This window comes from Oncorhynchus mykiss, chromosome 23, assembly GCF_013265735.2.
Source record: "Oncorhynchus mykiss isolate Arlee chromosome 23, USDA_OmykA_1.1, whole genome shotgun sequence".
NCBI lineage: Eukaryota > Metazoa > Chordata > Actinopteri > Salmoniformes > Salmonidae > Oncorhynchus > Oncorhynchus mykiss.
This window is the reverse complement of record NC_048587.1, coordinates 11,432,108-11,576,286: the sequence shown is the minus strand read 5'-3', so window position 1 is coordinate 11,576,286 and position 144,179 is coordinate 11,432,108. Positions and strand designations below refer to the sequence as shown.

General features: G+C 42.4%; 4 protein-coding genes across 10 annotated transcripts in view; 2 read left to right on the top strand and 2 right to left on the bottom strand.

The window, feature by feature from the left end:
* wdfy4 (WDFY family member 4) overlaps positions 1 to 29,414 on the bottom strand; it is a 179,575-nt gene extending 150,161 nt beyond the window's left edge. Inside the window, exons 1-6 of one of the 4 annotated variants that reach the window (XM_036960206.1) lie at positions 29,066 to 29,414; positions 11,073 to 11,411; positions 9,972 to 10,083; positions 8,997 to 9,208; positions 8,032 to 8,160; positions 7,482 to 7,671 (exon numbers count right to left, since the gene is read on the bottom strand). In XM_036960206.1, the coding sequence (XP_036816101.1) occupies positions 7,482 to 7,671; positions 8,032 to 8,160; positions 8,997 to 9,208; positions 9,972 to 10,083; positions 11,073 to 11,405 (976 nt within the window). In that variant the 5' untranslated portion in view covers positions 11,406 to 11,411; positions 29,066 to 29,414. Of the gene's footprint in view, positions 1 to 7,481; positions 7,672 to 8,031; positions 8,161 to 8,996; positions 9,209 to 9,971; positions 10,084 to 11,072; positions 11,412 to 13,586; positions 13,803 to 14,317; positions 14,613 to 29,065 lie in introns of those variants that run through there. The other 3 variants (XM_036960204.1, XM_036960203.1, XM_036960205.1) reach the window with 3 other exon arrangements.
* A 178-nt stretch (positions 29,415 to 29,592) lies between these two features.
* On the top strand, positions 29,593 to 46,496 carry LOC110502237 (protein S-acyltransferase 24). Of its 2 annotated transcripts, XM_021580114.2 has the most exons (10): positions 29,593 to 29,914; positions 30,755 to 30,890; positions 31,904 to 32,014; positions 42,534 to 42,666; positions 43,192 to 43,370; positions 43,643 to 43,716; positions 43,853 to 44,015; positions 44,130 to 44,215; positions 44,773 to 44,963; positions 45,661 to 46,496. In XM_021580114.2, the coding sequence occupies exons 1-10, from the start codon at positions 29,803 to 29,805 to the stop codon at positions 46,135 to 46,137; spliced, it is 1,662 nt and encodes a 553-aa protein (XP_021435789.2). In that variant the 5' UTR covers positions 29,593 to 29,802; the 3' UTR covers positions 46,138 to 46,496. The 2 variants fall into 2 exon arrangements, with proteins under 2 accessions (XP_021435789.2, XP_021435790.1); XM_021580115.2 differs by lacking the exon at positions 29,593 to 29,914 and having other exon boundaries at positions 30,785 to 30,913.
* Positions 46,497 to 60,303: 13,807 nt separating this feature from the next.
* LOC110502238 (rho GTPase-activating protein 22-like) lies at positions 60,304 to 77,160 on the top strand. The gene is made up of 8 exons (XM_021580116.2): positions 60,304 to 60,479; positions 65,868 to 65,993; positions 68,926 to 69,142; positions 69,360 to 69,492; positions 69,593 to 69,666; positions 70,243 to 70,364; positions 73,857 to 75,042; positions 75,328 to 77,160. The coding sequence occupies exons 1-8, from the start codon at positions 60,428 to 60,430 to the stop codon at positions 75,506 to 75,508; spliced, it is 2,091 nt and encodes a 696-aa protein (XP_021435791.1). The 5' UTR covers positions 60,304 to 60,427; the 3' UTR covers positions 75,509 to 77,160.
* Positions 77,161 to 80,171: 3,011 nt separating this feature from the next.
* Positions 80,172 to 114,010, bottom strand: LOC110502239 (mitogen-activated protein kinase 8). 3 transcript variants are annotated; one of them, XM_021580119.2, is made up of 12 exons: positions 113,781 to 114,010; positions 96,450 to 96,628; positions 95,039 to 95,168; positions 94,571 to 94,629; positions 93,987 to 94,125; positions 92,915 to 93,080; positions 91,629 to 91,700; positions 90,694 to 90,876; positions 90,467 to 90,591; positions 90,221 to 90,284; positions 87,010 to 87,087; positions 80,172 to 82,130 (listed from the first exon to the last, which is right to left on the bottom strand). In XM_021580119.2, the coding sequence occupies exons 2-12, from the start codon at positions 96,575 to 96,577 to the stop codon at positions 82,114 to 82,116; spliced, it is 1,161 nt and encodes a 386-aa protein (XP_021435794.1). In that variant the 5' UTR covers positions 96,578 to 96,628; positions 113,781 to 114,010; the 3' UTR covers positions 80,172 to 82,113. The 3 variants fall into 3 exon arrangements, with proteins under 3 accessions (XP_021435794.1, XP_021435793.1, XP_021435792.1); XM_021580118.2 differs by lacking the exon at positions 91,629 to 91,700 and adding an exon at positions 91,171 to 91,242 and having other exon boundaries at positions 80,172 to 82,125; positions 113,781 to 114,008; XM_021580117.2 differs by having other exon boundaries at positions 80,172 to 82,125; positions 113,781 to 114,007.
* Positions 114,011 to 144,179: the final 30,169 nt, after the last annotated feature.

Here is a 144,179-nt window from a genome sequence, read left to right as displayed (position 1 = left end):
TCGCTCCAACACTAGGCTTAGGTCCTATTACTGCAACCTTCAAATGTGCAAAAATGTATCTGAAATGCAGCCATACACATCAACCACCATCGTTATATTTATATATTAATATCACAAGATAGATATTGGTTTCCACTAAGCTACGACATACAAGTGTGAAGTGTATCCTAAGGTTACGAATGAACTGTCCAAATTGAGTTTAGTCGTGGCCTGGTGTGGTTTAGTGGTTAGGGCCGCTGCCTTCAGTGTGTAAATATAGCCTTACTGTGTTGGCGTTGTCGTGTTACCGATTTACTTGATTTAGTTACACATTTCAAATATGGACAGTCCAGGGATATTTTACCCCCGATATTGATAAGAAATTACCATACCAAACACTTTTGGATAACATAAATAGGAAACAAATAAAATAATAACAACAGGCTACACCAACAGTTTTAATTTATATAAGTTGTCTGGTAAATTGCTATAGTAGATTAGCCGTGGTAAACGCATAAATTATTTATTTATCTTGTACGAAATGCTTGTCAAATAGATAAATGGCCCTTAGTCTGTTAAAAAAATTACTTAGTTGTTCCAATGACAACACCAACCAGAGTACGAACATATCTTGAAAGACTTTGGTTGCAAGCAGGACTAAGGAAGAGAAGAAGAGGCGAATAAGCCCAATGCGTTTCTATGGGCTTAATATGCAGACCTAAACTTCTCGCCTGCCTTCTTGCCTTTGGGAAAACAACTCCCATTGTTAGAGACATGAGCATCTTGTCATTATATACATATATTTGACTAAGGCATATGGTGGCATAATTGCAAGATTATGTTAAAATACTTTTATTGCATAAAATGGTTGTTTTAGTCAACAGAATAGGGTATTCTTAACTATTGTGTGTGTGTTCTACTGAGGATGGGCCTCTGGGAGATAACACTGACAGGAGATTTACAATGTCTTTTGGGTGATAAAACCTAAAGAACATTCCAGAGCATGGGTTAACGTTTCTGTTCTATACCGTACCAGGGAGAGATGGTTCCAGTTTGGAGTCGGAGGGCCAGACACTGGTCTATACAATGAAAACTGTTGACACAGCAGATACTGTCCGCTATGTATTATAGGTATCTTTCATACAGATCTTAACCTTGTGACCCATTCTATATATCTGTTGTTCGTCATCTTGGTTGAAAGGGGTGTATCGTGGCTATAAAAGACCTTTGTACTTTTGTCTCACCGCTCTCAACGAATCATCAGAGACAGTGATTCGTCGACCAGCCGCCGCTATTGCAAAGCTCTCACTATTAAAGATTTAGTTTAAGTATAACTCTGACTTGTGTGATAAGTTTGTCTCTCCTCATTTGATAGTAAAGAAATGAACCACCACAGGTATCACTGACATCAGCTTTTAGGGAGCGGTAATGAGGTGACCTATAATGGTTGAAATTGAGCCGGTGATAATCTAGTGCCATCAATGGTTGCAATTGGCCCTTTGTTAATTCATCATATTCCAATAGTCTACATTTTGTAGAATACCCGTTAACCTATCCATTGTCACATAATGAAAGGTGTGAAAACTGATAGTAGGCTACCGTTTGTGTTTCCCTGGCTTGATGAGTTGATGAGCTGATTTGGGCTATCAGATGATTGACAGATGTAGGCCTACTGTGGAACAATAAGCTTTCTTCCAGTGTGGATGCATGCACACATTTTATATATATAATTTGCAGAGGTGGGTTGAGTACTGAAAATCTGTACTAAAATAAAAGTACTATTACTTAGATTGAAATGAACTCAAGTAAAAGTAGTCCGCTTAAGAAACTACTCAAGAAAGAGTAAAAAAGTATACGGTCAGAAAACTACTTAAGTACTAGTTACACATTTAGTTTGGTAATTGTTTACAACTTCTGGTAAACTGTGATAGCAAACAAAAACAGCAACTTAGTGCAATTGATTTGACATTCATTTATTATTTAAGCCTGCCAGCACCATCTTTTAGTGTCCTCCAGCACAGATAGTTGCCAATGAAGACTAACATTAAACAAAGTCCATAGAATGTACAGTTTCAATTACAATTCAATCAAAGTTAACTTAATATCTGTCATTGTGCTCAATTTAATAAACAGGTAAATGTTACTCGAGACATTGTAATAATTTTACAATTTCAATATTATTAATTTTAAAATAATTTCACAATATAATTTCAAGTACATGTGATGGTGAACGTTTACTAAAAAGATTTACAACAAGTGTGATGTTTAATTTTTCAAGCAGGATCCGGTAAGTGTTACAACAGTCAAACAAAAATCTATATCGAATATTCACTATCAGTCATGTTACTAGTATGTAAATCAGACACATTTCAGCATGGAATTAAACATCAAGGTAGGTATTCAGGTAAGAATCATGTGACTAATAAATAATCAAATAGTGCCGTTATCAATTGCCATTGTCAACTCAATTATATTTTTAATGTACACTAGAATTTACCCTCCATCCTCCTCCTCTTCCAAACCTCTCCTTTCCACTTTGAAGGGTATTTTATTTTCTTGGCTGGACCATTCTCCTACCCCTCGGATGTGTCGCTACAAGCTCTAAATAAAAAGACACAAACAAAAAAATGTATTTCTAGTTTAAGGCTCAAAAAACGTACTGAGATGATACACTGACTGTATGACAGATGTGCTTATAGGCCTTGTCATAAAAACAGAATGACATTTAGACACACACAGAGTGAGAGAGTGCAATGGGCAGTGGGAGGATGCTGCGCTGGACTGAGCAGTTGATCAAGCTAACATTAGCTAGCTACCTGGATGACACTGCAGCTAGCTAGTTTAGCCAGCTTATATCTAGTGGCAACCTAATGTGATAGCTAGTTACCTATTGCCACAAACATCTGATTAATCTGTCACACTTTATGCCAATGACAAGGTGGCTAGTTAGCCAACAAGCAGATCATTTATTTGCACTTGCCCTCAAAACACAATATAAACAGCAGAATTATAATACCAAACATGAATAAAGTCCAACTTACCTCTGATCCAACTTACCTCTGGCTAAGAACCCATGAACAAAAATATCCTCAGGAGTGAAGACCTGCGCTTCCCTTCAAGAGCCTTGGTGGAGATACAGGGTTTGACGAACAACTTTGAGAGCTGTGATGGAAATTTTGAATTTCCACGACAGAGCCAAATGATTTAAGAGTTTTAATGACAAGCTATTTTGAATACATTTCATTGGTCAAGGGGTCATGAAATGTTCATACAGATGTGACATAAACGTAAAACTTGAAAAGGAGAATCAATAGTATACATTCACGCAAAAAAATTAAATAATCAAAAGTGGAGTTGTGAGGTTTTCATTCGACAGCGACAATATAATAATATAAATCTATGTAACTGAAGTTATTTGGTAAAATGTCATGGAGTAAAAATTAAGTTATTTCCTTTAGAAATTACTTGAGTAAGAGCACTCAGTACAACCCACAGAGCGTAACTAGTACTAGTTCCACAAAAAAATTTGAATGGCAGTGAGTTAGATTCGAACCCATGCCGACTCTGGCATATGAGTGTTAGGGTCACCAGCTGTAACCAGTGGACCACACAGGCACTGAAGAAACCAACACCTTATTCAGCCTATTCGTTGCATTGAACATATAATAAAACAATTTATAAAAATAAAAAAAAATCCCCTAATGAAAGATACATGTACCCCCTACAAATATGCAAATGTATTATAATCCACATGAGATGCGCTGTAACCTGCACGTAGCCTAAGTAGGCTACTTGAACTAACGCCCAGTGGACCTGTAGTCTAAGTTATTGTAAAGCCTATAAACACCATACACCATTCCCCAGCTGCCCCCCCCCCCATTACTTTCCTTCTGCGACAAAAAAGGTCAAATTAAGATCTGACATCAGATCATCATCGACAATACATTCCTCAAATGTTAAATACTATTAAATATGGAGAGAAACATCATTGTGGAGGCATTCCAATTTGCTTTCTTATGCTTTATGGAGCTACAAATTCGCATGCTGAGAATGTTGTGGTTATACAGATGTTGGATCTTAATTGAGCCAGTTGGCTACAGCAGGAAAATCATCCTGTGGCTACAGGAAATGTCAATGTTTATGTTCATTATAATTAATGGACATTTTTGTAGGGGTTGATATATGGTTAATTAGGGCAAATAAAGTCAGACATTTCAAAGTGGAAATTACAAACTTAAGAAGCCTTTTTAAAACTCAAATACACTACAAGTTTGCATTTCCTGTAGTGCTGGAAAATTCTCAGCAACAAAAGAGTGATAATATTAAGATCCTACATCTGTATTAGGTAAAACTTAAATATACAATTTTCTAAATGTTCTTGAAATGTTATGAGGACCTCCAAGACCAGGTAAAATGTATATTGCGCGAACATAAATTGAACATTATGTTAAATCTAAAACAAATATGCTATGAACAGCATAAAAATGTATTTAATTCTTACAGCATTAAGATAATATCCTGTGCAACCTAACTTAAACATTGTATGAATGTCATCACAACTGAGCATATTTTCTGTTTTGGAAACCTATTTCTTGTATTGTACCCACACTGTTCCCACAACCTCATTAAATATTCTGGGAACCTTTAAAGAACTCAGAAAGGCTGTTCTGTCAACATTCTTGCAACATCAAAGGAATGTTTTTTGCACCCTGATACAAACATTATCTTAATGTCAGCACAACTAAACAGTTTTAGTGTTTTGGGAACCTATCTCTTGTCATATCTTCACAATATTCCCACAACCTAAATAAATGTTTTATTAACTTTTAAAGGACAGAAAAAATGTGTTTTGTGAATGTTCTTGCAACATCAGGCAAATGTTTTTTGCAACCTGATAGAAATATTGTAATAATGTTTGTGTTTTGGGACCATATCTCTTGTCATGTCCACATGATATTTCAACAACCTAATGAAACGTTCTGTGAATGTTTTTCTGCACCCAAAAATAAACATTGTAGAATCATCCACCCAACTGGACAATTTTTATGTTTTGGGAACATATCTAATGTGATGTCCACACATTGTTCTCGGCAGACTGTTCCCACAACCTAATTAATCATTCTGGGAACCTTTAACCTGTTAGAGCTCTAGGGGCGCTATTTCATTTTTGGATAAAAAACGTTCCCGTTTTAAGCGCGATATTTTGTCGCGAAAAGATGCTCGACTATGCATATTCTTGACAGTTTTGGAAAGAAAACACTCTGAAGTTTCAGAATCTGCAAAGATTTTGTCTGTAAGTGCCCCAGAACTCATTCTACAGGCGAAACCAAGATGATGCATCACCCAGGAATTAGCAGAATTTCTGAAGCTCTGGTTGTCATGTACTGTCATGTTGTGTCTTGTCTCTGTCCTTTCCCTTCACCCTGTCTCCCTCTGCTGGTCGTTGTTAGGTTACCTTTTCTCCCCCGCTTTCCCCCAGCTGTTCCTTGTCTCCTCTTGACTACCTCGTCACCCCTTCTCCCACCTGTTCCCCTTTTCCCTCTGATTAGTCCCCTATATCTCTCTCTGTTTTTGTTCCTGTCCTTGTCGGATTCTTGTTTGTTGTGTTTCATGCCTGAACCAGACTGTCGTCATGTTTGCTGTAACCTTGTCTTGTCCTGTCGGAATCTGCCGGTCCGTCTGAGCCTACCTATGTTTGGTAATTAAAGAAGCTCTGTTTAAGTTAATTCGCTTTTGGGTCCTCATTCACTCACCGTAACACTGGTTTCCATTCTCTCCTTATATGGCTGTGATTGCGCAACGAATGAGCCTACACTTTCTGTCGTTCGCCCAAGGTCTTAGCAGCATTGTGACGTATTTGTAGGCATATCATTGGAAGATTGACCATAAGAGACTACATTTTCCAAGTGTCCGCCTGGTGTCCTGCGTCGAATTCGGTGCGCAATTGCCAGCTGCTTCTACTTTACCATTTGACTCAGGGGAGAAAGCATGTGTCCAAGAACGATGTATCAATGAAGAGATATGTGAAAAACACCTTGATGATTGATTCTAAACAACGTTTGCCATGTTTTCAGTCGATATTATGGAGTTAATTTGGAAAAAAGTTCGCGTTTTGAGGACTGAATTTTCGGATTTTTTTTGGTAGCCAAATGTGATGTATAAAACGGAGCTATTTCTAATACACAAGGAATCTTTTTGGAAAAACTGAGCATCTGCTATCTAACTGAGAGTATCCTCATTGAAAACATCAGAAGTTCTTCAAAGGTAAATTATTTTATTTGAAGGCTTTTATGTTTTTGTTAATGTTGCGTGCTGGATGCTAACGCTAATGCTAACGCTAAATGCTAACGCGAAATGCTAACGCTAGCTAGCTACTTTTACACAAATGATTGTTTTCCTATGGTTGAGAAGCATATTTTGAAAATCTGAGATGACAGTGTTGTTTACAAAAGGCTAAGCTTGAGAGATGGCATATTTATTTCATTTCATTTGCGATTTTCATAAATAGTTAACGTTGTGTTATGCTAATGAGCTTGCTGATAGATTTACACAATCCTGGATACAGGGGTTTTTTCATAGCTAAACGTGACGCAGAAAACGGAGCGATTTGTCCTAAACAAATAATCTTTCAGGAAAAACTGAACATTTGCTATCTGAGAGTCTCCTCATTGAAAACATCTGAAGTTCTTCAAAGGTAAATGATTTTATTTGAATGCTTTTCTGTTTTTTTGTGTAAATGTTGCCAGCTGAATGCTAATGCTAAATGCTACGTTAGCCATCAATACTGTTACACAAATGCTTGTTTTGCAATGGTTGAGAAGCATATTTTGAAAATCTGAGATGACAGTGTTGTTAACAAAAGGCTAAGCTTGAGAGCTAGCATATTTATTTCATTTCATTTGCGATTTTCATGAATAGTTAACGTTGCGTTATGGTAATGAGCTTGAGTCTGTATTCACGATCCCGGATCCGGGATGGGGAGATCTGTTTTCTAGGAGCGTTGTTGCAACATCAGGTGAATGTTTTATACAAATATTCTATAATCATCACCACGACTGGTCAGTTATTTTGTTATGAGAACATTTGCCACGACCTAAGGAATGTTGGAACTTTCACAGAACCAATTTTGATTTACATCACTGATGGGAAAAATATCCAACCGATAATTGAAGCTAAACTGATATAGACTCACTACCACTCTCAATTGAGGAATTGTATGTTGCAATCAAACACCAGCATTGCATTGATTAGGAAAACATTTAAAAAATAATGATAATAGGAAATGGCCATTATCAGATCATGTTGGTTGACTCTGATGATAATGTCAGCCCTTTCTTCTCAACTCAACCCCTGTTCAATATCTACCTGAGAACCATGTTTGTTGTTTTGAGCATAGTGGTTGCAACAACAAGCTTGTGGGTTTGATTCTTGCATGGGCCACTAATACTGAATATATTAGTGTAACTGACTACTAAAATTATAATTTTTGCACTTCAGCTCACCCTGTAGGAAGGGGACGGTATTGGGTGTCTTAGCAGCAGAGACAGCTCTGAGAACACGTGATGCCTGGTGCCTCCAGGGGGCACTAGTCTGGTCGTGTAGTGATGTGAGCGAGATGATCAGACACTGCAACTCCTCAGTCTCCACCATCTCCTCCACACTGGAAGTGTGACAGCACAGCTGTAACAGGACCTAAGGAGGAGAGGAGGTTAGGGGTTAAGTGCCTTGATCAAGGTCACATGACAGTAGGTAGCACACTGTATATTAATAATAATATACATAATTTAGCAGACGCTTTTATACAAAGCAACTTAGTAATGTATGCATTCCTTTTTTTTTTACATATGTTTGGACCCGGGAACCAAACCCACTATTGTAAGCGCCAAAGTGCCATAACTGAGCTACAATGGACCACCTGAGATTCTATTGCCAGCACTGTTCACTATGGACTGATATTCTCTATCAGCACTGGGATTCGAACAGACAACCATGCTCTTACTGGCCAGCCTCTCCAACCTTGAGGATACCGCTGAAATAGACTAGAGAACTCACCTGTATGAGCAGTTCTTGAAAGGTCTCCTCTACTGCTGCTCTCTCCTTCCGGGACGGTAGACACACTAGCAGGTAGAGACACTTCACCAGGGCCGCCGGCAGACCTGGCTTTACTACAGACATCAATTCCTAAAAATAGTGAAGAACACACAACAATTTGACTTTACTGACCAAATCACCTCCCAGAGAAAGAGAACACAATATAACCTGGCTTTATTGAATAGAGCAATTCCTAAAGAGAGAAAAAACACACATAAAATAAAAAAGAAGGAACTCTTAGCAAAGTCCAGACCTGAATCCAATCGATAATCTGTGGAAAGAACTGAAAACTGCTGTTCACAAATGCTCTCCATCCAACCTCACTGAGCTCGAGCTGTTTTGCAAGAAGGAATGGGAAAAAATTTCAGTCTCTCGATGTGCAAAACTGATAGAGACATACCCCAAGCGACTTACAGCTGTAATCGCAGCAAAAGGTGGCGCTACAAAGTATTAACTTAAGGGGGCTGAATAATTTTGCACGCCCAATTTTTCAGTTTTTGATTTGTTAAAAAAGTTTGAAATATCCAATAAATGTCGTTCCACTTCATGATTGTGTCCCACTTGTTGTTGATTCTTCACAAAAAATACAGTTTTATATCTTTATGTTTGAAGCCTGAAATGTGGCAAAAGGTCGCAAAGTTCAAGGGGGCCGAATACTTTCGCAAGGCACTGTATGCCACCAAGGAGATGTCTGTCTGTGAGGGGCTTGCCAAGACATATGCACTGGAACAATTCTGATTTATTAACACACACTGAATCATCATTTAACTAAACAACACTGGGAGTTTCCAGTTGTTTCACTTTCAGTTACCTGGGACTTCAGGCTACAGTACACAGGTTAAACTATAATGTGGTAAACCACAGTCAGTCTGTTAAAGGATCAGGGTAGCCATGCTTTAGATTCAAACATGTTTAACTTCACTCACAGTAGAGTTTGTAGCAGTCAGGAAAGACAGAGTCTTCAACAGAAGCCATCCTGCATTGTCTGTCTGTGTTGTCTGGCTGTGTGACTCTCCCCTGTCTGTCTCCTCTGTCCTGTCTGTCTCCCTGCTGTCTATCTCACTGTTGTCTATATCGTCTGTGTTGTCCGTCTCGTCTCTTCTCTGGAAGAACTGCTGCACCTCGTAGCGAGCCTCCTCTAGGAGAGGAGACACAACAAGGGTTAGAATCACAGATACACCCAAGGCGTAGAAACACATACAAATCTGTCCAGGAACAACCCCTTAACACCTGACCTTAGACACTGAAGCTTATCAAAGGGCAAGGTGGAGAAGCTACTACCATATTTCTTACACTGTATGTAGCCATTCCTTTCAGATCTACTTGAAGTGCCTAGTGGATAGGAAAAGAAACCTAACAGAGTTCTCAGAGAGCCTGTTCTAACGCAGAGGTTAAAAATAATAATAGTATTTTTACCATCCACTGAAACTACTTTCACTTTCTAGTCTCAAACACCAAGGTCTGCATGAGGTATATTTCAGTTTTGTTATTCAGTTTGACTGAGTTTTTAAACCACACTGTATTGTTGACTTTCTAAAGAGTTGCTCTAGTACATTTACTGTACTGTGCTGGTATGTAAACACTAAACTATTAAACCAATAACTTCAAGACACTATGTTATCTGTATAGAGGTTCTGGTACAGCAGAGAAACACACAACAGAGAAACATGACACAACATGAAAACATAGTTTAGAATTAAAAACAGAAGTATCCACTTCTCTAAAGAAGTCAGGTAGTACTAACATGCAAGCATGCTCACACACAAACAGTCACGCTCACACACACTTCCTTCTAATAACCTGCAGTAACCCAGTAAAGTTTATCAGAGAAATATGACTGAGCAGAACACAGAGGGAAGTCATGCCATAACCATAATAAAGGCATGATGACCATAAAATACCTGCAGGTTTTTCTGCCAGTATGGCATGGATGTTGGAGACCACAGTGTCTGCAGTCAGAGCAGCTAGACTCCTCAGATCCAGCTCCTCTGTCCCACCACCACTTTCACATACCTACAGTAGAAAGAGAGGGAGAGAGAGAAGGGAGAGAGAGAGAGAGAGAGAGGGAGGGAGAGATGGTTACTGTAGTTAGGTTTAGCTAGCATTGAGTGTTGCTAGTTTACTTTACAGGGAATAGTCTTACGGCAGTAAATGTATTGATACAGATAAAAACCTGAGCCAAGGCATACTGGAATAGTGGATGCAATGAATTAGTATTTAGCAGAAGCACAGATGCAGGTTTCGTTTCTCTTTTTATACACTGCAGAATCAGATACACCAAATAACTACTACACAAATACCAGACATACAATACCAACTACACAAATACACCAGATGTATAGTGTCTGCATTGAAACCTGTAAGAAGATATGGATATGGGTGATGCGTTTGAATGGGCCCCTATATACTGGTGAAATCCCATTGCGCAGATCATGGAGCCTGTGTTTGCATACCAGTCACACATGAAAACTCCCTCCTTTAGTTCAAGGGAAAGACTCAGAGACTGCTTACGCCTGTGGCTATGGTTATCACCATGGTTCTGACCAGATCAATGGGCACGCGCGCACACACGTGCGCACACACTCGCTCGCGCGCACACACTCGCTCGCGCGCACACAGCAGCATGCTCAATGGGCACACAGATCAGTGCTGGAATTCAGCCAAAGGACAGTACTTTCCATGATGATTGTCATTGTCATTAACTTGCTATTATGGGAGGAAATCGTAGGATAAATCCTATCAGTTTGTCTATAAGCATAGTCAAAGGGTCTCTGATTGGGTTATAGTAAAGAAGTGACTTTATCATTAGAGTCAACCAACATGATCTGATAATGGCCATTTCCTATAGTTAGAGAGAAAGATAGCAAGGGGATACCTAGCCTGCTCCCACATCTGTTTGTGACATATAGCCAACTCCTGTGGCTGTTTGGCATGACAATAACCACAGAAGTTGGCAAGATTGCACAAACACATATGGGACCAGAGACACCACAGTACTGTACCTGTATGTAGAGAGGCAGGACTTGGCGCAAGTGTTCCTCTTTTTGGTCGAGGGGGAGGGGTGTGTCTATCTCGCTCTGGTCCATGGTTTCCTTTTTGGTATGTGTGTGGTCAGGGGAGAGGTGTGTGTGTTTCTGGCCAGAGGTGTTCATACTATCCTTGTGTGTGTGTGTCTCCATCTGTTGGAGCATCTCTCGGAGGACCAGTAGGGGATGGGTCTGGGGTCCTCCACCTCTCAACCCCCCCCCTCCCTCCTTCAGATCCAGGGGGGCAGCTAGCTCCCCTGAGGCGCTCAGCTCTCCTGTCTCCTTGTTGATCCTCTCCACGTCAGCCATCTGCTCCTGACAGACAAACAGAGAGGAGAGACAGAGAGTGAAATAGAGAAAGAGAGAGATGGAAAGAGGATCAGGTGGGGGGGTGGTTCAGAGTGTTTGGGATAGTCGACCTAAGTTTGCAAAATTCCAGAATATTCCCTAAATCCCCAGTTTTTCCAGAATTCCCGGTTGGTAATTTATCCATGATTTTGTTACTTCTAGGTTAGACTACTGCAATGCTCTACTTTCCGGCTACCCGGATAAAGCAATAAATAAACTTCAGTTAGTGCTAAATACGGCTGCTAGAATCCTGACTAGAACCCCAAAATTGTATCATATTACTCCAGTGCTAGCCTCCCTACACTGCTAACCTACAAAGCATTACATGGGCTTGCACCTACCTATCTCTCTGATTTGGTCCTGCCGTACATACCTACACGTAAGCTACGATAACAAGACGCAGACCTCCTAATTGTCCCTAGAATTTCTAAGCAAACAGCTGGAGGCAGGGCTTTCTCCTATAGAGCTCAATTTTTATGGAATGGTCTGCCTACCCATGTGAGAGTCTCAAACTCGGTCTCAACCTTTAAGTCTTTACTGAAGACTCATCTCTTCAGTGGGTCATATGATTGAGTGTAGTCTGGCCCAGGAGTGTGAAGGTGAACGGAAAGGCTCTGGAGCAACGAACCGCCCTTGCCGTCTCTGCCTGGCCGGTTCCCCTCTTTCCACTGGGATTCTCTGCCTCTAACCCTATTACAGGGGCTGAGTCACTGGCTTACTGGTGCTCTTTCATGCCGTCCCTAGGAGGGGTGCGTCACTTGAGTGGGTTGAGTCACTGACGTGATCTTCCTGTCTGGTTTGGCGCCCCCCCTTGGGTTGTGCCCTGGCGGAGTTCTTTGTGGGCTATACTCAGCCTTGTCTCAGGATGGTAAGTTGGTGGTTGAAGATATCCCTCTAGTGGTGTGGGGGCTGTGCTTTGGCAAAGTGGGTGGTGTTATATCCTTCCTGTTTGGCCCTGTCCGGGGGTATCATCGGATGGGGCCACAGTGTCTCCTGACCCCTCCTGTCTCAGCATCCAGTATTTATGCTGCAGTAGTTTATATGTCAGGGGGCTAGGGTCAATTTGTTATATCTGGAGTACTTCTCCTGTCTTATCTGGTGTCCTGTGTGAATTTAAGTATGCTCTCTCTAATTCTCTCTTTCTTTCTCAGAGGACCTGAGCCCAGGACCATGCCTCAGGACTACCTGGCATGATGACTCCTTGCTTTCCCCAGTCCACCTGGCCGTGCTGATGCTCCAGTTTCAACTGTTCAGCCTGTGAAAATTATTATTTGACCATGCTGGTCATTTATGAACCTTTGAACATCTTGGCCATGTTCTGTTATAATCTCCACCTGGCACAGCCAGAAGAGGACTGGCCACCCCACATAGCCTGGTTCCTCTCTAGGTTTCTTCCTAAGTTTTGGACTTTCTAGGGAGTTTTTCCTAGCCACCGTGCTTCTACACCTGCATTGCTTGCTGTTTGGGGTTTTAGGCTTGGGTTTGGGGTTTTAGGCTGATATCAGCTGATGTACGAAGGGCTATATAAATACATTTGATTTGATTAATGAATAGATTATAATCAGTGTTGGACACATCGGTTTGCAGAATGGCAGTGACATAGAAGCACACTTAAAATCAGACTACACTTCTCCTATTGTCTTCAGTCCCTCTATAAACAGCTCGCCTAGGGAAATAAAGAGAGAAAGCTAGACTACTGATAGACCCCGTCTATCAGGGTGAGCATGACAACACCTATAGGTCCCAACTAGTGTTGCAAAATTATAGAAACTTTCCCATGTTTGTCAGAAAAACAGGTTGGAGGATTCCCAGAATCAGGAGCAAATAAGCATGAAGGGAATCATGGAGGGAGATATGTTTCTGGAATTTCACAACCCTGGTTCCTACAATAAACACAGACCTCTGAGTTTTCTCAATTTTCTTTTTCTGAGATAATCACCATGTGACTCACAATAAAGACGAACTGGAACACACCAGAGGAACTAAGTGTGCCTAATGAGCTCCTTGAGGGTGTGATTTGAAAGTGCACTATAAAGAGATATGAACGGTAAGGGGTTAGAATGAAATGCAACACAAACGTACATCTGGGAGACAGCTAACTGTTCAAATCATTTGGTTCAATTCATTAAGAGATTAGCTCACCTTTTGGATCACCGGCACTTTAATTTCTGAAGAATGTTGAGATTTATGACATCACTGACTAATCCTTCTACATCTCGTACTAGTCTCCCACGCAGCGGTGAGGGAACACACGCACACGCTCTCCCTATCAGCTGTTCACAGTCACATTAAGATGTAATTGTTGTCTTGTGATGTAACACTGGGCTTGCTGCAGGGAAGGAAATCTGCTTCTGTTTGCTCATGCTGGTTGTCCCGTGTGTTTGTGTGTGTGTGTGTGTGGGGGAGGGGGGGGGGGGGTGATGTGTTTAGGAACTACGGTGATCAAGCGAACACACACACATTCACACAGGGCCTTTTGTGCTGCCCATTATCCCTGCTACATTGGTACACACAGAAACAGATTTAAACATAACTGAGTAATGAGAATGAGCTTCACATGAAGTTGATCTGTGAAAATCATGTAAGGGGACCAAGCGCTGTTCTTTCTCTCTAGCCCTCTCTCTCTCTTTCCCTTTGCTAAGCTCTTCCTCATACCATGACAGAACTGGTTCGTTCCAGTACAGCAAAGCAGTATTGAGTGGAGGAGCAATATGTCTGTTCACGAGAACATAAACCTGTTCTCCCAAACACACACAAAAAAAAACTTTGCTATAATACAACCTCACTGTAATAAAATCTAATCCTGGCACAAAGACAGCCTGACAAGTCTAGTCTCAGAGCAGGCCCATAGTATATATTGTAACTGTACCTACCTGTGTGAGAGTCATCTATGAGTCCACTGACAGCCAGGGGGATCGGAGTTGTTAAATCCAAACAAGGGTTCTCTCTCTCTTTCCCTTTCCCTCTCTCTGTTCCCATGTCAGGGCATGCAGGCTTTGACCATTAGGGACATGACTACTCTAGCCCTTCAGTACAGTGTGTGTATGTGTGAGTCCTCAAACCTCTCACTAATCTGTGTCTCCTCCTCTACAGCAGTCCCTTCAGTAATCTGCAGAGAGAGAGCAAGAGTGGTCTGATCTGAACTTTGCTCCGTCTTACATCAGCAGGGCCAGGTCATGTGCTTCATTTCCTACGAGCCGAAAAGCAGAAGTGAAGAACCCTGTTGTTCTGGCAACTATGGCGGAACCCTCCCAGCTCTCGCCACTCCACATTTTGACTGCAAAAGAGACCTGTTTGGCTTTTTATAGACCTGTCATGTTACTTGTGGTGATGAGGACTAATGAATACAGGACAAACATGTTGCCAAACATCAACAAAATATGTTTTTCTATGATTAGCACTTCCCTACCAGTAGCGATGTGTGCATAAAAGCACCGGAGAAGCCAAGCCAGAAAAAAAGCCATATTACAACCTGTGTTGTGATAATTGCGTAACATATCATACTAAATGGAGTGTCTCGGATTTACGTACAGAATAATACTAAATGCTATGAGATCAGTCAAAATCGAATAAAATGCTTGCAACATTTTTAACTTCTTGATGAAATTAGTATGTTTGTAATAAATCAATTGTTTTACACTATTATATTATATCCAAACAAGATTAATAAACATGCAATCACTATTGAGTGAATGAACAAAGTAGTTTTGGAACTAACGCTTCCAGACATTTAAATAGTCTGTCGAAGTCAAGGTGTTAAAATCAAGATTCATAGTGTAATGGTCAGTGCTTGACTTCGGCCGGAGCTGTCCAGAGCGCAATACTAGCACTTCAAATTTTGGGGGTGAATTGCGTACCGGCTCCTCTATAAAACAAAGTAGCCTATCGCCAGACTAGATTCCCACACCGAGGCAAAAAAAGGTTGATCAAAGCAGAATGAAGGCGGGATCTGCAATGAATAGCAATGGACAGTGGGCATTCATTTCCTGATTCCGCTTTGTTCAAGTTTATTTGCCGCTAGTCTGTGAATCTGTGAGTGACAGTAGGCTGTTTGAGATCACACAGATTGAAAATCTGTCAGTGTAACGTAGATGCAGGGAGTCAGAAAGCAAGAGCAATTAGTGAGTTTAATTATGAAGAACATTGAATGATACAAAACAAGAAAGCGTCTAAACATGAAAACATAAACAATATTGCCTGGTGGGTGATAACAACAGAGTGCTATGTAAAGGGGAAGTAATCACGAAGGTGATGAAGTCCAGGTGTACCTAATGAGGCACAGGTGTGCATAATGGATGGGGTGCGAGGACCAGTGGTTAGTAGACCGGCGACGTAGAGCGCCGGAGAGGAAGTGGACGTGACAGGAGGCGCGGGAGTGGATGCGCGGCACAAGCCGCAGGACCACGCTGACCAGGAGGACGGCACAGAAGGACGAGGAGCTGGCTGGTCCGGACGGCAAAGGACGGCAAAGGTGGAAGTCTCGGATTATGTTGGGATCTAGATTTTCTGGACCATGAACCTCCCAGTCCACCAGGTACTGGAGCCGACCCCACTATGTTTGGAGTTCAGAAGGGACCTGACAGCATAGGCAGGACTACACTCGATGCCCAGTGGAAGTGGATGATGTGGGGGACGGCATCAACAAGGGGACCAGGAACCACCGGCCTGAGGAGGGAAACGTGAAAAAATTGTGAGATCCGATAGTCTTTGGGAAGCTCTAATCGGTAATTGACCCTCAAGAGGACTTTGAATGGCCCCACAAACTGGGGACTCAGCTTCTGCAGGGCAGGCAGAGCAGGAGGTTCCTGGTGGAGAGCCAGATGTGATCACCAAAATGTTAAACTGGTGCCTCACTGCGGTGGCGGTCCGCCCGCTCCTTCTTGCACCGGATGGTGCATTGGAGCCTCAAGTGGGCAGCTTCCCAAACCTCTCCTGCACACCGGCACCACTCATCCACCGCAGGGGCTTCGGTCTGCCACTGGGTCCACGGAGCCAGGGCCGGCTAGTACCCCAACACGCACTGGGAGGGAGACAACGAGGTGGAGGAGTGACGAAGTGAGTTCTGGGCGTTTTCCGCCCAGGGAAGAAATTGGGCCCACTCCCTCTGACGGTCGTGACAGTGACTCTTCAGCAACCTCCCCAGCTCCTGGTTGGTCCACTACACCAGCCCATTGGACTGAGGCCTGTACTGATATATGAGGATGACCATGACCCCCATCAAGGCTCTCCATACACATGACGTGAATTGGGGATCACAGTCGAAGACGAGATCCTCGGGAAGGCCATAGTGTGGGAAGACCTACTGAAACAGTGCCTCAGCGACCTGGAGGGGCAGTAGGGAGACCAAAGAGAGGGATATAACGACAGCATTTGAAGAATCTGTCCACATCAATAACAGTGATGAAACCATCAAACAGGGGAAGATCAGTGACAAAATGTATCAACAGATGGATCCAAGTCTGCTGAGGCACAGGGAGGGGAAGGAGTTTCCCTGCTGGTGCGTTCCAGGGAAACCAGGTTTGGGCACATACGGAGCAGGAGTTGACATTGTAGGAGGCGTACTGTGCCAAGGTGGGCAACCAGTACTTAATGGAGATGGATTGAGTGGTGCAGGTGATGCCTGGGTGTCCAGTGGCAAGGGATGTATGCACCCAGGTCAAAAGCCGATCCCTTACCTCTGTGGGAATGTAGGTGAGCTCCGGAGGAGAGGTAGCCGGTGGCAGTTCCCTCTCCACAACCTGGCAGATGTCCACGTCTATGTCCCAGAGCATGGGGGCAATGATTCGGGAGGGCGATATGATGGGACCACTCAGGACAAGAACCTCTCCTGAATCGTGACGTTGGGACATGGCATCGGCTTTGATGTACTTTGAACCTGGGCAGAATGCCAAGGGGAAGTTGAATCTAGTAAAGAAAAGGGCCCACCTTGTCTGGCGCGAGTTCAACCGTCTCGCTGTCCGTATGTACTCCAAGATCCAATGGTTGGTGAGGATGAGAAACGGGTCCGTGGCGCCCTCCAGCCAGTGTCTCCAATCCTCTAGTGCCAACTTCACCACCAGGTGTTCCCGATCACTGACGTCATAGTACCTCTCTAGTTTTTTAGAATAGTCTGCACATGGATACAGTCTTTGTGGATTACCTTGGCATTGTGATAGGACGGCCCCCACGCCCACTTCTGAGGTGTCCATCTCCACCACGTAGGGCCGTGTAGGGTCTGGATGTTTCAGCAACGGGTGGAGCTGAAATGCCCCTTCAGCAGGCAGAAGGCCTCATCAGCTGCAGGATTCCATGCCAACTTCCTTTGAGGAGAGAGTTGAGAGGAGAGGTGATGGAGCTGAAGTTCCTGATGAAGTGGCGGTAAAAGTTGGCAAACGCTTTATGGTGGTTGGGACTGGCCATGACCTGATCGCATCTACCTTCCTTTCCTCCATAACTACTCACTGTGGGCTGATCTGATATCCCAAGAAGGAGACAGCGACCTGATGGAACTGGCACTTCTTCGCTTTCACTTCTCCGCTTCTCCGATGGGGCGGCAGGGTAGCCTAGTGGTTAGAGCGTTGGACTAGTAACTGGAAGGTTGCAAGTTCAAACCCCTGAGCTGACAAGGTACAAATCTGTCGATCTGCCCCTGAACCCACTGTTCCTAGGCCGTCATTGAAAATAAGAATTTGTTCTTAACCGACTTGCCTAGTTAAATAAAGGTAAAATAAAAAAATTAAAAATAAATGTACAGATGGTTCTCCAGGATGCGTCCCAGGACTACCCGGACGTGGGCGATGTGCTCCTCCAAGGTGGCCAAGTAGATCAGGATATAGTCGATATACATGACCACTTGGCACCCAAGCATGTCCCAAAACACCTTGTTCACGAATGCAAGGAACACCGATGAAGCATTGGCTAAACCATAAGACATCACCAAGTACTCATATTGCCCAGACACCGTGCTGAAGGCCGTCTTCCATTCATCCCCCTCCCGGGTGTGGATCAAATTGTAGGCACTCCACAGGTCCATTTTGGTAAAAAAAACTAGGTACCGCGGAGCTGTTCAATGGCGGCCGGGAGGAAGTAGCGGTACTTGGTGGTGATGGCATTGTAGTCTATACACGGACGAACACCACGAAGAACAAACCAGCCATCGCAGGGGAGGCGGATGGGCGAATTAAACCCTGTAGGAGAGCCTTCTGGATGTTCTTCTTCAGAGGCTTGGTTTCAGCGACAGGGGGTAGATGCAGCTGTGCGGAGACGCAGAGTTTGTTAGCAGGTCGATGGCACAGTCTCAGGGGCGATGAAGAGGGAGACAGGTGGTGCTGGTCTTGGATAAAAACTTCCGGAGATCCTGGTAAACTGTCTGGTCCTACGGCCATAGTTGGAGTACGGGCTCACCCCTGTCCCCTGGTGGATTATTGAAGACTGCTCTGAACAAAGCCATAAACCTTGCATAGGAATCCAGCTTCTCCTTTCCTCTCTCCCAAATGGCCAAAGCCCATTCCAACACCTGCCCCATCAACAGGGAAATAAGCATGGCATGGCAACCTTGGACCTTGGAAAAGTTTGGAACCCCCAACACTCTTCCTAGAGCTGCCGGCCGTCCAAACTGAGCAATCGGGGGAGAAGGGCCTTGGTCAGGGAGGTGACCAAGAACCCGATGAACACTCTGACACAGCTCTAGAGTTCTTCTGTGGAGATGGGAGAACCTAGGTAGCCTCGTGTTTAGAGCGTTGGACTAGTAACTGAGAGATTGAAAGATCGAATCCCCAAGCTGACAAGGTAAAAATCTGTCGTTCAGCCCCTGAAAATGGCAGTTAGCCCACTGTTTCTAGATCATTAACTGACTTAGCTAGTTAAATAAAGGTAAAATAAAACATCTCTACAGCACTCTACCAATAGGCCTTTATGGTAAAGTGGCCAGATGGAAGCCACTCCTCAGTAAAAGGCACATGACAGCCTGCTTGGAGTTTGCCAAATGGCACCTAAAGGACTCTCAGACCATGAGAGTGGTCTGATGAAACCAAGATTGAACACTTTGGCCGAAATGCCAAGCACCATGTCTGGAGGAAACCTGGCACCATCCCTACGGTGAAGCATGGTGGTGGCAGCATCATGCTGTGGGGATGTTTTTCAGCGGCAGGGACTTGGAGGCTGGTCAGGATCGAGGCAAAGATGAATGGAGCAAAGTACAGAGAGATCCTTGATGAAAACCTGCTCCAGAGCTCTCAGGATCTTAGACTGGGGTGAAGGTTCACCTTCCAACAGGACAACCACCCTAAGCACACAGCCAAGACAACGCAGGAGTGGCTTCAGGACAAGTCTCTGAATGTTCTTGAGTGGCCCAGCAAGAGCCTGGAATTAAACCTAATTGAACATCTCTGGAAAGACCTGAAAATAGCTGTGCAGCAATGCTCCCTATCCAACCTGACAGTGATTAAAAGGATATGCAGGAAATAATGGGAGAAACTCTCCAAATACAGGTATGCCATGATTGTAGAGTCATACCCAAGGAGTATCGAAGCTGTAATCGCTGCCAAAGGTGCTTCAGCAAAGTACTGAGTAAAGGGTCTGAATACCTATACCTGTAAATTAAATACTTCCATTAAAAAATATATCTAAATTAGAAAAAATGTTTAAAAAATGGTTCAAAACATTATGTGGGTATTGTGTGTAGATTGATGTTGAAAAAAATGTACTTAATTAATTTTAGAATAAGGCTGTAACCTAACAAAATGTGGAAAAAGTCAAGAGGTCTGAATACTTTCCGAAGGCACTGTATCTATATAATTTGGCTGTGTGTATTTTTAGACATAGGCCTATTGTAAATGTGTATTATTGTACAAATATATCTAAGCTACATATTATTTGGACAGAGGTAATAAACTATCCATTGATCAGCACAGCAATTGATAAAACAGGACCATGTTTGAAACACAAGTGGTTCTGAGCTTAATTCAATATTACATACTGTAGGTAAGCTAACTAGAAAGCTAGAAATCTTTTTCTTTTTGGGTTGGTTATGTAGGCCTCTTCTAACCCATTGTCTTCTACTATAGATAATAATAAAATTAGGCTATATCTTTAAATAAAAACGAAAGTCTGTCAGATTTGCAGTCATTACAATTAATTCAATACTCCTTAATCTTCCTGAATACTGCTATAGGCCTTTTCAAGACATGAGGTATAGGCCTATTGTTAACTTTTTGGTTAGTGACACTTTGATATCTTGATAATATGCAGCTGTTAAAGCCTATCAAAAGTTTGCAAGTTTAAACATGTGTCTGTTAGACCTATGAGCACGAATTAGATTGAGCAATAAGAGCCCCACTTGTGGTCTTCTTAAATTAAACTTGTTTTTGACAGTATGGACTCGAGCACAATGTACAGTAAGAGGCAATTTAGCAATTAGGATTCACTATCTGTAATGGTTATGATAAATTAGGCATTGTGGCTCACTGTTGACATATAGATAAATGCGCACATTTTTTATGTATATATTTTTGTTGTTGAGTACTCTAGTACTCAAACAGTCAAAAAAGTTAAAACGTCCATCCCTTGTTTGGAAAGAATCTAAGTATTGTTTTAAAACAAGTGGGCATGTGCCAAATCCACCTCTTCATTGTCGAACCGGAGCGAGGGAAGCTGTGGGTGGAGGGGCGATTTGCACATGGAACTTGGCAAAGGAGGGCATGAATTGTTGTTATTATTGTAATCCAAACCCAACCTTCATTTACTCGTTGTGACAGACTCAGGTTCCAAACTCAGTTTTAGACGAGACTGACATTAGGACCAATATTATCCTATTTACACATTGTAGTCAATTTTGACACTATAATACATTTTTCTGACTCATACCGATGCCATATTGGCCATTTTCAAAGGGATTAGTTGTTTTTTTAGGGTCAGTCGCTCTTTTATTCTCACATAATTGCTATACATTGTAATACTAGTGCTGTGTGTATGGAGAAGCCTGCCACTAGTCCTTGTAGATAGCACCATCATGTGGTGTGTAAACTATACTGACCAAAAATATTAAATGCAACATGTTAAGTGTTGGTCCCATGTTTCATGATGGGTAAAAAGACCCGGAAATGTTCCATACGCACAAAACCTAATTTCTCTACATTTCTTTGCATCCTTGTTAGTGAGCATTTCTCCTTTGCCAAGATAATCCAGAAGCTGATTAAACAGCATGATCATTACACAGATGCAACTTGTGCTGGGGACAATAAAATACCACTCCAAAATGTGCAGTTTTGTCACACAAGTTTTGAGGGATCGTGCAATCGGCATGCTGTTTGCAGGAATGTCCAACAGAGCTGATGCCAGAGAATGTAATGTTAATTTCTCTACCATAAGCTGCCTCCAACATCATTTAAGAGAATTTGGCAGTACGTCCAACAGACCTCACAACCGCAGACCACGTGTAACCACTCACACCCAGGACCTCCACATCCGGCTTCTTCACCTGCGGGTTCATCTGAGACAAGCCACCTGGACAACTGAGAAGTATTCAGTCCGTAATAAAGCAATTCAAGTCCTTAGGAAACTATGTAGTTATTATTTTTTTTTTATGTATTATTTCTTACATTGTTATCCCAGAAAAACTCAAGTGTTATTACATACAGCCGGGAAGAACTATTGGATATAAAAGCGATGTCAACATACCAACATTGCGACCAGGAATACGTCTTTCCAGAAGCGGATCCTTTGTTCGGACCTCCACCCTGGACATGGGATCTTATCCCAGAGGCTGACCCAAAACAACGCAGTCGCCGCAAGAGAGGCAGACGGAGCGGCCTACTGGTCAGACTCTGAAGGCGAGCACATCATCCACTGCTCCCGAGCATATTACTCACCGATGTCCAATCTCTAGATAACAAGATGGGAGACATCAGAGATTGTAACATACTCTGTTTCAAGGAAACATGACTCACTCGGGATATGTTGTCAGAGTCGGTACAGCCACCCGGTTTCTTCATGCATTGTTTTCTGCCACTCCCAAAAGATAGCATTTGTAGATAATTGGCCCTCATTCTGGAACTCACCCTCCTGTTGAGGAGTGACGGACTCCATCCTAGCTGGAGGGGTGCTCTCATCTTATCGACAAACATAGACAGGGCTTTAACTCCACCAGCTCCACAATGAGATAGCGTGCAGGCCAGGCAGCAGGCTCTTAGCCAGCCTGCCAGCTTAGTGGAAGCTGCTACTAGCACAGTCAGTGTAGTCAGCTCAGCTATCCCCATTGAGACCGTGTCTGTGCCTCGACCTAGGTTGGGCAAAACTAAATATGGTGGTGTTCTCCTTAGCAATCTCACTAGAATAAAGACCTCCTCCATTCCTGCCATTATTGAAAGAGAGTGTGATACCTCACATCTCAAAATAGGGCTACTTAATGTTAGATCCCTCACTTTCAAAGCAGTTATAGTCAATGAACTAATCACTGATCATAATCTTGATGTGATTGGCCTGACTGAAACATGGCTTAAGCCTGATGAATTTACTGTGTTAAATGAGGCCTCACCTTCTGGTTACACTAGTGACCATATCCCCCACACATCCCGCAAAGGATTTACAAAAAAATACAAATGTTTTCGTCTTTTGAGCTTCTAGTCATGAAATCTACGCAGCCTCCTCAATTACTTTTTATAGCTACTGTTTACAGGCCTCCTGGGCCATATACAGCGTTCCTCACTGAGTTTCTATCTGACCATATAGTCATGGCAGATAATATTCTAATTTTTGGTGACTTTAATATTAACATGGAAAAGTCCACAGACCCACTCCAAAAGGCTTTCGGAGCCATCATCGACTCAGTGGGTTTTGTCCAACATGTCTCCGGACCTACTCACTGCCACAGTCATACTCTGGACCTAGTTTTGTCCCGTGGAATAAATGTTGTGGATTTTAATGTTTTTCCTCATAATCCTGGACTATCGGACCACCATTTTATTACGTTTGCAATCGCAACAAATAATCTGCTCTGACCCCAACCAAGGATCATCAAAAGTCGTGCTATAAATTCTCAGACAACACAAAGATTTCCAGATGCCCTTCCAGACTCCCTCTGCCTACCCACGGATGTCAGAGTATAAACATCAGTTAACTCAATATAACCTTGTGCAATACCCTAGATACAGTCGCACCCCTAAAAACAAAAAACATTTGTCATGAGAAACCAGCTCCCTGGTATTCAGAACATACCCGAGCTCTAAAGGAAGATTTCAGAAAATTGGAATGTAAATGGCGCCACACCAAACTGGAAGTCTTCCGACTCGCTTGGAAAGACCGTACCGTGCAGTGTCGAAGAGTCCTCACTGCTGCTCGATCATCCCATTTTTCCAACTTAATTGAGGAAAATAAGAACAATTCAAAATGTATTTTTGATAATGTCGCAAAGCTAACTAAAAAGCAGCATTCCCCAAGAGAGGATGGCTTTCACTTCAGCAGTGATAAATTCATGAACCTCTTTGAGAAAAAGATCATGATCATTAGAAAGCAAATTACAGACTCTTTAAATCTGCCTATTCTTCCAAAGCTCAGTTGTCCTGAGTCTGCACAACTCTGACAGGACTTAGGATCAAGGGAGACACTCAAGTGTTTTAGTACTATATCTCTTGACACAATGACGAAAATAATAATGGCCTCTAAACCTTCAAGCTGCATACTGGACCCTATTCCAACTAAACTACTGAAAGAGCTGCTTCCTGTGCTTGGTCCTCCTATGTTGAACATAATAAACGGCTCTCTATACACCAGATGTGTACCAAACTCCCTAAAAGTGGCAGTAATAAAGCCTCTCTTGAAAAAGCCAAACCTTGACCCAGAAAATATAAAAAACTATTGGCCTATATCGAATAACTCATTCCTCTCAAAATTGCTTGAAAAAGCTGTTGTGTAGCAACTCACTGCCTTCCTGAAGACAAACAATGTATATGAAATGCTTCGTTCTGGTTTTAAACCCCATCATAACACCAAGACTGCACTTGTGAAGGTGGTAAATTACCTTTTAATGGCGTCAGACCAAGGCTCTGCATCGGTCCTCGTGCTCCTAGACCTTAGTGCTGCTTTTGATACCATCGATCACCACATTCTTTTGGAGAAATTGGAAACCCAAATTTGTCTCACACGGACAAGTTCTGGCCTGGTTTAGACCTTATCTGTCGGAAAGATATTAGTTTGTCTCTGCGGATGGTTTGTCCTCTGACAAATCAACTGTACATTTTGGTGTTCCTCAAGGTTCCGTTTTAGGACCACTATTGTTTTCACTGTATATTTTACCTCTTGGTGATGTCATTCGGAAACATAATGTTAACTTTCACTGCTATGTGGATGACACGCAGTTGTACAAGCCCCAAAATTGCCCTCATGTTGCCCATACATAAGGAAGTGGATGGGGGCAAATGTTCTACTTTTAAACTCAGACAAAACAGAGATGCTTGTTCTAGGCCCCAAGAAACAAAGATATATTCTGTTCAATCTGACAATTAATCTTGATGGTTGTACAGTCATCTCAAATTAAACTGTGAAGGACCTCGGTGTTACTCTGGACCCTGATCTCTCTTTTGATGAACATATCAAGACTGTTTCAAGGACAGCTTTTTTCCATCTACATAACATTGAAAAAATCAGAAACTTTCTGTCCAAAAATTATGCAGAAAAATTAATCCATGCTTTTGTCACTTCTAGGTTAGACTACTGCAATGCTCTACTTTCCGGCTACCCGGATGAAGCACTAAATAAACTTCAGATAGTGCTAAATACTGCTGCTAGAATCTGGACAAAAACCTAAATGTTTTATCATATTACTCCAGTGCTAGCCTCTCTACACTGGCTTCCGGTTAAGGCAAGGGCTGATTTCAAGGTTTTCCTGCTAACCTAAGCTTTACATGGGCTTGCTCCTACCCATCTTTCCGATTTGGTCCTGCCAATTCATACCTACACGTATGCTACGGTCACAAGACGCAGGCCTCCTTACTGTCCCTAGAATTTCTAAGCAAACAGCTGGAGGCAGGGCTTTCTCTTATAGAGCTCAATTTGTATAGAATGGTCTGCCTGCCCATGTGAGAGACACAAGCTCTGTCTCAACCTTTAAGTCTTTATTGAAGACTCATCTCTTCAGTGGGTCCTATGATTGAGTGTAGTCTGGCCCAGGAGTGTGAAGGTGAACGGAAAGGTACTGGAGCAACGAACCACCCTTGCTGTCTCTGCCTGGACGGTTCCCCTCTCTCCACAGGGATTCTCTACCTCTAACCCTATTACAGGGGCTGAGTCACTGGCTTACTGGTGCTCTTCCATGCCGTCCCTAGGAGGGGTGCGTCACTTGAGTGGGTTGAGTCACTGACGTGATCTTCCTGTGTGGGTTGGCGTCCCCCCCTTGGGTTGTGCCGTGGTGGAGATCTTTGTTGGCTATACTCTTTCTTGTCTCAGGATGGTAACTTGGTAGTTGAAGATATCCCTCTAGTGGTGTGGGGGCTGTGCTTTGGCAAAGTGGGTGGGGTTATATCCTTCCTGTTTGGCCCTGTCCGGGGGTATCGTCGGATGGGGCCACAGTGTCTCACTACCCCTCCTGTCTCAGCCTCCAGGATTTATGCTGCTGTAGTTTAAGTGTCGGGGGCTAGGGTCAGTATGTTATATCTGGAGTATTTTTCCTGTCTTATCCGGTGTCCTGTGTGAATTTAAGTATGCTCTCTCCAATTATTTCTTTTTTTCTCTCTCTCGGAGGAGCTGAGCCCTAGGACCATGCCTCAGGACTACCTGGACTGATGACTCCTTGCTGTCCCCAGTCCACCTGGCCGTGCTGCTGCACCAGTTTCAACTGTTTTGCCTGCGGCTATGGAACCCTGACCTGTTCACGGGACGTGCTACTTGTCCCAGACCTGCTGTTTTGCAACTCTCTGGAGACAGCAGGAGTGGTAGACATACTCTGAATGATCGGCTATGAAAAGCCAACTGACATTTACTTCTGAGGTGCTGACCTGTTGCCCCTCGACAACCACTATGATTATTATTATTTGACCCTTATTTGGTCATCTATGAACATTTGAACATCTTGGCCATGTTCTGTTATAATCTCCACCCGGCACAGCCAGAAGATGACTGGCCACCCCTCATAGCCTGGATCCTCTCTAGGTTTCTTCCTAGGTTCTGGCCTTTCTAGGGAGATTTTCCTAGCCACCGTGCTTATACACCTGCATTGCTTTCTGTTTGGGGTTTTAGGCTGGGTTTCTGTACAGCACTTTGAGATATCAGCTGATGTAAGAAGAGCTTTATGTATAAATTTGATTTGATCTCCACCCCGCTGATCCTCAACACTGGGTCCCCACAAGGGTGTGTCCTCAGCCCTCTCCTGTATTCCCTGTTCACCCATGACTGTTTGACCATGCACGCTTCCAACTCAATCATCAAGTTTGCAGACGACACTACAGTGGTAGGCATGACTACCAACAACGACGAGACGGCCTACAGGGAGGAGGTGAGGGCCCTGGGAGTGTGGTGTCAGAAAAATAACCTCTCACTTTATGTCAACAAAACAAAGGAGATGATCGTGGACTTCAGGAAACAGCAGAGGGAGCCCCCATCCACATCGACGGGACAGTAGTGGAGAAGGTGGAAAGTTTTAAGTTCCTCGGCGTACACATCACGGACAAACTGAAATGGTCCACCCACACAGACAGCGTGGTGAAGAAGGTGCAACAGCGCCTCTTCAACCTCAGGAGGCTGAAGAAATGTGGCTTGTCACCTAAAACACTGTAAAACAATTTACAGATGCAAAATCGAGAGCATCCTGTCGGGTTATATCACTGCCTGGTATGGCAACTGCACCGCCCTCAACCGCAAGGCTCTCCAGAGCGTAGTGCGGTCTGCACAACGCATCACCGGGGGCAAACTACCTGCCCTCCAGGACACCTACAGCACCCGATGTCACAGGAACGCCAAAAAGATCATCAAGGACAACAACCACCTGAGCCATTGTCTGTTCACCCCAGCATCATCCAGAAGGTGAGGTCAGTACAGGTGCATCAAGCTGGAACCGAGAGACTGAAAAACAGCTTCTATCTCAAGGCCATCAGACTGTTAAACAGCCATCACTAACATAGAGAGGCTGCTGCCAACATACAGACTAAGTCTCTGGCCACTTTAATAAATCGACTTAATAAAGGTATCACTAGTCACTTTAAATAACACCACTTTAATAATGTTTACATATCCCACATTACTCATCTCACATGTATATACGGTTCTATAGCATCCACTGCATCTTGCCTATGCTGCACGGCCATCACTCATCCATATATTTACAGTGGGGCAAAAAAGTATTTAGTCAGCCACCAATTGTGCAAGTTCTCCCACTTAAAAAGATGAGAGACCTGTAATTTTCATCATAGGTACACTTCAACTATGACAGACAAAATGAGGAAAAAAATCCAGAAAATCACATTGTAGGATTTTTTATGAATTTATTTGCAAATTATGGTGGACAATAATGGGGGTGGAAACATCATGCTTTGGTTAGGTTTTTCTGCAAAGGGACCAGGATGACTGATCCGTGTAAAGGAAAGAATGAATGGGGCCATGTATCGTGAGATTTTGAGTGAAAACCTCCTTCCATCAGCAAGGGCATTGAAGATGAAACGTGGCTGGGTCTTTCAAAATGACAATGATCCCAAACACACCACCCGGGCAACGAAGGAGTGGCTTCGTAAGAAGCATTTCAAGGTCCTGGAGTGGCCTAGCCAGTCTCCAGATCTCAACCCCATAGAAAATCTTTGGAGGGAGTTGAAAGTACGTGTTGCCCAGCAACAGCCCCAAAACATCACTGCTCTAGAGGAGATCTGCATGGAGGAATGGGCCAAAATACCAGCAACATTGTGTGAAAACCTTGTGAAGACTTACAGAAAACGTTTGACCTCTGTCATTGCCAACAAAGGGTAAATAACAAAGTATTGAGATAAACTTTTGTTATTGACCAAATACTTATTTTCCACCATAATTTGCAAATAAATTCATAAAAAATCCTGCAATGTGATTTTTCTGGAGAAAAAAAAATCTCATTTTGTCTGTCATAGTTGAAGTGTACCCATGATGAAAATTACAGGCCTCTCTCATCTGTTTAAGTGGAAGAACTTGCACAATAGGTGGCTGACTAAATACTTTTTTTGCCCCACTGTATATATTCTTTATTCACCCCTTTACATTTGTGTGTATAAGGTAGTTGTTGTGAATTTGTTAGATTACTTGTTAGATATTACTGCATTGTCGGAACTAGAAGCACAAGCATTTCGCTACACTCCCATTAACATCTGCTGACCATGTGTATGTGATCAATAAAATGTGATTTGACTCAAACTGGGCAGTTACATTTGCATAAACTATGTCTTTCACAGTTTTAAATGTGTTCAGGGTTTTAAATAGATAGGCAAGTCATGTATAGGTCTATTTACCTTAATAAATACCTTTTATTTGTTTGCCTGAAGTGTCAATCAACCGAAACGTTCCTAACCTTTGGTATCAACAAAAACATCATAGGAGGAGCTTTATACCAATACACGCATATTATCCCCTAAATTTTGCCACTGATTTACCGCTGAACAGTAAATTGAGCAAGTGGTTATTAAACATTGCCAACCTACTGTCTTTATTCTGAGGTTATGATTTCAATGACACCATATTCTTGTGTTCTTTTTCAGGCCGCTCCAGTCCATAGCGTTGAAATGTTGACACAATATTATTGTTATTCAACGTTGAGTGAAACTTGAACAGTCCCGTGTCTTGAGGTAGGCGTTTTTCCGACTGGCAACATTTGCAGCCACAACCAGCAACATTAATTTATGTTTAAATAGCGCATTCAATGGAAGACAATTCATTTTGAATGTTTCAGTTTCACGGATATAATCGGCGAGTTCATACTGTCAAGTTACCACAGCCACACAGTCATAATTGGCTATAGTAAAAATTAAAACAGAAATGTGCTTTTTGGTCTTAATTTAAGGTTAGCGTTATGCATAAGGTTAGCAGTGTGGTTAGGTTTTAAATCATATTTTAAGAAGATACATTGTCGAAATAGGCGGTGTTTATGACTTTTTGGCTGTGGTAACTAGTGACGATCCCATATTGAGATTACGAAAATGCAGAGCCAGGTCACATGTGTCTCTATCCAATCAGATTCCCTAGGCGGAGTCTGTCATGCCTACTGCAGTACAATCGTTTTTCACACAATAAAATATCCAGCTACTTAGTCGCGTAGGGTCTCTGTTAAATGAATGTGTAATTGTTGTTACAATGTATCGTCTCTGTATGGATATTTTGTTTACATTGACAGAGTAATAGTCAGGCGGCACAGGGGTCGATCGTATGCAGTATTCGCATAATGCTTCCAATGCCTAGTGTCGATGGGGACATTTTTGACTGTGTTCAACGAGGGAACGTTGAACATTGTGCACATATCATTCAACATGATCGATCTCTCCTCAAAGAGAAAGGTAAGGCTTACCTATGCATGTTTGGAGTATGCATTAGCCTATATAATTTACTGCACACACATTTGGGGAAAATGGGGAATGGATTATATTTTTCAACTAGCCTAGCTACCCGACTGTAGCCTATTCCAATGTCACTTCCGGGAAAGGTGCTTACCATACCATTATTCTAGGGAATGTGTTATTAATTTCTGTAGTTAAATGCTGAATAAAAAGGATGTCAGTAAAGATGTCTGTCGTCAGATCTTTACCATTAGCATGTATTACCCAGTCACTTAGTTGCATCAAATATGCATGAGTAAATTGCTTTGGTACAGGCAGCAGATATTGCTTTATGTAATGTTTTATAACCAATCTAACTATCTTAAAACTACTGGCCATATTAGGCCTAGTTTTAATTATGTCAAGTTTTAACAATGGCAAGTTTCAGAGTCCCATCACAGTTGATGACAGCTGACTGTTGATGTCTCCTGTTGTGATTTTGTCATGTTGTCAGAGAGAGAGATGCCTTAACTTGTCTGTGTTTTATCAATGATCTGAGATGGGTAGTTGTTCAGTCTATTCTCTCAGACACTTTTCAGCTCCTGACAGTAGTAAAGAGACAATAGTAGGCCTACTGCTCTTTGCGTGGTTAGGGAGTGACACTATCTCAAAGTAATAGAATAAATGTGATCATTTACAGTCATAGTACTTGAAGCATCTTTAAACACCAACATTTATTTTACTGTGAGATGTTCAATATCTTCTCTAAAGTTCTTCAGTCAAGACTGTCTCCTTTTAACAGCAAAACACAGGCTTTTCACACTGATGAGACTTGTCATATGTGTGTGTGTGTGTGTGTAGGTTGGGGTGGTTTTAGTCCTCTCCACTTTGCGTCCCTCCATGGTAACCGTGCCATGGTTGACATGTTGCTAAGCAACGGAGCTGACCCCAACCTGACCTGTGATGCAGGAATGACAGCCTTCCATTTCGCCTGCAGGTCAGTAACACTGATTGGACTAGGTAAGCCCCACTATCCACTCCTATTAAATCTGTGGAAAGGGACTAGGGGAAGAGCGTTGGGCCCCTGTAGGGCTGTGACGGGCATGGAATTTTGGGTGAAGGTAATTGGCTAGCCAAATGACTGTGGTCACCGTAATGACCGTTCAAATATTTTAAAAAATGAATGAAGACAGATTTTCTCATAGAATGAATAGAACTGGTGTCCCCATTCAAGTCAATGATGGTGTAATGGGTGGACGGGTGGCCATTGGGAGTGTACCCATAGGAGCAAAACAGGAAGTTAAAGTAGGAAGTAAAAGCAGAACATTTACCAATCAATATTTGCTTTGATTTGTTGATTCAACTCAACTGACATTATAAAAAATACATTCCATTGCAAGAGCCACATCATCATTTGAATGAACATTCTACATTACATAATTATTGCATCACAATACCAGCAATTGCGAGTGTACCCATGAGTTTACCAGTGAAATTACCGGGGTTAAAGGTTCCAACCCTGTTCTATTCATTCTGTTTCTATGTTTGCTGCTGCTGCAGGGATTGGGGCGTTGCCTAGGAAACCAAAGACTTGTTTGCTACAACACCTTGCTTGTTTCAGCAAGGAGCAACAACGTTTCATCACGTTGTTAAGAGTCCATGTTACAGCAGTTATTTTATTTTCATGATGGTCTACATCCGTAACCGTTGGTTATATGGTAATTGTGTCAGCCCAAGGCACCTGGAGCAGAAATGCCGCTCTCTCCTAGAAATTCCCCTCTCTTCTTCTCTCTGAAGTGTGCACTCATACAGTCCCCCTCATGGATGTAAATGGAGAGGACTGGTGTAAGAAATATGGTTAAACCTCCCTCCAGCCTGTACTTACATCAATCCAATGCTTTTAAATGCTTGAGGGGGAGTGACTGAGTATACACTTCAGGGAGAAATGGAATTGGAATACTAATTAATGCTATTAATATGTTATTGATGGTAATGTATCTGTCTCTCTAGGCATGGTAATGTATATGTGATGCACCAGATGATGCAGCATGGAGCTGACCTGCGCATGGTAGACCATCAGGGCAAAACCGCCCTACACCATGGAGTATGTGGAGGGAACATGTAAATACACACACACACACACACACACACACACACACACACACACACACACACATAAACAGACATTAACACACACACATAGCTGCATAATGTTATATATTATATATCAACTTCATCCCAAGCCGACAGATTTTAATTCTCCATCATTAAAATGTTTTGTTTGTTGTTTAACTTTTTATGCACTTTAGAATTCTTTGAAAAGCACTATACAAGTTTAAAAAATGATGTGTGTGTGTATATATACTGAACCAAGATATAAACGCAACATGCAACAATTTAAAATATTTTATTGAGTTACAGTTCATATAAGGAAATCATTTAAATAAATTAAATGCTTTCTGTAATATGTGAACTTTCATGTGCCTAAGTAGCAAACTTGTATGCCATCTGTAAATACAAATACAATTGTTAAATTATGAGCCTAGTTGGTTTAGCCACAGAAAAAGTCAGCAACCTTCCCACTAGCCATGATTTTCTGAGATAAAGAGTGGGCTGGACATGCTGATAGATGAGTTTGGATTGGTCTGCCATGTAGCATGCTTCTGTCTATTTGAGCTGGTCAGTATGTGTAGGTAAAATAAGGGCAACCATGGCATCCGTAACAGAGAGGGAGACGCGTCCATCCATGTATACAGATAGTCTAGCTACAGTGGTTCTTCCTTTAAAAGTTACGAGCTTGTGCCTCACTGTTAGTGGTAGATGGTGGCATTCTGTCATTACACCACACTATCACAAGGGGGAGTTAGAACGCTGATCTGTCAGTAGTCTAAACTGTGGCAATTAATGGAGCCGTTTTCAGTCTAAGAGTCTCTTCTCTGGTACTAGAGTCCTGCATCAGGCAGCAACAAAAAAACTGTTGGTGGTCCTGGAGTTAAGAGAGAACTTGGGTAAATACAATCGGTAATTTAACTTGTGATTTGAACTGACGATTTCTGAAAAATAGCCACGGTGGGCTTTTTGTTTCTCTCCCTCTAAAAACAGAAATGAATCATTCTAAATAAGTAACTGGCTTTATTTACAAATGAGTAAGAATGTCTCAGCCCATGTTCAAGAATGGTCTTTTTCCCTTTATTCAGATTACAATCTCTCACTTTCGGTAATTTGAAACGAAATCCTCTCCAAAATATTTTTTTTTTAAACAAGCCATAGAAAGTTGGTTACAATTTCAGTAAAATTAAAAATTAAAATAAAAAAGTAAGAACTTGTCTGTCGGCCCTGCATTAAAGACCAAAATTATTTAAAGAAAATTGTGATGAATACAAATATATACAGTGCCTTGCGAAAGTATTCGGCCCCCTTGAACTTTGCGACCTTTTGCCACATTTCAGGCTTCAAACATAAAGATATATGTATTTTTTTGTGAAGAATCAACAACAAGTGGGACACAATCATGAAGTGGAACGACATTTATTGGATATTTCAAACTTTTTTAACAAATCAAAAACTGAAAAATTGGGCGTGCAAAATTATTCAGCCCCTTTACTTTCAGTGCAGCAAACTCTCTCCAGAAGTTCAGTGAGGATCTCTGAATGATCCAATGTTGACCTAAATGACTAATGATGATAAATACAATCCACCTGTGTGTAATCAAGTCTCTGTATAAATGCACCTGCACTGTCACTGTTGTGAAGAAGTTTAAAGCCGGATTTGGATACAAAAAGATTTCCCAAGCTTTAAACATCCCAAGGAGCACTGTGCAAGCGATAATATTGAAATGGAAGGAGTATCAGACCACTGCAAATCTACCAAGACCTGGCCGTCCCTCTAAACTTTCAGCTCATACAAGGAGAAGACTGATCAGAGATGCAGCCAAGAGGCCCATGATCACTGGATGAAATGCAGAGATCTACAGCTGAGGTGGGAGACTCTGTTCATAGGACAACAATCAGTCGTATATTGCACAAATCTGGCCTTTATGGAAGAGTGGCAAGAAGAAAGCCATTTCTTAAAGATATCCATAAAAAGTGTTGTTTAAAGTTTGCCACAAGCCACCTGGGAGACACACCAAACATGTGGAAGAAGGTGCTCTGGTCAGATGAAACCAAAATTTAACTTTTTGGCAACAATGCAAAACGTTATGTTTGGCGTAAAAGCAACACAGCTGAACACACCATCCCCACTGTCAAACATGGTGGTGGCAGCATCATGGTTTGGGCCTGCTTTTCTTCAGCAGGGACAGGGAAGATGGTTAAAATTGATGGGAAGATGGATGGAGCCAAATACAGGACCATTCTGGAAGAAAAACCTGATGAGACTGGGACGGAGATTTGTCTTCCAACAAGACAATGATCCAAAACATAAAGCAAAATCTACAATGGAATGGTTCAAAAATAAACATATCCAGGTGTTAGAATGGCCAAGTCAAAGTCCAGACCTGAATCCAATCGAGAATCTGTGGAAAGAACTGAAAACTGCTGTTCACAAATGCTCTCCATCCAACCTCACTGAGCTCGAGCTGTTTTGCAAGGAGGAATGGGAAAAAATGTCAGTCTCTCGATGTGCAAAACTGATAGAGACATACCCCAAGCGACTTACAGCTGTAATCGCAGCAAAAGGTGCCGCTACAAAATATTAACTTAAGGGGGCTGAATAATTTTGCACGCCCAATTTTTCAGTTTTTGATTTGTTAAAAAAGTTTGAAATATCCAATAAATGTCGTTCCACTTCATGATTGTGTCCCACTTGTTGTTGATTCTTCACAAAAAAATACAGTTTTATATCTTTATGTTTGAAGCCTGAAATGTGGCAAAAGGTCGCAAAGTTCAAGGGGGCCGAATACTTTCGCAAGGCACTGTACCAGTTTAATTTAAGGACCAAAAAATTGACAGCTGTGCCATATTGATTGCAAAATAGTTTGGGAGAGATTTTCGATGTACCAATTCCATGGCACATGGTTTATGAATTGACACGCAATTTTCTGTTTATTATAACCTACTGCAGGCCTAAAACCTATGGGTTTAACCTTCTGAATTAATTATTATATTGAAGATAGAAGGCGGGAAATGAGGCGTTGAAGATGGCGAGGAACGAGATGGAGACAATCCATGCCAGGCACACCTGTAAGCTCTGGAACTCCACCTCCTGTTTGTGGACTCATGAAAATACCTGTCTATTTGTTGAAAAATCACCCCGATTAACATATTTAGTCATTCCATGATGGGTTATTAGCAGGACAATAGACTCTTCATACATCGATTTATTTACAAAATGGTAATTTAATAGCCCGGCTACTGTAGGTGTGAAAATCCCCTAACTTGCAATGTATTACATTCAACTACATTTTAGTTGCATTTTCCCCCAGCTCCACGACCACTGTTAAAACCTTGCTGAGATTATCAATGTATTTGTTGTACCGTCAGTTTCTCAAGCCACCAGTTCATCTTTGCTTGTTGGCTTGGCAGAGTTACGGATGAATGTTTTCAGGAGATTTTTAGATAAATTGTAGTCATACCGTAGGCGACATGAGTCTCACTAGTGTTGAGTAATGTGTTGTAGATCTTTTATTTATTTGTTTATTTATTTTTATTTAACCTTTATTTTACTATTTTACTACATAAAGGTCTACTTACAATGCAAACCTGGGCATGTTTGGGTCATTGTCTGTATTTGGAGAATAAAAAAAATAAAATTTAGCCTAACAGACAAAATTAGGTACAATAATAGAAATATACATGTAAATAGGCCTAAACGGAACAAAATATTGCTATAATTCTACTTTGAAAGAAACAATGTGTACCCAGAAACACCTCTCTGACGTAGGGTCCAGTGTATTTCTTGATGATATCTTCCTCAAAGAAATCTCGAGCCATGATACCTGAAAAAGGAGGCAACAGTGAATTATTGTGGAGCACATAGCAGTCCGTGAGGTGTAGGCTACGGTATTTTGTGTACCTTTGGCTTTGTAAATAGCTAAACTTACCATCAAAAATCAAATATGGGCCTGGTCCCTGGCGATAAATTTACTGGCAGCATCATTAAATAGTACCAGCAAAACACTAGTCTCAATGTCAACAGTGAGAGGCGACTCTGGGATGCTGGCCTTCTAGGCAGAGTTCCTCTGTCCAGTGTCTGTGTTCTTTTGCCCATCTTAATCTTTTATTTTTATTGGCCAGTCTGAGAAATGGCTTTTTCTTTGCAACTCTGCCTAGAAGGCCAGCATCCCAGAGGACTTGTGTGGCATTTGTTTCTCAAACTAGACATTCTAATGTACTTGTTCAGTTTTGCACCGGGGCCTCCCACTCCTCTTTCTATTCTGGTTAGAACCCATTTGTGTTGTTCTGTGAAGAGAGTAGTACACAGCGTTGTATGAGATCTTCAGTTTCTTGGCAATTTCTTGCATGGAATAGCCTTAATTTCTCATAACAAGAATAGACTGACAAGTTTCAGAAGAAAGATCTGTGTTTCTGGCCATTTTGAGCCTGTAATCAAACTGACAAATGCTGATGCTCCAGATACTCAACTAGTCTAAAGAAGGCCATTTTTATTGCTTCCTTAATTAGAACAACAGTTTTCAACTGTGAAAACATAATTCTAAAAGGGTTTTCTAATTATCAATTAGCCTTTTTAAATGATACATTTTGATTAGCTAACACAATGTGCAATTGGAACACAGGAGTGATCGTTGCTGATAATGGGCATCTGTACGCCTATGTAGATATTCCATTAAAAAAATTCAGCAGCACAGTTTCTGTCACCAACACCCTGAATAACATAAAACAGCCTAACCAGCTCTGCTAGGGCGAATAAAAGGGTCAGAGTAAGCTGTTCTCTCATTTGTGTCTGGAAGTACTGTAGCTAGCCAACGTTAGCCAGTTAGCTTGGTTGCTTGACTGCTGTTATTAGTACAGAATGCTCAGATCAACCCTACTCCTCGGCCAGAGCGTCCAGTGTGCACTCTGAATGCTCCGAGAGCGAAACGCTCTGAATTGACAAATTGATAATCTGACAACGCTCTGAGTTTACGGGCGGGGCTAAAGCTTAAGATGGTGTGAACAATGCTGAATGGGTGTAGACAAAGAAGAGCTCTCCAGTAGGTGTACCAAAATATTCAACAGCCATTTTCTCAAAATTCATTTTTATCAGGTTTCAAAGCAGATTTACTTTCCCATTGTTCCTCAAATGTAGTAAATAATATACAATTGTATAGCTCGGAGTCTCTACTTTATCCAATGTCAGAAACACCATTTCAAATTTTGCTACATAAGACCGATTTGAGCCAGTCGGTCACATTTTTGCTTTACCATTATGGTGCATTGTATGTAAATTGATGAGGGGAAAAAATATATTTCATCCATTTTAGAATAAGGCAGTAATGTAACAAAATGTGGAAAAAGTCAAGGGGTTGTTCAGTAGACTGTATATATGTAGTGCATAAGTGACATGATGTCATAACATATGATGAGATATGATATTCATAAACTATATACATAAAGAGTCACACACTGTAATATATATATATATATATATATATATATATATATATATATATATATATATATATATATATATATATATATATATATATATATATATATATATATATATATATATATATATATATATATATATATATATATATATATATATATAAATAAATACAGTGGCAAGAAAAAGTATGTGAACCCTTTGGAATTACCTGGATTTCTGCATAAATTGGTCATAAAATTGCATCTGATCTTCATCTCAGTCACAACAATACACAAACACAGTGTGCTTAAACTAATAACACACAAGCAATTATACATTGTAATTCCTTTATTGAACACACCATGTAAATATTCACAGTGCAGAGTGGGAAAAGTATGTGAACCCTTGGATTTAATTACTGGTTGACCCTCCTTTAGCAGAAATAACCTCAACCAAACGTTTTCTGTAGTTGCGGATCAGACCTGCACAATGGTCAGGGGGAATTTTGGACCATTCCTCTTTACAAAACTTTTTCAGTTCAGCAATATTTTTGGGATGTCTGGGGTGAACCGCTCTTTTGAGGTCATACCACATCATCTAAATCAGGTTGAGGTCAGGACTCTGACTGGGCCACTCCAGAAGACGTATTTTCTTCTGTTGAAGCCATTCTGTTACTTCAGTGTTATGGGTCGTTTTCCTGTTGCGTCACCCAACTTCTGTTGAGCTTCAATTGGCAGACAGATATCCTTACATTCTCCTGCAAAATGTCTTGATAAACTTGGGAATTAATTTTTCCGTGAATGATGGCAAGCTGTCCAGGCCCTGAGGCAGCAAAGCAGCCCCAAACCATGATAATCCCTCCACCATACTTTACAGTTGGAATGAGGTTTTGATGTTGGTGTGCAGTGCCTTTTCTCCTCACATAGTGTTGTGTGTTTCTTCCAAACAACTCAACTCAACTTAGTTTAATCTGTCCACAGAATATTTTGCCAGTAGCGCTGTGGAACATCCAGGTGCTCTTTTGCGAACTTTAGACGTGCAGCAATGTTTGTTTTGGACCGTAGTGTCTTTGTCTGTGGTGTCCTCCCATGGAACACCATTATTCATTAGTGTTTTACGTATCGTATCTCCATTTATAGACAATTTGTCTTACTGTAGACTGATGAACATCAAGGCTTTTAGAGATACTTTTGTAACCCTTTCCAGCTTTATATAAGTCAACAATTCTTAATTTGAGGACTTCTGAGATCTCTTTTATTCGAGGTGTGGTTCACATCAGGCACTGCTTGTTGTGAATAACAAACTCAAATTTTGTGAGTTTTATAGGGCAGAGCAACTTTAACCAACATCTCCAATCTCGTCTCATAGATTGGACTCCAGGATAGCTGACTCCTACTCCAATTAGCTTTTGGAAAAGTCATTATCCAAGGGGTACACGTACTTTTTCTAACCTACACTGTGAATGTTTAAATTATTTATTCAATATAGACATGAAAAATACAATAATTTGTGTGTTATTAGTTTAAGCACACTGTGTTTATCTATTGTTGAGACTTAGATGAAGATCAGATCACATTTTATGACCAATTTATGCAGAAATCCAAAGGGTTCACTTACATACAGTGGGGCAAAAAAGTATTTAGTCAGCCACCAATTGTGCAGGTTCTCCCACTTAAAAAGATGAGAGGCCTGTAATTTTCAGCATAGGTACACTTCAACTATGACAGACAAAATGAGGAAAAAAATCCAGAAAGTCACATTGTAGGATTTTTTTATGAATTTATTTGCAAATTATGGTGGAATATACATATTTGGTCACCTACAAACAAGCAAGATTTCTGGCTCTCACAGACCTGTAACTTCTTCTTTAAGAGGCTCCTCTGTCCTCCACTCGTTACCTGTATTAATGGCATCTGTTTGAACTTGTTATCAGTATAAAAGACACCTGTCCACAACCTCAAACAGTCACACTCCAAACTCCACTATGGCCAAGACCAAAGAGCTGTCAAAGGACATCAGAAACAAAACTGTAGACCTGCACCAGGCTGGGAACACTGAATCTGCAATAGGTAAGCAGCTTGGTGAAGAAATCAACTGTGGGAGCAATTATTAGGAAATGGAAGACATACAAGACCACTGATAATCTCCCTCGATCTGGGGCTCCCCCGTGGGGTCAAAATGATCACAAGAACGGTGAGCAAAAATCCCAGAACCACACGGGGGGACCTAGTGAATGACCTGCAGAGAGCTGGGACCAAAGTAACAAGCCTACCATCAGTAACACACTACGCCGCCAGGGACTCAAATCCTGCAGTGCCAGACGTGTCCCCCTGCTTAAGCCAGTACATGTCCAGGCCCGTCTGAAGTTTGCTAGAGAGCATTTGGATGATCCAGAAGAAGATTGGGAGAATGTCATATGGTCAGATGAAACCAAAATATAACTTTTTGGTAAAAACTCAACGCGTCATGTTTGGAGGACAAAGAATGCGGAGTTGCATCCAAAGAACACCATACCTACTGTGAAGCATGGGGTTGGAAACATCATTTTTCTGCAAAGGGACCAGGACGATTGATCCGTGTAAAGGAAAGAATGAATGGGGCCATGTATCGTGAGATTTTGAGTGAAAACCTCCTTCCATCAGCAAGGGCATTGAAGATTAAACATGGCTGGGTCTTTCAGCATGACAATGATCCCAAACACACCAAACACACCGCCCAGTCAAGGAGTGGCTTCGTAAGAAGCATTTCAAGGTCCTGGAGTGGCCTAGCCAGTCTCCAGATCTCAACCCCATAGAAAATCTTTGGAGGGAGTTGAAAGTTCGTGTTGCCCAACAGCCCCAAAACATCACTGCTCTAGAGGAGATATGCATGGAGGAATGGGCCAAAATACCAGCAACAGTGTGTGAAAACCTTGTGAAGACTTACAGAAAACGTTTGACCTCTGTCATTGCCAACAAAGGGTATATAACAAAGTATTGAGATAAACTTTTGTTATTGACCAAATACTTATTTTCCACCATAATTTGCAAATAAATTCATAAAAAATCCTACAATGTGATTTTCTGGATTTTTTTTCCTCAATTTGTCTGTCATAGTTGAAGTGTACCTATGATGAAAGGCCTCTCTCATCTTTTTAAGTGGGAGAACTTGCACAATTGGTGGCTGACTAATTTTTTTTTATTTTTTATTGTCATTAATTCATTCAGAATTATATAAAAGCCCCTTAGGATCTGTGAGAATATCTGAGAATATCTAATGGAAAATGCCCCTTAGATATTAATATAGATATTAATATATACAATCCTCTAAATGTAATTATTGGCGGAGTGTCACATCATTAACAAAATATTTTCCGATATACTGTAGGCCTTACACAGGCCATAGGAGTCTCGCTAGTGTTGAGTAATGTTCTGTTAAAAATGGTGTAGGTCTTGTTTATTTAATGAGCATATGGAAGTTAGAAGCAAAAACCTATTATTTATTTGAGCACTATTTCAGCATCGTTTCGCTCTGCTCTGAGGGCAAGCATGGGGACTGGTCTTGATAAATCAATGAGATTTACATTTTCACTTAATCTCCGTTTGAGTATTGGTTAGACAAGAATTAGAACATTCGGGTGCAAAAATGTTATGCTCTTAGTGTAACCTTTATTTAACTAAGCAAGTCAGTTAAGAACAAATTCTTATTTACAAGGACAGCCTACTCCTTCCTCCCGTTGTACAGCGCCATATTTGACATTCCATTCAAATGGAAACCCTGCGTGTTTTGTTTTTCTCTGAATAGAAACACCATAATATTAAACAAATATATTAAGCCAAATGTCTTCAAATCAATCCCATATACTATGTTATTACAAAAAGGTTTTAAATTCTCTGCCAATGCAGAAGACTATCAAATGATTCTCAAAGATGCCCTCTGGTGCTCAACCTAGCAATAACTTGTATTAACAGAAAAAATGGCTGACAAATAAATAATGTGCCGCAGAATGCTGCAGCAGCTCGCAAGGTGTACCGCAGTATGACGTAACTTTGAAAGGAGGAACCACTGTACACTGCGTCTCACAAAGACACGGCTGTTCGAACCAAAAATCTCTAATTTTGACTCATTATATATATATATATACATTATTATTTTTCAAAGGACAGATTTCCACCGGTCTAATGTCCATTGCTCATGTTTCTTGGACCAAGCAAGTATCTTCTTATTATTGGTGTCCTTTAGTAATGGTTTCTTTGCAGCAATTCGATCATGAAGGCCTGATTCATGCAGTCTCCTCTGAACAGTTGATGTTGAGATGTGTCTGTTACTTGAACTCTGTGAAGCATTTATTTGGGCTGCAGTCTGAGGTGCAGTTAACTCTAATAAACATATCCTCTGCAGCAGAGGCAACTCTGGGTCTTCCTTTCCTGTGGTGGTCCTCATGAGAGCCAGTTTCATCATAGCGCTTGATGGTTCTTGGAATTTTCTCACCTTCATGTCTTAAAGTAATGATGACTGTCGTTGTCTTTGTTTATTTTGGCTGTTCTTGCAATAATATGGACTTAGCTCTATTTGGTAAAAGCCTATCTTCTGTTTACCATCCCTACCTTGTCACAACACAACTGATTGGCTCAAAAAAAAAAAGAAAAAAAAGACAAATTAACTTTTAACAAGGGACGACCGTTAATTGAAATGCATTCCAGGTGACTACCTCATGAGGATGGTTGAGAATGCCAAGAGTGTGCAAAGCTGTCATCAAGGCAAAGGGTGGCTACTTTGAAGAATCTCAAATATAAAATATATTTTGATTTGTTTAACACTTTTTTGATTACTACATGATTCCTTATGTGTATTTCATAGTTTTGATGTCTTCACTATTATTCTACATTGTAGAAAATAGTAAAACAAATAAGAATAACCTTTGAATGAGTATGTGTTTCCGAAGGTTTGACTGGTACTGTATATAGCGTGTGCGACCCTCATTTATATTTATAGCTTACTGTTAGTTTTCAGAGTCAGCACCTCTACATAAAATAATTTTCTCTGGGTGTGCTCCAGCTCCAGCTTTTTATTATACACACGCATGCACATACATCAAAACACACACACTCTGACCCCGAGTTGTGTCTCCCAGTGTAGCGATGCAGTACCTGTGGGAGACAGGACTGTTTAGGTGGTGTGATGGAGACATGTACCATGTTACACCTCTACACCTGGCTGCTGATACTGGCAACACTGAGGTGGTCCGTTACCTGCTCCGAGGAAAGGTGAGACATACACACTTGCTTGGTAAGTAAGTCCGATGATGACTTTCATGTTTCACTTCTATTGGGGAGTTTCGCTATGGAGTTACCCTTAAGAGTTACGTTCCTCAAATCACATTATATCTTACGAACAGGGCATGTAAGGTTGTGGGTCGTGTACCAATAATATCTCCTTTCTCCTAAAAACATTGGATTTGTGGAGGCATGGGCAATCTGGAGTTTCCACCATATTTATTATACCATATTTATTTTTCATGTCAGTGAAGGGATGGGGAATCTCAATTGCATACTTATCGTGTCCTCTCTTGGTGACGACTGACTGCACCTGAGATGGCCACTGTCCTCGGTTATGTGGTGCTGGCTTTCTAGTGGACGTCGCTGTCCACTAGAATGGTGCTGAATCTCTGTGAAATGCCATCTTTGCTGAAAGATCTGGAGACCGATGGAGCCCTCGGCAGTAGTATCCTTCAGCGTTTTAGGATTGTTGCTGCACTGTTTTAAAGTATTTTTTGTTTGTGTGTGTGGCAGAGGTGTATGGTGGAGACTGTGGATGAGGATGGGTTGACAGCAGTCCATGTGGCAGCTGAGAGGGGCTGTGTAGAGGTGTGTTGGACGCTGTTACAGAGATCCGGCTTCAGGATGCTGCACTTGAAGACCTATAGCGGACACACGCCTCTGGATCTCTGCAGGCAGGGAAAGACATTCAGGTGGGTCCCAATATCTATAACATTTACCTTCAAATTGGTTTTGTTCATTAGGCACAAAACGGAAGAAAACTGACCAAAATGTAATTTTTATTTTCATCTTGTGAAACATTTTTAAAACGTTTTCCATTGTGTAACCTAATGAATATAACCCAGGAATATATACCACTGTCAACGTCTTCTGTCCATCTAACTGTCCCATTGCCATACCGTCACCTGGAACATCACATTAACATTTTAACCATCTTTATTATGTTGGGGTTGTATTTCCACAGACACTTGCAGCTGACCAAACTACTGACCCGCTACATGAGGGAGCCACCATTTAACAAACCTGATGAGTCCCACCGTAAGTGCTGACGCTGTGATGATAAGTTTAACTGTAATGAACATTGTGTGACATTGAATTGTGTTTCTCTGTATAATTGTGTGTATGCGTGGGTCTCTCTCTCTGGATGTGTGTGTTTGCGCGTGCATGCATCCAGTCCTTTACTACTGGACGTTATTCTTCCCATGTCTGATTGGAGGAGCTATTCTGATTATCGCAACAATGTTGGGGGGCTACGGAGGGATAACGTGCGCCGTCCTCTTCCCCTGGCTGGCCAGGAGTATATTTTCCCAGTTCCACCGCATGACGACCTACCAGAGGTATAGACACTGTGTGTGTGTGTGTGTGCTAACTATGTGTGTATCTGCACTATACAGTAAATTAATCTATTGTATTGGTCTTTGTTCCATTACCTGTCCTATGTTGTGTTGCAGGTTGGCCAACCCCGTCTACCTAGGGACTGTGATAGCTGGATTGTTCCACTCTCTAGTCTGCTTCTACTATAGAATACTACCGCCTAATATCCTTTATATTACAGTGATAGTATATTACCTAATATCGTGTACTGCCTAATTCTATTACAAAGTATATACTTTTCGCATACATTGAATGCCTGATGAAGACTGTGGCTTTAAACAAATCAAATTGCAAATCTTGCTAGTGACCGTAGTTACTGGAGGTTGTGGTAAATTATTCTGTAGCTGAATTATGATAAATATACTTTACACTGACTATCCATCATATGTATGTAGCCTACATCTAGTATATTTAAGCAATAATGCACGAGGGGGTGTGGTATATGGCCAATATACCACGGCTAAGGGCTGTTCTTCCGCACGACGCAATGCAGAGTGCCTTGATACAGCCCTTAGCTGTGGTATATTGGCTGCATACCACAAACATCCGAGGGGCCTTATTGCTCTTATAAACTGGTTACCAACGTAATTACAGCAGTAAAATAAATGTTTTGTCATACTCGTGGCATATGGTCTGATATACCACGGCTGTCATCCAATCAGCATTCAGGGCTCGAACCACCCAGTTTATAATGTTGGTTGAGTCTTAACCCACTGTGACGCTTGTGGGGTGATGGTGTTCTGGGTCATGTGTCGCTGGTCCAGTTCTCTGTGGTTCTGGTCTTGTTCTGGATGGTTCTAACCCAGGATCCTGGAGAGTTGGGACCGGGAGATGCAGATCCTCGCTTCTCCTCCATAACAGACCTGCTGGAGAACAACCAGAATCCGCAGAGGTTCTGCATCTACTGTGAGGTGAGGAGAACCAGTCAAGAGAACCAATCAATCTTTATTATGAGTTGAAACAGACCGAAGTTCTGTATCTACTGTAACATGAGGAGAGCAAGTTTAAGTTGGTGTTGCAGCTGAGAATTGAGTTGTGGCCAGTTTATCCTGCCCTCATTTTGTCATGGTATTATAGTGGCGACTATAGTCTCCACTATAGTAAGTGTTGATTGGGCAATGCATGTTAACTTGACTCGTCAATCCTCAATATTCTTGAACGAAACTGTGCACATCCACAGAGAACTACATTCCCTAAATGCTCATCAAACAGCGCCTCGATCCATTCAGCAGTTTTCTTTTATAAAGCTAGGTTTATGGCATTCTGCCATTTCTAGTTGACTCAACTTTGGCAAATGTGTTGAGGCAACTCAGGAGTGTATGTAAGCAGACCTTTCCTGCCCCAATGTAAATAAAAAAATTGTGTTGCAGCTGGTTGCCTTGATTTTTTAAAAGTTGACTCAACTCAAATTGTACAGTGTATGCATATCAATAGCAGTAGCTATTGTTCATATGTCACATTTAGGGTATGCTTGCTTATCTGAATTTCCTTAATTTTGGGGAATTGCCAACACTATGTCACTTAGACATATAGTTTTTATATTTATATATGATATGATTATAGAAAAGATTAGTATTTCTCACTGCTATTCCCTCTCTCTCCATCTAGTTGTTCCAGCCAGACCATACTAAACACTGTAAATTGTGTGATGTGTGTGTGAGGGATTACGACCACCACTGCCTGTTCCTGAACCGCTGTGTTGGCGGTGGCAACCACCGCCTCTTCATCATCTTTATCCTCTCCATGGCCACAGCACACCTCCTTTTCATTGCCGTGGCAACTTACCACCTGTATGTGGTCGTGGTATCCCTCGAGGACCAGTCATTGGTTAGGGCAGTAGCTGCACAGTTCTGGGTGGTCTCCCTGACGATAATGAACTTTCTGACAATCCTTTGGGAGGTGTGGTTGTTGACGGAACAGTTTGACGCCATCGCCATTGGGACTACCACCTACTTCAAACCTACCTGCGAGACTCGGCCACGGTCGCTAGGACAACGCTGGACAGCGGTGCTTACCTTTCTATTGGAGGGGAGGAGACGGTTAGATTATGGACTCACGGGGGACAAGATCTCCATAGACATTTAGATAATATGGACTCTAAAACCTATGGTGAAATGAAGAACAATGTATATTTTGTCAGTTTTCCATTCTTAAAACCAGCTGGATCTTCTAGCCTGTTGAGCTAAAGCCTAGGCATTACCTCGGGAAGCAAATACCGCTATTAAACATATAACAAGTGGTGTGTAGACCAGAATGAGTTCTAAGAGATCTTAACATTAGAGATAACATGTTACTTAGATTGTCTTTTGAGAGTGCGGTCGTAAACATGTCTGTTAAACATTATTCTGGAACATACACTGCCGTTCAAAAGTTTGGGGTCACTTAGAAATGTCCTTGTTTTTGAAAGAAAAGCACATTTTTTTTGTCCATTTAAATAACATCAAATTGATCAGAAGTACAGTGTTGACATTGTTAATGTTGTAAATGACTATTGTAGCTGTAATGGAATATCTACATAGGCGTGCAGAGGCCCATTATCAGCAAACATCACTCCTGTGTTCCCATGACACGTTGTGTTAGCTAATCCAAGTTGAGCATTTTAAAAAGGCTAATTGATCATTAGAAAACCCCTTTGCAATTATGTTAGCACAGCTGAAAACTGTTGTCCTGATTTTAAAGAAGCAATAAAACTGTCCTTCTATAGACTAGTTGAGTATCTGGAGCATCAGCATTTGTGGGTTCAATTACAGGCTCAAAATGGCCAGAAACAAAGATCTTTCTTCTGAAACTCGTCAGTCTATTCTTGTTCTGAGAAATGAAGGCTATTCCATACAAGAAATTGCCAAGAAACTGAAGATCTCGTTCAACGCTGTGTACTACTCCCTTCACAGAACAGCTTAAACTGTCTCTAACCAGAATAGAAAGAGGAGTGGGAGGCCCCGGTGTTCAACTGAGCAAGAGGACAAGTACATTTGTGTGTCTAGTTTGAGAAACAGATGCCTCACAAGTCCTCAACTGACAGCTTCATTAAATAGTACCCACAAAACACCAGTCTCAACGTCAACAGTGAAGAGGCGACTCCGGGATGCTGACCTTTTGATAATGGGCATATGTAGATATTCCATATAAAGAAATCAGACGTTTCCAGCTAGTCATTTACAACATTAACAATGTCTACACTGTATTTCTGATCAATTTGATGTTATATTAATGGACAAAACAAATTGCTTTTCTTTCAAAAACAAGGACATTTCTAAGCGATCCCAAACTTTTGAAAGGTAGTGTGGGTATTGAAAAATGTATACTTTTAATATATAGACTATAGTAGAATGAATGTGGAAATCTTGCCAGCGAACAAACCAACATCAAACTCCTCACGTAACACACTGACTTAACCCCTGTCTGTCTTGGTAAGCATTTCCTATGTATGCATTTGGAGCTAGTTCTCTGTTTTATGTGATGCTCTGAGCTATTTTAAAGCCAACAGTACTTATACAACAATGTAGCTAGTGTATGAATAACTGACTGATTTTGTCTGGCCTGTGAAGGATCTCACTATTTAACTAGTATGTCCTGTGGGGTCCATTCTCTGTTTCACATTTTAATATACTGATGTATTTTAAAACTGTTTCATTGGAGATAACTGTTCACTTGAATTGTTACCTCAGTTTTTTTAATACTTCTCACTGGAACATTTATTTTTAACTTAGGTGTCATTGTGGTTTTAAATAAAAGTTCAATATGATGAAATGATGATGCTTGCCTTTGTTATTGGTGGTGAAAACAGTTGGTAAGTGACTAGTGTTAGCTTATAACTGCAATGTCATTTGGATAATTGCATGCCTTTTGAGCTAAGAAGGCATTAGCACTAGGCACTAACATAAGTCTTCAGGCCTCAGGCAACGTTACTTATTAGGCGAGAGGGGTTCACTGTGTGAAACATCCTTCGTGACACGTGTTATCATTAGATACCTCTCGTTACCTCTCTGACCTGCTCCTTTATAGCAAAACCACATCCAGTCATCTGCCACTACTATCACTGATTTCCTCAATATCCCACAGGGACATACCATATTACTACTAGATTACAGAGGATGAGGATTCAGTTGTCATCTCAGCCAGGTATGGTTGGGTAATGTATGTATCTGAGCAGTTTAGCCTTTTATGTCACATCATTTTATTGAATGTCCTCTATGGCCTGCTCTATGTACAGGGTGTTTACGATGGGAGAAAGCAGTCTGTACAGGCCATAAGACCTCTAACTCTCCATAACATCCATCCTGCCTCTGACAAGACATTTCCCTTTCTATTGCTGTGTTGATCTCTCTCCCTCTTTATTTCTCATGCTCTCTTTTTTTCTCTTTTATTTATTTATTTCACCTTTATTTAACCATGTAGGCTAGTTGTGAACAAGTTCTCATTTACAACTGCGACCTGGCCAAGATAAAGCAAAGCAGTGTGACACAAACAACAACACAGAGTTACACATGGAATAAACAAACATATAGAGAAAGTCTATATACAGTGTGTGCAAATGAGGTAGGATAAGGGGGGTAAGGCAATAAATAGGCCATAGTGGTGAAATCATTACAGTATGGCAAATTAAACACTGGGGTGATAGATGTGCAGAAGATGAGTGTGCAAATAGCAGTACTGGGGTGCAAATGAGAATAATAAAATAAATAACAACATGGTGATGAGGTAGTTGGATGGGCTATTTACAGATTGGCTATGTACAGGTGCAGTGATCTGTGAGCTGCTCTGACAACTGGTGCTTAAAGCTAGTGAGGGAGATATGAGTCTCTTACACGCACTCTCTATCTCCTCTCTTTGTCTCTCTCTCTCTCGCATCCACACACAGTCCCTTAGTGTTCCTAGCACTCCATTCCAGCTGGTCCTTGTCCATTAGCAAATCAAATCATGTAATGTTAATTATCTCTGTGTTAATTGGTGAGCTGGTCTGGCAGTGTGTTGCCTGGAAAACAACCTCTCAGTCATCGTCAACAAAACAAACAAAACATCCCCATATCTACATCAACGGGACCGCAGTGGAGAAGGTGGAAAGCTTCAAGTTCCTTGGCATACACATAACTGACAAACTGAAATGGACCACCCACACAGACAGTGTTAAACCACTCAAGTGTTGCTTTAGCAGTATGCTTAGGGTCATTGTCCTGCTGGAAGGTGAAACTGCCGTCCCAGTCTCAAATCTCTGGAAGACTGAAACAGGTTTCCCTCAAGAATTTCCCTGTATTTAGCGCCATCCATCATTTCTTCAATTCTGACCAGTTTCCCAGTCCCTGCCGATGAAAAATATCCCCACTGCATGATGCTGCCACCGCCATGCTTTACTGTGGGGATAGTGTTCTCGGGGTGATGAGAGGTGTTGGGTTTGCCCCAAACATAGCGTTTTCCTTGATGGCCAAAAAGCATCAAGGAAAACTTGAAGACTACCTTCTTCCATATGTTTAGGGAGTCTCCCACATGCCTTTTGGCGAACACCAAACACGTTTGCTAATTCTTTTCTGGCCACTCTTCCGTAAAGCCCTGCTCTGTGGAGTGTATGGCTTAAAGTGATCCTATGGACAGATTCTATCATCTCTGCTGTCGAGCTTTGCAGCTCCTTCACGGTTATCTTTGGTCTCTTTGTTGCCTCTGATTAATGCCCTCCTTGCCTGATCCGTGAGTTTAAGTGGGCGGCTCTCTCTTGGCAGGTTTGTTGTAGTGCCCTAAACTTTCAATTTTTTAATAATGGATTTAATTGTGCTCCGTGGGAGGCTCAAAGTTTCAGATATGTTTTTTAACCCAACCCTGATCTGTACTAATCCACAACTTAGTACAGATCACAAAAAATAACAACACAGGGGGGTGCCGGTATAGAGTCAATGTGCGGGGGCATAGGTTAGTTGAGGTAGCATGGACATGTAGGTAGAGTTAATTTAAGTGACTATGCATAGATGACAACAGAGGGTGGCAGTGGTGTGGAGAAGGGAGGGGGGGGCAATGCGAATAGTCTGGGAAGCCATTTGACTAGATGTTCAGGAATCTTATGGCTTGTGGTAGAAGCTGTTTAGAAGCCTCTTGGACCTAGACTTGGCACTATGGTACCGCTTGCCGTGTGGTAGCAGGGAGAACAGTCTATGACGAAGGTGGCTGGAGTCTTTGACAATTTTTAGGGCCTTCCCCTGACACTGCCTGGCGTAGAGGTCCTGGATGGCAGGAAGCTTGGCCCCAGTGATGTACTGGGCCTTTTGTACTACCCTCTGTAGTGTCTTGCGGTCGGAGGCCGAGCAGTTGCCATATCAGGCATTGATACAACCAGTCAGGATGCTCTTGATGGTGCAGCTGTAGAACCTTTTTAGAATCTGAGGACCCATGCCAAATCTTTTCAGTATCTTGAGGGGGAACAGGTTTTGTCGTGCCAGCTTCACGACTGTCATGGTGTGCTTGGACCATGTTAGTTTGTTGGTGATGTGGACACCAAGGAACTTGAAGCTCTCAACCTGCTCCAGTGCAGCCCAATCAATGAGAATGGGGGTGTGCTCAGTCCTCTTTTTCCTGTAGTCCACAATCATCTCTTTTGTCTTGATCACGTTGAGGAAGAGGTTGTTGTCCTGGCACCACATGGCCAGGTCTCTAACCTCCTCCCTATAGGCTGTCTCATTGTTGTCGATGATCAGGCCTACCACTATTGTGTCATCAGCAAATTTAATGATGGTGTTGGAGTCGTGCCTGGCCGTGCAGTCATGAGTGAACAGGGAGTACAGGAGAGGACTGAGCACACACCCCTAAGGAGCCCCTGTGTTGAGGGTTAGTGTGGCAGATGTGTTGTTACCTACCCTTACCACCTGGGGGCCCGTCAGGAAGTCCAGGATCCAGTTACAGAGGGAGGTGTTTAGTCCCAGGGGCCTTAGCTTATTTAAGATTTTTTAGGGCACTATGGTGTTGAACTCTGAGCTGTAGTCAATGAATAGCATTCTCACATAAGTGTTATTTTTGTCCGGGTGTGAAAGGGCAATGGAGATTGCATCATCTGTGGATCTGTTGGGGCGGTAAGCAAACTGGAGTGGTTCTAGGGATTCTGGGATAATGTGTTAATGTGAGCCATTACCAGCCTTTCAAAGCACTTCATGGCTACCGATGCGAGTGCTACGGGTCGGTAGTCATTTAGGCAGGTTATCTTAGTGTTCTTGGGCACAGGGACCATGATGGTCTGCTTAAAACATGTTGGTATTACAGATTTGGACAGAGAGAGGTTGAAAATATCAGTGAAGACACTTGCTAGTTAGTCATTGCATGCTCGCAGTACACTTCCTGGTAATCCGTCTGTCCCTGCGGCCTTGTGAATGTTGACCTGTCTGAAGGTCTTACTCACATCGGCTGTGGAGAGCGTGATCATACAGTCTTCCGGTACAGCTGGTGCTCTCATGCCTGTTTCAGGCCTCGAAGCGAGCATAGAAGTAGTTTAGCTCGTCCGATAGGCTCGTGTCACTGGGCAGCTCTCGGCTGTGCTTCCCTTTGTAGTCTGCAATGGTTTGCAGGCCATTTCACATCCGACGAGCATCAGAGCCGGTGTAGTACAACTCGATCTTATTCCTGCTTTGCCTGTTTGATGATTCGTCGGAGGGCATAGCGGGATTTCTTATAAGCTTCCGGGTTAGAGTCCCGCTCCTTGAAAGTGACAGCTCTAGCATTTAGCTCAGTGCAGATGCTGCCTGTCATCCATGGCTTCTGGTTGGGGTATGTACGTACGGTTACTGTGGGGACGAGGTCATCAATGCACTTATTGATGAAGCAAATGACAGATGTGGTGTACTCCTCAATGCCATTGGAGGAATCCCGGAACATATTCCAGTCTGTGCTAGCAAAACAGTCCTGTAGCTTAGCATCTGCTTCATCTGACCACTTTTTATTGATCTAGTTACTAATGCTTCCTGCTTTAATTTTTGCTCATAAGCAGGAATCAGGAGGATGGAATTATGGTCAGATTTGCCAAATGGAGGGCGAGCGAGAGCTTTGAATGCATCTCTGTGTCTGGAGTATAGGTGATTCAGAGTTATTTTGCCTCTGGTTGCACATTTAACATGCTGATAGAAATTTGGTAAAACTGATTTATGTTTCCCTACATTAAAGTCCCTGGCAACCTGGAGCGCCGCCTCTGGGTGAGCGTTTTCTTGTTTGCTTATGGCAGAATAAAGCTCATTCAATGCTATCTTAGTGCCAGCCTCTGACTGGGGTGGTATGTAAAACAGCTACAAAGAATAGAGATGAAAACTCTCTTGGTAGGTAATGTGTTCTGCAGCTTATCATAAGAAACTCTACCTCAGGCGAGCAATAGCTTGAGACTTTCTTAGATATCATTCACCAGCGGTTGTTTACACAAATACATAAACCGCCGCCCCTTGTCTTACCAAATGCTGCTGTTCTATCCTGCCGGTACATCGTATAACCAGCCAGCTGTCTGTTGATATTGTCATCGATCAGCCACAACTCCGTAAAGCATAAGATGTTACAGTTTTTAATGTCCCGTTGGTTGTTTAATCTTCACACTTCGCACTGAAATGAGTGTACAAGTGAAATGTACAGTATGCATCGTGTAGGACCGAACAGATTTTTATGGCCTTCTCAAGACGACATCCACTGGTATCAGTTTGATGAAGTCCTTGAGATGATTCCACCCCAAAAATGTGTGACATCCCACCACTTAGAGGTTGAGATAAATGTGTGGCCCAGACTCTCATGAAGAAAACCATGAATGAATGAATATGGTGCTCCTGAGAAGAAGGAGGATGGTCATGCTGACACTAGTGCTGTAGTTACAGCATTCTAAATGCCCTTGGAAAATGTTCCTACAGTATGATGACATGTTTAACTTTTCTGATGAAACCTGTTGAATGTTATTAATTTCACTAATGCCTGTGTTTTTATTTGTTTCGATATTTACTGCAGTTTGGTTAATAAAACCCAGACTATTCTAAATATATCTAATGTCCTTATTACATGGTTGCATACAATGAAATGCAATGTTTTGGGGTAAATCTTGGAAGGATTATGATAGTAAACTAATCTAGTTTATATGGAAACCGATGCCTCTTCAACCCCGTTACAGTATTCAACAATGTCACCCTGGTCTCAACCCCATAACTTGACAATATTTGTTAAGTAAAATGGCAAAGATGAATAAATATGAATGTAATGTTTTCTGAGCTCAGTCTGAAATGTTAAGGACAATCCCAAGAAGATTAGATTTATGTAAAAATTCTGAATTGAATGCATTTTTTAATTTAAATGATGAGGCCACTATTTCAGGGTTTAATATAGCACATTTTTGAGATTTTACATACAGTACATTTTATATTTATAATAATTGAATTGGTTTGGGGGACACATGAGCATTAGGTAAATGTGGATTTTATAACAAATATATTTTATAATCCTATTCAGACAGCTTCCATATTGTCTGTGACAGGGTTGAAGATAAATGGTGTCCATATCAGACAAAAATGGACAATAATAAAAAGGCTTTAATGCCTGAGATGGGAAAATATGTTTTCTTGAAGGTTTAAAAAAATATATTACCGCAGCCCAAGAATGACCCTTGTATTGTATTTATTTTTATCTGCTAAGACATTGAATACATGTTGTTTAGTAGGCTTGTGCACAGATAGTGCTCTACCCCATTTGCCAATGGTTTACTGCCGTTTTGAGTGTTGATAAATTTTAATCTATGCTTCAGAACCAAAAAGTTGCGCGCCTTGATTGTTAACCAATGACCAGTCACCAGCATTGGCGCACAAATGCTGGTGCATATATTTAGGGTGTGTTCGTAAATTCAATCTATTGTGCCAGAGTGCGCTCTGGGCGAGTGTTGTCAGATTGTCCGTTAGTACGTTCAGAGCGTTTTGCTCTCAGAGAGTTCGAAGCGCCCACTGGATGCTCTGGCCGAGGAGTTGATCCGAGCGTTCTGACCTCACAATGGCAGTAAAGCACCCAAGCTAAGTGGCTAACATTGGCTAGCTTGCTAGCTACTTCCATATACAAATTAGAGCACACCTTACTCAGACAAATTTTACTCACCCTACCAGAGCTGGTTAGGCTGATTTCATGTTATCCAAAGGGTTGGTGACTGTAACTGTGCTGCTGGCAACAATTTAATTACGCTTTTTTGCTGACATTTACTGACACCGGCGTGTGTTGAGCATTCCTAAATTCCTCAGTTATTCTGCTCTCTGGCACACTCAGAGAAGATTGCTCTGCATTCGGCTAGATAGCCAGAGTGAAATTACGAATGCACCCCTAGATTAGTGACCAGAAAGATTAGTGACCTGGCAAAAACAGAGTAGGCCTACTGTTTATCATCCATAAATATACAGTTTAGAAATCTACAACTGACTCATCTTTGCCAGAACAATAGGCTACCTGGTGATTTGATTGCTCATAGAGAGAATAAAGTAGACGGCACACGTCAAACGTTTGATTTATGAACCTATGTCCGGATGACATGTGCGTGCCCATATTTGGGCATCCTGTTCCTGTTCTCACGTGTTAGAGGGTGTGTTAATTTATGCATATATTGCATCTATTCCTTTGAATTTGTCATGATGATTGATGTCTAGGGACCTCTTTGAACTGGGGGGGGATATGTTTGAACATTTCAAAGAGTATGGCCCCCCCCACCCCCTGTTTTATTGACCTTAGGGCTGTTGTCTATGAAACAGGAATGTCCTGGGGTATTAGGGTTGGCAGACGCATTATAAATAAAGCCGAGAACAAGACATGCTGCCCCAGAACACTAAACAAGATTTTAAAAATAAAACCCTGAACATTAAACAGAAAATGATGTCTTCTAGGCCAATTCTCGGGGTGCTATGCGTCTCTTGTCATGAACCCAATGACAAAAGCCTCGAGGAAGTTTTGTGTGAGACCCCAGAAGGTTTTAAAGTTTTGAGTTTTGGGTACAAGTGAGGGACATATGTCTTACATATTCCCATCTGAGGAATCTACAGTAAGATATTCAGACAGCAAACCCCTTTATCATGCAAAACCCGGGAGTTTTTCTCCTGCGCTGTGGATGAGAGAATAGCTTAAGATAAGGCTAGCGCTCTGTCAAATTGAACAGGCCCTGAGTGGTACAACTCTGCCCGGATATGCAATGGAAGAACTGGTCTGCGGACACAGTGATCTGAAGGCCCTAAGAATCGCTTCAATGGCGTATAGCCCTGACTCCAAAGTAACAATTTTAGCATGTGAACAATTTGATCGTGCAAATGCCGCGAAGTCTGTCAGTTCATATGTATTTTCCAAGGCATGCAAGGATGTAAACTTTTTTACGCCAGTGTTTAGCTTTAAATGGATTGATTATCCCATATTCATAACACTTATGAATAAGCTGAACAGTCTTTTCCAAAATCATGAACAATTACGGCGCTGGCCGCGTCTATCCTTAAGACATACCCAGGATCTACATGCCCAACGTATGATCTATCCCTGGAGTGAAAACTTACGGAGCTTTGATGGAGCGTGCAAGAGAGCCTGTCTTGGCGTTGGTGAATTGGAGATGGATGCCAGTCAGGGCTAACCAGACCCTATATCTGTAAGAAAGGAATAGTAAAAAGGTTGAATTAATTATAACATGTTTTAAACTGTATGTACTAAAGATTTAGAATTAAATAAATCGTTTTAAAATTGTATCTCACTCTTTAACAAATGGGAATCTCTAGTTTACTCTCTCGTCCCGGTCTGTCGCGGAGAAAGGTTTTTCTGGGAAAAAAATGGGCATTTGTGTTTCAAAACAATGTCTTATTTTATACGAATACAGTCTTTCCTACAACGGTATGTTATAAACAGTTTAGTACTGTGTGTGTGATAATGATGTACAACTGTAAGCCAACAATGTTTATACATAAAACATTTGTGCATGTTTAAATATTGGTTAGTAAAATGGGTTAATTAATTCTAACATGTTTTAAAAAGGTTTGTACTAAACATTTAGAATTAAATAAAGGAATTTAAAACAGTATCTCACCTTTTAACGATAGGAATATGGGTACTCCAGGCCCATTTTGTACATATAGGATGGCGCCCGAAAAAAATGTCACCCCTGCTCTGCAAACTCATTCCGTACTATCTCTCGTTAGGGACACGACCGCGGAACGAGTCTAGTGAAACAGACTGTATTCTAGCCACTCTGTTCGCATGGCTATAGCGACACTCCAAACACCAGGCCAACAGCCCAGAAGATTTATCAGTCCGAACAGTTAAAAGATCATCCGTGAATCCATCCTAATGGAGCTTTCTGAAGGTGAATTAGTGAAAATAATATATTTTTAGATTTGGAGGCGTTAGGTATTTTTTTCTGCGAATTGTTTGAATATTACAATTAGATATTGTTCTAATATTACATAGACGTTATATGTGTTTTAAACGGGGGGTAATGCATGTATTCTTATAAGTGAAAAATGGGCAAAAAAGTATTTAGTCAGCCACCAATTGTGCAAGTTCTCCCACTTAAAAAGATGAGAGAGGCCTGTAATTTTCATCATAGGTACACTTCAACTATGACAGACAAAATGAGAAAGAAAATCCAGAAAATCACATTGTAGGATTTTTTATGAATTTATTTGCAAATTATGGTGGAAAATAAGTATTTGGTCAATGACAAAAGTTTACCTCAATGCTTTGTTATATACCCTTTGTTGGCAATGACAGAGGTCAAACGTTTTCTGTAAGTCTTCACAAGGTTTTCACACACTTTTGCTGGTATTTTGGCCCACTCCTCCATGCAGATCTCCTCTAGAGCAGTGATGTTTTGGGGCTGTTGCTGGGCAACACAGACTTTCAACTCCCTCCAAAGATTTTCCATGGGGTTGAGATCTGGAGACTGGCTAGGCCACTCCAGGACCTTGAGATGCTTCTTACGGAGCCACTCTTTATTTGCCCTAGCTGTGTGTTTCGGGTTGTTGTCATGCTGGACCCAGCCACGACCCATCTTCAATGCTCTTACTAAGGGAAGGAGGTTGTTGGCGATACATGGCCCCATCCATCCTCCCCTCAATACGGTGCAGTCGTCCTGTCCCCTTTGCAGAAAAGTATCCCCAAAGACTGATGTTTCCACCTCCATGCTTCACGGTTGGGATGGTGTTCTTGGGGTTGTACTCATCGCATGTCCTCTAAAGCTACAGTGGGGAGAACAAGTATTTGATACACTGCCGATTTTGCAGGTTTTCCTACTTACAAAGCATGTAGAGGTCTGTAATTTTTTATCATAGCTACACTTCAACTGTGAGAGACGGAATCTAAAACAAAAATCCAGAAAATCACATTGTATGATTTTTAAGTAATTCATTTGCATTTTATTGCATGACATAAGTATTTGATCACCTACCAACCAGTAAGAATTCCGGCTCTCACAGACCTGAAAGTTTTTCTTTAAGAAGCCCCCTGTTCTCCACTCATTACCTGTATTAACTGCACCTGTTTGAACTTGTTACCTGTATAAATGACACCTGTCCACACACTCAATCAAACAGACTCCAACCTCTCCACAATGGCCAAGACCAGAGAGCTGTGTAAGGACATCGGGGATAAAATTGTAGACCTGCACAAGGCTGGGATGGGCTACAGGACAATAGGCAAGCAGCTTGGTGAGAAGGCAACAACTGTTGGTGCAATTATTAGAAAATGGAAGAAGTTCAAGATGACGGTCAATCACCTTCGGTCTGGGGCTCCATGCAAGATCTCACCTCGTGGGGCATCAATGATCATGAGGAAGGTGAGGGATCAGCCCAGAACTACACGGCAGGACCTGGTCAATGACCTGAAGAGAGCTGGGACCACAGTCTCAAAGAAAACCATTAGTAACACACTATGCCGTCATGGATTAAAATCCTGCAGCACACGCAAGGTCCCCCTGCTCAAGCCAACGCATGTCCAGGCCAGTCTGAAGTTTGCCAATGACCATCTGGATGATCCAGAGGAGGAATGGGAGAAGGACATGTGGTCTGATGAGACACAAAATATAGCTTTTTGGTCTAAACTCCACCTGCCGTGTTTGCCACAAATTGGCCAAAGATATGAAACAACTGTTTGCCAGAAGCCTGTTTTTTCAGTAAGGGAAGTCCTCTGGTACTAATAACTGGGGTACTGTAGTAGACAGCTCCAGGCCAACTGACAGACAGACCTAACTCATGCGTGACTGGATGGACATGGACATGGATATGGAGGAAATAAATCTGAAGACTGAGACTGGGCATAGATTGTATGGTGTACTACCAATTGAACTTGGTAGTACATGCACTTGTCCTTTTTTAGTAGCCCTGATTTTCCAGATAGCTTCTATTTAAATAATATTTGACTTGAAAAGTATTGATCATTGGTTATTTGTGGCTGGATATAGGTTATGTGTGTCTCGCTCTCGCTCTAGCTCTCTCTCTGAGCATGGTGCTGGGCCACTGCAGTCCTCCTCTAGGCCAGGAGTTGGCGCTGATGGCTGGCTGGCTGAAGAGACAGGAGCATCATGAGGAACTGGCAGCTACGGTGGTTCGTTCTAAGGACTGAAGCACTGTACTTCTATAAGGACCAGGATGAGACTAAACCTCACGTATAATACACTAGTTTAATGCACATTTTCAGGTCATTCTACATATATTAGGACTGTATTATACTCTCTAAAATAGTTAATAATATGTTCTCTAATATCAGAAACAGGACACTGACTCTGTATCTCCATGTAAGTGTCTCCTCGGGCCACTCAATCTGTTATCCCTCTCTGTATCTCTGGCTCCTCCAGTCTGGCTTCTGTGTGCCTAGTTACCCGGCCACACTGGTTAGTTATGTAGGCTAACTTTTAAAGTGGTAACTGGCTCCTCCATTCCAGCTCTGCAGGCTGTATAGTTGCTGGCTGTTAGACTGCTAATGTGGTAACTGGTTGGCCTCTGGCTAGATTGGGTTATAAGTCAGAGACTTTCGTATCTGACCCCAGACCTGCCTATACTGGAGGGCATGGTAATACAGAAGAGATGGCAGGATAAATGGAAGTAGAGATGTTTTCCATCTCTCTGCCTTCAATACTCCTTCAGTTGGACTCCTGCCAAGACTTAAGCTGATAATGGAGTCTGTAATGTTTGGGAAAGATTCTGTAATGTTTGTCATGCACAGCACGTCTCCCTCTGTGTTTTAAACTATTTCAAACAGAGACATAAGTAAAGTTTCTATTTTGTTTTACCAAACCACACAATGCTACACCATTCATATTTTGTTATCTCCTTCCTGTCCTCTGTCTCTGTCTCTCTGCCTATTCTCTGTCTTTCTGTCTCTGTCTCTCTCTCAGGGATGCATCCTTCTCCAGGGCAGTCAGGTCAGCAAGCTGTCGGCCAATGAGGATGAAGCTGGTTGCCACCTGTTTGAGATTGTTCCAGGTAAGTCACCATAGTGGTATCTAACCCTTCCCTCTGATGAGGTATTACTTGAACTTATCCATCAAGAAGCACTTACAAATATATTTATACTGTGTGCCCTATGCTGAACAAGACCCGTGTAAAGCCTAAATTATGAAAGGATAGAGTTTCTCAGGGAACTCTGGGTAGCAAAGCAGTTCATAGACTAGAAAGTTATCAGTCTTGATTAATATTGTGCAGTGCATAATACACTCAATACTTTTAATAAAACATAACTTGCATAACAAACAAGATGTCAGACAATCCAACAAGGGATCTATTTAATTTGGTTCTAAACGTGGCAGCATAGGCATGGTGGTATTGTGGAAATACACACACACACACTCTGGTTGTTGTTTGATAAAGATGAGCTATTTGTGCAAGCTATTTTGTCTGTGAGAAAGGAACAACAGTGAAATTAAGAGAAAGAGAGAGGAATGAGATAGAAGGGGGGAGGAGGGGCCATTTGGAAGAAAATAAGGAAAAAAATGAATCAATTAATGCATGAATTGAATTAAATAAGAATACTTTTTGTATGACTTGTAAGGAGATTTGAAACATGACTTGTAAGAGGACACATAAGGACTTTGTGGGCTTGTGTACTGTGCTACACTGGGCTGCTAACTCTCTCTGTCCTGTCATGCCCTGCTGGCACACAGGACCAGCCCTGCTTGGCACGCACACCTGGCTGCGTGTAGACTGTGGACTCTACCCCCTGCAAAGCCAGACAGCTGATAACTGACATGGCACAGCTGTAGCCCCTCTCCCCTTGTCCTCTCCCCCCGTCCAACCTCTCCACTTGCTCTGCTCTCGCTGCTCTGTGACTGTCACCCGGCTGGGTGTGCACTCTCCTGTTGGCTACCCTCGCCCTCATTCCTTGCTCGGTTGCCACGTTGTTACACTGTCGCCTGCCTGTCTGGCCCTGCTTCTCCAGAGCTAGTATGGGGCAAGACTGTTGCAAGCTCCACAAACCCCAGATGGTCTACACTGTGGGTAAGAGCACCTTGTGCGTGCGTGTCTGCATGCCTGCCTGCCTGCCTGCCTGCCTGCCTGCCTGCCTGCCTGCCTGCCTGCCTGCCTGCCTGCCTGCCTGCCTGCCTGCCTGCCTGCCTGCCTGCCTGCCTGCCAGCCAGCCAGCCAGCCAGCCAGCCAGCCAGCCACTGTGTGCTGTGTCTGCAGTGTTCAGGTGTAAACACCTTGGTGGTGAACAGGTTATTGAGGGTTCTGTATATGTTCAGCGACGATCATGCAATGTGTGGCTATCTCAGTTGTAAATTACTGTGTGAAGCAGCGGGGCAACCAGAAGAGAAGCAACGGAACTCTAAACTGCTTGTATTTGTTCAAACACACACAAATACACACACCAAACAGCCGGGGACACACGCACACACACACACACGCACAACCACACCCTGTCACTACTTACTGCTGGGGGTTGCATGTGTCTCTGACAGAACATTCAATAATGCAGTATCATCACAATTAATACATGACAGAATATCCAAATCCATCACTTTAATCTGGGCTCTTTCCACCTTCTCTGCTACTGTATTTACACAGACATTTGGCTTTGGTGTATCTATGTGCTCTAGCTGACCCTCCCTCCCTCCCCCTGTCTGTCTGTTCCTCTGACTCAGGTGATAAATCTGAAAGAGAAAGTGTGTGTCTGTCTGTCCCTTTGTTCAGAGAAGGGAAAGTGCTAACCCTGTTGACCGGCATTCATGAACAGCCACTGACAGCCTATATAAACCACATGAATGTCAATAATGTCAACACCCACTGGTTGCTAGACGACCGTGCTTGTGACTGCTTCATGATAGAGAGAGAGAGAGAGAGAGAGAGAGGTGTCCAGTGAGGTGTCCAGAGAGGTGTCCAGGTGTCCATTACATTACAGTTTTTACCAACTGCTTACACATAAAATCTTTTCATGTCACACGATTTTTGAAACCTCTCACTCAAAGTGCAAAACTACATACCAAATACCCAAAACCATAAGCTATTTCATAAGCTATTTCTCAGCCTTTGACTCAGTTGTCAATTGCATAAAACACTTTTTTCAAAACACTACACACAATTCTCTACCTATAACACAAAAATCTAACAGGAAGTGACTTGCTTTCCTTTTCCAAACACAACCAATCAAAATGCTACACTTATTCACCAGGTCACACACACACTCCTCACATGTGCAAACACTAATAGCTTAACTGATAACTGAGAGTCCAGCCCAACTTGAGTTGATTTACAGTGGCGTCCATAATTCGAACCTTCAGAAATGAGAACAGGTATGCAACTATCTAATGACTATAATAATATGGTTTTGGCCAACAATGCAATTAGGATTCGAGAGATAAGAGAGCATATCTTGAATAATGACACCATATTTAACAACATCAATGCTGTAAGCCTGTCGACCATACAACGCATCCTCCAACGGCATCGAGTGACGATGAAACAGCTTTACAAGGTGCCATTTGAGAGAAACTCAAGAATAGAGTCAAGAATATGCGACATGACTTTGTAGAGGTATGTATGCAACACTACTTCCAGTACTTCAGACATACCATATTTACTCATCGGTATATCATTTTCTCTGTTACAGAGAGCATTCGAGCTTGATGCCCATGTAATTCGCATGAATTTATTTATGTGGATGAGGTTGGCTTCAACCTCACCAAAACCAGGCTCCGCGGAAGAAATGTAATAGGACAGAGGGAAATTTACCAATGTCCCTGGACAGCATGGGGGTAATATAACTCTGTGTGCTGCCATCACTCAAAACGGGGTCTTCCATCACAATGCCACACTGGGTCCGTACAACACCGGCTATATGCTCACTTTTCTGGATGCAATTTACACAATGCTTGTCCCTGATCCAGATCAGGAGCCTGCTAGATTTGTGGTTTTATGGGACAATGTTAGTTTTCACCGGGCTGTTCTGGTCCAAAACTGGTTTGCCACCCATCCACAATTTGTAGTTTTGTACCTACCCCCATATACACCTTTTCTAAATTCCATAGAGGAATTATTCTCAGCCTGGCGCTGGAAAGTGTATGATCGCCAACCCTATGCCCGCATTCCGCTTCTCCAGGCAATGGAGGACGCATGTGGGGACATAGAGGTTGCCTCTGTCCAAGGTTGGATACGCCATGCTAGGAGATACTTCCCTCGATGTTTGGCAAGAGAGAACTTATCTTGTGATGTGGACGAAGTATTGTGGCTAGACCCAGGCCGGAGAAGAGATGAAGAGTGGCCTAGCACTGGTGACTGCCCCCCCCCCCCCCCCCCCCCCCCACCACCAATTCTGGCATGTGTTTATGGCATTTTGAATGCAGTGTTACATTTTGAAGGAGATGTGAGGCATTTTGTGTGTGCAGTTTTGGGAATTGTGTGTAGAGTTTTGAAAATAGGAGACAGTTTTGAAAATGTGTGTAAGCAGTTGGATAAAACGAACTACTACCAAAACACGAGCGAGAGAATGGCAGACAGGACTGATAGGGAAGGGGAGACAGTGAATGTACAACTAACAACTGCAACAAGGGATAGGGTGAAGGATTACTTTTTTTTGAGCATGGCGTTATTTCTCTTACAGCATATTGGATGACTGTCATTCAGATTCCATTCACCCAGCTCAATCTAACATTGATAGGTTTAGCCTACTACATAAGGGAATTTGCCTTATACCCATCATTAGGTTGCTACAACCTAGCTACAAATTAAAGTTTATAACATAGGTGCACAGGTAGAGAGACAAATTGGAGTAATCAAGGTGACAGACAGTGACACATTAAATACCGCCTTGCACACTCTTGCCTGCATCTACCTGATCTGGGGTGTAATCATTAGTCCAAACAATTGCAAAACATTCAATTTTTCAACTAAAACAAGAGTTTCTATTGGACAAATTCAGGTAGGTCCCTCTCCATTTCATTCCGTTTGCATCAGTTTAAGAAACATTTTGCAACAGAATTGGTGGAATGAAGACACCCCTGATCACTCACAGTTCACGTTAATAGCAGCCACATACAGATTCATTACTTTGCTCATTGTATAATTCCTTCTCACATCTTGTGGAGTTCAGTGCACAACATAATCGCTCTCTGTGACCAGGAGCAAAAGCTTCTCCAAGCCAAACCTTCATACCATAACCGCTAACCGCAACAAAGCCCACATCGTTGTCAACATATTAACGTTATAGTCAACAAACAACACTGATCAAAAATATAAACGCACATATAAAGAGTTGGTCCCATATTTCATGAGCTTAAATTAAATATCCCTAATATCCCATTTCCTTATGCCCAAAAATTTTATGTCTCTAAAATGTTGTGCACAAATTTGTTTACATCCCTGTTAATGAGCATTTATCCTTTGCCAAGATAACCCATCCATCTGTCAGGTGTGGAACATCAAGAAGCTGATTAAACAGCATGATCATTACACAGATGCAGTTTTGTCAAATGGTCTCAAATTTGGAGGGTGTGTGCAATTGGCATGCTGACTGCAAGGAATGTCCCCCAGAGCTGTTGCCGGAGAAATTAATGTTAATTTCTCTACCATAACGTTGTTTTAGAGAATTTGGCAGTACGTCCAACCGGCCTCACAACCGCAGACCATGTTTAACCACGCCATCCCAGGACCTCCACATTCGGCTTCTTCACCTGTGGGATTGTCTGAGGCCAGCCACCTGGACAGCTGATGAAACTGTGGATTTGTACAACCAAAGAATTTCTGCACAAACTGTCAGAAACCATCTCAGAGAAGCTCATCTGCATGCTCGTCATCCTTACCAGGGTCGTGACCTGACTGCAGTTTGGCGTCGTAACTGACTTGATGGCCACTGGAGAAGTGTGCTCTTCATGGATAAATTCCGGTTTCAACTGTACCGGGCAGATGACATGGCATTGGGTGGGGAAGCGGTTTGCTGATGTCAACGTTGAGAGCCCAATTGGGGCTGTGGGTTTATGGCAGGCATAAGCTACGGACAACGAACACAATTGTGTTTTGTTGATGGCAATTTGAATGCACACAGATACCGTTACGAGATCCTGAGGCCCATTGTTGTGCAATTCATCCGCCACCATCATCTCATGTTTCAGCATGATAATGCACGGTCACAAGGATCTGTACACATGTCCTGGAAACTGAAAATGTCCCAGTTTTTCCATGGCCTGCATACTCACCAAACATGTCATCTATTGAGCAGGTTTCGGATACACTGGATCGACGTGTACAACAGCGTAATCCAGTTCCCGCCAATATCCACAAACTTTGCACAGTCATTGAAGAGGAGTGGGACAACATTCTACAGGCCACAATCAACAGCCTGATCAACTCTATGTGAAGGAGATGTGTTACGATGCATTAGGCAAATGCTGGTCACACCAGATACTGACTGGTATAAGGTATCTGTGACTGACAGATGCATATCTGTATTCCCAGTCATGTGAAATCCATAGATTAGGGCCTCATTTCTTTATTTGACAGATTTTATTTTATGAACTGTAACTCAGTAAAATCTTTGAAATTGTAGCATCATGTTTCTATTGTTGTTCAGTGTAGAACTAACCCGTTAGTAAACCCACAATCCAATCCACGAGTACAATGACTAAGTACAGTGTACAGCAACAGTTTAGCAATTACACCGGTGGGCCCCGGTGGCAATAAATGAATAAAACCGACAGCTTACCTTGACTTGGACGAGTTACACTGCCTTAGCCAGCTAGCTAACATAAATAGCATTCTTGTCCTTTTGAGTCAGGTTGTTGAGTAGACTAAATTAGCTGCATTTATCTCGAAGGTAAACTAAAAGGGGGGAAAAATACAAAACATATCTATCTCTCTCTGTCTCTGATGCTTCTCTTTATTTTTTTAAGAAATTGAAATGTCCAAAACTGTTCAACTATTCTTTATCTCTCTTTGAATCAACTACATACTTTATGCACTGCAGTGTTAGATAACTGTAGCTCATGCTTTCAGTACAAGATTCATTCTCTAATCCTTTGATTGGTTGGACAACATGGAGGACGTTCTCTGGAAGTTGTCAAAGTAATTGTGTAATCTATGGAAGGGAGTGAGAACCATGAGCCTTCTAGGTTTTGTATTGAAATCAATGTACCCAGAGGACATAAAATATCTATCCTCTGGCTACACCACGGTGCTACCCTAGAGGGTGCTGTTGAGGCTACTGTAGACATTTATTGCAAAACAGTGTGTTTTAATAACTTATTTGGTGACGTGAATATATTTAGTATAATTTTATCTAAAAAAAAGTATAACATTTTGAATGTTTCAATATTTGTATTTTCAGAAATTCACTGAGTTGGATGGTCCTCCCTTTCCTCCTGAGGAGCCTCCACTGATGTGTGTGTTTGTTTGCAGGAGGCAGTGGAAAGAAGGATCGTTCAGGTCTGAGCGAGTCTTTCTTGTTGATGGCTAACTCTCAGAGAGACATGGAGGAGTGGGTCAGAGCCATACGAAGAGCCATATGGGCCCCGCTAGGAGGAGGTAACACTCTCACACACACACACACACACACACACACACACACACACTCTCTCATTTACACACTCTCTCATACACACAGACACAAACAGTAGCAAGAAAAAGTATATAAACCTTTTGGAATTACCTGAATTTCTGCATAAATAAGTCATAAAATTTGATCTGATTTTCATCTAAGTCACAACAAAATACAAACATAGTGTGCTTAAACTAATAACACACACATTATTGTATTTTTGTGACTATATTGAATATATCATTTAAACATTCACATTGTATGTTGGAAAAAGTATGTGAACCCTTAGGCTAATGACTTCTCCAAAAGCTCATTGGAGTCAGGAGTCAGCTAATCTGGAGTCCAATCAATGAGTCAAAATTGGAGATGTTGGTTAGAGCTGCCTTGCCCTATAAAAAACACTCACAAAATCTGAGTTTGCTATTCACAAGAAGCATTTCCTGAGGACTCTCAAACCCGGATCCGGGAGCGTAATCATCGCCTGACACGAATTAGCATAACGCAACAGACATAAATCTTCCTAGAAAATATTCCTATTCATGAAAATCACAAGTGAAATATATTGGAACACAGCTTAGCCTTTTGTTAATCACCCTGTCATCTCAGATTTTCAAAATATGCTTTACAGCCAACGCTAGACAAGCATTTGTGTAAGTTTATCATAGCCCAGCATAGCATTATGCCTTGCTAGCAGCAGGCAACCTTGTCACGGAAATCAGAAAAGCAATCAAATTAAATCGTTTACCTTTGATGAACTTCGAATGTTTTCACTCACGAGACTCCCAGGTAGATAGCCAAAGTTCATTTTTTCCCAAAATATTATTTTTGTAGGCAAAACAGCTCCGTTTGTTCTTCACGTTTGGCTGAGAAATCGCCCGGAAATAGCGGTCACCACAAAATTAGCTCCATAATATCGACAGAAACATGGCAAACGTTGTTTAGAATCCATCCTCAAGGTGTTTTTCTAATATCTATTCGATAATATATCCGTCGGGACAATTCGTTTTTCTCTAGGACCGATTTGGAGTAATGGCTACCTCTGTATTTTACTCGAGAATCTCTCTCGGAGCCACCATGTGACCACTTACGCAATGTGGCCGCCTGCGGCTATTCTTCAACAGAAATGCGTAAAACTACGTCACAATGCTGTAGACACCTTGGGGGATACGTAGAAAGCGTAAGCTCGTTGGTACATTCACAGCCAAATAGGGAGTCATTGGAACGCAGCGCTTTCAAAACCTGGGGCACTTCCGGATTGGATTTTTCTCAGGCTTTCGCCTTCAACATCAGTTCTGTTATACTCACAGACAATATCTTTACCGTTTTGGAAACATTAGAGTGTTTTCCATCGAAAGCTGTCAATTATATGCATATTCTAGCATCTTTTCCTGACAAAATATCCGGTTTGAAACGGGAATGTTTTTTTTCCAAAAATGAAAATACTGCCCCCTAGTACCAACAGGTTTAACCATGCCTCGAACAAAAGAGATCTCAGAATACCTCAAATTAAGAATTGTTGACTTACATAAAGCTGGAAAGAGTCTCTAAAAGCCTTGATGTTCATCAGTCCACAGTAAGACAAATTGTCTATAAACGGAGAAAGTTCAGCACTGTTGCTACTCTACCTAGGAGTGGCCGTCCTGCAAAGATGGTTGCAAGAGCACAGTGCAGAATGCTCAATGTTTAAGTTCAGAGTTCAGAGTTTAATAAGAATCCTAGAGTGTCAGCTAAAGACTTACAGAAATCTCTGGAACATGCTAACATCTCTGTTGACGAGTCTACGGCACGTAAAACACTAAACAAGAATGGTGTTCATTGGAGGACACTGCTGTTAAAAAAAAAACATTGCTGCACGTCTGAAGTTTGCAAAAGTGCACATGGATGTTCCACAGTGCTAGTGGCAAAATGTTCTGTGGACAGACTTACAGTTCAGTTGTTTGGAAGGAACACACAACACTATGTTTGGAAAGAAAAAGGTACATCAAAACCTCATCCCAACTGTAAAGTATGGTGGAGGGAGCATCATGATTTGGGGCTGCTTTGCTGCCTCAGGGCCTGGACAGCTTGCTATCATCGACGGATAAATGAATTCCCAAGTTTATCAAGACATTTTACAGGAGAATGTTAGGAGAATCTGTCTGCCAATTGAAGCTCAACAGAAGTTGGGTGATGCAACAGGACAACAACCCAAAACACAGAAGACAATCAACAACAGAAGGGCTACAAACTGAAGAAAAAACGCCTTCTTGAGTGGCCCAGTCAGAGTCCTGACCTCAACCCAATTTAGATGCTGTGGTATGACATCAAGAGAGCAGTTCACACCAGACATCCCAAGATGATTGCTGAACTGAAACAGTTTTGTAAAGAGGAATGGTCCAAAATTCCTCCTGACCGTTGTGCAGGTCTGATCCGCAACTACAGAAAACATTTGTTTGAGGTTATTGCTGCTAGGAGAGTCAACCAGTTATTAAATCCAACGGTTCACATACTTTTCCCACCCTGCACTGTGAATATTTACACGGTGTGCTCAAAAAGACACGAAAACGTTTAATTGTTTGTGTGTTATTAGTTTAAGCAGGCTGTATTTGTCTATTGTTGTGACCTAGATGAAGATCAGATCAAATTTGATGACCAATTTATGTAGAAATCCATGTTCGAAAGTTTTCACATACTTTGTCTTGCCGCTGTACATGCACACATACACACACACATACACACATACACACACACATACACACACACACACACACACACACAAACATGTAAGCCAGTTTAGTGTGTGTGTGTGTGTGTGTGTGTGTGTGTGTGTGTGTGTGTGTGTGTGTGTGTGTGTGTGTGTGTGTGTGTGTGTGTGTGTGTGCCTGCATTTGTGTGCCTGCGTTTGTGTGTGCGCTTGGCATCTGGGTGCCATTGCACTAGGTATCTTCGGGCAGCATCTAGAAGAGACAATGCAGTGTGAGAGTGGGTGTGGCAGCAGCAGCAAGACTGTGGTGCCTCTGCTGGTGCACCAGTGTGTGTGTTTTATACACCAGCACGGCCTTACAGAGGAGGGGCTGTTTAGAATGCCTGGACAGACCAATCATGTACAAGAGCTGCAGGATGCCTTCGACTGCGGGGAGAAACCACTCTTTGACAGGTAGGAGAAGTACTTTACTTTCACATCAAATGACAGGTAACACAACATTATGTAACACCACACACACCACGGACACGTAGATGGGCTCAGTTTTAATGATGCTTAACAGATTATCTACAGATACAGAATATTTAAATATTATCATGTAAAGAGAAAAACACAATGTATGACTTTGAACTGTACAGACCTCTCACCCTGACCTGTCCTGATTTGAAAGTAACACTGATGTCCACACGGTGGCATCCCTGCTGAAGCTTTACCTCAGAGAGCTGCCGGAGCCTGTGGTGCCTTTCAACAAATACACAGAGTTCCTCTCCACCGCTCAGCTACTGACCAAGGACAAGGAGGAGGTGTGTGTGTGTGTGTGTGTGAGTGACACGCGCGCCTCAAGTAGTAATGCTCTCATTCAAACCCTAATGAATAATGATAGCAACATTTGTCCTTTTGAAGGGGATCTTTGAGCTGGGCAGGCAGGTGAGGACTCTTCCTCAGGTCAACTACAACCTCCTGAAATACATCTGCAGGTAAACAGATTATTATTATGTAATCTATGAGAACTGAATATTGCAGAGTCTCTCCTACAGTATCTCTCTCTAGTCTCCTCTATCTCTGTAAATGTTATTAATACATAATGACATAATCTCTATAGATACTGATGTTAATACATGTCTGGCTTCCATCTCTATGATTACTATCAATACATCTTCAATGACATCATCATTCTAGATATACAACTTTAATGACATCACCTAATACTATAAATAGGTGTTTAATGACATCAGAAGGCAGCTGAGGCAGCAGAACAAGGCAGATCACACAGACGGTGCAAACAGCATGACTCACCACCACCTCTCATACTAAATCTGTCTCAGTCTGTATCATACTGAACATACAACAAATTTGATATTCAGACAATCTTGGATTAAATAAAATGTCCTTCCACGGTGTTTTACGCTTACCAGCCTTTATATATATATATATATATATATATATATATATATGTGTGTGTGTGTGTGTGTGTGTGTGTGTGTGTGTGTGTGTGTGTGTGTGTGTGTGTGTGTGTGTGTGTGTGTGTGTGTGTGTGTGTATTTGCACTATAGATTCCTAGATGAGGTCCAGTCTCACTCCAGTCAGAACAAGATGAGTGTTCAGAACCTGGCCACTGTGTTCGGACCCAACATCCTCCGACCCAAGATGGAGGATGCACAAACCATGATGGAGGGTAGATACCAATGAATTTTCCACTCAAATGACACACGCGCTATTTTAATTTTTAATTTTTTTTATTTCTATTTTTATTTTTTTATTTCACCTTTATTTAACCAGGTAGGCTAGTTGAGAAAAAGTTATCATTTACAACTGCGACCTGGCCAAGATAAAGCAAAGCAGTTTGACACATACAACAACACAAATTACACATGGAATAAACAAACATAGTCAATAATACAGTAGGAAAAAAATCTACATACATTGTGTGTAAATGAGGTAAGATAAGGGAGGTAAGGCAATAAATAGGCTGTGGTGGCGAAGTAATTCCAATATAGCAATTAAACACTGGAAAAGTAGATGTGCAGAAGATGATTATGCAAGTAGAGATACTGGGGTGCAAAGGAGCAAAAAATAATAATAATACAGTATGGGGATGAGGTAGGTGGATGGGCTATTTACAGATGGGCTATGTACAGGTGCAGTGATCTGTGAGCTGCTCTGACAGCTGGTGCTTAAAGCTAGTGAGGGAGATATGTGTCTCCAGCTTCAATGATTTTTGCAGTTCGTTCCAGTCATTGGCAGCAGAGAACTGGAAGGAAAGGCGGCCAAAGGAGGAATTGGCTTTGGGGTTGACCAGTGAGATATACCTGCTGGAGTGTGTGCAACGGGTGGGTGCTGCTATGGTGACCAGTAAGATAAGGCGGGGCTTTACCTAGCAAAGACTTGTTGATGACCTGGAGCCAGTGGTTTTGGCAACGAGTATGAAGCGAGTGCCAGCCAACGAGAGCAAACAGGTCGCAGTGGTGGGTAGTATATGGGGCTTTGGTGACAAAACGGGTGGCACTGTGATAGACTTGTTTGTTGAGTAGAGTGTTGGAGGCTATTTTGTAAAGGACATCGCCGAAGTCGAGGATCGGTAGGATGGTCAGTTTTACGAGGGTATGTTGGCAGTATGGGTGAAAGGATGCTTTGTGGCGAAATAGGAAGCCAATTCTTGATTTAATTTTGGATTGGAGATGTTTAATGTGAGTCTGGAAGGAGAGTTTACAATCTAACCAGACACCTATTTGTAGTTGTCCACATATTCTAAGTCAGAACCACCCAGAGTAGTGATGCTGGACGGGCGGGCAGGTGCGGGCAGAGATCGGTTAAAGTTTTACTTGCATTTAAGAGCAGTTGGAGGCCACGGAAGGAGAGTTGTATGGCATTGAAGCTCATCTGGAGGTTACACAGTGTCCATAGAAGGGCCAGAAGTATACAGAATGGTGTCGTCTGCGTAGAGGTGGATCAGAGAATCACCAGCAGGATTAGGGACATCATTGATGTATACAGAGAAAAGAGTCTGCCCGAGAATTGAACCCTGTGGCACCCCCATAGAGACTGCCAGAGGTCCAGACAACAGGCCCTCCGATTTGACAGCCTGAACTCTATCAGAGAAGTAGTTTGTGAACCAGGCAAGGCAATCATTTGAGAAACCAAGGCTATTGAGTCTGCCGATAAGAATGTGTTGAGTCGAAAGCCTTGGCCAGGTCGATGAATACGGCTGCACAGTATTGTCTCTTATTGATGGCGGTTATGATATCGTTTAGGACCTTGATCGTGGCTGAGGTGCACCCATGACCAGCTCTGAAACCAGATTGCATAGCGGAGAAGGTATGGTGGGATTCGAAATGGTCTGTAATCTCTTTGTTAACTTGGCTTTCGAAGAGCTTCGAAAGGCAGGGTAGGATAGATATAGCTCTGTAGCAGTTTGGGTCTAGAGTGTCTCCCCCTTTAAAGAGGGGGATGACCGTGGCTGCTTTACAATCTTTGGAAATCTCAGACATACGAAAGGAGGTTGAACAGGCTAGTAATAGGGGTTACAACAATGTCAGCAGATAGTTTTAGAAAGAGAGGGTCCAGATTGTCTAGCCCGGCTGATTTGTAGGGGTCCAGATTCTGCAGCTCTTTCAGAACATCAGCTATCTGAATTTGGGTGAAGGAGAAATGGGGGAGGCTTGGGCGAGTTGCTGTGGGGAGTGCAGGGCTGTTGACCGGGGTAGGGGTAGCCAGGTGGAAAGCATGGCCAGCCGTAGGAAAATGCTTATTGAAATTCTCAATTATAGTGGATTTATTGGTGGTGACAGTGTTTCCTAGCCTCAGTGCAGTGGGCAGTTGGGAGGAGGTGCTCTTGTTCTCCATGGATTTACAGTGTCCCAGAAACTTTTTGAGTTTGTGCTGCAGGATGCAAATTTCGGAGGCAGGCAATGAGGCAGTGATCGCAGAGATCTTGGTTGAAAACAGCAGAGTTGTAATTTGGAGGGCAAGTTGGTTAGGATTATTTCTATGAGGGTGCCCGTGTTTACAGCTTTTGGGTTGTACCTGGTAGGTTCATTGATAATTTATGTGAGATTGAGCATGTCCCAGTTTAGGTCACCTAGCAGCACGAGCTAGATGGGTGGCAAAGATAGATGATTCACATATGGTGTCCAGAGCACAGCTGGGGGCAGAGGGTGGTCTATAGCAAGCGGCAACGGTGAGAGACTTGTTTCTGGAAAGGTGGATTTTTAAAAGTAGAAGCTCGAATTGTTTGGGTACAGACCTGGATAGTAAGACAGAATTCTGCAGGCTTTCTCTGCAGTAAATTGCAACACCGCCCCCTTTGGCAGTTCTATCTTGTCGGAAAATGTTATAGTTAGGGATGGAAATTTCAGGGTTTTTGGTAGTCTTTCTAAGCCATGATTCAGACATGGCTAGGACATCTGGGTTGGCAGAGTGTGCTAAAGCAGTGAATAAAACAAACTTAGGGAGGAAGCTTCTAATGTTAACATGCATGAAACCAAGGCTTTTACGGTTACAGAAGTCAACAAATGAGAGCACCTGGGGAATAGGAGTGGAGCTAGGCACTGCAGGGTCTGGATTAACCTCTACATCACCAGAAGAACAGAGGAGGAGTAGGATAAGGGTACGGCTAAAGGCTATAAGAACTGGTCGGAGTAACATGAGCAGGTTTCTGGGCGCGATAGATTAGATTCAAGGCATAATGTACAGACAAATGTATGGTAGGATGTGGATACAGTGGAGGTAAACCTAGGCATTGCGTGATGATGAGAGAGATATTGTCTCTAGAAACATAATTTAAACCAGGTGATGTCATCGCATGTGTGGGAGGTGGAACGAAAGGGTTGGATAAGGTATATTGAGCAGGGATAGAGGCTCTACAGTGAAATAAGACAATAATCCCTAACCAGAGCAAACTAACCATAACATTTCATGTGGGGATTTGTAAAATGATAAAAGGAAGCAAAATTTAAGTTCTATCTTTTCTTTTACAATGTCAATGAAAAGGAGGAATTGTTTAACCAGAGTTTAAAGCCATGTCATTTATTTCTCAGCTAATCGGCAACCCTGTCATTTTTTTTGTTGATAGTGTGAAGCATTGGGCTGGAGAAAGCATTTTCAGAGTCTGGAAAAACGCTATGTATAAATCCTATCAATAACAATTTTCTTTTTTTCTACCCTGCAGGCAGTTCCCAGGTGCAGCACCTGATGACCATACTGATCAGTGAACACTCTCGTCTGTACCAGGGAGAGGCAGAGACTCCCAGGGAGGACCAATTTGCCCCTGCTCCTACTCCCTATCCCCAGGCCCCCCCAATTCACCAATGCATGGTGGAGTGGCTCTCACAGCAGAGCCCCACCAACCCCACCCAGCCCTATCCCTCCCTGGGACAGACCCCTAACACCCCAAGTCAGGAACCACTTCAACCCATCCCAACCTCCAGTGGCTCCTCTCTCAATACTGACCACCCTGGATCAACCACCCAGGGAAGAAAAGAGGGGTATTCTGAGGGAAAGAGTGACGGAAGAACAGAAGGAAAGATGGAGAGAAAGAGTGAAGGAAAGAATGAAAGAACGCTCTCGGGTGGAAGTGGTGCAGCCCTCGGTCCCAGTAAACAGTCCAAAAGCCTGTCTTCATGGAGGTCCTCCTTGAAGGGCGGGTCGCGGTCAATAGGGGTGAGGGGGAAGATAGGAGGGTCAGCGGTTTACATGTCGACTCTCACCGGGGGCAACTGGCGGATGAACGGCTTGTCACCCTTCCACAGTCACCGACGGACCGCTTTGACCGGCAAACGACTCAAAGAGTCCTCGCTTTCCCTGACAGAGACACACAAAGACTCTCTGCCAGACTCCTATACTGGGTCCTCTTTCTCGATAAAATACTCTTCACACTCCCAAAGAAGCTTGCTAAAAGACTCATCTCCTTTACATATAGACTCTTCCAGTTCTAGTATAGACTCCTCCTTTCCCAATATAAAGACCTCCATCTCTGTCAAAAACTCCTCCCATTCCAACAGGCTCTCGACCTATGACAACGTTACCATCAATTCCTGCAGTCTGAGCTTGCCCGGTGGAAGCCTCTCCCCCTGGACCTCCTATGAGATCTCATTGGCTGAATCTACAGAAACTGATCGCACCACACTGAACTCTGGGTTAGGGTCTGGCAAGGCTGTGGCGGGGTCCTCGGTGGCAGGGTCCAGTAGCTCTGCTCTGGAGCTGTGTGTGAGCAGCGCTGGCTGCAGCAAGGGTGACCCTGGAGATGACATCACAGGTCTGAGGCCAGGGGTCAATGAGGGTCTGTTTAGCCTGGTGACAGATCTGAAGGAGGAGCTGAGGCGACAGAGGTTCAGCTATGAGACACAAATACGCAAGTAAAAACTACCTTCTTGTTGCAATGGTAATGGTACAGTATGTTGTGTTATGTGTGCATGTGTGCACATAATATAATATATGTCATTTAGCAGACACTTTTATCCAAAGCGACTTAGTCATGCATGCAAACATTTTACATGTAGGTGGTCCCATGAATCAAACCCACAATCCCACTAGCGATTCTCTACCAACTGAACTACAGAGGACTTATGTGTGTGTGTGTACACATCCATGTGTGTCTGCTGTACTCTCTAACCCTCTCTCTCTCCTCTCTTACTTCCCAGATTGGAGGAGTCATGTTCAAGTCTTCGTCTCCAGTCTGGTCGTTTAGAAGAGGATCTTAACCAGGAGAAGAAGAGGTTCCGCATGCTGGAGATCCGACTGGGGAACTCTAAACGCGCAAGGCAGGATGCAGAGACTTGGAATGTTCTTCTGCAGAAAGAGAAAAAGTTCTGGGAGACCTGACCACTGGCACACAAACCAGCTAGACCTGAGCTGACAGTGTCAGCCCATTGAGCTAAAGCCTAGGCATTCACTATGGGAGCTAACACAGGTCAAGTTTAATTCTGCTACACTCAGAAAAAATGTAAGAAAAATAATGAAAGTCTTGAATTAAACAGGATACAATATTTTGTGTTCCATTGCTAAATGCTTTGCTACTGTGTGCTCTAATGAACACAACCTAAGTGTCTCTCCGCCTGTGTATTTAGGACTAGGCTTAATATGTGTCCATGAAACCGGACCCTAGAGTATTCATTCAGAGGTTGCTCAAGACTGTTGTGATACAGAAGGGGTTTTATGTTTTTCTTATCTGAAGTCTACTGCTGTCTATTACTCTGTATGCATCGTCATTCTTGGTAACTGTGGGCCAGTTTCACAGAAACAGATTTAGCCTAGTCCTGGACTATGAAGCACTTTCAATGGAGATGGCCCATTGAGTTTATTTCAGGATTAGGCTTACGCCAGGATTCAGTCCGATTGCGCTTTGTTGGCTATGCACCTCTTAAAGGTCATTTTCCTGCGTTTGTGGAGACAGCATTCATGGTAAATGCTACATATGTTGGCTAAATTGGAAATTACCTTTAAATGTCAAGCGCATTATAACGCAGGATCGCCTGCTGATAGGTTTGAATCCCTGCCTTAATATTTGTCTGAGAAACCACCTTTGTGTGTACTAGACTGTTATTGATCTCTTTAAAGATGAACCTCTAAATGGTTAAATGTGATACTTCCTGAGCTAACACTGTACTGTTAAAAAAACAACCTCTCAGGTGTTCTAAATATTCTGGTCTGAGAGATAATGTATCTCTATTCCCGTACTTGAATACTCTTCTGAAATAGACAACTTTTACCACGCCACGGTTTCACCACACTACAGAACATTTTGCTGACTTGTTTCTGATTTAAGAAACAGGCCTTGTTTATCATAGCGATATCAGGTACAGACTTTTGTACAGACTCAAACTGACCAGACTAATGAAAGCCTCTGAGCATTTGTCATTATAAGCTAATGTCCTTACAAGAAGTATGCGTTGAGAATAAAAACAATTCAAACAGAATCAAATTCAACCCTTTATTTGCAAAAGTTGAAGGTTGACATTGACCGACCATTTCCAGTGTGTACATTACTGTGGGTCTGTAGTAAGACCTTGTCCAGATCAAAAGGCTAACATTTACATAACCGGCCTTTGTGGAAAACACCACGAAACCTGGGTTGCGTTCAAGAGTGTGAAACGTACTATATTGATTCCATGAATAAGAACTGAGATGCTCCCGTTTCCATTTGCACGTTCCACAATGTTGTACCCTCCTGAATGCAGCCTTGTTTCTGGTGTGCGACAGGCCTGACCACAGCAAGGGAATGGGTCCAGTTCCAAACATAAACAGGACCTATAGGGATTGAACGGCGAGGAGCCATCAAATACATTTTAATCCAAAAAAAAGGAAAAAATCCCCTGGGGAACATCCATCTAACATATAAATCAACCACTCATTACCTACTCTATAGTCTACAAATCATATTACAAAAAAATAGAGAAATGAAAAGACATAGTACTTTTGAATTAAATATACATTACATACAACTCTAGCAGTCTTCTAACATTGACAATGGTACATTTACACAAAAAAAAACTTTCACATAGTTTTTTTTAGACCATATGCTGTGGACTGATATGTCATTCAGAAACTCATATCGGTGAGGTAGTTAATAAAAACCAAGTCCTCTAACAGAGACATCACAGTAGAGAGGAGCTGACGCTAACTAAGCTAACTAAACACTGAGTGCCTCTACTCTAGAGAGAAATATAGAGAGGTTAAAAACAGAACTCGGGGATTGTTAAGAGATGGGACAATCTCAAATTTCTTTTCACAAATATTTTTCTTAATATTAACAACATTTGAAATATATATTTTCAAATATCGTCCTGACTGGTTGCATCAAGGCCTGGTATGGGAATTGCACCGTCCACGACTACAAGGCTTTCCAGCGAGTGGTGAGGACGGCCCAGTTCATTACTGGGACCGTGCTGCCACCCATCCAGGACATATACTCAAAACGGTGCCTAAGGAAGGCCTGCAGCATCATCCTCAAGGACCCCACACACCCCAGCCACAAGCTTTTCACTCCCTTACCGTCGGGCAGATGGTATCGGAGCATGATGTCTAATACCAAAAGGCTCAGAGACAGTTTCTATCTACAAGCCATCTGCTGACTGCTGAACACTTGAACTGGACTGACCACCTTCACTGACTTTCCGCATTTCAACACACACCCACACAGATATACACACACACACACATATCACAACTGCTACCAGACTTAATATGAATGCTAAATACTTCACAATTGAAACACTTGATCTCTCCATAACACATGTAAATATTGGACTATAAATTGTGCCATCCTGTTTTATACTTATGCTCAAATGTGTATTATATTCTACTGAGCCATTTACTTTATGTTCGTATTCCAATCTTTTATTATTTCTAATTGTTGTTTGCATTGTAAAGAAAAAACCTAAGTATTTCATTGGATGGTGTATACCATGTGTATCCTGTACATATGGCTAATAAAACTTTAAAGTATCAGCCATCACACCATGTAAAGGAAAAACCTCATAATTCAACAAAAACAAAATCATAAAATGCAACTAACTGGATTGTCAACCCCGTCAGACAGCATAAAAAACATTTCATTTTTACATGTATTGTCCAACAAGTGTTTAAAAGTATTGATTGTTTAATTCTAACAGTAGATTATAGAAATATGTCATTTAAACTTATGTTTAACTTATTTTATAGCACCATACTGTATAATGCTCCAGGGAAAATTTTGTTCGCATGTTTTTCTAGATTCAGAATATAAAACATTTAAAAAGTAAACATTATCCCTTAGATCTAGCACAACAAATATCTCAATAGTTTAACCATATGTTGCAGAACAGTGATATATACAGTTGAAGTCGGACGTTTACATACACTAAGGTTGGAGTCATTAAAACTTGTTTTTCAACCACTCCACAAATTTCTTGTTAACTAACTATAGTTTTGGCAAGTCGGTTAGGACATCTACTTTGTGCATGACACAAGTACTTTTCCAACAATTGTTTACAGACAGATTATTTCAATTATAATTCCCTGTATCACAATCCCAGTGGGTCAGAAGTTTACATACACTAAGTTGACTGTGCCTTTAAACAGCTTGGAAAATTCCAGAAAATTATGTTATGGCTTTAGAAGCTTCTGATAGGCTAATTGACATCATTTGAGTCAATTGGAGGTGTACTGTGATGTATTTCAAGGCCTACCTTCAAACTCAGTGCCTCTTTGCTTGACATCATGGGAAAATCAAAAGATATCAGCCAAAACTTTGTAGACCTCCAGAAGTCTGGTTCATCCTTGGGAGCAATTTCCAAATGCCTGAAGGTACCACGTTCATATGTACAAACAATAGTACGCAAGTATAAACACCATGGGTGTGAGACGTGTTCTGTCTCCTAGAGATGAACGTACTTTGGTGCGAAAAGTGCAAATCAATCCCAGAGCAACAGCAAAAGACCCTGTGATGATGCTGGAGGAAAAAATGCATCTCTATCAACATTTAAACGAGTCCTATAGTAACATAACCTGAAAGGCCGCTCAGCAAAAAAGAAGCCACTGCTCCAAAACTGCCATGAAAAGCCAGACTACGGTTTGGAACTGCACGGGGACAAAGATCGTACTTTTTGGAGAAATGTCCTCTGGTCTGATGAAACAAAAATAGAACTGTATGGCCATAATGACCATCGTTATGTTTGGAGGAAAAAGTGGGAGCAAGTAAGTAAGAGTATGTCGAAGAACACCATCCCAACCATGAAGCATGGGGGGTGGCAGCATAATGTTGTGGGGGTGCTTTGCTGCAGGAGGGACTGGTGCACTTCACAAAATAGATGACATCATGAGGTAGGAACATTATGTGGATATATTGAAGCAAAATCTCAAGACATCAGTCAGGAAGTTAAAGCTTGGGCTTCCAAATTGACAATGACCCCAAGCATACTTCCAAAGTTGTGTCAAAATGGCTAAAGGACAACAAAGTCAAGGTATTAGAATGGCCATCACAAAGCCCTGACCTCAATCCTATAGTAAATTTGTGGCCGAACTGAAAAAGTGTGCGTGAGCAAGGAGGCCTACAAACCTGACTCAGTTACACCAGCTCTGTCAGGAGGAATGGGCCAAAATGCACCCAACTTATTATGGGAAGCTTGTGGAAGGCTAACCGAAACGTTTGATCATGTTAAACAATTTAAAAGCAATGCTACGAAATGCTAATTGAGTGTATGTAAAACTTCTGACCCACTGGGAATGGGATCAAATAAATAAAAGCTGAAATATATCATTCTCTATACTATTATTATTCTGACATTCTTAAAATAAAGTGGTGATCCTAACTGACCTAAAACAGGGTATTTTTTACTAGGATTAAATCTCAGGAATTGTGAAAAACTGAGTTTAAATGTATTTGGCCAAGGTGTATGTAAACAGCTGTATATATTTTCAGAATATTGACAAAATATTGACCTTAAGGGGGTTAGCCATCAGTGATGGAGATGACACGCCACTGATGGAGTTGACAACAAAATACATATTTTTGCATTTAAAAATAAAACTTCAATACAAACATTTGTAAAATATAGAAAATTATTTATTTGAAAATTCCCAATAAAAATATAACCATTATATCATATATTTCAGCACTCTGACGGTGTTGACGTTAGACAAAAATGTGACGGACTTTGATTTCAATATTGTTTCTTTAAATCTATCAAAAGTAGATCACTTTGCAGACCATGAGTTGTTTTGTTGCACTATATGTAATGAGGACAATAAGAAAAGGTTCATGAGGTGTAGCTGACCCGGATCATTCTTGATTAATTTATGATTGTAGACAAATCTGACAGAGTTCATCAAATCTCCTGACAATTTCTTTTAGGAATCACAGTTTTGAGAGAAATATTCCTTTAAGTCAGAGGACTAATGCAAAAAACTACCTAAGATCCCTTTTCAGTTAATATTCATTATTGCCGTTTTAAGAATTTTAAACACTTTTTTGGAGAGTTTGAAATTGCCCCCCTTGGCTCCAGAAAAGGACATTTCCAGGCATAGAGCCAACATGGAAATTTGTAATATTGAAAATATTTAGAAAATTCCAAAAGCAAATCTTTCACCTCATAAAATTCCCCTAAATGTAATTTTTAGGATCAAATAATACAACAAAATAAACATTAAAAATAAAGTTTATCTGCCGGTTAAGGATTGTCCCGACTTTCAAAAATCCCTGAACTGTAAGAGCACTTAAATCAAATCAATGGGGCTGGGAGTTTTTCCTGGTCCTGTGACCTGAGGAAAGACTCCTGGCCCCGCCAATAAAACATAAGCAGCCTTTGTCCCTTCCCCTTGGCCCCAACCCTTTGATGTTTGCAGACCTGTACATACCTATCCAAAACCTAAAGATCTGCAAACATTGAAGGGTTAGAGCCAAGTGGGATGGGCCACTGGTTGAAGAAACAAAGCAACAAAGATGGCTAAGTGACAAAGGTATTTGGGCCAGGTGATTTAATGGTTTAATTTAATGCAAAATAAATGTTTTGTCATACCCGTGGTATACGGTCTCATATAACAAAGCTGTCAGTCAATCAGCATTCAGGGCTCGAACAACCCAGTTTATAATAGAAAATAAGTGTGTGTTTGTAAGAAAACACTTTCTAATAGGGAAAAGGGGAAAAAGTTCCATCCACTGTGAGATTTGAACCACTATCATTTACAGCATAGACATACACAGCTTGGTGGGACAGAAGCTAACAAGAAAATAAATAAATATAGTAATTTACAGCATGTACACAATCGGCAATGCCTGATATAGGGGACATAGCAAATGAAAGAAGCTGTGAATTTACAAAATAAATAAAAACATTTTTATTTTATTACGGACTCTTAAAGAGGCAATCTGTAGTTTAAACAACAATAAAGCAGTCACCCCACCACTGTTTTTGGTAAGCAACTTAGGGTTGGGGCTAGAGAAATGTAATCGCTCTGAAATTCGTAAACAAAGCTATGGATGCAAGGACTGACCATCCATGATACAGTATCAAAAGTATAATTTTAACCATGTTTTGAGGCTATACACAGTGTTTGTTTACAATTACATTGTTTACAAACAATGGAGGAAACACAATGTAATCATGTTTTGAGACTATACAGAGTTTGTTTACAAACAATGGAGTAAAAGCATTTATAAATTATATTCTTCAAGAATCAATTGGTATATATCATTCAATAAAAAGGCAGAAAAAAATGTAGCCATCGCAGATTGCCCCTTTAAGTGTTTTAAACTATATACTGTGACAGAAGTGTGTGTGTGTGTGCATGTTATCTGCAGCAGGCCAGTGCTCCCAGGGAGGTGTGGCTGTCCAGGCTGCTGTCCGTGTCAGAGGTCATGGTGGGTTCACTAGGGTCACTGGGGTCAGTCGACATGGAGGATACGTCATTGCCTGAGGAGGAGGACGAGGGGTGCTGAGGGGAGCTGTCAATCACTGCTGCACCTGTGCTGCGAAAACACACAGGATGACTGATACACCTGTACTAGGAACTAGCATGCACATGCACAAACAAACAAACACACACAGTCCTGCAACATACACACATAATAAGTCACACACACCATAGGGAGCCAGCAGCCTACTACATTATTCACCTCCCTTCTATGAGTTAGAGCAAGCGCACTTGTAGTTGTTTTGTTTGGAACACAGCCCTGCATCCGCGCCATCACACAATTATTGTTGTTGTTTACACAATCCAAAAACGGTCCATTATAAATCTAAATCTGGGTCAGGTCGTCATCATTTGAAAGCTTGTTATATTGCCAACATTACTAGCTAAATTATATAATATTATCTTTCAGTTTTAGGCTTTCACAAGGCAATTCAGAAAAGCAGATCGTAATATTGGTGCGCATAGAATGGCGTCATGAGCGCATTCAGATGCGTGTTCCGTGGCAAATTTTCTTCACAATACACCAAACATAGGCTCACTCTGTTCAGGACTACCCAGGGTATGACGCAATGTCATCTTGTAACTGTACATCAAACATAATGATCATAAACATTGACACTGTATATGACATGAGTTTTATGATATGGAAATGTGAAGTGCACATTTGGACTCAAGGGTGTCTGGCTGCTTGTATGACATCAAAGTGGTATTTATTGTAATCCTCAACGTCTCACCTTTCAAAATACTATGAGTCCTCTTAATTTACAGCATTTGCCTCACTCAGACAACAGAACATTTGCTAAAGTTGCCCAGTTTCTGGGAGGAATGGGGGTAACTTATTGTCGCGTGCAGTGCAGTGCTCAAGTTCAGAACTTCTCTCAGTAAAACCCATACAGAGCTGTGGAGAGACATTGAGCTCTGACATCATGTATAGCATGTTACTATACAGTCACTCCGGTCCAATTTAGGTGCTTATCATCCAAATCTGCCATTTTTTCCCCATCCAAATCTGCCATTTTCCGTGGGTACGACAATGAAGGGCTACATAAAGTTTTGATTCACCACTGCTCTTGGTCAGTTTCAGCTACAAACACCACCCCAACATTGGCATGTGCAGACAGACTCAACTTAAATGGCTTCAGCTTTTTGCTATCATGCCTCTAGCACTGCATCTCAGTGCTAGAGGCATCACTACAGACCCTGATTCAGGCTGTATCACAACCGGCCGTGATTGGGAGTTCCATAGAGGTGCGCACAATTTGCCCAGCATCGTCCGGGATAGGGTTTGGCCGGGGTAGGCCGTCATTGTAAATAAGAATGTGTTCTTAACTGACTTGCCTAGTTAAATAAAAGGTAAAAAAATAAATACAAAATTCAATGGCGGATTGCAGGCTTAAACATTCTAAAAAGTGCCACAAATTTTTCACAATGCTCAAACTAAAAACATTTTGTGTGCTTAAAAATGCATATGGCTTATGATGATATAGTACTGACCTACTATACTAGCCCAGTATAACCCACTATAATTACGCCACACGTACAAACCACCCCAAAATAGGTCAATATAACTAACACATAGCCTATATGAAATCCCTATTACTACCATTACTACTAATACCATTACTACTGCCATTGCTACCACTAATACTACTCTTTCTCAACCATAAATACTTCTAGACTAGCAAGCACACCATACTTCAGTAAATGTAACGGTGACTAACCCCATTCTGTACAAATTTTTTTTGCAACCGCAGCATTCAAAGGAGGCTGCAATGAAAACTAATGAGACTGTAGCGTTCTGTGTTGGCATCAAAATCGGGGCTGTGAAATAAGTTTTGATTCAGCGTTGAGTGACATGGTAATGGTCTAAAAGTATTCGAGAAAATATAAAAATATGGACCCCTCTGATGCGGTACGTTACATCGTGACGTGTCACTACGTAACATACGTAGCATTTGTAACTCATTTTGTGCCGTACAGCCTCTTTCCACCAGGGGTAGCACTTATCTCGCAGATTAAAAACAAGAAAGGGACAGGGTAAGGGGTAAGGGGGATACCTAGTCAATTGTACAACTGAATCCATTCATTTTTTGTGTCATTACTGCAAGCTATCAAGACTCTCAAAAGCCGCGACAGCCGACGTTTACTTCTGAAGATAACTTTAGCGCCGCCCTAAAAACCCAATTCAAATTCGACACAAACCTTCAAATAGGTATGTTACATGTTATATAAACACTTTATAGTGTTTTATTTACATTTTAGATATGATAAGTTGGAAAGATCGGGTGAAAGAAGCTGATTCCCTACACAACATATCTCCCAGTAGGATTCCCTTCCCCACCCGGCATTTTTTAAAAGACCTGAAGGAGCTCATTGCCTTCTTCAAACATGCAGAGACGGGTAATATGAAGGTCTCGTCATTGATTTTGCTGGAAAGGGGGGAATTTGTGCTTTACAATTGTATTCATATTACAGTTGACCTGGAAGTATTACGTTTTTGGGGCACTAAAATCAGGTAAATTGTACAGAATAGCACAATGTACAAAAGTGCGTTAGTTACTGTTACTTGTCCATTTTTTTGCTTTCTGGGGGGGGTTGCATGGGTTTTATTGGGCACAGGGGACAGTAGTGTGTTTTTTCCCTGGCTTGCCACCGGCCCGGCGGGCCATGGCATAAATAAATATACAGTGGGGCAAAAAAGTATTTAGTCAGCCATCAATTGTGCAAGTTCTCCCACTTAAAAAGATGAGAGGCCTGTAATTTTCATCATAGGTACACTTCAACTATGACAGACAAGATGAGAAAAGAAATTCCAGAAAATCACATTGTAGGATTTTTTATGAATTTATTTGCAAATTATGGTGGAAAATAAGTATTTGGTCAATAACAAAAGTTTATCTCAATACTTTGTTATATACCCTTTGTTGGCAATGACAGAGGTCAAACGTTTTCTGTAAGTCTTCACAAGGTTTTCACACACTGTTGCTGGTATTTTGGCCCATTCCTCCAAGCAGATCTCCTCTAGAGCTGTGATGTTTTGGGGCTGTTGCTGGGCAACATGGCCTTTCAACTTTCAACAAGATTTTCTATGGGGTTGAGATCTGTAGACTGGCTAGGCCACTCCATGACCTTGAAATGCTTCTTACGAAGCAAGTCCTTCGTTGCCCAGATGGTGTGTTTGGGATCATTGTCATGCTGAAAGACCCAGCCACGTTTCATCTTCAATGCCCTTGCTGATGGAAGGAGGTTTTCACTAAAAATCTCACGATACATGGCCCCATTCATTCTTTCCTTTAAACGGATAAGTCTCTTTGCAGAAAAACAGCCGCAAAGCATGATGTTTCCAACCCCATGCTTCACAGTAGGTATCGTGTTCTTTGCATGCAACTCAGCATTCTTTGTCCTCCAAACACGACGAGTTGAGTTTTTACCAAAAAGTTATATTTTGGTTTCATCTGACCATATGACATTCTCCCAATCTTCTTCTGGATCATCCAAATGCTCTCTAGCAAACTTCAGACGGGCCTGATGGTAGGCTTTGTTACTTTGGTCCCAGCTCTCTGCAGGTCATTCACTAGGACCCCCATGTGGTTCTGGGATTTTTGCTCACTGTTCTTGGGATCATTTTGACCCCACGAGGTGAGATCTTGCGTGGAGCCCCAGATCGAGGGAGATTATCAGTGGTCTTGTATGTCTTCCATTTCCTAATAATTGCTCCCACAGTTGATTTCTTCAAACCAAGCTGCTTACCTATTGCAGATTCAGTCTTCCCAGCCTGGTGCAGGTCTACAATTTTGTTTCTGGTGTCCTTTGACAGCTCTTTGGTCTTGGCCATAGTGGAGTTTGGAGTGTGACTGTTTGAGGTTGTGGACAGGTGTCTTTTATACTGATAACAAGTTCAAACAGGTGCCATTAATACAGGTAACGAGTGGAGGACAGAGGAGCCTCTTAAAGAAGAAGTTACAGGTCTGTGAGAGCCAGAAATCTTGCTTGTTTGTAGGTGACCAAATACTTATTTTCCACCATAATTTGCAAATAAATTCATTAAAAATCCTACAATGTGATTTTCAGGATTTTCTTTTCTCATTTTGTCTGTCATAGTTTTTAAGTGGGAGAACTTGCACAATTGGTGGCTGACTAAATACTTTTTTGCCCCACTGTATATATTTCCCCACTTAGCACACGGGATGGGTAATCAATAAACTCAGCACAGACTAGTCTGCGAGCATCCCTGAAGCATCTTTGTAAAAAAATAAAAATAAAAATCACACCCACAACACGGGCTGATTCTATAGACTTGACGTGAATATTCTGACAGTAGTCTACTAAACCTTTCAGCGTGACTGCCAGAGCATTGTAGTTACAGTGGCAGGCTAGCCTACATACACATGATATGCAATTTCCAAAAACATGAATGTGTGTCACTATGTGTGTCACGAGTCATTGAGTAATTGACATTTTAGCACATTGACTAATCAGAATATACATGAGATATTTGAACAGGCAAGTAAATAGCCTATGGTCAAATAGCTACTGTAAGCAAAAAAATAAGCTGCGTTTCTTTAGCCAGCTAGCATCAGGAATCCAATAATAGTGAGTTGAAATGGTATTAGTATTCTCCCAATTGAAGCTTGCTTGCCTATGAAATCAGAAAAAAAATTAAATTATTATTATATTATTTAAAGTTAATTAAAATGACGAGGAAGGGAAAAGTATGTACAAGGGGAGGGTCACGTGAAATATGTTTTACGATGGGGAGGGGGGTGCATTTTTTAAAATGACACCTCAAGTTGGACCCTCGCCAGTAATTTTTGTACGGTCTCATACCATAAACAATGTTTTAATCCATGTTTTTTCATAGTGAAATATACAGATTTAGCCAACATTAACACAAGAACAGCAGACACCAGCTCACATAAGCAAAATAAACTAACCTAAAAGAGGTTGTCCTCTGATCACGCCATTCTGCTTGGTCCAATCGTCCCACTCATACACCTCCTTCCAGATCAGGTCTACAACAAGGTGAATACAGGGAGCGAGAGAGAGAGCGAGAGAGAGATAGAAAGAGAGACGGAGACACAGAAACACAGAGACACAGAGAGAGTGAGAGGGAAAGAGGGGGAGATAAAGGGGGAAATGAGAGAAAAGACAAGGACAAGGAGAGAAAAGAAGAGGTGGAGATAGATATAAAGGAGGGGAAAGAGACAGTTCAGAGAGGAGGGAAAGAAGGAGAGAGAAAAAATATTACATGTTTTAAGGACATTATCAACATACATATTTAACTTATTAATTATCGTTATCAACATTATAATGGAATAATATGCATTTTAGCTAAGAAAATGTAGCCTATTTCTGAACCAAGTAGCAATTTTCATCCACTATAGAAATAAAAATGCTCAATCCTAAAATGTGCGCATTCATTAACAAACATAACAAACATCCGGTAGCAGAGAGAACAGTCTGACTTGGGTGGCTGGAGACTGACAATTTTTAGGGCCTTCCTCTGACACCGCCTGGTATAGAGGTCCTGGATGACGCACTACCCTCTGTATAGCCTTGAGGTCGGATGCCAAGCAGTTGCTATACCAAGCGGCGATGCAGCCAGTCAACAGGCTCTCAATGGTGCAGCTGTAGAACCTTTTGAGGATCTGAGGGCCTATGCCAAATCTTTTCAGCCCTCTTCACGACTGTGTTGGTGTGTGTGGACCATGATAGATCCTTAGTCTTGATGACGTTGAGGGAGTGGTTGTTGTCCTGGCACCACACTGCCAGGTCTCTGACCTCCTCCCTTTAGACAGTCTCATCGTCATCTTTCCTCAGGACTACCACCGTTGTCTCGTCAGAAAACCTAATGATGATGTAGGAGTCATGTGAGGCCACGCAGTTATGAGTAAACAGCGAGTGCAGGAGGGAACTAAGCACGCACCCCTGAGGGGCCCCGTATTGAGGGTACGCGTGGCAGATTGAATGCTGAGCTGTAGTCAATGAACAGCATTCTCACATAGGTGTCATTTTATCTAGGTGGGAGAGGGCAGTGTGGAGTGTAATAGAGATTGCGTCATCTGTGGATCTGTTGGGGTGGTATGTGAATTGGAGTGGGTCCAGGGTGTCTGGGATGATGGTTGTGATGTGAGCCAAGACCAACCTTTCAAAGAATTTCATGGCTACAGATGTGAGGGCTACAGGGTGATAGTCAATTAGACATGTTACGTTGGCATTGTTGGGCACAGGGTGGTCTGCTTGGTGGTCTGCTTGAAACATGTAGGTATTACAGACATGGTCAGGGAGGTTAAAATGCCAGCTGGTCAGCACATGCGCTGTACGCGTTCTGGTAATCCGTCTGTTTCTTCTTATTTCTTATAAGCATCCTGATTAGTGTCCTGCTCCTTGAAAGCATCAGCTCTAACCTTTAGCTCAGTGCTGATGTTACCTGTAATCCATGGCTTCTGGTTGGGATATGTACATACAGTTACTCCTCAATGCCAATGGATGAATTCCAGAACACATTCCAGTCTGTGTTAGTGAAACAGTCCTGTAGCTTAGCATCCACTTTGTCAGACCTTCCTGTTTTGAGTTTTTCCTGTTTTGATTACTTCACTGGTACTTCTTGTTTGAGTGTTTACTTGTAATCAGGAAACAGGAGGATAGCGTTGTAGTCAGATTTGCCAAATAGAGGGCGAGGGAGAACTTTGTATGCATTTCTGTGTGTGGAATAAAGGTGATCTAGTTTTGTCTCTAGTTGTACAGCTGACATGTTGGTAGAAATTAGGTAAAACAGATTTCAGTTTCCTTGCATTAAAATCACCGGCTACTAGGAGCACCACCTCTGGATGCTATTCTACACATCTTTCCATGAGGCTGAGAGAAAATGTTGCATTTTTAAAGCTAATTAATGCAAACAACTATAGGTGTGTTGACTTATAAAGGCACTGGATTATGAGCTGTTTTGTTTGCTAAATGAACAAATGAAGTATGCAGTAACATGGTGCATAAAGCCATAGAAGCACAGGGACATCTGCCTCAATGCAGCCATATTTGTGACTTATTGGTTTTGTGGCTTTTAGTTATTTTTGGCCAACCATCCCATGAAAGTGAATGTCCTTCCAGTTCATCTGAATGTCCTTCCAGTTCATCTGAATGTCCTTCCAGTTCATCTGAATGTCATTCCAGTGCACTGCTTGCTAAGAATTCTAGCTGATAATGTTTGGAAGTTTAGGTAAAAATACAAATAATACCCCTTTTGGAACACTGACAAGAGCATAATACAGTGCGTTCGGAAAGTATTCAGACCCTTGACTTTTTCCACATTTTGTTACGTTACAGCCTTATTCTAAAATTGATTAAATCAAATGCCCTCATCAATCTACTCACAATACCCCATAATGACAAAGCGAAAACAGGTTTATCATTTGTTTTTGCAAATGTATACAAAAATAAAAAACAGAAAAGCCTTATTTACATACGTATTCAGACCCTTCGCTATGAGACTCAAAATTGAGCTCATCTGTATCCTGTTTCAATTGATCAACCTTGAGATGTTTCTATAACTTGATTGGAGTCCACCAGTGGTAAATTCAATTGATTGGACATGATTTGTAAAGGCACACACCTGTCTATTTAAGGTCCCACAGTTGACAGTGCATATCAGAGCAAAAACCAAGCCATGAGGTGGAATATATATATATATATATATATATATATATATACACACACACACCACACAATTATGCTCTCTACTGGTCAGTGTTCCAAACGGGACATTATTTGTATTTTTACCTAAACATGCAAACACCATCAGATATAATTCATAGCAAGCATTCACTTTCATGGGATGGTTGGCCCCCCCAAAAAATTATTATATATATATATATATATGTATATACACATGTAAAAATTGCACAATTCGATTGGGTGGGCCTGTGGGTGTACAAATAGTGCTGTAATTTCTAAACGGTTCCCCCGATATGGACCCTAAAATGAAAGCTGACAGTCTGCACTTCAACCTCATAGTCATTGTATCATTTCAAATCCAAAGTGCAGAGCCAAAACAACAAAACATATGTCACTGTGCCAATACTTTGGAGCTCACTGTTTGCATGTAACCCATGTCTAGTGAAAAGTGATAGCTGTAGTAACATCTTTAACCTTTCCACTCCTCCACCGTATGCTCTCGCTCATCCAGCTGCTTGTCTGTGATCTTCGGAGGGGGCTGAGATGAGAAAGAAAGAAAAAGAAAGAGAGGAAAAGAACAGAAGAGAGCACAGGAAAAGGAGAAGAGAGGGAAGAAAGGTTCATACCTACATCAAACCATCAACCGTAGTTCACTCTTCTGACTAAAAGTGTCAACCAAGTTCCCCCTCCAATAGATTCTACTATTTGTTAAACACTTACGGCCTCCACTTCTGCTGGGTCGTACCACACGTTGATATAGGGGTGTTTCAGGGCCTCGTCCACAGAGATCCTCTTAGACGAGTCGATCACCAACATCTTAGACAGCAGGTCTCTGGCCTGGCTCGCTGGAAGTGGAAAGTGAATATGATTCATACCAGCATGCAAACACACGCACACCACACACTCACCCTACCCACATACAAACACACACACTCCATTTCCAGTACCTTTCAGTTTGTTGTGCTCTGAGTCTGCAGGGAAGAGGACGTCAGGGAAGAGTTTGTCAAAGCTGTATCCTGCGTAACGCGGCCTGTTCTCTACGTACGTCCTCACTGATTGGTTGAGCTTCATCAGGAACTCCTGTGGCGGAGTCCCAAGCTGCTCTATCACCTTGTTCCACTGGTCAATGTCTGAGCAGGGGGAGTTAGGGAAACACTACACACAGACATAGCCTTCTCCACAGACACACATAACTATGCTAGAGAAGTACTGTTCCAGAACTATTCCTCTTTTCTAGAACTATCTCTGTGCATTGCCAGAAGCTTAAGTGGTTATGGGGAGGGAGGATGAGAGTATGGGTGTACCTGGATATGGTGGTGGGAATAGTGCAAGAAGAGTGCTCCATGGGGCGGTGGTCGGTGGTAAAAACAAGGTAAAAACACAGACATGGTGAAATGATAACACAGGAAAACAGGAAAGGATACGGTCAGAGCCTGGGAACAACACACTACCTCTGACCATCTCAGCCACAATACAACCCACTGACCACACGTCCACTGCACGATGAAGGCAGGGATGACATGCAAACACAGAGAGAAAAAAATGAAAAGATTAAGGAAATGAGAGAGGAATGTGAATGATTTACAAAAAATGTACAACACAAATAAATCCGACACATGAAACTGAAAATGGAAAGTCTGGTGAATGAATGAAGGAGAAAAAGGAAAGCATGAACGAGTAAATTGGGTGAACGAGAGTGAAAATGGATGCAGCATTCAGGGTCTGCCAGTCTCCAGGCACAGGAAGGAAAAGGAAGGAAATCAGGACGTGAAATAAAGGGCCATCTCATAAACTGAGAGACTGAAAAGGAATGGCCACATAGAGGATGCAAACTGTTTCATTTTGGCAGGAGACAATTTACATCCAGAAGCACCAAGGATACAGTCCCTTCCTGGGAACAGGATTTTGTGGCGGATCATTTCTGCCAGAATACATCCCACAGACCATATGTCCACTGTTACAACATGGGCAGTAGAGGAGGAGGGGGGGGGTTAGCTTTTAGTAGTTAGTAAAGAGACCATTGTTTCTCATTGTGAACAACTTTCCCAGAGGCTTGAAGAGAAGTGGATGGCTAATGTACAAGCTGGCAAAAAAAAAAGTGTTGTTATTGAATTAAATGTAATGAAAACAGTGCTGTTGTCATTAGCTAGGTTTTACATCCAATTGGAGACAGATTTTCAAGAGAATAGAAAATAATCTGCATAAAAACAATATGAGCATTTTCCCACCAGAGATTTCCATCAAATTGACTTGTTGCAAACAAGAGCCTGTGCGTGATGACGTAGTGCACATAAAAATAACTTTTACCGGTTAAATTCCCGTGCACCAAATAAAACATACAAGCTAATGGTATTCCATATATATTTGTGCATAAAGGCATTTCCACCTCCACTTTGTACTGAATAATCAGGTTGAACAAGGTGTAGATTCACGAAGCAAAGAGCAGCAGATGTTTATTAAGCCGTCGCAGAAGGCAGGAATCGTGGTCACAGGCAGGCAATGGTCAAACAACACCACACAACCATACAAACAGAAAGAACTGAACTAAATAGGGAGCTGATGAGACCAGGTGGGAATCGAACACAGGTGAAATCAATTAACAAAAATGAAAGACAGGGCTACGTTCCAGAACACAAGGTCGACTAAGAAAATAAAAGAAGAACCTTAAACACTTCTCACAGAATTAATGTTACAGACACAAAAATATCCCACCTTGTCTAGTATATTTTGTTGTGTCAACATTCGGAAAGTTTACTGAAAAATGTGCTGTTTCCAACAGGCATTTCGTGACATTTTATTTCCGATGTACTTGACTGACATTTTTTACTTAACCAGGCAAGTCAGTTAAGAACAAATTATTATTTACAATGACAGTCTAGGAACAGTGGCAGAACGGCAGATGTTTACCTCGCCAGCTCAGAGATTCGATCTAGCAACCTTTCAGTTACTGGCCCAACGCTCTAACCACTAGGCTACCTGCCACCCCAAAAAGGTTGGATGGAAACTTGATTATAGCTGTGATTTGCAATATGTCATTATAGACATAATTATTATTTACAAGAGTAATACAACATTAAAACAATGTCATGGAAGAATCTGCAGTGGTGGTTAATGCATAAAATCATTATGGTGAATTAATATTTGCTTGATTGATTGACAGGTACTGACCGTTGGCCTGGTAGCCCATCCCCAGTATGACCTCTGGTGCTCTGTAGTATCTGGTCACTACGTAGGGGGTCATCAGCAGACCTGTTGCCGCCGTCCGAGCCAAGCCAAAGTCCAAGATCTTCAACGTACAGTCTGACTTCACGACAATGTTACTGGGCTTTAGATCCTAGAGAAGGGACAAGAAGAGAACATCATCATTGTCATGATCTTTGTCGTCGTCATCATTGTCATCATCATCAATAGCAGCAGCATATTTAAAGCCCAGACACAGCGAAAACTGTCTATAGCCTGCGCAGTGTGTTCCAGAGCATTTTTTACTAAGAGATTATGGCAGACAATCCCATCAGAGAGCACTATTTGCCGTCTTGGCAGATTATTTTAGCTATTATTGTAAGGTGGGGCACCTCAATGAAGCTATGTAGGATTATAGGAATGTTGTCATGATAATATTATAAAACAGGGCAGAATCCATATTCATCACCATCTTAACAACAGTAATGAGTCACTCCATTTTAACTACAGTTACTGAGTAGTGAGTCATCTTTCACAGATTTGCATGTAGGCAAACGGCCTGGTAGTATGACATACAAACCAGTTACATTATTCTAGAATATACATTCATCTCAGAATCTCAGTTTTTTCCCACCCTTGAATCAACTTTACATGCTCCATTGGGCCAAGCATGTATCCCAAATGGCACTCCCTATACATCCACTCCCTATCACTCCCTATACATTGCATTTATTTGACCAGAGCTCAGGAATAGGGTGACATTTCGGATGCAATCCCAGTCATTAAATCTGAATGAGTATTTAGATCATTAGCATGTTCCTCCTGCTCTCCTGTGGATATAGCCAACATCACAGCTCTGACATGGAGGAGTTACTGTATAATCTTTTTAGTTTACAGTATAATCTTTGGAAATACAACAATCCCCCATTATTAGTTTAGTGTTACCCAGTATGAGCCATACCCTGTGTCTACCTGTTAGCTTATTGTTATTGGTGTGAACTATACCCTGTGTCTACCTGTTAGCTTAGCGTTAGTGTGTATGAGCCAGTATGAGCTGTACCCTGTGTATGATGCCGGCAGCGTGGAGGTGTTTGATGCCACACAGCATCTGGTAGAGCAGGTAGGACAACCTCTCATGATCCAGCTCCATCTGAATCACCTGGCACAAGTTGGCATCCATCAGCTCCATCACAATGTATCTACACAGGAAGGAAGAGAGATTAAAATACACACACACACACACACACTTGTGTGTACACATAGCGTACACACAAACACACACACACACACACACACACACACACACACACACACACACACACACACACACAAACCGAGCAGGCGCACACACCTACATCTGTGGAGCCAGCTGGAAGGCTTAAACAGAGAGGGATAAGGTATGCAGAGAGATTTCAGACAGTTATTCTGGTAATAGCTGAGTAATTATTTAATTGATGACAGACAGGCCCTATTAAAATATCATTCTATGATCCTTCTATGTCTTAATTCCTAACATCATGTAATCATTTTACACTGTCAAAGGTTTATCATGTTATTCTACATCAATTAATGTGCATTTCCACTGAGGATTTTCCCCCAGTGTTTTACGCAAAAGGCTCAAGACTTTTCTTATAATGTACTTACACATCTGCAAATTCTTCTAATGATTTTTGTGGGCTGAATACGTTTATTAGGCCAATGATCTGTAACAACATGAACACACGAGTCATACACAATGCTTGCTAAATTAGTTTCCTCAATATAAGGAAAACAGTCCATCATAACACGTTTGTAATCAAGTCATTTTCAAATGTATTATTCAATATAACAATAAAAAATATAAAAACAGGTAACTGCAGTTCTGGATGCTGGTTGAATGAATCTGCATTTTAGCTGTGTGTATATTAACTATATGGGCTACCAAAGCAAATGCCTGTTTACTGCTCCTTCTGAAGTACCATTATGCATTCATAAAATAATATTCTTAGAGTTACTCTCTATGTCCAGCCAGGCCATTCATAAACATAATTGAGGATAATTGTCAGAGTCATTCCTAGAATATAATAAAACAGCAGGAAGAAGTCATTGACCAGCGTTGGTAGGCAGACTTACATTTTTGTGATTGACACATTTCATTAACACCAGTTCTCTGTACGCTCTCTTGGCATGCGTCTGGTTCTGGAAAGGCCGACTTAACTTCTTAATAGCCACATTTCTCTCAAGGTTGTGGTCATACGCTGAACTGAAAAGGCAAGACCAAGAGCATGGCAATACATGAACACATACCTAACAATAGGGTGATAGAGACCGTAGGAAATAGGAATTGAAATGGATGTCTAATTTGGGTTTCTTTCCATTGGATGTTTTACAGCATGAGACCTTGAAACATTCCATGGTCCATTGTGTCATTGATGGACCAGCTTTGGCATCAACCTTCCTCCATTGATTAAGCACCACAGTATTTAGACAAATTCAAACTGGGGTACTTTGCTATGTAGCTTTTCATTTTGTTGCCTTGTAAACTAATTGAATCTAAAAAAAAAAAAGTATTTCATGGGGCAACAAAAAGAAGGGATGAACTTAATTAGGGATGAACTTAATTTCTTGGCAGGTATTTTCTGGGGCATTTCGTTAGAAATAGTTCAAAACGGCCTCTTGAGTAACACTGTGGTCAAAGGCACTGCATCACAGTGCTTTAGGTGTCACTACAGACCCGGTTTCGATCCGGGCCTGTGTCACAACCGGCCGTGACCGGGAGTCCCATAGGGCGGCGCACAATTGGCCCAACGTCGCCCGGGTTAGGGGAAGGTTTGCCCAGGGGGGCTTTACTTGGCTCATCGCGCTCTAGCGACTCCTTAAGTTGGGCCGCGGGTGCCTGTGGAACGACTCAGTCGTCAGTTGAACAGTGTTTCCTCTGACACATCGGTGTGTCTGGCTTAAGGAGCGCGGTTTGGAGGGTCACGTTTCAGAGGACGCATGACTTGACCTGGCTCTCCCGCAGCAATGAGACAAGATCATAATTGATTTGAAAATGGATTTCACGAAATTGGGGTAAAATTCCCAACAAAATCAAAAAATAAATAGTTAAAAGCTTGACAAACAAACTCCAACGCATCTTGGCATTGTGTCAGCCTTCATCAAGGCATAAAGATTTGAGTGTCCACATGGGAGCTCTATAAATCATCTTTGGGTGGCACAATAACCAATAAGAAAACATGTCACATAAACAAAATAACAACATATGAAAATAAAACAGTGATGTGAACCTAAAGTAAATTATTTATGAATAATAAAAGTAGCAACATAAATGTAAAAGATAGCCTAAATAAAAAATATATACACAAAAATGACTATGCCAATCCAACAATTTTTATTTACTAAGAGGTGACCACTTCTGCCAGTCATAGACTACCCTTTTCAAAAAGTACCTTGTACCAAGTCTCTAAGGCCATATAGTTTTTTTTAAACCAGCACATAGTTTTTTTTTCTCAGTAACTGGTAATTGCATAGTGATTACACTTACCAGACGATTCCTTGTGCTCCTGAGCCGATGGGCCTTAGATTCTGGTAGCATTTCAGAACAGTGAAGGTGGAATCTCCGACATCTAAACTGTAGAGCTCCCTCTCTTCTCCTCGCTTGTTTTTATTCATGATGAAACCTTGAGGAGCTGCTTTCTGGGCATCCAAACTATGCTCTCTGGACTATTGACCCACACAAACGCATGCACACACACACACACATACACACAGAAAGAGAAAGAGAGAGAGAGAGAGAATAACATATTATTATGATACAGAACACAGGTAGCTACGTATGTTCTGAAATGCATATGTTTTAGCTTTAAAGATCAAATCTGCATTAGGGGAAACAGAGCCACTGTTCGCCCCAGTGCCTTTGTTATTGTTTCTGTTTTGTTATGGTAATCACATTGCAAATCTGACAGACTTTGATTTTGTAAAGATATAGCCTAATATTATTATTATATGTATTAAAGTAAAAAGCAATGGGTTAGAATAAGCCTAGTTAACCAACCCAAGTAAAATGCAACAACAAATGATGGCCAGCTATGTAAAATCTACCAGTGATTTATCCTGCAATAGAAGTCATTCAAATGGTCAAATTAATTTATGTATTCTTCTAATGTGAAAGTAATCTAAAAGTACCTGAGTTTGGGTAATCCAAAAGTTCTGTTACTGATTAAAAAAAAGTTGGACAGGTAACTAGTAACTGTAATGGATTATATTTCAAATGTAACCTACCCAACCCTGCTGGTGACATCACCAGGCAGTAAATTAGTTAATAGACCAATAAGAGAGTTCCAAACCTCTATGCCAATAACAGATAATTTCCAGTTTTCTCCTCCCCACTCAAACCACTCAGTCCTATCAAAATTACTGCTCAAGGGTCATGACACTCCAAAATCAGATGATATTTTCAAACCTCAAAAGCGATCTTCTCTTCACATAAGTCCATATCCCAGGCATTCTGTTTTGTAGAAGGAGCTACAATGTAAATGCCACATTCCAAAATGAATAGAGAAGATAAGCATAATGCAATTTACAGATCTGCGGTGCTAATCTTTACCATTCATTTGTTGGGTGAGGTACAGTGGGGCAAAAATGTAATTAGTCAGCCACCAATTGTGCAAGTTCTCCCACTTAAAAAGATGAGAGAGGCCTGTAATTTTCATCATAGGTACACTTCAACTATGACAGACAAAATGAGAAAAAAATCCAGAAAATCACATTGTAGGATTTTTAATGAATTTATTTGCAAATTATGGTGGAAAATAAGTATTTGGTCACCTACAAACAAGCAAGATTTCTGGCTCTCACAAACATGTAACTTCTTCTTAAAGAGGCTTCTCTGTCCTCTGTTTGAACTTGTTATCAGTATAAAAGACACCTGTCCACAACCTCAAACAGTCACACTCTAAACTCCACTATGGCCAAGACCAAAGAGCTGTCACTGATAATCTCCCTTGATCTGGGGCTCCACGCAAGATCACACCCCGTGGGGTCAAAATGATCCCAAGAACAGTGAGCAAAAATCCCAGAACCACACGGGGGGACCTAGTGAATGACCTGCAGAGAGCTGGGACCAAAGTAACAAAGCCTACCATCAGTAACACACTAGGCCGCCAGGGACTCAAATCCTGCAGTGCCAGACGTGTCCCCCTGCTTAAGCCAGTACATGTCCAGGCCCGTCTGAAGTTTGCTAGAGAGCATTTGGATGATCCAGAAGAAGATTGGGAGAATGTCATATGGTCAGATGAAACCAAATATAACTTTTTGGTAAAACTCAACTCGTCGTGTTTGGAGGACAAAGAATGCTGAGTTGCATCCAAAGAACACCATACCTACTGTGAAGCATGGGGGTGGAAACATCATGCTTTGGGGCTGTTTTTCTGCAAAGGGACCAGGACGACTGATCCGTGTAAAGGAAAGAATGAATGGGACCATGTATCGTGAGATTTTGAGTGAAAACCTCCTTCCATCAGCAAGGGCATTGAAGATGAAATGTGGCTGGGTCTTTCAGCATGACAATGATCCCAAACACACCGCCCGGGCAACAAAGGAGTGGCTTCGTAAGAAGCATTTCAAGGTCCTGGAGTGGCCTAGCCAGTCTCCAGATCTCAACCCCATAGAAAATCTTTGGAGGGAGTTGAAAGTCTGTGTTGCCCAGCAACAGCCCCAAAACATCACTGCTCTAGAGGAGATCTGCATGGAGGAGTGTGCCAAAATACCTGCAACAGTGTGTGAAAACCTTGTGAAGACTTACAGAAAATGTTTGACCTCTGTCATTGCCAACAAAGGGTATATAACAAAGTATTGAGATAAACTTTTGTTATTGACCAAATACTTATTTGCAAATAAATTCATTAAACATCCTACAATGTGATTTTCTGGAAAAAAAATTCTAATTTTGTCTGTCATAGTTGAAGTGTACCTATGATGAAAATTACACGCCTCTCTCATCTTTTTAGGTGGGAGAACTTGCACAATTGGTGGCTGACTAAATACTGTGTATAAACTCAGCAAAAAAAGAAATGTCCTCTCACTGTCAACTGTGGTTATTTTCAGCAATCTTAACATGTGTAAATATTTGTATGAATGTAAGATTCAACAACTGAGACACAAACTGGACAAGATCCACAGACATGTGACTAACAGAAATGGAATAATGTGTCCCTGAACAAAGGGGGGGTCAAAATCAAAAGTAACAGTCGGTATCTGGTGTGGCCACCAGCTACATTAACTACTGCAGTGCATCTCCTCCTCATGGACTGCACCAGATTTGCCAGTACTTGACGTGAGATGTTACCCCACTTTTCCACCAAGGCACCAGCAAGTTCCCGGACATTTCTGGGGGGAATGGCCCTAGCCCTCACCCTCCGATCCAACAGGTCCCAGACATGCTCAATGGGATTGAAATCGGGGCTCTTCGCTGGCCATGGCAGAACACTGACATTCCTGTCTTGCAGGAAATCAAGCACAGAACAAGCAGTATGGCTGGTGGCATTGTCATACTGGAGGGTCATGTCAGGATGAGCCTGCTGGAAGGGTACCACATGAGGGAGGAGGATGTCTTCCCTGTAACGCCCAGCGTTGAGATTGCCTGCAAGGACACCAAGCTCAGTCCGATAATGCTGTGACACACCGCCCATGACCATGACGGACCCTCTACCTCCAAATCGATCCAGAGTACAGGCCTTGGTGTAACGCTCATTCCTTCGACGACAAACGCGAATCCTACCATCACCCCTGGTGAGACAAACCTGCGACTCGTCAGAGAAGAGCACTTTTTGCCAGTCCTGTCTGGTCCAGCAACGGTGGGTTTGTGCCCATAGGCGACGTTGTTGCTGGTGAAGAACTGCCTTACAACAGGCCTACAAGCCCTCAGTCCAGCCTCTCTCAATCTATTGCGGACAGTCTGAGCACTGATGGAAGGATTGTGCGTTCCTGGTGTAACTCGGGCAGTTGTTGTTGTAATTCTGTACCTCTCCAGCAGGTGGGATGTTCGGATGTACCGATCCTGTGCATCTGTTGTTACACATGGTCTGCTACTGTGAGGACGATCAGCTGTCTGCCCTGTCTCCCTGTAGCGCTGTCTTAGGCGTCTCACAGTACGGACATTACGGATTTTTACAAATTATCTTTGAAAGACAGGGTCCTGAAAAAGGGACATTTCTTTTTTTGCTGAGTTTATTTTCAAGAATTGTGGTGGCAGCATCAAGTTATAGCTATGCCTGTCACAGGCAGGGACTGGGGAGTTTTGTCAGGCCCAAATTAAATATGAAAGGGGCAAAGCTCATGTAAAAACTTTGAGGAAAACCTGCCTCAGTCTTTTCAAGACCCAACACAGTGGTAGTTTTATTAAAGTGGGACGATTACACACATTTTAACTCTTAGGACACATCAGAATGACTTTTTAATAGATGTTGAGTGTTCCTGAGCGGTCCAGTCTTAGTCCGGACATAAATCTGTTTGAATATCTGAGAAAAGATTTGAATATTGCGGTCCACCAATGATCCCCAACCAAATTGACCTCCTCAGCAATTTTTCCAAACACAAATGATATGTATTGCTACAAGATATGTGCAAAGTTAGTGAAATCTTATTCAACATGATTCACAGCTTTAATTATTGCTGCCAAAGGTGTATTCAAACAAGTAACTATGGAGTGTGAAGACATAAGCAATCAAGACATCTTAATTTTAATATTTTATTTTATTTGAGAAAATTTCAAATTTTTCTTTCACTTTGAAAATGTAGAGTAGGTTGTGTAAATCAGTAGTGGGAAAAAAATCTAATTTAATCCCTTTTTATATTTACAGTTGAAGTCAGAAGTTTACATACACTAAGGTTGGAGTCATTAAAACTCATTTTTTAACCACTCCACAAATTTCTTGATAACAAATTGTAGTTTTTGCAAGTTGGATCGGACACCTGCTTTATGCATGACACAAGTAATTTTTCCAAAAATTGTTTACAGACAGATTATTTCACTGTATCAGAATTCCAGTGGGTCAGAAGTTTACATACACTAAGTTGACTGTGCCTTTAAACAGCTTGGAAAAATCCAGAAAATTATGTCATAGCTTAGAATCTTTTGATAGGCTAATTTACATAATTTGAGTCAATTGGAGGTTTACCTGTGGATGTATTTCAAGGCCTACCTTCAAACTCAGTGCCTCTTTGCTTGACATCATGGGAAAATCAAAAGAAATAAGTCAAGACCTCAGAAAGAAAATTGTAGACCTCCACAAGTCTGGTTCATCCTTGGGAGCAATTTAAAAACGCCTGAAGGTACCACGTTCATCTGTACAAACAATAGTACACAAGTATAAACACCATGGGACCACGCAGCTGTCAGACCGCTCAGGAAGGACTCGCGTTCGGTCTCCTAGAGATGAAAGTACTTTGGTGCGAAAAGTGCAAATCAATCCCTGAACAACAGCAAAGGAATTTGTGAAGATGCTGGAAGAAACAGGTACAAAAGTATCTATATTCCACAGTAAAACAAGTCCTATATCAACATAACCCGAAAGGCAGCAAGGAAGAAGCCACTGCTCCAAACCCGCCATAAAAAAAGCCAGACTACGTTTTGCAACTGTATATGGGGACAAAGATCGTACTTTTTGGAGAAATGTCCTCTGGTCTGATGAAACAAAAACAGAACTGTTAGCCATAATGACCATCGTTATGTTTGGAGGAAAAAGGGGGAGGCTTGCAAGCCGAAGAACCCCATCCCAACCGTGAAGCATGTGGGTGGCAGCATCATGTTGTGGGGGTGCTTTGCTGCAGAAGGGTCTGGTGCATGTCACAAAATACATGGCATCATTAGGGAGGAAAAGTATGTGGATATATTGAAGCAACATCTCAAGACATCAGTCAGGAAGATAAAGCTTGGACGCAAACAGGTCTTCCAAATGGACAATGACAAGGACAATACTCCAAGGTATTGGAGTGGCCATCACAAAGCCCTGACCTCAATCCAATAGAACATCTGTGGGCAGAAATGAAAAAGCGTGTGCGAGCAAGGAGGCCTTACAAACCTGACTCAGTTACACCAGCTCTGTCAGGAGGAATGGGCCAAAATTCACCCAACTTATTGTGGGAAGCTTGTGGAAGGCTTCCAAAAAACGTTTGACCCAAGATAAACAATTTAAAGGCAATGCTACCAAATACTAATTGAGTGTTTGTAAACTTCTGCCCCACCGGGATTGTGATGAAAGAAATAAAAGCTGAAATAAATCATTCTCTCTAATATTGTTCTGACAATTTACATTCTTAAAACAAAGTGGTGATCCTAACTGACCTAAGACAGGGCATTTTTACTTGCGAATTAGTGGGACGCTAGCGTTGCAGAGAGTCAAATTCAAATTACGATAAATATTACACTTTCACGAAATCACAAGTGCAATAGATCATAATAAAGCTTAACTTGTTGTTAATCCAGCCGCCATGTCAGATTTCAAAAAGGCTTTACGGCAAAAGCAAACAGTGCGATTATCTGAGGACAGCGCCCAGCACACAAATGCATAACAAATAATTTTCAACCAGGGAGTTGCGACACGAAAGTCAGAAATAGCAATATAATATATGCCTTACCTTTGAAGATCTTCTTTTGTTGGCACTCCAAAAGGTCCCAGTTACATTACCAATGGTCCTTTTGTTTGATAAAGTCCTTTTTTATATAAAAATAACTCAGTTTAACTGGCGCTCGTCAGTCAATAATCCACTCGGTTTCCCTCCTTCAAAATGCATACAAAATGAATCCCAAACGTTACCAATAAACTTATCCAAACAAGTCAATCAACGTTTATAATCAAACAATAGGTACCCTAATATGCAAATAAACAATAACATTTAAGACGGAGAATCGTTATGGTCTTTACCGGAGAAAAATACCAAAGAACACACTCATTCACGCGCTTGGAAACATTACAGCCAAAATGGCAGCCACCTAGAAAAACTACAATTTCTGGCTCATTTTTCCAAAAACCATCCTGAAACTCTTTCTAAATACAGTTGACATCTAGTGGAAGCCCTAGGAACTGCAATCGGGCACGATTTCACGCTATTATAAAAGAGCCAGCCGTTGAAATCAGTGGTAGAATGAAAATGTTTTTTGGGGGGATCGTTTGTCCTCGGGGTTTCGCCTGCAATTTCAGTTCTGTTATAGACATTATTCAAACTGTTTTAGAAACTTTAGAGTGTTTTCCATCCAAATATACCAATTATATACATATCCTAGCTTCTGGGCCTGAGTAGCAGGCAGTTTACTTTGGGCATGCTTTTCATCGGATGTCAAAATACCACCCCTATTCCAAAGAAGTTAAATGTCAGGAATTGTGAAAAAATTTGTTTACATGTATTTGGCTAAGGTGTATGTAAACTTCCGACTTCAACAGTAAGTGACACTTATGCAAGGGATGTTAAAACATACTAGGCACTGTAGCTGGATCTAAACGGATGGCATGGGATGTAGATTCGTCTTGACATAAGAGTACTTTTGTGATCTAAAACGCCTGACAAAATGTGCATTTTGAGTGTAATGTCCCCTTAACTATACAAACATGAGGTGGGAGAATATAATATAATCAGAAGCTACTGGACTGAGTGTGAACCATACAAAAAAGTTCTATCTAGAATGTGAAAGGGTTCTTCGGCTGTCCTATAGGAGAACCTTTTGAATAACCTTTTTTGGTTCCAGGTACAACCTTTATGGTTGTAGGTAGAACCCTTTTGGGTTCCATGTAAAACCATTTCCACAGAGGGTTGTACATGGAACCCAAAAGGGTTCTTTCTACCTGGAACCAAAAAGGGTTCTTTCTACCTGAACACAAAAGGGTTCTCCAATAGGGACAGCCAAATAACCCATTTGACACCATTTTTTCAAAGATTGTAAGTGGTTTATATCTCACACCACATTAATATATGAACCATCAGCCTAGGAATATATTTTTCAGGGCTCAGGGTCCAATCGGATGAGGTCACACTGATACTGACCTCCCAATGGGTGTTTATGATCTTCACCCTGTGGTGATTTCTGTATTTTGTTACTTCTCATGGGGGAAAATGTTATGAGCTGTCAGACGTGTGACATGCAATCTTCTCTTCTTTCTATCTCCTTGAGTAATTAGAGAGAGATATGCTGTATATTTTCCCTCCTTTGCAGTCTCTTTCTCCTTCTCGCTTATTGTCTTTCATTCTCTCATTTCCCCCTCTCCCATCCTGTCTCTGATCTAAGTATTCATTCCTGTCTTTTAAGCCCAGTCTGGACCGGACTAAATCCCAGAAACATTGGCCCGATTTGACTACATTGAAAATACATATTTCAATGGATAGTTAATTAACAGCAGGGGTCCACTATATATCTTTCACCTATTGTATCAACTCAAATCAGCGATTTCCATCCATTTTGAAATACATCCTTCCTTACCATTGAAAGTAACAGCCATTAAGGGTTCCACTAACTTTAAGGGTTCCATTAAGGAACTTTAAGGGTTCCACCTATCTTGTCAAAACTGTGATTTCCCCAAGGAAGGTAAGACGGAAACATGCATTGTGATTAGTCCATCATTAAAGGGCTAAATATGATTCAGCCCATTAGGTTTCCTCTGACATCCTGTCTGTTTTGCTAAAGTCTCATTTGTACAAAGTAAACACACTCAAAATGCACACCCACCCACTCATTGGTCTTAAATACATCTAAAACTAAAAGCATTGTATTTGGTTCAAAACATTCTCTAAGACCTAAACCTCAGCTGGAGGATTGTATAAAGGGTGTGACCCTTGAGCAAGTTGAGGAAGCTAAACTCCTAGGTATAACATTGGATGACGAAGTTGTTAAAGATGGAAGGTTATAAAAACAAAAATCAACTGTACCAGTTGCTCAGGTGCTGGTCTTATCCCATATTGATTACTGTGCGGTCATATGGTCAAGTGCAGCAAAGAAAGAACTAGAAAAGCTACAGCTGGCTCAAAACAGAGCAGGAGGCCCTTAACTGCACATACAGAACTAACATCAACAACATGCATGACAGTCTTTCCTGGTTGAGGGTTGACGAGAGACAAACTGTGTGCTTCTCTTCTTGTTTTAATGAGAAGTAATACTGTCATGAAAATGTCAGATTTTCTACATAATCAAATAACATTAATCTCGGACACCCACACATACCCCACAAGATATACCACAAGGAGTCTCTTCACAGTCCCCAAGTCCAACGCACAGTATTATACAGAGCCATAATCGCATGGAACTCCCTTCCATCTCCAATTACTCAAGCAAACAGAAAAATGACCTTCAAAATGATCAAACAACATTTCATAGAACAGCAGGGACTGTAAGGGGGGGGGGACACAAACACATGCACACAGATACAATAACACACACCTTATTTTTGTTGTTGTATTGTATTATTATCTTTTTATTGATTGTATATTGTTGTATTTTACATGTGTGTGATTGTCCTTGTCTATCAGTGTATCAGTGTTTTTTTATTTGTCATGTTTTGTATTTTTTTGTGGACCCCAGGAAGACTACACACACACACAGTCACAGTCACAGTATAATCGCACCATTCCTCATATCAATCATCAGACAGAAGCCAGGCAGTCATAAGATCATTGTTCAGATGGATTAGCTGGGTGGATGGAGTGTGGTGCTTAGCTTTACTGCTTTTAGTTGTAGGTTATATGCCTGCATGGGTCATAACATTAATCTCGAACACCTATACAGTTACTAACATGCATATATAGTGTATGTCTGAATGAATAAATGAACAATTGCTGTATAATGATTTACAAACACACAATGGTTAATGAATGAAGCATAACCTTGTGTAGCCAACATTATGCTATAACAATGGAGCTAAAGTGCTTAGTTCTTGGGTGTTGTCAGTTACTGTGAGTTGCAGAGTAAACAGTAACACCTGCTAATGTTTTACAGTAACTGTTTATTGTGAGTAATCAGTATGAGACAAAAGGATGAATACTGGCTATAACTGCAGTATCTTAGCTTCCATTTCAGTCAGTGACTGGCTGCATCAAGAACAACTCTCTTGCGCTCTCCCTCTCTCTCCACCTCCACCCTCCAGTCAGAAGGCTTGGGTAGTCTATCAAGGGGCCTGTGAGTTAGGACAGCTGATACACATCTACAGCCCTGCAATTACAGTAAGCGACCCTCCATTTCAGCCTCCACTCCATTGTAATGACTGATGAACTGTGTTCATAATGAACATGATAAACAGCCCCTCAACACTGGCAGTCAAACCTGAGCCCCACCCATTGGGAACTGACTATAGCTTACATCTGGCAAAACATTCACAATCATTAATCTCATCTCAAACTATTAATACAGTATAACTGAGCATTGAGTAACACTGGAACATACACAGTACACATCTGATTTCATTCCTAAATAGAACATTCCTTCTGCATTTAATATAGAATAATACATTGTTCACAAGTGGCATTACCTACAGTTGAAGTCGGAAGTTTACATACACCTTAGCCAAATACATTTAAACTCAGTTTTTCACAATTCCTGACATTTAATCCTAGTAAAAATTCCCTGTCTTAGGTCAGTTACGATCACCACTTAATTTAAAGAATGTGACATGTCAGAATAATAGTAGAGAGAATGATATATTTCAGCTTTTATTTATTTCTTCACATTCCCAGTGGGGCAGAAATTTACATACAGTCAATTAGTATTTGGTAGCATTGCCTTTAAATTGTTTAACTTTGGTCAAACATTTCGGGTAGCCTTCCACAAGCTTCCCACAATAAGTTGGGTGAATTTTGGCCCATTCCTCCTGACATAGCTGCTGTAACTGAGTGAGGTTTGTAGGCCTACTTGCTCGCACACACTTTTTTTATTTCTGCCCATAAATGTTCTATGGGATTGAGGTCAGGGCTTTGTGATGGCCACTCCAATACCTTGACTTTGTTGTCCTTAAGCCATTTTGCCACAACTTTGGAAGTATGCTTGGGGTCATTGACCATTTGGAAGACCCGTTTGCAACCAAGCTTTAACTTCCTAATGATGCCTTGAGATGTTGCTACAATATATCCACATAATTTTCCCTCATCATGATACCATGTATTTTGTGAAGTGCACCAGTTCCTCTTGCAGCAAAGCACCCCCACAACATGATGCTGCCACCCCTGTGCTTCACGGTTGGGATGGTGTTCTTCGGCTTGCAAGACTCCCCCTTTTTCCTCCTAACATAATGATGGCCATTATGGCCGAACAGTTCTGTTTTTGTTTCATCAGACCAGAGAACATTTCTCCAAAAAGTACAATCTTCGTCCCCATGTGCAGTTGCAAACAGTATTCTGGCTTTTTTATGTCGGTTTTGGAGCAGTGGCTTCTTCCTTGTTGAGCGGACTTTCAGGTTATGTCGATATAGGACTCGTTTTACTTGGATATAGATACTTTTGTACCTTTTTCCTCTAGCATCTTCACAAGGTCCTTTGCTGTTGTTCTGGGATTGATTTGCATTTTTCACACCTAAGTACGTTCATCTCTAGGAGACAGAATGCGTGTCCTTCCTGAGCGGTATGACAGCTGCGTGGTCCCATGGTGTTTATAGTTGCATACTATTGTTTGTACAGATGAACGTGGTACCTTCAGGCATTTGGAAATTCCCAATGATTCATCATCATCTCCCAATGATGAACCAGACTTGTGGAGGTCTAGAATTATTTTCTGAGGTCTTGGCTGAAATCTTTTAATTTTCCCATGATGTCAAGCAAAGAGGCACTGCGTTTGAAGGTAGGCCTTGAAATACATCACAGGTACACCTACAATTGACTAAAATGACAGGCTAATTGACTATCAGAAGCTTCGAATGTCATGACATCATTTTCTGGAATTTTCCAAGCTGTTTAATGGCACAGTAAACTTAGTGTATGTAAACGTCTGACCCACTGGAATTGTGATACAGTGAATTATAAGTGAAATAATCTGTATGTAAACAATTGATGGAAAAATTACTTGTGTCATGCACAAATTAGATGTCCTAACCGACTTGCCAAATCTATAGTTTGTTAACAAAAAATGTGTGGAGTGTCAGGATTTGGCCAGGGTTGTTCCGGTTTTGGTCACTAGATGCCCCAATTGTGCTTTTTTACCCTTTTGTTTTCCCTTGTTCCCAGTTATTATTTGCACCTGTGCCTCGTTTCCCTTGATTGTATTTAAACCCTTAGTTTTCCTCAGTTCTTTGCTCTGTGTTTGAATGTTAGCACCCAGCCCTAGTGATGCTGTGAACATTTGAATCCTACAGACGAAGAACCATATATGTGAAAAAAAAGAGATATACATGAAAAATCATTATTGGACAACTTTTTTCTATAGTGAACCGGTTTCACAAGCTTTCCACGCGCTAATTTACAATCATTTTAAATTTAAATATAGGCTCTGGTGGAATAACCGTTTATGTGCACCACTCAGAATGGACGGACAAGCGCATAACCTTTCTGTTGCTGATGAAAATCGCAGAAATGTGGGAAAGAAATGTAAAACAAAACTAAAAGAATGGAAAGACAGGCAAAGGAAGATCTTACGGGATGCGGGAAAACCCTATACAAATCGTAAGGGTCAAGAAAAAACTGGGAAAAGTTGTCCAAAAGAGGTATGTGGAAGAACCTTATATCAAACAATCAAGCTAGCTAGCTATAGAGTACAGTAACTAACATGTATGTTCTGGGTTGTCTAATTTGTAACTATAGAGAAAACATATTAGCTAAAGTTCGTTGGCTACTAACTCATACATTATCGTTACAAATGTTATTGCTAGATTATAGAAGAAACATAGCTAGCTACTTTTTCTCAATCCACCGGGTGATTCGACATGGCTACAGTAGCTAGCTAGTTGCTCTTCCCTGCAGGATACAGTGTGTGTTCCACGACGTGCAGAAAGGATTGTGGAAAATTGACTGATGAGCGCAAGCTGCATCTGTTCAACAGTTTCTACTGTCCCATATGAGAAACAACAAGCGTTGATTCTCTCCGGCTTAGAACAGGTTAGAAATAAGACATTACGCCTATTATAATAGCTATATTGAACACTTGCATAGTTTAACTTTGACAGTAATGATACGTACATGATACGTTTACTCTAAAAGTGCAGTGTTACACAACGGTGCAATACAAACTCATTCTGTGTATAGGTTGGGAGTGTGTGAAAGATGGAGGTCCTGATCAAGCAATATCCTGAATGTGCTACAGTATATTAAATTCTGAATTCATCATTGTCAATTTTTATTGCAGCATGAGGTGAAACGGAGACGTAAACCTGAGGATACAAAGGAGAACAAACGACGGAAACAAACCTTCAAATACCATGTACAGCAAGCAGGCCAGAGATTGAATGTGTGCAAGGTCACTTTCATGTCTGTGTTCCAGCTAACCAACAGCCGTCTTCAGGCAAGTGAAAATATGAATTAATGTCTATATGAATATCAATTACAAACATATTGTATTCTCTGTACTAGTTTTTAATAACCTGCTAATTGAAATGTAATTGTTTTTGTCAGGTTATTCAGGAAAAGTTAGCTGAGGCAGGTGAGGTTGCAGGGTCTCCAGATCAGGCTACTGAGGCTAGGTCTCCTTTAGAAGATGGAAGAGGGAAGCATAGCAATAGGTAATGCGCTATGGATTCCAGCCTGGATTATTTCACTATAGCAGTGCTCTAAACAATCTTCTAAACATTAACATAGAGTATTGAATGGATGAATAGCGAATTCTGAAACAAAAATATAAAAATGTTTGACTTTTAAACAAAATGATGGTAACTAAGCTGTCCAACTACCACCTGAGCATTGAGGACTGAGTGCCGATTACCTTCCCCCTCCCACCGGACAGCACTGGCCTAATTCTCACCGCCCTACAGGACCCCCCGGACACAAACGGCAATGACGTGACCGGGATTTGTACCCCGGTTATAACGACACAGTTGCACTCTAAGGCAGGTCCCTAGACCATTGAGAGAATACAAGTTTAACAACATCTTGTTGTCTCCTTACAGGCCACATCGGATACATGCTACAGTGAAAGAGGGCATCAAGGAGCACGTTCTATCTTTCCCAAGAACCCAGAACCACTACTCTCGGATGAAGGGGGATGTACACAGAGAATACCTCAGCCCTGATCTGAATTTGTTGCGAATGTACCGACTCTACAAAGAGAAGAATACCACATCATCTGCAAAATTCTAGGTTTATAGGGACATTTTCAAACCGCAGAGTCTCAATTTCGGCCAACCCAGGAGTGACACCTGTGGCAAATGTGACGCATTCTTCACTAAGATGTCAGCAGCAACATCTGATGAGGAGAAGAGGAAGATTGCAGTTGAAAGTGAGTTGCACCATCAAAAAGCCTAAAAGGCCTACACACAGCTTCAAAGTGACACTGAGTGGGCTAAAGCCAATGCTGACTGCCATGTCATTTCTGTGGATCTACAGGGGGTGATGTACACCCCTAATCTGACCCACTCCAATGTCTACTACCAGCGGCAGCTGTCAAATTTTAACTTTTGCATCCAGGAACTTGGAAAAGAAGATCCTGCACACACGTGTGTTTGGCATGAGGGGATTGCACACCGAGGGTCCATTGAGGTGGCATTAATATTGAAGTGGTTTTCTGAACGTTTTGTAATATTGACCTTAGGGACCTGCATATTGGCACATCACATTGATCCATATTTGATATTTACAAGTTGTGCTTGTTTTGATTGAATTAATTTAATTGTATTCTATTTTTGTAGTTATTCTATGGTATGTTCACATTGAGGACTTCATTTTAAATGAGACTACGATTTCATGACTCAACTTTTGAGAAAAATCATCAGTGCTAAAGTTGATAGACCACCTTTAAATGAACCTCCATACAAATGAATTAACTACATATTGCATTTAAGTTATTTACATGAAGGGCATCTGTACTTAAAACATCATATCAGGTGTTAAAAAAAGACATCTTACAAGAGTCATGCAAAATGTCACATATACTGTTCTTCCACAAACTGAAATCATCACTGGAGATATACTGTTCCTCCACATTCTAAAACTTAAAACGGCAATAAAAAATGTATTTTTTGAAATAACAAAAAAATATCAATTGTTGTTGGAAGATATGGGTATGGTGAATTATTTGTCAACCATAAAACACCTAATGTGGTACACACAATTAATAATATAAAAATAACTTATCTTAAAATGGAAAAATTGTCACATATATGGTTCTTCGTCTGTAGGATTCATTTGTTGCTCCAGTTGGACTCTCTTGTGGTACTCTGTTTTTGTTCTTGTATATTTATTTTTTGATTATCTTTTGAGGCTTTTTTCTGCTGTACCTACCACCTTGTGGATTTACCTTTTTGACTTGTAGGATTACCTTTGTTCTCTTGGAATTACTTTTGACGTTGTGGATTTATATTTTTGCCTGAAGAACTTTCCTTTTACTTTATTAAAACACCGTCTCAGGTATTGCTGTGTCTGCCTCATCTTCTGGGTTCTGCCGATTATTCGTGGCTCAGTTTGCTAAGTGACTGTTTCTCACACAGGAGACTCTGGTTCATAACTTGCTCCTGACATGGAGTGGGTGAAAAATGAGTTTTAATGACTCCAACCTATGTATATGTAAAATTCTGACTTTAACTGTATATAGGGCTAAGTATTAAAAATGTTCTTGAAATGTTAATATTATATGTGGAATAGATCATAAAATGCTATGTGCCTATTTTGGCTATATTTTGGCTTCAGTTAGTGCTAAACACAGCTGCTAGAATCTTGACTAGAACCAAAACATTTGATCATATTACTCCAGTGCTAGCCTCTCTACACTGGCTTCCTGTTAAGGCAAGGGCTGATTTCAAAGTTTTACTACTTACCTACAAAACATTACATGGGCTTGCTCCTACCCATCTTTCCAATTTTGGTCCTGCCATTCAGACCTACACGTACGCTGCGGTCACAAGACGAAAGGCCTCCTAACAGTCCCTAGAATTTCTAAGCAAACAGCTGGAGGCAGGGCTTTCTCCTATAGAGCTCCATTTTTATGGAAAGGTCTGCCTACCCATGTGAGAGACGCAGACTCAGTCTCAACCTTTAAGTCTTTATTGAAGACTCATCTCTTCAGTAGGTCCTATGATTGAGTGTAGTCTGGCCCAGGAGTGTGAAGGTGAACGGAAAGGCACTGGAGCAACGAACCGCCCTTGCTGTCTTTGCCTGGACGGCTCCCCTCTGTCCACAGGGATTCTCTGCCTCTAACCCTATTACAGGGGCTGAGTCACTGGCTTACTGGTGCTCTTCCATGCCGTCCCTAGGAGGGGTACGTCACTTGAGTGGGTTGAGTCACTGACGTGATTTTCCTGTCTGGGTTGTCGCCCCCCCTTGGGTTGTGCCGTGGCGGAGATCTTTGTGGGCTATACTCAGCCTTGTCTCAGGATGGTAAGTTGGTAGTTGAATATATCCCTCTAGTGGTGTGGGGCTTTGATTTGGCAAAGTGGGTGGGGTTATATCATGCCTGTTTGGCCCTGTCCGGGTTTATCCTCGGATGGGGCCACAGTGTCTCCTGACCCCTCCTGTCTCAGCCTCCAGTATCTATGCTGCAGTATTTTGTGTCTTGTGTGAATTTAAGTCTCTCTCTCTCAGGACCTGAGCCCTACCTGGCCTGATGACTCCCTGCTGTCCCCAGTCCACCTGGCCGTGCTGCTGCTCCAGTTTCAACTGTTCTGCCTGCGGCTATGGAACCCTGACCTGTTCACCGGACATGCTACCTGTCCCAGACCTGCTGTTTTCAACTCTCTAGAGACAGCAGGAGCGGTAGAGATACTCTGAATGATCGGCTATGAAAAGTCAACTGAGGTGCTGACCTGTTGCACCCTCGACAACCACTGTGATTATTATTATTTGACCCTGCTGGTCATCTATGAACATTTGAACATCTTGGCCATGTTCGGACTGGCCACACCTCATAGCCTGGCTCCTCTCAAGGTTTCTTCCTAGGTTCTGGCCTTTCTAGGGAGTTTTTCCTAGCCACCGTGCTTCTACACATGCATTGCGTGCTGTTTGGGGTTTTAGGCTTGGTTTCTGTACAGCACTTTGCGATATCAGCTGATGTAAGAAGGGCTTTATAAATAAATGTGATATGTAAATACTAGTCCTACACTATGCAACAGTTATTGTACCCTAAATTATCCCAGGCATAGCTGTCTTTATCACCTAATTAACAGTACACTGAATGAACAATGTTGTAGACATGGTTTTGTCAAGACTTCAAGAGTGGCAGAGGGAAGATTCTAAGGCTTAGGCTATACATTGACCATTCAGATATTTACAATTCAGATTGTTTAAAACCAACAGTGATCAATTGCTATAAATGGCCCTGACAAGCAACAGTGTTTTAATATCGTCATAATAACCTTGGCCAGCCGACCTTTTACCGTTATACGCCCCTTACGGTGGCTGTGGCTGCCAGGTAAAACAAAACATCGGCGCCTTGACAATATGATGATGATATGACGATAACCAACCTCGCTAAAAATGTAGCAAGTATATCTATAATTCCCAAGCAGGCATTTTGGTAAAAGCCTTTTTTTTACAGCCTATGCGATACGTTATTAACATACACATAGCGGGATAGCCTATTTTGAGCACTATCCTATGCCAATCCAACAATCGAATATATCGTGGTAGCCTTCCCTGTTACATTGAATCATAGACATTATAATATGTTGACAACAAACCGCATCTGTAGTTGCGTGCGATTCTCCGCAAACGACCCTCCCCCACAGCTAAACAATACCATGGACAGCGGCGCAAAAACGTTAGCGCTTACCTCCGTCAACAAAATACAGAATGATCACTCCTCGATTGTCCGCAATAGTCCGCGTCCTTGACGATGAATTCAGTTTATTTTTAAGGATAATACAAATTTCGCTATTATGTTGTCCAGCTTCCAACATGACCTCCCCGAATGCACTACGCGCTCTGCATTGCCAGGCTGTGCGCGCACTGCAGAAGACATGCGTACCACGTCACTCAAGCCCTACGTGTGGGTAAAAGCGGAGCTACCAAGAGGAAGAGGTGAAGCGAGAGGTTTCACTCCGACCAAAATCGGTCCACGAAAAAGAAGCCCACAAAGTGAGGATTGTTTTGTATTGGAGGTCAATGAGAAAGTGTCGAATTTGGTCAGCAAAAAATGTAATTGATCATTTGCACATTAGGCTTATTTGATATAATTTACATTTTATAATGGTTAGATTGTTATTTCTGAATGCTTGGATATAACACATTTTAGTATCGAAATCGCCATTGAGGGCTTCCACCATTTGAAATTAGTTAACTGGGTGGAGAGATCTATGAGTTGGAAGCAAATCAATGAAATCAATGAAGAAGAAAATTGACTATTTTACACTTAGAATGGGCAGCACCACTGAGGCTGTCACATACGCTATAACGGCACAGATGCAAAAATGAGTCCTCTATCTATCTCTATGGCCGGTTGTTCGCACATGTATCTGCCCTTTCATTGACCAGAATGGCTACACTTGATCTCGCCTCCTCTCGCCTGTCTTCCATCTTTGAGGACGTGCATTTCCATTATTAGAATGGCCAGTCGAATATCTTATCAATATAATAGACAACATTTGGAGGTTCTTCTTCTTCCTTTACGTTATAATGGTGCTCCACCAACAAACGTTTAAGGTGCATGCAGCCACCTACTGTGCTGGAGTTTGTGATCAATCATGATTTGCCTAATTCTGTACTATAAAGAAAATGTTTTATAATAACAAACATATAAATCCCTACTAACATCTAACAAACGGTCCCTTATCCCCAAAACCATTCCAACCCCCCCCCCCCCACACACACACACACAACCTCTTCAAACGTTCCCTCCTTCATGCTGAAACAATCCATCAACCTGGCATTTCTGCTTTCCATAATCTGAGTTGTGTTGATAACCTTTTCAATGAAAGCTATAAAAAGTACATTCCGGTTTTGGTGGCATGTATTGCGTGGCCTTTTCGGTGCTTTCTTTTGCAAATTACTATGAACTAACAGATGTATTTCCTAAAACTTGTCAAGGCTAAACATCATATTGCCTAAGGTCGATGTCCGCGCCCCCTCAGAAATCGGATTAGCATAATACAAAAATCCCAATAAAAATTTGTCAGTTTGAGCTAGAGATATCCGCTGCATCCACCTATGTTGCACTTCCACATTCCACATTCAGCCCTTTCTGAATCCTTTAACTCAAATGCTCTCAGAGTTTGTGCTATTAGTACAAATAAACATAACTGCTTATTTGGACATAGCTAACTATTTTACAATAAAAGTGAGGTAAGTTATTGGATAAGAAATTAACAATAATCTAGTATTTTATGTATTTCGACCCGCATAATTCTAGACTATTATTTTATCTTAATCAGTTTTATGTATTGCTTTATCATATTGTATACTGGAAGTGATTTTTATTCGCTCTGGCCAACATTGTTGTTGTATACTAACATTAACCTTAGCTTGTTGGTTCCTGTGAGATTGTAGGCCTTTTAGCTAGCTGTTTAAAAATCTACTCGCTGTTGTTATCATTTATGTAAAAAGAAAATCAATAATATAAATCGTGTAAGCACATGGAAATACTTTTTAGCAAAATATGTATTTATTTCAGACACATGACTTAAGTGGCGGGCTGTGATTGATGGACTGTGAAACTCAATCTCCCATGATTCGTAGTACCGGAATTGACCGTGTTGTCCTTTGTAATATAATTACTCTGCATATATTACTCTGCATATAATGTATAATAATAGAAGTAACAATTACATTTAGCATTTTATTTAGATCTGTGATAGAGTAGCTTGTTTACTGGTATGTCCTGAAAAATTACTGGTATGTCCTGTCTGCACAACCATTAAAGTGATTAGAGAGAAAAAATTAGAATATTTGAGCCTTAGTAGTTGCTCAAGGAAACCTTGCTGATAGTATATTGAGATGTTAGTCACAGTAGACTCAGAAAAAAGAGTGCTTTGGGGCACCATTTGTGTCTGTAGGGGAACCCTCTAAAAATAGGTTCCCGATTGAACCATTTAAGATCAGATAAAAACTCTTTCTGAGAGTGTTGGTTGTTCATTGTCCTACAGCTCACTGTCTTTATTGACGATCAGGTAAAACACAGAATGACTGTTGTAGCCTAAATTTGTGCACTGGGACAGCATCAACGTCAGCATCAGTGGACTAGACTGTGAAGGCTTACTGTCCAAGTCTACAGGGGCAACAGGGATGTGATCCACAGTTGTGCAACCAATAACACTATATGACTTTGGCAAGACTGCCCTATAAAAGGCAAAACGCAGTAACTTCAAATTTAGTCAAACACATTTGATCTGTTGTAATGGTTTCCTGACAATAACAAGCCAGTTGATCAGAATATATCATGGATTATCAGATATTGCTGTCTGTCTAGATTTTGCAGTGAAAACAATTGCGTAGTTCCTGCATTTTAACTTTTTAGGGTAGACGTGGGAGCCTAATAATCATATCTTACTATGAATATATAGCAACTATACAATAAAATATAGGTCTACAACATTTTACAAACATGGAGGAACCCAGTCTAAGTAGGCTATCCGTCAAGTATAGTCATAAAATAAAACAGACCTTCTAAATCTTTCTGTTGAGCACTTTGGCATTACAAGCCAGTTACTAAAAGTACTCAGAGTCATTGGAAGTACTATACAGATATTCAGTTTCTGTCTGGTTCTCTGCCAATAACTAACTCCAATAACTGAATCAGCCTTCTTAATCAGTTTATTGATCTTGTTCCTGACGTGCACAACTTAATATCCAAAATAACCCTTTACGTACTACCTCATTCTGGAATTATGATTCACATAATATGACATGATGGTATGAGTATGATATAAAACAATTAGCCTTTTGTGTTGACATTGATAGATTATAAAGATGCACATTGTCCTCAATTTCAGAAATTCAGGGGTCAACAAAAAAGACGTGTCCAAACTGTGCCCAAACCCTTGGGTAGGACCCCACAGCACTACAAAGAAAGAACAAATAGAGGCTTGAAAAAATACGTGGGGAAAAAAAATCAAACAACGCTGAATTCGAGAATGTGAGTGAAAATATTGTCGTCACAAGCACATCTGTTCATATTTTGTTTGTTGAGGCAGACTGGAAAATATACACTGAGTGTGCAAAACATGATGAACACCTGCTCTTTCCATGACAGATTGTCCAGGTGAAAGCTATGATCCCTCATTTATGTATACCGGCTATTCCCAAACTGGGGTATGCGCAAAGCCGTCACGCCAAATAAAAATGTGATTCACATGTATATTTTATATGTGCAAAAGTACTATCTCACAACTCGATAAAACCTTCACTCTTGCTCAGACATTTAGAAACGAAACATGCCAATTTGAAAAATATGCCACAGAAGATTTTTGAGGGGCTAGAAACGTCTTATACGGTGAGCTGTGGAGGACTTATTTCTTCCTGCTGCCGCGGATAGGCTAGGATAGTGCTGAGGTAAAAGGCCCAAAAAACTATACAGACAATGCCTTCATCAAACAACACTGTTTCACAACGCATCAGTGACATGGCAGGAGATGTTCTGAAACAATTACTGCTTGGCATACAAGCCCGTGAATTCAATGCGTTTCAGCTGGAGGAGTCAATAGACATGGAGTCAATAGACATAGCCTGGCACAGCTCCTGGTATATGTCCGTTACGTTTATGGGGGTCAATTAAGGAATACATGCTCTTCTGCAAACCGTTGGAAACCAGGACAACAGAAGAGGATATTTTTTAAGTACCAGACAGCTTTGTGACATCAAATGGACTTTGGTGGTCAATATGTGTTGGTATCTGTACTGATGGTTAAAAGCCATGACAGGGAGACATGGAGTGATAACACGCATGCCAGCAGTTGCTCCCGACGCCACTTAGGTACACTGCAGCATCCACCGAGAGTCTCTAGCTGCCAAACGAACAGAGAGTAGAGTAGCAGCAGCGTAGAAGGGGTGGCAATAGAAATAGTCTGGGTAGCCATTTTATTAGATGTTCAGGAGTCGTACATGCTGACCACACCGCTCGCATCGCGCGTGAGAGCATTGCAAAATAAATGTAAACATACATGTTACAACAAGCGTCTGTGTTGCCAAGCGGTAAAATAAAAGTCAGCTCTATTTGTGACACTGAACGCGATACAAGTCCTGCCTCTCCCATCTCATCATTGGTGCATAGAAGCAGATACCCACATTCCATCTCCTCAGTGGTTATACCCACGTAGGTGATTGAAAGATGAACTGAGTTTGGTCGGCCGTCGGGATAACTATGAAAGTTAGATGCCAATCGCCATATAAAGTCCAAAGGATAAAAAGCCTGGAAGGAGGAGAGATTACTAGAAACGATTTGGTTGACCGTTTTATGCGTGGATTAATTTTCAGAGTAGAGGACCTTGTGCATTTCAGGTAAAATAACAACTCAACTTTCATATCACAGGACAAATTAGCTAGCAACAGCAAGCTAGCAAAATAAGACAAATTAGCTAGCAACTGCAAATTGCCATTAATGTTTAATGCTTTTCGACCTGTCCCCAAAATAATATAATTGGTTCAGAGTTTGTTTTCATATTTTAACCTGTGTGTCGTGATCGCGTTTGGTGTGTGGGGACAAAATCTATTTGCGCACTATGGAGCACGATAGTGCACGCACGCGGCCCGGTTTCGGTACTTTGTTATGGCTTGGGAGTAGAAGTTGTTCAGAAGCATCCTGGACCTAGACTTGGCCCTCCGGCACCGTTTGTGTTGATCACGTCATGGAAGAGGTTGTTGTCCTTGAATCACACGGTCAGGTCTCTGACCCCCTCCCTATAGGCTGTCTCATCGTTGTAGGTAATCAGGCCTACCACTGTTGTGTCTTCGGCAAACTTAATGATGGTGTTGGAGTTGTGCCTGGGCATGCAGTCATGAGTGAGCAGGGAGTACAGGATGGGACTGAGCACACATCCCTGAGGGGCCCCCATGTTGAGGCGGATGGAGGATGCGTTGTTACCTACCCTTACCACTTGGGGGGTGGCCCATCAGTAAGTCCAGGATCCAGTTGCAGAGGGAGGTGTTCAGTCCCAGGGTCCTTAGCTAAGTGATGAGCTTTGAGGGCACTATGGTGTTGAACGCTGTGCTGTAGACAATGAATAGCATTCTCACATAGGTGTTCCTTTTGTCTAAGTGTGAAAGGGCAGTGTGGAGTGCGATAGATATTGCATCATCTGTGGATCTGTTGGGGCGGTATGCAAATTGGAGTGGGTCTAGGGTTTCTGGGATAATGGTGTTGATGTGAGCCATTACAAGCCTTTCAAAGCATTTCATGGCTAAAGACGTGAGTGCTACGGGCAGGTAGTCATTTAGGCAGGTTACCTTAGTGTTTTTTAACACAGGGACTATGGTGGTCTGCTTGTGGGTATTACAGACTCAGACAGGGAGAGGTTGAAAATGTCAGTGAAGACACTTGTCAGTTGGTCAGCGCATGGTCAGAGTACACGTCCTGGTAATCCGTCTGGCCCTGCGGCCTTGTGAATGTTTAAAGGTCTTACTAACATCGGCTGCGGAGAGCATGATCACACAGTCATCCGGAACAGCTGATGCTCTCATGCATGTTTCAGTGTTACTTGCCTCGAAGCGAGCATAGAAGTGATTTAGCTCGTCTGGTAGGCTCTTGTCACTGGGCAGCTCTCGGCTGTGCTTCTTTTTGTAGTCTGTAATAGATTGCAAGCCCGGCCAAATCCGACGAGCGTTGGAGCCGGTGTAGTACATTTCGATCTTAGTCCTGTATTGATGCTTTGCCTGTTTGATGGTTCGTCGGAGGGCATTGCGGGATTTCTCGTAAGCTTCCGGGTTAGAGTCCCGCACCTTGAAAGCGGCAGCTCTACCCTTTAGCTTAGCGCGAATGTTGCCTGTAATCCATGGCTTCTGGTTGGGGTATGTACGTACAGTCACTGTGGGGACCTCGTCCTCGATGCACTTATTGATAAAGCCAGTGACTGATGTGGTGTATTCCTCAATGCCACCGGAAGAATCCCAGAACATATTCCAGTCTGTGCTAGCAAAACAGTCCTGTAGTTTAGCATCTGCTTCATCTGTCCACTTTTTTATATAGTGAGAAACTGGTGCTTCCTGCTTTAAATTTCTGCTTGTAAGCAGGAATCAGGAGGAAAGAATTATGGTCAGATTTGCCAAATGGAGGGAGAGGGAGAGCTTGTACGTGTCTCTGTGTGTGGAATAAAGGTGAGCTAGATTTTTTTCCCTCTCTGGTTGCACATTTAACATGCTGATAGAAATTAGGTAAAAGTAATTTACGTTTCCCTGCATTAAAGTCTCCGGCCACTAGGAGCGCAGCCTCTGAATGAGTGTTTTCCTGTTTGCTTATGGCAGTACACAGCTCATTGAGTGTGGTTTTAGTGCCAGCATCGGTCTGTGGTGGTATGTACACAGATACGAAAAATACAGATGAAAAATCTCTAAGTAGATAATGTGGTCTACAGCTTATCATGACATACTCTACCTCAGTTGAGCCAGCTGTTGTTTACAAATATACATACACTCCCACCCGGTGTCTTACCAGAGGTTGCTGTTTTATCCTGCCAATAGTGTAAAACCCAGCTGTATGTTATTTGGAAGTTTGGATGACTGAGGTGCCCAAAGTAAACTGCCTGTTACTCAAGCCCAGAAGCTAGAATATGCATATGCATGGTAGTATTGGATAGAAAACACTTTAAAGTTTCTAAAACTGTTAAAATAATGTCTTTGAGTATAACAGAACTGATTTGGCAGGTGAAGTCCCAAGGACTTCTTGTCCCTAGAATTTCTAAGCAAACAGCTGGAGGCAGGGCTTTCTCCTATAGAGCTCCATTTTTATGGAACGGTCTGCCTACCCATGTCAGAGACGCAAACTCGGTCTCAACCTTTAAGTCTCTATTGGATTTGGTCATCCTGTCTGGGTTGGCGCCCCCCCCTTGGGTTGTGCCGTGGCGGAGGTCTTTGTGGGCTATACTCAGCCTTGTCTCAGGATGGTAAGTTGGTAGTTGAAGATATCCCTCTAGTGGTGTGGGGGCTGTGCTTTGGCAAAGTGGGTGGGGTTATATCCTTCCTGTTTGGCCCTGTCCGGGGGTGTCCTCGGATGGGGCCACAGTGTCTCCTGACCCCTCCTGTCTCAGCCTCCAGTATTTACGCTGCAGTAGTTTATGTGTCGGGGGGCTAGGGTCAGTTTGTTATATCTGGAGTACTTCTCCTGTCCTATTCGGTGTCCTGTGTGAATCTAAGTGTGCGTTCTCTAATTCTCTCCTTCTCTCTTTCTCTCTCTCTAGGACCATGCCCCAGGAATACCTGACATGACTCCTTGCTGTCCCCAGTCCACCTGACTGTGCTGCTGCTCCAGTTTCAACTGTTCTGCCTTATTATTATTCGACCATGCTGGTCATTTATGAACATTTGAACATCTTGGCCATGTTCTGTTATAATCTCCACCCGGCACAGCCAGAAGAGGACTGGCCATCCCACATATGCTCTCTCTAATTCTCTCTTTCTTTCTCTCTCTCGGAGGACCTGAGCCCTAGGACCATGCCCCAGGAATACCTGACATGATGACTCCTTGCTGTCCCCAGTCCACCTGACTGTGCTGCTGCTCCAGTTTCAACTGTTCTGCCTTATTATTATTCGACCATGCTGGTCATTTATGAACATTTGAACATCTTGGCCATGTTCTGTTATAATCTCCACCCGGCACAGCCAGAAGAGGACTGGCCATCCCACATAGCCTGGTTCCTCTCTAGGTTTCTTCCTAGGTTTTGGCCTTTCTAGGGAGTTTTTCCTAGCCACCGTGCTTCTACACCTGCATTGCTTGCTGTTTGGGGTTTTAGGCTGGGTTTCTGTACAGCACTTTGAGATATCAGCTGATGTACGAAGGGCTATATAAATACATTTGATTTGATTTGATTTGATTTGACAATCCATCCAGGAAAAACATATTGAGGTCATTGGACTTTCTATGGAGAAGCCAAATTATTAGGACCCAGATTGAAGTTCCTATGGCTTCTACTAGATGTCAACAGTCTTTAGAAATTGTTAGATTTTTAATTTTTTTTATTGAAGAAGTAGTTGTATTCTTTCTAAGTGTCACTCAGGTGGACTCTAGTCTTTTGGAGTGTGTGAACGAGAGTGCGCTCCGTGTTGTTTTTGTCCGGTATTGGAAACAGTTTATTCCGTCTTCAATTTTATCGATTATTTACATTTTAGGGTACCTGAGGTTGGATTAGAAACATTGTTTGAAATGTTTGGACCAAGTTTACAGGTAACTTATTAGATCCTTTGTAGGCATGCTGGGCGAGTTGGAACCAATGTATTTCCGAATCAAACGCGGAAAAATAAACAAACATTTTTGGGATATAAAGAAGGAATTTATCAAACAAAATAACCATTCATTGAGATCTTTGGGATTGCAAAAAGATGAAAATCTTCAAATGTAAACAATTTATTTTAGCGCTATTTCTGACTATTTCTGAAAACGTTTTTCATGCTTTTGTATGCGGGGCACTGTCCTCAGATAATCGCATGGTATGCGAAAAATAAAACTGTCTGAAAGTGTGTATGTTTATTAGGCTACTGTGCTGTCTGACAAAAATCAACAGGACAATGAGACTGTAGCCTACAAAGTAAACATAGTAAAGTGCCTAATTCCTTACATAAGGGAGAGCAGGCCAAGTCCAGACTTTCTCCGTGACCTCAAGTATTCATTAACTCTGTCTTTAATGCTTTTTCAGGTTGCATCACTCATGGACAGAAACTTCTGAGACACAGTATTAATGATGAACACTCAGAGGTTCACTGGTAAGCCACATTTGCCTCGGGATCCATCCAAGTTGGTATTCTGTGTCCACTCATGGTATCTCTCTTCTGTTACACATCCTTAGAATAGAAGAAGAGCATAACGGTCCAGACGACCCTTGCTGTGCCTGGTGAGCAGTTCCTCAAGTTGCAACAAATACATTGATCATCTCAGCAAGGTTTTACCCGTGGTCGTGATGCTGGGGGGAAGTGCAACTAAAATGTAGTTGAGATGTAGTTGAAATAAACATCTGCATTTTGAAATAGTATTTTATTAACGAAAGCATAAAGACGTTGATGAACAAATACTGTATATGCATCTATATGTGTGATACATGGTCCAGTTTATTTCTTCTGAGAAAGTAGGAAAAAAAGTGTATTTTTTTGTGTGAAGTTACTTTGTCCAACATTTTGCAGTTGCATCAGGCTTGGTGATCAGAAGATCAGTAGGATATTAAACTAACACTCAAATAGGCAACAGAAGCAGGAACAGCAATGGGCTGACTGACTCACTCATTCCTAACTTCAATTCAAAATAAGTTATATTATTAAAACGGAGTCTGGTGCTCTCTAATGTGTGGATAGGCCACTGGGAGTAAACAGATACCGACTGCACTCTGGTCAAAGAGTGATGACAGACACAGAAACCCAGTCTAGGAGTTTAATGATGAAACACAGTATACATGTGGTCTGTGTACAGAGGGAAACAAGATAAAATAAATAGAAATTGATTACAATTTAAATCCGATATACAATATTACATTAAACAGTGATGTCAACAATCTCTACGCCCAATTGACAATGAAATAACGCACCATAATTCCTCTCAAGAGAATTAACGATTGTCACGCTCTATAATGATAGGAGACAGGCGCAGGAATACGTAATAGTTTTTTAAAATTTCTCCACCCAAAATAAAGTATGTCATGAAAACGACAGGGACAAAGCCCCAAACTAACACGTAAACTCATCAAAAAAAGACACTTAACTTTTTCAGGACCCTGTCTTTCAAAGATAATTAGTAAAAATCCAAATAACTTCACAGATCTTCATTGTAAAGGGTTTAAACACTGTTTCCCATACTTGTTCAATGAACCATACACAATGAATGAACATGCATCTGTGGAACGGTTGTTAAGACACTAACAGCTTACTGACGGTAGGTAATTAAGGTCACAGTTATGAAAACAGGACACTAAAGAGATATTTCTACTGGCTCTGAAAACCAGCAAAAGAAAGATGCCCAAGGTCCCTGCTCATCTGTGTGAACGTGCCTTAGGCATGCTGCAAGGAGGCACGAGGACGGCAGATGTGGCCAGGACAACAAATTGCAATGTCTGTACTGTGAGACGCCTAAGACAGCGCAACAGGGAGAGAGGACGGACAGCTGATCATCCTCACAGTGGCAGACCATGTGTAACAATATGAAAAAATATGACCTTGGCATCCCGTAATTCAAACCAACAAATTATACATTTGAAGTTTGTTCACAGACTGTATTGAACAGCAAGGAAACGTTTTACAATGAAATAAGCCACAACTCCCAACTGTTCAATAACTGTTTCCCCTAAATCAGGTAGGCACATTCCTCCATATGATGTGGGAGTGCCCTGCAGTTAAATGATTCTGGGGCAAAGTTACATTTATTTCGAAGTGCATGAATATGCATGCATATTCAACGCTTTGCATCTATTATGTTATTTGACAATGATAGCTTCTTGAATCTCTCAATCGGTAAGAGATGATTACTGCTGGCAGGCAGCACTGCCACTCTTGAAAGGCTATCACCTCACTCTGGAAATTCACGAGTGGATACAGTTGCTATTAGAAGTTGTAACATAAGAATTATCGACAGCGAGAATGAATGGTGTTAGACTCTGTAAAGAATAATCTCAGCTAAAGCTCAACACATACAAATAAAGAATCCATAAAGCCCAACACATACAGTGGCTTGCGAAGGAATTCACCCCCCTTAGAATTTTTCCTATTTTGTTGCCTTACAACCTCGAAATAAAATGGATTTTTGGGGGGGTTTTGTATCATTTGATTTACCCAGCATGCCTAGCGCTTTGAAGATGCAAAATATTTTTTATTGTGAAACAAACAAGAAATAAGACAAAAAAACAGAGCTTGAACTTGAGCGTGCATAACTATTCACCCCCCCAAAAAGTCAATACTTTGTAGAGTCACCTTTTGCAGCAATTACAGCTGTAAGTCTCTTGGGGTATGTCTCTATAAGCTTGACACATCTAGCCACGGATTTTTGCCCATTCTTCAAGGCAAAACTGCTCCAGTTCCTTCAAGTTGGATGGGGTTCCGCTGGTGTACAGCAATATTTAAGTCATACCACAGATTCTCAATGGGATTGAGGTCTGGGCTTTGACTAGGCCATTCCAAGACATTTAAATGTTTCCTCTAAACCACTTGACTGTTGCTTTAGCAGTATGCTGAGGGTCATTGTCTTGCTGGAAAGTGAACCTCCGTCCCAGTCTCAAATCTCTGGAAGACTGAAACAGATTTCTCTCAAAAATTCCCTGTATTTAGCGCCATCCATCATTCCTTCAATTCTGACCAGTTTCCCAGTCCCTGCCGATGAAAAACATACCCACAGCATGATGCTGTCACCACCGTGCTTCACTGTGGGGATGTTGTTCTCGGGAAGATGAGAGATGTTGGGTTTGCAGAGAGATTAGAGGTGATGGCCAAAAAGCTCAATTTTAGTCTCATCTGACCAGACTACTTTCTTCCATATGTTTGGGGAGTCTCCCACATGCCTTTTAGCAAACACCAAACGTGTTTGCTTATTTTTTTCTTGAGGAAATGGCTTTTTTCTGACCACTCTTCCATAAATCCCAGCTCTGTGGAGTGTACGGCTTAAAGCAGTCCTATGGACAGATACTCCAATCTCCGCTGTGGAGCTTTTGCAGCTCCATCAGGGTTATCTTTGGTCTCTTTTTTGCCTCTCTGATTAATTAATGCCCTCCATGCCTGGTCTGTGAGTTTTGGTGGGCGGCCCTCTCTTGGCAGGTTTATTGTGGTGCCATATTTTTTTCCATTTGTTTTATAACGGATTTAATGGTGCCCCATAGAATGTTCAAAGTTTTGGATAATTTTTTATAACCCAACCCTGATCTGTACTTCTCCACAACTTTGTCCCTGACCTGTTTGGAGAGCTCCTTGGACTTGATGGTGCAACTTGCTTGGTGGTGCCCCTTGCTTAGTGGTATTGCAGACTCTGGGGCCTTTCAGAACAGGTGTATATATACTGAGATCATGTGACACTTAAATAAGGTACACCTGTGTGCAATCTAACTAATTCTGTGACTTCCGAAGGTAAATGGTTGCACCAGATTTTATTTAGGGGTTTCATAGCAAAGGGGGTGAATATATATACATGCACCACTTTTCCGTTTTATATTTTTTTGCATTTTTTTGAAACAAGTTAGTTTTTTCATTTCACTTCACCAATTCTGACTATTTTGTGTATGTCTATTACATGAAATCCAAATGAAAATCCATTTAAATTACAGGTTGTAATGCAATAAAATAGGAAAATGCCAAGGGGGATGAATACTTTTGCAAGGCACTGTACATACAAACTAATACACACACACACACTGCATTCGGAAAGTATTCAGACCCCTTGACTTTTTCCACTTGTGGAAACCGGCTCAAACTAGTCTTATGTAGCAAAATCTGAAATTGTGTTTTTTACTTTGGATTAAAGTAGAGACTCAGAGCTACAAAATGATATATCATATGCTGTGTTTCTGAGAAACATGAGAAAGTAATTCCGCTGTGAATGTTGATAAACCTGTAAACTCACCTTTGAGAAAATGACCTTTGAATGTTTTGGTACCTACTGTAGAGCTCTCCTTTGTCTACACCCATTCATCATTCTTCACACCCTCTTAACATTTTAAGTGGGCGTTGTGTCAAGAAGCAGTGCGGCTTGGCTGGGTTGTGTTTTGGAGGACGCACGGCTCTCAACCTTCACCTCTCCCGAGTCTGTACGGGAGTTGCAGTGATGGGACAGGACTGTAACTACCAATTGGGGAGAAAAAGGGGTAAAAATGTATTAAATAAAAGCTGAATCCTGTGGGAGCCTCACCACTCATTTGTTTGCCAGTATTATCTTATGTATAACTCTGTGTCTGTTCTGCCTCCTCTCTTCTGTTTTTCCCTTGCATTAGCCTTAATTAGAGAAGCATGCCCAGGCTGCAATGAAGTGAACAGGCACACACACACACACACACACACACACACACACACACACACACACACACACACACACACACACACACACACACACACAGGTCTACATTTCTCTCATTCTACAGAGAGCATGGATCCCTCACTCCTACCCCAGGCCAGACATGAGCCCCTGGTGTTCCTGTGTAAATAACATCAGCCCTCATGTTTTACTCTCACTCTTTCTCTCTCATGCACACACGTACACACGCATTCACACACACACACAAACAGCTCAATATGGTTTGGTACTCAGTTACTTTGCAGGGAGCATTCTCACAACACATGCCTAGCCCTAAGAAGTTTCTCTTTAAGGAGTCACATGTGAGGTCATGTGCTAAACATTGAGTAGTGTAGTAAAGATTAAGACTAAAAGTGGTAAAAGTAGTAGCCTACAATAACGAAAAAATCCAGGTGAACAGAAAATGTCCAGATAAAAATATTTTATAAATATTAGATGACGCTTACCAAGACACACTTGTCAAAATTGATGGGTCATGTGAAAGGAATGCTATAAGCCCCAGCCACATCCAGTGGTGGAAAAAGCACCAAATTGTCATACTTGAGTAAAAGTAAGGATACCTTAATATAAAATGACTCAAGTAAAAGTAAGTCACTCAGTAAAATACTACTGTCACGACTTCCACCGAAGTTGTGACCTCTCCTTGTTCAGGCGGCGTTCGGCGGTCGACGTCACCGGCTTTCTAGCTGCCACCGATCCATGTTTAATTTTTCCTTTTGTTTCGTCTGTTTACACACCTGGTTCCCATCTCATAATTATGTTCCTTATTTAACCCTCTGGTTTCCCTTTCTGTTTGTGCGTGATTGTCTTTCGTGTGTTGGAGTTCTATCCTGTTTTGTCCTTGTTTGATAACGGGATTTTTGTTACGTTCTTTGATTGAGTAAATACACTGTCCTGTGCCTGACTCCTTTGCTATCTTGTAGATAGACTCTGACAGAATCACGCACCTCATACATGGCAGGTGCAGCCAGCCCTCCGCTTCAAATGGAGGAGCGCGTTCAGCAGTGCTACAAACCATGGACCGATGGGAGAGAGGGGTTTTTCCTGTGAACTCTGTGTCGTCTCCTCAGGTTCCACCACTACCTACCGAGATGTCCGCCTCTCCATCATCAGGATCCGGTGGGATTCAGCTCTCGCTCCCGAGGGCGTATGATGGGACAGCTGCCGGGTGTCAGGGGTTCCTCCTACTCCAGCTGGAGCTCTACCTGGCATCTGTCCAGCCAGTTCCTCCGGGACGCGAGAGAGTGAGCGCCCTTATCTCCTGTCTGACCGGTAAAGCCCTGGAATGGGCCAACGCCATCTGGGGCAGGGAAAGACAGACGTTGGATGACTATGAGGAGTTCGCCCGCCGTTTCCGGGCCTATTTCATCTATGTCAGGGGATGAGTAGCGCTCAAGATTTTGCGCTGGACTTTAGAACTCTGGCGGCCGGTGCTGATCGATCACTACAGGTGTAGCTTACGAGAGGATGTCCGTCGGGAGCTAACCTGCAGGGATACCACCCTTACACTGAACCAGCTGGTGGACTTATCGATCCGGTTGGACAACCTGTTGGCCTCCAGCGGATGTCCTGATCGGGGTCCGTCAGTTCCATCCCCCAGCGCTCCTGATCCAACGCATATGGAGTTGGGGGGCGTTGCAACGAGGGGGACCGCAGAGGGCACACTGCTGGTCGGTGCTGGGGGGATTCCCCAGGAGGTAGAGGTAGCAGGCGGAGTGCTGGTGGGTCATCCCAGGTGAGTAGGCACACCATTCACCCAGAGCTCCCTGTTGCACACATGTGGTTGTTGATTGAATTTCCCGAGTTTTCCCCGTGTTCCTAGCATAAGGCGCTAGTAGATTCAGGCGCAGCTGGGAACTTTATCAACCGTTCCTTTGCTATGAGATTAGGGATGTCATGTACTGTCATGTTGTGTCTTGTCTCTGTCCTTTCCCTTCACCCTGTCTCCCTCTGCTGGTCGTTGTTAGGTTACCTTTTCTCCCCCTCTTTCCCCCAGCTGTGCCTTGTCTCCTCCTAACCACCTCGTCACCCCTTTTCCCACCTGTTCCCTTTTTCCCTCTGATTAGGTCCCTATATCTCTCTCTGTTTCTGCTCCTGTCCTTGTCGGATTCTTGTTTGTTGTGTTTCATGCCTGAACCAGACTGTCGTCATGTTTGCTGTAACCTTGTCTTGTCCTGTCGGAATCTGCCGGTCCGTCTGAGCCTACCTATGTTTGGTAATTAAAGAAGCTCTGTTTAAGTTAATTCGCTTTTGGGTCCTCATTCACGCACCGTAACAAGGGATCCCTATTGTGTCTGTTGATGTTCCCTTCCCTATACATGCCTTAGACAGTCGTCCTTTGGGGTCGGGGCTTATTAGGGAGGTCACAGCTCCACTCACTATGATAACGCAGGAGAGTCATAGGGAGCAAATTAGTCTCTTCCTTAATCGACTCTCCTGCGTTCCCTGTTGTGTTGGGGATTCCCTGGTTGGCTTCGCATGATCCCACTATTTCGTGGCAACAGAGGGTTCTCAAGGGATGGTCCCGTCAGTGCTCAGAGAGGTGTGTAGGTGTTTCCTTAGGTGCCACTACGGTGGAAAGTCCAAACCAGGTCTCCACCATGCACATTCCCCCCGAATATGCCGATTTGGCACTCGCCTTCTGTAAAAAGAAGGCGACTCAATTACCACCCCATCGACAGGGGGATTGTGCGATGGATCTCTTGGTAGAAGCTGCACTTACCAGGAGTCACGTATATCCTCTGTCACAGGAGGAGACGGCGGCTATGGAGACATATGTCGCCGAATCTCTAGGACAGGGATACATTCAGCCTTCCATCTCACCTGTCTCCTCTAGTCTTTTTTTGTGAAGAAGAAGGATGGATGTTTGCGCCCGTGTATTGATTATCGAGGTTTAAAAAGATCACGGTAAAATACAGTTACCCGCTACCGCTCATAGCCAGTAAGACCGAGTCATTACACGGGGCGCGCTTCTTCACAAAATTGGACGTCAGGAGCACTTACAACCTGGTGCGTATCTGGGCGAGAGATGAGTAGAAGACAGAATTTAGCACCACTTCTGGGCATTATGAGTACCTCGTCATGCAGTACGGGTTAATGAATGCTCCATCAGTCTTCCAATCCTTTGTAGATGAGATTTTCAAGGACCTGCACGGGCAGGGTGTAGTGGTGTATATAGATGACATTCTAATATACTCCGCTACACGCGCCGAGCATGTGTCCCTGGTACGCAGGGTGCTTCGTCGACTGTTGGAACATGACCTGTACGTCAAGGCTGAGAAATGTATTTTCTTCCAACAGTTGGTCTCCTTCCTAGGGTACCGCTTTTCCGAGTCAGGGGTAGAGATGGAGAATGACCGCATTTCAGCCCTGCGTAATTGGCCGACTCCAACCACGGTAAAGGAGGTGCAGCAGTTTTTAGGGTTTGCCAACTACTACCAGAGGTTTATCCGGGGTTTTGGTCAGGTAGCGGCTCCCATTACCTCACTGCTGAAGGGGGGGACTGGTGCGACTGCAGTGTTCAGCTGGGGCTGACAGGGCTTTTGGTCACCTGAAGGCTCTGTTTACCTCGGCTCCTGTGCTGGCTCCTGATCCCTCCTTAGCTTTCATAGTTGAGGTGGACGCGTCCGAGGCAGGGATAGGGGGTGTGCTGTCTCAGCAACGCCACCAAAGCTCCGCCCCTGTGCATTGTTTTCGAAGAAGCTCAGCCCGGCGGAGCGAAACTATGATGTGGGGGACGGGGAGTTGTTGGCTGTTGTCAAGGCTCTGAAAGCGTGGAGACATTGGCTTGAGGGGGCCAGACACCCTTTTCTCATTTGGACTGACCACCGCAATCTGGAGAACATTCGAGCAGCGAGGAGACTGAACCCTCGCCAGGCAAAGTGGTTTTTCACCCGCTTTTCTTTCAACCTCTCCTACAGACCAGGTTCCCAGAACGTTAAGGCAGATGCACTGTCCCGGATGTATGATACAGAGGAGTGGTCCGCAGATCCCGCTCCCATTATTCCAGCTTGGCACCAGTGGTGTGGGAGGTGGACGCGGACATCGAACGGGCGTCACGTTCAGAGCCCACTCTTACCCAGTGTCCGGTTGGGCGTAAGTATGTTCCGTTCGATGTCCACGATCGTTTGATCTGTTGGGCCCACACTTCACCCTCCTCTGGTCATCCTGGCATCGGCCGGACAGTGCGCTGTCTTGCTGGGAAGTACTGATGGCCCACGTTAGCCAAGGACGTGAGGGTTTATGTGTCCTCCTGTTCGGTGTGCGCACAGTGCAAGACACCTAGACACCTGGCCAGAGGGAAATTACAACCCCTTCCCGTTCCACAGCGACCGTGGTCACACCTCTCGGTGGATATCCTGACGGATCTTCCACCCTCGCGGGGTAACACCACGATCCTAGTCGTCGTGGATCGGTTTTCTAAGTCCTGCCATCTCCTTCCTTTGCCCGGTCTCCCTACGGCCCTACAGACTGCGGAGGCCCTATTCACCCACGTATTCCGGCACTACGGGGTGCCTGAGGATATAGTTTCTGATCGGGGTCCCCAATTCATGTCTAAAGTCTGGAGGGCGTTTATGGAGCGCCTGGGGTTCTCGGTCAGCCTTACCTCAGGTTTTCACCCCGAGAACAACTGGCAGGTGGAAAGAGTCAACCAGGAGGTGGGTAGGTTTCTGCGGTCTTATTGCCAGGACCGGCCGGGGGAGTGGGTAATGTTTCTCCCCTGGGCAGAGACGGCTCAAAACTCCCTCCGGCACTCCTCCACTAACCTGTCACCTTTTCAGTGTGTGCTAGGTTACCAGCCGGTCCTGGCACCATGGCATCAGAGCCAGATCGAGGCTCCTGCGATGGGATGAATGGTTTCGGCACTCGGAGGAGACATGGGACGCTGCCCATCTGTGTCTGCAAAGGGCCACCAGGCGGCAGATGATGAGTGCCGACCGCTACCGCAGTGAGGCCCCGGTGTATGCATCAGGGGATCGATCGGGTCTGGCTCTTGACCCAAAACCTGCCCCTTCACCTGCCCTGCCAGAAGCTGGGTCCGCGGTATGTGGGACCATTCAAAGTCCTGAGGAGACTGAACGAGGTTTGCTATATTAACCCCTCGTTCCATGTGTCTCTCCTCAGGCCGGTGGTGGCTTGTCCTGCGCCTGACTCCTTCGCTATCTTCTAGACTCAGACAACTACTTGAGTAAAACTCAAAGTGTTTGGTTTTAAAAATACTTAAGTATCATAAGTAAAAGTAAAAGATTAAATAATTTCAAATTCCTTGTATTAAGCAAACCAGACGGCACAATTGTTAAAATATTTTTTTATTGACAGATAGCTAGGGGCATACTAACACTCAGACATAATTTACAAAGAAGCATTTGTGTTTAGTGAGTCTGCCAGATCAGATGCAGTAGGGATGACCAGGGATGTTCATGATAAATGTGTGAATTGGACAATTTTCCTTTCAAAATGTAACAAGTACTTTTGGTTGTCAGGGAAAATTTACATTATTTTATTTTGGAATGTAGTGAAGTAAAAGTTGCCAGAAATATAAATAGTAAAGTAAAGTACAGATACAGATACCCCAAAAAGTTGCTGCTGTTATGCACGTGAGTGAGGACCCAAAAGCGGTTTAACAAAAACAGAGTCCTTTAATGTCAAAACACAGGTAAGACATAGATCCTCTTCAAATGTATCTGATGGCAAAATAAACAACCCGCAGAGAGGGCGACAAATGAAACATAAAGTCCTTCTGAATATCACAGAAGAGTTCCCCTTCTAGCAGCAGAGGAGAATAGCTGGGTTAGAGTCCCCTTCTAGCAGCAGAGGAGAATAGCTGGGTTGTAGAGGACAGAGGTACCTGATCCCACGTAGCCTCAGATGAACAGGCAGATTCCGACAGGACAGGACAAGGGTGAAGCAAACGAGACGATAGTTTGGTTCTGGCATGAGAAACTCAAACGAGAATCTGACAAAGACAGAAGCAGGAACAGAGAGAGAAATAGAGACCTAATCAGAGGGAAAAAAGGGAACAGGTGGGAAAAGGGTGAACGAGGTAGTTAGAGAAGATGAGGAGCAGCTGGGGGGAGGAGAGGAAGAGAAGGTAACCTAATACGACCAGCAGAGGGAGACGAGTGAAGAGAAAGAACAGGAACAAGACATAATATGACAATACATGACAGTACCCCCCCACTCACCGAGCGCCTCCTGGCGCACTCGAGGAGGAAACCTGGTGGCAACGGAGGAAATCATCGACCAGCGAACGGTCCAGCACGTCCCGAGAGGGAACCCAACTCCTTTCCTTAGGACCGTACCCCTCCCAATCCACTAGGTACTGATGACCACGGCCCCGAGGACGCATGTCCAAAATCTTACGGACCCTGTAGATAGGTGCGCCCTCGACAAGGATGGGGGGGGGGGGGGGGGGGGAGACGAGCGGGGGCGCGAAGAACGGGCTTAACACAGGAGACATGGAAGACCGGGTGGATGCGACGAAGATATCGCGGAAGAAGTCGCACTGCGACAGAATTAATGATCTGAGAAATACGGAACGGACCAATGAACCGCGGGGTCAACTTGCGAGAAGCTGTCTTAAGGGGAAGGTTCTGAGTGGAGAGCCAAACTCTCTGACCACGACAATATCTAGGACTCTTAGTTCTACGCTTATTAGCGGCTCTCACAGTCTGCGCCCTATAATGGCAAAGTGCAGACCTGACCCTCTTCCAGGTGCGCTCGCAACGTTGGACAAAAGCCTGAGCGGAGGGGACGCTGGACTCGGCGAACTGAGACGAGAACAGCGGAGGCTGGTACCCGAGGCTACTCTGAAAAGGAGATAGCCCGGTCGCAGACGAAGGAAGCGAGTTGTGGGCGTATTCTGCCCAGGGGAGCTGTTCTGACCAAGACGCAGGGTTACAAAAAGAAAGACTGCGTAAGATGCGACCAATAGTCTGATTGGTCCGTTCTGCTTGACCGTTAGACTGGGGGTGAAAGCCGGAAGAGAGACTGACGGAAGCCCCAATCAAACGGCAAAACTCCCTCCAAAATTGAGACGTGAATTGCGGACCCCTGTCCGAAACGACGTCTGACGGAAGGCCATGAATTCTGAAAACATTCTCGATGATGATTTGTGCCGTTTCTTTAGCAGAAGGGAGCTTAGCGAGGGGAATGAAATGAGCCGCCTTAGAGAACCTATCGACAACCGTAAGAATAACAGTCTTCCCCGCTGACGAAGGCAGTCCGGTGATAAAATCTAAGGCGATGTGAGACCACGGTCGAGAGGGAATGGGAAGCGGTCTGAGACGGCCGGCAGGAGGGGAGTTACCGGACTTAGTCTGCGCGCAGACCGAACAAGCAGCCACGAAACGACGCGTGTCATGCTCCCGGGTGGGCCACCAAAAACGCTGGCGAATGGAAGCAAGCGTACCCCGAACGCCGGGGTGGCCGGCTAACTTGGCAGAGTGAGCCCACTGAAGAACGGCCAGACGAGTAGGAACGGGAACGAAAAGAGGACAAGCGCGCGGCAACGGAGTGTGAGTGAGTGCTTGCTTTACCTGCCTCTCAATTCCCCAGACAGTCAACCCGACAACACGCCCCTCAGGGAGAATCCCCTCGGGGTCAGTGGAGGCTACTGAAGAACTGAAGAGACGAGATAAAGCATCAGGCTTGGTGTTCTTAGAGCCCGGACGATAAGAAATCACAAACTCGAAACGAGCGAAAAACAGCGCCCAACGAGCCTGACGCGCATTAAGTCGTTTGGCAGAACGGATGTACTAAAGGTTCCTATGGTCAGTCCAAACGACAAAAGGAACGGTCGCCCCCTCCAACCACTGTCGCCATTCGCCTAGGGCTAAGCGGATGGCGAGCAGTTCGCGGTTTCCCACATCATAGTTACGTTCCGACGGCGACAGGCGATGAGAAAAATACGCGCAAGGGTGGACCTTGTCGTCAGAGAGTGAGCGCTGAGAAAGAATGGCTCCACGCCCACCTCTGACGCGTCAACCTCGACAACGAACTGTCTAGAGACGTCAGGTGTAACAAGGATAGGTGCGGATGTAAAACGATTCTTGAGGAGATCAAAAGCTCCCTGGGCGGAAACGGACCACTTAAAGCACGTCTTGACATACATTAAGGGCTGTGAGAGGAGCTGCCACCTGACCGAAATGACGGATGAAACGACGATAGAAATTCGCGAAGCCGAGAAAGCGCTGCAGCTCGACGCGTGACTTAGGGACGGGCCAATCAATGACAGCTTGGACCTTAGCGGGATCCATCTTAATGCCTTCAGCGGAAATAACAGAACAGAGAAATGTGACGGAGGAGGCATGAAAAGTGCACTTCTCAGCCTTCACAAAAAGACAATTCTCTAAAAGGCGCTGGAGGACACGTCGAACGTGCTGAACATGAATCTGGAGTGACGGTGAAAAAAATCTGGATATCGTCAAGGTAAACGAAAACAAAGATGTTCAGCATGTCTCTCAGGACGTCATTGACTAATGCCTGAAAGACAGCTGGAGCGTTAGCGAGGCCGAAAGGAAGAACCCGGTATTCAAAGTGCCCTAACGGAGTGTTAAACGCCGTCTTCCACTCGTCCCCCTCCCTGATGCGCACGAGATGGTAAGCGTTACAAAGGTCCAACTTAGTGAAAAACCTGGCTCCCTGCAGGATCTCGAAGGCTGAAGACATAAGAGGAAGCGGATAACGATTCTTCACTGTTATGTCATTCAGCCCTCGATAATCTATGCAGGGGCGCAGGGACCCGTCCTTCTTCTTAACAAAAAAAACCCCCGCTCCGGCGGGAGAGGAGGACGGGACTATGGTACCGGCGTCAAGAGCTACAGACAAATAATCTTCGAGAGCCTTACGTTCGGGAGCCGACAGAGAGTATAGTCTACCCCCGGGGGGGAGTGGTTCCCGGAAGGAGATCAATACTACAATCATACGACCGGTGTGGAGGAAGAGAGGTGGCCCTGGACCGACTGAACACCGTGCGCAGATCGTGATATTCCTCCGGCACCCCTGTCAAATCACCAGGCTCCTCCTGTGAAGAAGAGACAGAGGAAACAGGAGGGATAGCAGACATTAAACATTTCACATGACAAGAGACGTTCCAGGAGAGGATAGAATTACTAGACCAATTAATAGAAGGATTATGACAAACTAGCCAGGGATGGCCCAAAACAACAGGTGTAAAAGGTGAACGAAAAATTTTAAAAGAAAGGGTTTCGCTATGATTACCAGAGACAGTGAGGGTTAAAGGTAGCGTCTCATGCTGAATCCTGGGGAGAGGACTACCATCCAAAGCGAACAAGGCCGTGGGCTCCCTTAACTGTCTGAGAGGAATGTCATGTTCCCGAGCCCAGGTCTCGTCCATAAAACAGCCCTCCGCCCCAGAGTCTATCAAGGCACTGCAGGAAGCTGACGAACCGGTCCAGCGTAGATGGACCGACAAGGTAGTGCAGGATCTTGAAGGAGAGACCAGAGTAGTAGCGCTCACCAGTAGCCCTCCGCTTACTGATGAGCTCTGGCTTTTACTGGACATGAAGTGACAAAATGACCAGCGGAACCGCAATAGAGACAGAGGCGGTTGGTGATTCTCCGTTCCCTCTCCTTAGTCGAGATGCGGATACCCCCCAGCTGCATAGGCTCAGCACCCGAGCCGGCGGAGGAAGATGGTAGTGATGCGGAGAGGGGGGCAACGGAGAACGCGAGCTCCTTTCCACGAGCTCGGTGACGAAGATCAACCCGTCGCTCTATGCGAATAGAGAGTTCAATCAAGGAATCCACGCTGGAAGGAACCTCCCGGGAGAGAATCTCATCCTTTACCTCCGCGCGGAGACCTTCCAGAAAACGAGCGAGCAAAGCCGGCTCGTTCCAGTCACTGGAGGCAGCAAGAGTGCGAAACTCAATAGAGTAATCTGTTATGGATCGATTACCTTGACATAGGGAAGACAGGACCCTGGAAGCTTCCTCCCCAAAAACAGAACGATCAAAAACCCGTATCATCTCCTCCTTAAAGTCCTGATACTGGTTAGTACACTCAGCCCTCGCCTCCCAGATTGCCGTGCCCCACTCACGAGCCCGTCCAGTAAGGAGAGATATGACGTAGGTGATACGAGCTGTGCTCCATGAGTAAGTGTTGGGCTGGAGAGAAAGCACAATATCACACTGGGTGAGGAACGAGCTGCATTCAGTGGGCTCCCCAGAGTAACACGGCGGGTTATTGATTCTGGGCTCCGGAGATTCGAAAGCCCTGGAAGTGGCCGGTGGATCGAGGCGGAGATGGTGAATCTGTTCTGTGAGGTTGGAGACTTGGGCGGCCAGGGTCTCAACGGCATGTCGAGCAGCAGACAATTCCTGCTCGTGTCTGCCTAGCATCGCTCCCTGGATCTCGACGGCTGAGTGGAGAGGATCCGAAGTCGCTGGGTCCATTCTTGGTCAGATTCTTCTGTTATGCACGTGAGTGAGGACCCAAAAGCGGTTTAACAAAAACAGAGTCCTTTAATGTCAAAACACAGGTAAGACATAGATCCTCTTCAAATGTATCTGATGGCAAAATAAACAACCCGCAGAGAGGGCGACAAATGAAACATAAAGTCCTTCTGAATATCACAGAAGAGTTCCCCTTCTAGCAGCAGAGGAGAATAGCTGGGTTAGAGTCCTCTTCTAGCAGCAGAGGAGAATAGCTGGGTTGTAGAGGACAGAGGTACCTGATCACACGTAGCCTCAGATGAACAGGCAGATTCCAAAAGGACAGGACAAGGGTGAAGCAAACGAGACGATAGTTTGGTTCTGGCATGAGAAACTCAAACGAGAATCTGACAAAGACAGAAGCAGGAACAGAGAGAGAAATAGAGACCTAATCAGAGGGAAAAAAGGGAACAGGTGGGAAAAGGGTGAACGAGGTAGTTAGAGAAGATGAGGAGCAGCTGGGGGAAGGAGAGGAAGAGAAGGTAACCTAATACGACCAGCAGAGGGAGACGGAGTGAAGAGAAAGAACAGGAACAAGACATAATATGACAATACATGACAGCTGCGGGGGGTCCAGAGCTGTTGGCCGGGGTTGGGGTAGCCAGGTGGAAAGCGTGGCCAGCCGTAGAGAAATGCTTCTTGAAATTCTCGATTATGGTGGATTTATCAGTGGTGACAGTGTTTCCTAGCCTCAGTGCAGTGGGCAGCTGAGAGGCCGTGCTCTTTTTCTCCATGGACTTTGTAGTGTCCCCAAACTTTTTGGAATTAGTGCTGCAGGATGCACATTTCTGTTTGAAAAAGCTAGCCTTTGCTTTCCTAACTGACTGTGTATATTTGTTTCTGACTTCCCTGAAAAGTTGCATATCGCTGGGACTATTCAAATCTAGTGCAATGCGCCACAGGATGTTTTTGTCCTGGTCAAAGGCAGTCAAGTCTGGAGTGAACCAAGGCTATATCTGTTCTTTGTTCTACGTTTTTTGAAAGGGAAATGCTTATTTAAGATGGTGAGGAAGGCACTTTTGAAGAACAACCAGGAATCCTCTACTGATGGGATGAGATCAATATCCGTCCAGGAAACAGGAAGGAACAGGATGTAGTTATACAACCTAGCCCTGTGGTTGACCATTTGAATTCCTTGCAATAAACCTGGGCCAATGGCCAAATAAAAAGTATCCTATTTCAGTTTCAATGTATAAACAATTTGGACCAATGAGAACTTACATGTAACTATGAGTCCCCGAACTGAAATTCCTCCCATGTCTCTGACCCCTATTTCCATTCATCGCTAGTACTCTATTGACCTCTCATCCTCTGAGTTGTGTATTTATCTGCAAAATATTCTTGTCACGTCCTAACCTTAGTTCCTTTTTTTATGTCTCTATTTTAGGTTGGTCAGGGCGTGAGTTGGGGTGGGCATTCTATGTTTTGTTCTATGTTTGTATTTCTATGTGTTTGGCCTGGTATGGTTCCTAATCAGATGCAGCTGTCAATCGTTGTCTCTGATTGAGAACCATACTTAGGCAGCCTGGTTTCGGCCTTGAGTTGTGGGTAGTTGTTTTCTGTTGTGTGTCTGTACCAGCCAGAACTGTTTCGGTCGTTCGCTGTGTTATTTTTGTTATGTCTGTGTTCATTAAATAAATATTGACACATACCTCGGTGCACCTTGGTCCTCTCCTTCCAACAGCCGTTACAATTCTTCCACTTGCATAGTAGCAATATCAGAAATAGATGAGGTAGTTATATGCATTCAATCAGGTGTAAAATGGCTGACCAGCAGGATAAAAAAAAAATAGTAGCAGCAAAGTATGGCATGTGTGTTTAGGAGAGAATCATTGGAATCGAGGAACTGCAGATAATGCTTATGACCGGTCCGCCCGAACCACGCATGATCAAGGGAATCTATATTTGGAGAGTGTTTCTGTCCTGCCCTTGACATTGGTGCAGGGCATGTGATGTACATTGCCTCTTCATCGCAAAACTCCCTGATTTTCACAAAAATATACGTTTGTCTAGCTGTGTCCAGTCCAGGTGGTGCTTGTACAGGCAGACCATCTATGGGAGGAAGGATATCAGCGTTGCGCAGGTCCTGAACGTTCCTTGGCGACGACAACACCAGGCTCCAGAGCATCGAAGCTGTAAAACAGGAAATAACAGAAAACAAATTGAAGATATTACAACCTTGCACAACATCAATTCACCTCCCAAGTTTAGATAAGAAGAATAACCTCATACAATGCAATTAAAATAATATTCACCTGAAGTGCTGGTACTGCTTGATCTGTGGCAGCGGCCTGAAGTATGGAGTCAGGTGTTGTTGCCAGCCATAGCTTTCCACCAGCACTGTAACATCCTCCAGTCCAAGCAGCTGTGGGATGTTGACCCGTGTCACAGTGCTGTCCTTCCCAACACCATCAATCTCAGACAAAGTGTTCACTATGTTCTTTCTGAAGCACTGCTTGATGAGGCCGAAGAACCAAACTTGATGTGGCCTGTGATCAGGAAGTTGGGGTCTTTTGTTTAGACAGCTAAACAATGAACCCTATCCCAACCCATAGAGTACTAGCAATACCAACTGATTGTCATAGCTAGCTACAGTTAATCAAATAGGTTCAATGTTAGCTAGCTAATATTAGGCTTTAACTAGCAATGCGAAATTGCATTCTGAGAAGACATCACTAACGTCACACACAGTTCATACACGTAATGTTAGCTAGCTAGCCAGTCATCTAACGTTAGCTAGCCAACAGCAAGCTTTAACTTGGGGTGTTTTGTTTACACATGTAGCTAGCTAGCCAGCTAAACAAAGAACCATAATCCCAATCCATAGAGTACTAGCAATGCAAACCAATTTTCATAGCAAGCTAGTTAGCTAGCTAACATTAGGCTTTAACTAGCAACGCAAAATGGCTTTCTGAGAAAACATCACTAACGTTACACACAGTTCATACATGTAAGTTAATGTTAGCTAGCAAGCCAGCTATCTAACCTCAGTTAATGTTAACTAGCTAACAGCAATCTTTAATCTGGGGTCTTTTGTTAGCTAGCTAGCTAAACAATGAACTATAATCCCAATCCATAGAGTACTAGCAATACAAAGTAATTGTCATAGCTAGCTAAAGTTAACCAAATAGGTTCAATATCAGCTAGCATGCCAGCCATCGAACTTCAGCTAGCTAGCTAACAGCAAGTTTTAATTTGCAATGAAAATAACTTTGACAAAATTAGAAACGTATAATATCTGAAACTGTAGCTAGACTCTTACCCGTAGACATGGATGAAAGCTTAACGATAGACTGCAACCCAGTTAATAAAATAAGACGTTCTGTGTCGTTTCCATTTAGTTTGCACAGACATTCCACTGATTTCAAAACTCGGTCAACTTCTTCCGTGACAACAACACTGTTGATCGTCGTTTCTTCCCCCATCATTGTCATCAGAAAACTCTAATGTTTTTACCTAAATTAGTCCATCACAACTTTTTCCCACTGACCTTAGTCATTTCTGCCCCAAAATGCATTTTGATAAAAAAAAATTAAGTTCAAATGGCTCTCCTGTGAAGTCGTGACTTGCGACATACACCTAGTTTCCTGAAGCGGATCACATTTTGTTACGTTACAGCCTTATTCTAAAATTGAGAAAAAAACGTGTTTTTCCTCAATCTACGCACAATACCCATAATGACAAAGCGAAGATAAATTTGCAAAAATGTACAAACCTATTAAAAATTCAAAATAAACTTAAATACCTGTGATAGGAAAATTACAGGACTATGTTGTAATACTGTTTATGCATCAATTAGCTATGATGTGTACTCTCTCATCTGTGTCTGTGGAACTGAGTTGGGCCTCTGGAGCTTGAGCTGACAATTTATTTCAGCATGCATTCCAATATTTATTCAAATGTGATATTTCCGTTTTACCCGGATATCTCGTGGTCTGACAGACACTGCTCTAGCTCTGCCACCTTTCACCGCAGATACATAAGTGTGACATTGGCGGATTATGATGCACTCATTCAGTGCAAAAAAACGGATAGCTCTAACAGGTTTTAAACTGACAGATTTTGATTTTGATGAGATTTTTGTATTTTTGCTACGCCTTCTTCACCACACTGTCTGTGTGGGTGGACCAATTTAGTTTGTCCGTGATGTGTACGCCAAGGAACTTAAAACTTACTACCCTCTCCACTACTGTCCCATCGATGTGGATACTACCCTCTACTGTTTCCTGAAGTCCACGTCTGCTGTTTCCTGAAGTCCATCATCTCCTTTGTTTTGTTGACGTTGAGTGTGAGGTTATTTTCCTGACACCACACTCCGAGGGCCCTCACCTTCTCCCTGTAGGCCGTCTCGTCGTTGTTGGTAATGAAGCACTTCATGATGACGGAAGTGAGTGCTACTGGGCGGTAGTCGTTTAGCTCAGTTACTTTAGCTTTCTTGGGAACAGGAACAATGGTGGCCCTCTTGAAGCATGTGGGAACAGCAGACTGGGAGAAGGGCAGACAGGTCTGGAGTGAACCAAGGACTATATCTATTCCTAGTTCTACATTTTTTGAGAGGGGCATGCTCATTTAAGATGGTGAGGAAGGCACTTTTAGAGAATAGCCAGGCATCATCTACTGACGGGATGAGGTCAATGTCATTCCAGGATACCCCGGCCAGGTCGATTAGAAAGGCCTGCTTGAGGGGTCTACTGGGGACGCCATGTGCGACTGACGTGTTTTCCATTTGCTCCCGTGGTATTCTTAAAGTTTATTTGAATTTTGCAGCAGAACTGTATTTATTTTCAAATATTAATTTGGTATTCCCTTTCCGTAAAAACCAAGACTACTTTGCTTCCGAATGTCAGCATGTCGACCAAACATAAGGCCAAAAGCATGACTTTGAGAAAACCCAGCCTACAAGACCCGCTCTCATCACTGCCCTCTCCTGAGTCTGAGGGCCCGGGGACGCACACTTTACCCGGGGGTGCGGCTTGGCCTGGCGGCGCTGAAATTAACATTCTCGAGGCCATCAAACTACTACGCTCTGAGACAGTTGAAATGAAAACACAGGTGGTTGCTACGATTGAGGCCAGAATACAGGAGGTTTCTGATACTTTCAAAGCAGATTTAACCATCCTGCGGAACGAGACTGTGCCAGCAATCACATTACTCAAAACAACAACTGCGTCACACACTACAACGATTGCAGCACTGGAGACCTCCGCTACTAATGTCTCCGACTTAACTACATCCCTGGAGGCTGAAGTTAAACGCCTAGCTGCGGATTTGAAAAATGTGAAGGAGAGCTGTGTGAGTTTAGAGGGATTCTCTCGCCGCAATAATCTGAGACTTGTATCGGTCCCAGAGTCAGCGGAAATGCATTGCGCCACGGATTTAGTTTCAGGGCTGCTGAAGGATGTTCTTGCCTTAGATGAAAAGCCCCTGATTGATCGAGCCCACCGGTTGCTGTGCCCAAAGCCCCGGGATGGGGAGAGGCCCCGTGACATAATTCTTCGAGTGCACTTTTTTCATGAGAAGATGGAGATCCTCCGACGAGCCCGCAATACCACTCTGAGCTTTCAAGGACAGAGCTTCTCCATCTACCACGACTACTCCCCCACTGTTTCCAGGCAGCGCGCAGCTTTCGGACAGGCCAAACGAGTACTTCGGGACCATCCAAGTGTGAAGTATGGACTGCGATTCCCGGCCCGTTTATGGATATCTCATGAGGGTAAAGACTACACATTTGAATCTCCGGATGAGGCTATGGCTCACATTCAACGTCACATCAAGAAGTCTTGAACATGCACAGTTCAGCAACTGTTGCTTGCGAACTGTGTATAGTAAGTAACCCACCTGTGGTACAATTATGTTTAGATATAACAGGCTAGTCTTGTATAGTTGGCGAAACTATTCAGGCTTATTTGATGTGATCTAATGTTTTGATCATCTAGTGTGCGTGCCTTACAAGCATTCAGTCATTTTAATTTAATTGTATTAAGGTTTTACTTAACTGCTGTGTTTCTAGGCTGTCTCGCTCACCTATTTAGTTTGTTTACACAGTGTCTCAGTGACTCAAAATATTTTTGGTTATTTGTTTACTGCATCCGTTTGCATTGACCCAGTAAATAGTAAATGTCTCGCGAGGCTACACGGTTTTTGGGGTCTCACTTCAATTTTAAAAGTTTTGAGCCGTCATTTATGCCCAGCAAACGTTCAATGTTGCGCACACGTAGTTTTTTGGTATTGGCTGTAAGCTGTCTCAGCGTCAACTAGACTACTATTATAATTACTATTATTTTTGATTGTCTTACTACGATTTCCTTACTTCAAATTAGATTTTTGGCTGAGAGCCTTTATACATTTTATTTATTTTCTCTCTCAATGCCTGTTATAAAACTGGGAATATAATTATATACATCTTCAAGTGGTGCTTTTGTCATTCCGTTTGCACAAGGGATTCGCCTTTTTTTTATTTGAAAAAAATACATACAAACCTTTCTTTTTGCTGCTTGATCCACTAACAAATGCGACTTTAAAGAGCGGGACTGTGGGTTTAGGTTTAAGACCGCACTCTCACAGACATACTGTGCGAAGAGAACATGTTCTATTTAGGCTTGTACC

Excerpts from the sequence above, each read along its gene's own strand:
- LOC110502237 (XM_021580114.2), top strand. The coding sequence starts at position 29,803 with ATGCTTCCAATGCCTAGTGTCGATGGGGACATTTTTGACTGTGTTCAA. Across the intron at positions 42,667-43,191 it reads GTTACCTGCTCCGAGGAAAG|AGGTGTATGGTGGAGACTGT; the intron begins GTGAGACATACA and ends TGTGTGTGGCAG. Across the intron at positions 43,371-43,642 it reads AGGCAGGGAAAGACATTCAG|ACACTTGCAGCTGACCAAAC; the intron begins GTGGGTCCCAAT and ends GTATTTCCACAG.
- LOC110502238 (XM_021580116.2), top strand. The coding sequence starts at position 60,428 with ATGGGGCAAGACTGTTGCAAGCTCCACAAACCCCAGATGGTCTACACT. Across the intron at positions 65,994-68,925 it reads ATGGGCCCCGCTAGGAGGAG|GTATCTTCGGGCAGCATCTA; the intron begins GTAACACTCTCA and ends CCATTGCACTAG. Across the intron at positions 69,143-69,359 it reads GAGAAACCACTCTTTGACAG|TAACACTGATGTCCACACGG; the intron begins GTAGGAGAAGTA and ends CTGATTTGAAAG.
- LOC110502239 (XM_021580118.2), bottom strand. The coding sequence starts at position 96,577 with ATGAATAAAAACAAGCGAGGAGAAGAGAGGGAGCTCTACAGTTTAGAT. Across the intron at positions 90,592-90,693 it reads AGAGCACAACAAACTGAAAG|CGAGCCAGGCCAGAGACCTG; the intron begins GTACTGGAAATG and ends TTCCACTTCCAG. Across the intron at positions 90,285-90,466 it reads ACCCAGCAGAAGTGGAGGCC|CCCCCTCCGAAGATCACAGA; the intron begins GTAAGTGTTTAA and ends TTCTCATCTCAG.